The sequence below is a fragment of the Marmota monax genome, unplaced genomic scaffold, assembly GCF_021218885.2.
Source record: "Marmota monax isolate L192 unplaced genomic scaffold, Marmota_monax_Labrador192_F-V1.1 WCK01_AAM20220418_F8-fsc00028, whole genome shotgun sequence".
NCBI classification, from domain to species: Eukaryota; Metazoa; Chordata; class Mammalia; order Rodentia; family Sciuridae; genus Marmota; species Marmota monax.
The window spans coordinates 112,904-232,079 of record NW_026694779.1 but is presented as its reverse complement, the minus strand read 5'-3'; the positions used below and the strand labels follow the sequence as shown (position 1 = coordinate 232,079).

At 52.4% G+C, this 119,176-nt stretch overlaps 5 protein-coding genes and 2 long non-coding RNA genes across 10 annotated transcripts; 4 read left to right on the top strand and 3 right to left on the bottom strand.

The window, feature by feature from the left end:
• The first annotated feature begins 1,631 nt into the window (after positions 1-1,631).
• LOC124079763 (uncharacterized) lies at positions 1,632-17,908 on the top strand. Its single transcript, XR_006847448.2, has 3 exons — positions 1,632-1,963; positions 11,462-11,687; positions 17,664-17,908. It is a non-coding gene; the product is annotated as an uncharacterized LOC124079763 (long non-coding RNA).
• LOC124079762 (uncharacterized) lies at positions 9,317-11,636 on the bottom strand. The gene is made up of 2 exons (XR_006847443.2): positions 11,521-11,636; positions 9,317-10,894 (listed from the first exon to the last, which is right to left on the bottom strand). It is a non-coding gene; the product is annotated as an uncharacterized LOC124079762 (long non-coding RNA).
• Positions 17,909-23,789: 5,881 nt separating the features above from the next.
• Lsm3 (LSM3 homolog, U6 small nuclear RNA and mRNA degradation associated) lies at positions 23,790-31,310 on the bottom strand. Its single transcript, XM_046425466.2, has 4 exons — positions 31,195-31,310; positions 28,899-29,009; positions 27,148-27,243; positions 23,790-24,183 (listed from the first exon to the last, which is right to left on the bottom strand). Exons 1-4 carry the CDS (start codon positions 31,213-31,215, stop codon positions 24,103-24,105), a joined length of 309 nt encoding a protein of 102 aa, XP_046281422.1. The 5' UTR covers positions 31,216-31,310; the 3' UTR covers positions 23,790-24,102.
• A 131-nt stretch (positions 31,311-31,441) lies between these two features.
• Positions 31,442-57,648, top strand: Xpc (XPC complex subunit, DNA damage recognition and repair factor). Of its 2 annotated transcripts, none has more exons than XM_058572933.1 (16): positions 31,442-31,595; positions 35,444-35,642; positions 37,838-37,953; positions 39,835-39,958; positions 41,346-41,430; positions 42,466-42,623; positions 43,187-43,307; positions 43,772-43,861; positions 45,487-46,335; positions 48,859-49,019; positions 50,875-50,956; positions 53,428-53,562; positions 53,640-53,809; positions 54,263-54,356; positions 55,252-55,341; positions 55,961-56,181. In XM_058572933.1, exons 1-16 carry the CDS (start codon positions 31,496-31,498, stop codon positions 55,994-55,996), a joined length of 2,610 nt encoding a protein of 869 aa, XP_058428916.1. In that variant the 5' UTR covers positions 31,442-31,495; the 3' UTR covers positions 55,997-56,181. The 2 variants fall into 2 exon arrangements, with proteins under 2 accessions (XP_058428916.1, XP_046281416.1); XM_046425460.2 differs by lacking the exon at positions 55,961-56,181 and adding an exon at positions 56,767-57,648 and having other exon boundaries at positions 31,443-31,595.
• A 1,053-nt stretch (positions 57,649-58,701) lies between these two features.
• On the bottom strand, positions 58,702-73,133 carry Tmem43 (transmembrane protein 43). Of its 2 annotated transcripts, none has more exons than XM_046425462.2 (12): positions 72,936-73,133; positions 70,012-70,161; positions 69,122-69,256; positions 68,152-68,246; positions 67,221-67,270; positions 66,910-66,979; positions 66,236-66,306; positions 65,222-65,343; positions 64,890-64,964; positions 63,926-64,027; positions 61,825-61,942; positions 58,702-60,809 (listed from the first exon to the last, which is right to left on the bottom strand). In XM_046425462.2, exons 1-12 carry the CDS (start codon positions 72,945-72,947, stop codon positions 60,607-60,609), a joined length of 1,203 nt encoding a protein of 400 aa, XP_046281418.1. In that variant the 5' UTR covers positions 72,948-73,133; the 3' UTR covers positions 58,702-60,606. The 2 variants fall into 2 exon arrangements, with proteins under 2 accessions (XP_046281418.1, XP_058428917.1); XM_058572934.1 differs by lacking the exon at positions 72,936-73,133 and adding an exon at positions 72,798-72,889.
• A 172-nt stretch (positions 73,134-73,305) lies between these two features.
• On the top strand, positions 73,306-83,862 carry Chchd4 (coiled-coil-helix-coiled-coil-helix domain containing 4). Of its 2 annotated transcripts, none has more exons than XM_046425463.2 (3): positions 73,306-73,522; positions 80,534-80,632; positions 82,795-83,862. In XM_046425463.2, exons 1-3 carry the CDS (start codon positions 73,501-73,503, stop codon positions 83,094-83,096), a joined length of 423 nt encoding a protein of 140 aa, XP_046281419.1. In that variant the 5' UTR covers positions 73,306-73,500; the 3' UTR covers positions 83,097-83,862. The 2 variants fall into 2 exon arrangements, with proteins under 2 accessions (XP_046281419.1, XP_046281420.1); XM_046425464.1 differs by lacking the exon at positions 73,306-73,522 and adding an exon at positions 77,987-78,056.
• A 21,274-nt stretch (positions 83,863-105,136) lies between these two features.
• LOC124079748 (zinc finger protein 345) lies at positions 105,137-117,896 on the top strand. The gene is made up of 4 exons (XM_046425443.2): positions 105,137-105,288; positions 106,937-107,086; positions 113,540-113,666; positions 115,152-117,896. The coding sequence occupies exons 1-4, from the start codon at positions 105,151-105,153 to the stop codon at positions 116,855-116,857; spliced, it is 2,121 nt and encodes a 706-aa protein (XP_046281399.2). The 5' UTR covers positions 105,137-105,150; the 3' UTR covers positions 116,858-117,896.
• Positions 117,897-119,176: the final 1,280 nt, after the last annotated feature.

Here is a 119,176-nt window from a genome sequence, read left to right as displayed (position 1 = left end):
CCCGAGGGCGTTTGCTTCTGCGACCTGAGTGTCCTAGTGTCGCTGTTACCTTGGTTGTCAACAGATCCGCAAGTCCCCAGGCAGCAGGGACTTTAATTCCCCAGCGCTCCGCAGTGTTGGGTATAGAGTAGGCGCCCAATCAATGCTTGCCAAAATCTATTGGGAAGTAAACCTGTCCTCCCAAGTAGAGGGGGCTTCTTGGGGACAGCGGCTGGGTCACCCAGATCTTCTGTTCTTGTCCTTGCCCTCGTCCTCAACATGTTTTTGCATAACAGGGAAAGAAATTCTAACCCAATTATTCTGTGACTATTTATCAGTTAGGACCAAAAGAATGAAAATAAGTCCCCAGGCACCAACCCCCAGGTGTCTGGGGTTAGTTCCTCTAACGCGGAGCTCAACTATTCTACTTATTTCGTGTTTTCCTTCAGAAAGCCAACCACACCAGCCTGCCCTGCAATTTGGAAATGACACCCGGTTCTCACAGTGTCCCTTGTCCCTGTTGGGAGTGGTGTGGGCGAACTTGGCCGTCACCGTGGGCCCAGGAACGGGACGTCAGGTAATGGGGAACAGCTGCTTGGCTGGGGCGGCCTCCGAGGCCCCCAGGGGGTGACGAGGTGCCTCAGACGAAGGACAGGCGGTTAGGGTTTGGGCGGGGGCTCCGTGGGGAGCGGTGAAGTCCTCTGGCCAAGTTCACCAGGCTCCGGGCAGCATCTGTCCCCAGCACCCAGAGGGAGGGGCCTGCACCCTGGGGCGGACACATCCCCCAGGATCTGATGCACAGAAGAACTGACCTGGGCCCAAGGAGCTGCCTGGGGTGGCCCCTGCTGGCCTCTCCACCCTGGAGTAGGCCACCAGCGTCCCTGGCCACTCCGCAGCCACATGCCAAGCTCATGTGTCCCTCAAGGTCTTGGCTGTCCCTCGTCTGCACCCCACGTTTGCACAGGACGCCCCCATTCCCGCTCTGTGGGTCTCAGCACAAATGCCATTTCCCCCTAAAGGCCAAGCCTGTGACCTCTGAAGGGACCATGACCTCCCTTCCTGGCCACTCGTCATCAGGGCACCCTGAGTTATCCTCTGCCCCGCACAGACCCGGTTGGAAATGAGCTCTTTGTTTATTTGCTTCCTGTCTGTCCCCCCATAAACTCCAGGGGGGACTCGGGAACTAATTTCTGGTTTCTTGTCCCCGTAGGGTTGGACTATAGTGGATATTTGGGAATGAATGACGTTGTGGAGGGACGGATGCTACACCTGCCTCCCTTGTCCTGAGTCGCTCTGTCCTACGGGCCACTTGGTGACAGAGACGTATGTTTAAAATGAACCTGAGGTCATGGCCTCCCTCTCCACCAAACCCTCTGTAGCTCCCAGCTGCTCTGATAACACTGTCTCCCCTCGCTTCCCTGCAGGACCCTGCAAAGATGGACCCCCATCTGCTGTTGGCTGCCCATCTCTCTCATCCTGAAGAAGAGGTGCCCGTAAGGTCCACCGAGGTGACCCCAGAGGACACCACTTGGCGCTGGAGGTGCCTTTGCACTGATATCAGAAAACGGGTGACATTCCAGGAATTCTCTTTGGACAAAAGAACGAGGCCACGGACACCCGACTGGTGAGAGGCTGGGACGCCGTCCAGTCTCCTCGTGTCACCCCACCCGGGTCAGGCTCTCCGCTGTGACAGGCAGAAACAGGACATGACCTTTGCAGACCAATGCCAAGGAGCATCAGGGCCCAAGCCGTGGGAGGCCGGGGTGGGGGATCGAGGGCCTTCAGTGCTCTTTGTGGCCTGGGTCCAAATGACCACACGTGACAGGGGACAAGGGAAGAGAGGGCCGTCACCAGACTAGGGTTTCGCAGTTATGGGCGCCTCCCGTGCCCAGAGTCTCTGCGGCTTCCTCCACAGCTGCCGTTGCGTTCGATGGGACTCTGTCGGAGGGACACTGTCACTGCCTGGGTGACCCTGAGCTGAGAGGTGAGTCGGCTTCTACCTTTGGGTTTTTTCAGATAGAAGTTCCAGAAGGGAAATCCCCGTGGCCCCAAAGCAGGGGCTCCCCAGTGACGTCACAGAAAGCGAGTGACAAGTTCCAAGCACACCCCCTTTTCCCTCCGAGCTGACAAAGCCATTTTCACTGAGGGGGGAACATGGCCCCTGAGCGTTTCTACTTTGCCAAATTGGCCCTTTTATGACGGTGGCCCTGGGCTCTGCCCTGCGGTGACCTCTGCAGACGGGACGCGCACCCCACTTCTGGTCATTTTTAAAGTCGGGCCCGTGCCCGGTGCGTCTCCCTGTGTCCTACTGAGGAAAGCTCTCCTTGTCCCCTTGTCCTCTGACCCTGGTTGACCTTGGCTCATCTCCTCCTGATCTCGTGTCCCCTTCTGAGGATTGAATCCTCCGTCCTCCGTTGTCTCTGGTTCGATGACACCAGGTCCTGGCTGTCCTTCTAGAAGTTCAGCCCGGCTTGCTCAGTCCACATCCCCTGCCCCCCGTCTCCTGTGTCCCTAGCGATGCCCAAGCAGATCAGCCCTGACCCTGTGTCTCTGACTATGGCCAGGCTCGGTCCCAGTGCCATCGTGGGAACAGGGCCGATGTGGCCACTCCCTAGGTCAGGAGAAGCCCCTGCTGCAGCGCCGTCCATCTTGCCCTCCTGGACAGAGTGCCTCCAAGGACAGGAAGCTCACCCCTTCCTGGGACTGTCCTTTCCCTTCCCTGACAACCTTATCCGAGAGCCCGAGCCGCTGACAGGCCCGAGAGCCTCAAGTCACTGTTTCCTGCTGTGCTGAGGGTGGTGTGGAGCCCGGGCAGCTGTCGGCCTGCATCCTGCCGTCCCGGCTGGGCCCCGCAGGGGGCGGGTGACATCAATCATCACCTCCACTCTTCACCAGGACGGCTCCTGGGCTCCTTCTGCCTGTGGCCATTCACACAGAACAGATGACAGATGCCAGGTCTGTCCAGATATAGCCCCCTGTCATGGCTCTGCAGCGTGTGGCTCATTGAGAAGTTTGGGGACACTTTATCAATGAACTCGGGGGAGGGCTCTCTTGTGGAGGAGGCTCCTGAGATAGCAGGACCTGCTGACGTGACTCGCTTTCCCAGGGAGGGCGAAAGTCAATGTCAGGACCGTCCCAGGAGAAAGACACCGCAGGGTGCCAGGGCTCGAGGACCCTGCAGGCCTCACAGTGGGAAAAGGAAGCCCAGTGCGAGGAGCAGAGCTGACCAGGGTCATCTGGGGGATCATGGCCGAGACACAGGGCTCCGCCAGCAAGAGAAGGCCCTGGTGCCCTCAGCGAGCTGGATCAGAGAGGGAAGAGATGAGTCTTGAGGGTCGTAATGCTTGACGTATTTGTTCCAAAAACATACAAAAAAGTCCATCAGCAGCCCGCAGTGAGCTAGTTCTTTAGAATCCCAGTTCATAGCTATTTATGAGATGACGTCTTGGACATATCCCTGAGATGCACGTGAAAAGAGAAATTTTAAATAACTGCATTGATTGGATCTGCCAATCGTCACGGAGCCCACCTAGTTCATTCCCTTAGTGGGACTGAATCCCCTGAAACTGTATCCAAACCTTTCTTTCCTTTAAGCTGATTATCTCGGGTATTTAGTCACAGTAACACAGAGCTGACTAACACAAGATGAGTTCGACATACCCGTAATCATCCAAGAGGAGGTTGCAAGGGGCACCTGAATACAGAGTGACGTCCAGGGACACTTTGTCAGTGAGTTGATCCTGACTCTCAAACCAATATCACTACATTGGGCCCTGGGAAGAGGCCCAAGGTAGTGATATCGGTTTGAGTGTTGTTAACCTCAACAAGTTGCTTAAAACCTACACAGGACAGGATGACATCGCTCATCAAGAGAACGAGTCGGTGGAGAAGAAGGGGAGTCAGGCCTGAGCCCAGCAGCCCTAGGTCAAGGCAGCCAAGGAGACAGAGGAGGAGAACCCAGAGGAATGGTCTCCTGGAAGGGGCAAGTGTGCTTCAGGAAAGGGAGTCAGCAGCTACGTCCACTGCTGCTGATTGGTCAAGAGACAGTGAGGAGTGACCACTGACCATGTGACTTAGCAACTTGGAGGTCACCCTTCAAAGGCCCGCCCCCAATGACCTAACTTTCTCCCAATAGGCCACACCTCTTAAAGGTTCCACTCCCCCTCCCCCCAGGGCACCAGAGGCTGCAGGGTCCTGGGGATGCTCTGGAGACGCAGGGTTGGACGCCGAGGAGAGCGTTTGGAGACACAGGCGACTTGCTGTCCCGAGGAGCCAGAGGGGCTCAGGGCTCAGGCGAGGGCTGGGGAGCCCCTTCCCTCCCTCCCAGGACTGAAGGTCAAGGCTGGAAGGCTGGGCCTCGTCTTTGACCCACAGCCTCCCCGTCCCCTTCCACCTGCCCGGGGGACGTTCAGGGCCTGTGCCCACTTTCTGTGTGGACAAGTTGGCAGAAGTGGATTAATCCACCAAGACAGGACCCGACAGGCCCCAGCAGGAAGGAGAAGGGAGCGTCTGAAAGAAAACAGGCAAAGTCGTCTGCATGAAGGGCTCGCAGAGAATGTCACTGTCAAGTGACACCTCAGGTCTGAGGACCAAGTCACCAGGTGACAGTGACAGGAAGGCGTGGCGGAGCTCTGAGGGGCCCAGAGCCCAGCAAGGGGGAACCTGGAAGCCACCTTGGGGTGACAGGCTGGAGTCCGATGGCCCAGAGGTCCAGGGCTGGCCGAGGGAGGGCAGCCTGCTTGGACCTCAGTGGCCAGGCCCGAGGGGGCAGGAGCAGGAGACCTGCTGAAGGACAGTCCCTTCCGCTGCTGGTGCCCACCCCCTGCCAAAAAAAGTGAATGAACTGGCAGCACCTCTCAGATCAACTTTACTGCAAGTTGGAAAAGTAAGGCTTCCTCGTAGCCAACAATGCTTACATCAAAGGAAAGCAGGGAACAAAAAATCACCAGGTTGGGTGCCGTGGCCCACGCCTGTCATCCCAGTGGCTTGGGAGGCTGAGGCAGGAGGATTGCAAGTTGGAGGCCAGCCTCAGCGACTTAGCGAGGCACTAAGCAGCTCAGGGAGACCCTGTCTCTAAATAAAATACAAAATAGGGCTGGGGACAGGGCTCGGTGGTCATGCGCCCCTGGGTTCGATCCCTGATACCCCCCAAATAAATAAATACATGAAATATCACAGAACCTTGATGATAGAGTTCCCTGATCCCAGTCGCCCTGGCCCAGCAGTGCCCTTGAAGACAGCTGTGCACGTGCCTGATGCACATTTCTAGTACACGACTTGGGGCAGCAGAAAATATCTGAGGCACATTATAGAAAACAACACTCACGACAAGAAACATCTACAGACCTGGTGAAGGGGGTGGGGAATGTGAGTTCCAGAGGGACAATATTGTAATGTCAAAATGTTCCACTTTCAGCAAAAAACTATGAGCCATGAAAGGCCACAAAGTAGGGCCTATACACAGGGAAAAATTAATGGAGATGGTGTGTGAGGAAGGGAAGGCACTGGACTTAATAAACATGGAAGTCGGCTTAATTGATATACACTCAAAGAGCTAAAGGGAACCGTGTGTGTGATTCCATAGAAAGAGAATATTAATAGAGAAATGGAGACCAGGGGAGCCGCAGAGCAGAGCTGGGGTCGAGAAGTGTGAGCACTGCGACGCTGAACGTGTCAGGGTCAGCAGCAGCGTTCCTGAGCAAGCTGAAGAAAGAATCGACAAACTGGAAGACAGAGGAAAGGAGATCACCTCGTCTGAGAGAGAGATCAGGGAGAAGGAAGAGGAGGAGGAGGAGACAGAAGAGGGAGGAGAGGCGGTGGAGGAGGGTGGACAGAGATCTGGGGCCTGTCACCAGGTGCACCAGCGTGTGCATCCCAGGGGCCTTGGAAGGAGGGGGGAGAGAGAGAGGGGGCAAAAGGCATAGCGGCACTGGGGAGGACCAAAACATGGCAAATCTGACCAGAGGTAACAATCTGAACATCCAGAACCTCAGTGAGTCCTCAGGTCCTCACGGAGACACATCGACCAAAACGACCGAGTCCTCAAAGCAGCGAGAAATGAAGGAGGCACTTCAGTAAGAGCCACCGCTCGCTGATGCCTCATCAGAAACCCTGGAGGCCAGAGACAGTGGGATGGCTTACTCAATGTGCTGAGAGAATAAAATGGTCGGCCGAGAATTCCATATCCAGGAAAACTACCTTCAAAAGTGAAAGAGAAGCCGGTGTGGTGGGGACACCTGTCATCCCAGCAATTTGGGAGGAGGATCGTGAGTTCAAGCCCAGCCTCAGCCACTCAGCAAGGCCCTAAGCAACTCAGGGAGACCCTGTCTCTAAATAAAATATAAAAAGGGCTGGGGACGGGGCTCAGTGGGCAAGTGACCCTGGGTTCCATCCTGGTACCAAAAAAAGAACCACAGCGTCCATCTATTCCGTTTATGGGGACCCAACACTTCCCACATACGATCTCCATTTATTCTCTTTAGGACGAGCATCTTTGTCGTGCACCTGGGGACACGAGTGACTGTCACCCTGAGTGACTTCCTGGTGTTCACAGGGCTAAGAGGGTAGGTGCCCATGGACACGGGGGTCAGCCTCCACGATGTTTCCTCCATGAAATCCCGTCCATCTGTGGCATTTCTGGGACCAGCGTCCAGTCCCAGCCCCTGACAGATACTGGTGACCAACCATGGCCTCTTCTTCCTGAGTGTGGACTTGCCATCCTCCCTGTCCCCAGGCAGCAGCCACCAGTGATCACACACAAGCTCCCCGCAGCCTGTGGGTCCATCTCCTGTGCTCTCCGTTACCGTGGTCCAAGCATGCTCAGTGGAAGGTTCCAGAACACACAGCCCCACAGGTCTTCAGTTGCGTGGTTTCAGTCCCTTACTGTGCCTGATTCATAAAGTGGGCTTCATCACAGATGTGACACTTCTGTCCCATCTGCAGCCCGAGCCCGTGACTGGGGGTCTTGGAAGGTGTCCCTGTGGATAGGTGGGGACCGCTGTAAGTGGCACAAGAAGGAAGCTCGTGGGCCACCCTGGCACCCACGAGATGCTGCCCCGCTCTGCCTGAAGTGGCGTCTACTGGACCTGCCTTGGATCAGCAGGGGCCCAACTCGGGGCCTAATCCCCAGGGACCACGTGAGGTGGCTTTAAGAGCCTGGCTAACTGAACGCAAAGTGACAAGATTTGGAAACGGAAAGAGATAAGAGGAGACCCCAGGCAGGAGACCACAGTCCCACACCCACGTCCACTTCATCTGCAGGAGGAAGAAAGTGACCCAGGAGCCGCCCACGTGCTCCGACGGAGCATCCTGGATCCTGAGGCTTTGGTTGGGATGTTGGGGAAGGGGGGACCGGCCCAGCTGTAGAATGTCCAGTAGGTGCTGCCGCAGCCACCTTGGTGCTCTGAAGGGAGGACCCGAGTGGGAAGGAATCAACAGCAGGGAAAGTGGACCTACAGACCTGACCTGAGCTCCTGGATACAGCCGCACCTGCACTCCCACCCCTGCCTGTTCATTTTTTTTCTTAAACCGGTCTTGAGGGTTTTTTTAAAAATTATTTTTTGGTGGTTGCTCTTGTTGTTAATTGTTAACCCCAAGTTAATACAATTCACTTTTCTTTGTCTCAATTTTCATTTAAAACGATGAAATTACTGATGTCACAAGCCACTTCTCCAGTGGGCGGAGTCAGCTACCTTTCTCACCTGCTCACCTTGGGACTAAAATCTGCTTTGATAGAAGAAATCTACAGCTGGAAAAGAGGCCAAGTGACCACGTTTGGACACTCTCTTCCCAAATGGAGAGCTGGAAAGTCACCCAGGAGGAACTGAAGTCATTATCTTTTTCAGTATAAGAAGCTTCAGAATCAGTTTATCTGGTTCAGTAAAACCTAAGTGAGCTCTTGGTTTATCACCCCGCCATTTCTGCTCACAGTCGTTTTCTAGTCCTACCCGGGAACTGTAGCTGATAAGAATAGCAAACCTAGCTAGGCACTGGGCAAGGTGGAGGCCAGCCTCAGCGACTTAGTGAGGCCCTGAGCAGCTCAGGGAGACCCTGGTTCTGATAAAATACAAGAAAAGGCTGGTCTGATGAGCATGATGTTTCCCAGAGTATTTTCAGAAGGCATTTTTAGGAGAGAGGGAGAGAGAGGTTGGGGGCAGGGGCTGGGGACAGGCTCCCACCTCTGCCACCACCCACGACTTCCCAGGTCCAGAAATTTTGGCAATCCTTGTTAGGACAGAGTTGAACAAAATATATGAACTGCAGGACTTGGAAACATTTTGCACGGTTCTGGGGATGGAACCCAGGGCCCCACACATGCTGGACACGGGCTGCCCCACTGAGCCGCCTCCCCAGCCCAGGACGGGAAACTTGAGCCTCCTCTTGGGCACCCTGATTCTGGAATAGGGAGGCAGAGAATATCAGGATTCCCAGACTCACCCGACAGAGGACATTTTCCTGGGCACAGTATCTTGGGGAGGCGTTTTGTGAAACAAACTTTAGGGAAAGCTGGATTTGGGGGGGTCTGTAGGATCCCTTTCAATCCAGAGAGATTGGAATTCAAAATGCAGTGTTTTGACTTGGGTCTGCGGAGATGCTAAACCACATCCTGATTCATAAACACCACCACAGTCACGGGCAGCAGTGATGTTTAGATGGGGTTTCAGAGGGAATTTTTAGAATTCCAGTTGCTAAAAATGAGTGCAAGGCGGGTGCGGTGGTGCACGCCTGTCGTCCCAGCTGCTTGGGAGGCTGAGGCAGGAGGATCAAAGCCAGCCTCAGCCAAAGCGAGGCCCTCAGCAGCTCAGCGAGACCCTGTCTCTCAATAAAATGCAAAACAGGGCTGGGGACGGGGCTCAGGGGTCGAGTGCCCCTGAGTTCAATCCCTGGTACCAAAAAAAAAAAAAGAGTGCAGATGGATTGGAGGGTAATGACCCCCAACAGAACCTCCCGTGAACTTGACCGTGATTAGCAACACAGGGCGCTCCCCTGTCAGCTGACCTTGGCGGGACTCTCCACTCTTAGGAATTGGAAGCCACCTCCATTGTCCCCCTGTCCCACCAAAGTCTGGGGAATGTCTAGAGTCTCAGAAAGTCGCAGCCTGAGGCGAGTGTCTCAGAGACTGTCAGTTGCAAAATCAAAAAGGCTTTGAACGTTTGGAGAAAGAATCAGACTCAGGAAAAGAAATGTTCCCCCTGGTGCGCTTGGTCCCCGCAGGAGAGGCAGAGAGCAAGCCCAGCCAGCAGGCAGCTCTCGGAGGAACTGCCCCGGGGAAGACATTAATCCCACAACAGGCTTAATTGCTAATCAGAAAAATGTGCACAGTCTGACTGACACCCCATTCAGAAAGCTCGCTTTATTGTCGTGTTCTGGTGAGCATGAAAGTACCCACAGGAAAGGAATTCGTAAATCCAGCCTGGGTGGGGGGCCCCTAAGTGGATTTGCACTTTCAAAATTGAATTTTTCCCATCCTGGAGTTCTCAGGAAGCCGCGAGATGGTGGGGGGCAGAGGGCATGACTTTGGAGTCAGACATGGATTTGGCAGATATGTGTTGGGGTGTCCTCGGGTCGGCCCCCAGCTCTGGCATTGTACAAAGTCCAGAGATTCTTGCAGAGGAACCATTGGCAGAGATTTGGGGTTAGTGAGCACACAGTTTGCTCAAAATGGGGTCAGTGACCCCTACCTTTGAGTGGAGACTGTGAACAGCCGGAAGGAACATGGATCTGAGCTGGGCGTATGGCCCACGCCTGGAATCCCAGCAGCTCAGGAGGCTGAGGCAGGAGGATCGCAAGGTGGAGGCCAGCCTCAGCAACTTAGTGAGACCCTGAGCAACAACTCAGTGAGACCCTGTCTCTAGATAAAATATAAAAGGGGCTGGGGACAGGGCTCAATCCCTGGTACCCAATAATAGTAATCATAAAGAAAGAAAGAACATTGATCTTGAGTTGGGTGGACTTGGCTTCAGATTCTGGCTCTGCCATTTGGCACAGCTAATCACATCCTGTCTCTGGGACCCTCAGTCTCTTCATCTGCAAACGAGTCTCTAGCACCCACCTTGAAGGACTGTCGCTCCCAGTGGGTCAGGCCACGGGCCACACCTGCACAGAGGAGGACGTCGATGATCAGGAGCTGCCGTTAATGGGGTCAGGATTTAAAATGGGGGCCTGCTGAGCCGACAGCGCCCCACCTTCCACCATGATGCTCACCTTCTCTGGGTATTGGGGTTCCTGATCAGTAATGGAGCTTTCTGGGGCTCAAAGCTGTGTCAGGGGGAATCCCAGGCGCTGCCCCAATTCCTGTCAAGCTACACAGTGCACGGCCCATGTCGCCCGTCCTCCTTAAAGATGTTTCTCAAATACGCACAACGCCCTTACCGCTGTGGTCTGAGTGTCCCCTCCAAAGCCCGTGTCAAAACTTAGTTGCCATTGTGACAGTGTCAAGAGGTCAGGTGATGCCCCCCAGTTGCTACTATCACTGGGGACAGGGACTGGTAAAAAGCAATAGATTTGTACGAGCTGAAGAAAAGCCGTAGTGTGTGAGTGTGGGTCAATGATCACAAGAGTGGGTTTGTTATAAATCTGGCCGCCTTGCACACTCTGTCTCACACATGCTCACTTGCCCTTCCGCCCTGTTATGATGAGACAGGAGGCCTTGACCAGATGCCTCTGCTGTGCTGTTGGGCTTCTCGCCTTCCAGAACCATGAGTTAGATAACCTTTTTACTTCATAAATCCCCCAGCCTCTGGTATTGTGTAACAGCAACAGAAAACGGACTGAAACACATAGTGACTGAATTCTCCTGCGATGCTCCTTCTGGATCACGTGTCGTAGCTCATGTTGGGTGTAAACCAAAGCTGTCCCTTCTTGGGGTGATTGGAATGTCCTCATCATTCGCTTGCCAGTTTAGCTGTGTGGCACACTTAAAAAAAAAAAAAAAAAGTGACATTCATCAGCAACAAGAAAGGCCTCTCCCCTGAGGGAGCTGTCTGTGAATAATAGTTCCAAAGAACAAAGCTGTTTGCTGGCCCACCGCCTCGCCACCTCTGAACCCTGTGGCCCTAGTGAACGGAGATGGTGCATGTCTCCCTCTAGAATGACGAAGCTCTGTTCCTGTGTCCCCTTTCTCTACCCACCCACTACGCGTTCCTGCCAGGGCTCTGCCTCAGATGCCCACAGATAATGCCTTTGCGATTCTCGACATAGTCAGCTGCTTCCAGAAGGCAGAGAAGGTGGCCCCACACTAGTCCCAGGAACTGACCTCCTTAGACCTGCACTTGTCCTGCTCTCCAGACCAGAGACCAGGAAACGGGGCCTGCTAATGAGCTGAGGGACTGACCAGCAGGGGGCTTTCGTGCAGGGACAGGATCCATGAGGGGGACGAGAATTGAGGCCACTGGTTAAGAGCTGCCCTGCTCCCTGAGGGGGCTCCGTGTCTTCAGGAGACATTTTTGATGTGGGTTTTATTCTGTTCCTTCCTCCCCCCCAGATCTCACTGCTGCCAAGGTTATCCGATCCCATCTCCGGCTCAGATCCACTGAACCTGACCTTTGCCCAGTAAAGCAGAACGTCTCTCGCTTATCTTGAGCTTGGACCAAGAAGGAACATGGATAATCAAAACCACAAGCAGAAATGGCCGAGATACAGCACGTTCTGGGTTTTTTCTGCCGAGAAAGGGGAACAGCGAGGATTAGTGCTGGGGTCACGAGACGCAGGTAGGTGTGATGGCTCTGAGGGAGCCACCCCCCAGTGTCACTGGTCTGTGTAACCTTGTCACTGGGGTGGAGGGAGCAGGGGAGCTTCCCAGGTCGGCTGGGCACTTGCTGTGTGACTTCAGGTAGCTGGGCAACCTCTCTGAGCCTTGGTTTCTCAGGCAGCTCTTGCTAACGTGGCTGGTGGACTCCCTGTGGGTAGGGCAGAGAGCAGGCCCTCGGGACCCGTGAATGGACCCAGTAGGGACACTGCAGGCGGAACTGAAGGGTCCCGGTGAGGATCAAGGAACAGCTGAACTTGGGAACCAGAGCAGCCCCCACCTTTCCTTCTTGACTTTTCGGGGTGCTGGGAGGGAAGCCAGGGCCTCCCGCCCCTGAGCCCCCAGATGCCGCTGTCACCTGGCTCCCTTGGGTGTGGATTCTATGGTGCTTTTTGGCGAGAGGAGGGAAGGGCTCGGCTGGGATCTTAAACTTGCAGAAAATCCGCAAGAAAAGTCCAATCAGGTCTCACTGTGCAGATCCACCCACCGTCTGTCACGGTCCCTCTCTGTGAACAGACGCCATGCGCCCCCCACAGCCACACACAGTCACACATGGTCACAGGCACAGCCACACACGCATTGTCCCCAGAGCCACCTGGGACTGCACAAGGCACCCCTATTTCCCTGGTGGCCCCACGTCCTCCTAAGGAGATGGCCCTTCCCTGACATCACCGTGTCCACAGCTAATCGGTCCAGGTTTAGATTTGGTCAGTGGCTCCAAGAGTAACCTTCTGGAACCCCGCGGGTCCCTCCAGGTCCAACATCACCTATTATATTCTCCCGCCCCGTCTCTGGCCGGCTTTGGTCTGGAGCCGTTCCCTGGTCAGGTTGTCTTTCTTGACCCCGGCAGAGTGCACTCTGATTATTCTCTGGAACATTCCTCTATTCGGGTTTGGCTGATGTCTCTGAGCACTGGATCTGTTCTGTTTTCCCATCGTCACGGTGCTGTGTAGGTTGAACTAGTTTTGTTCATACATTTGTCTCATTTCTTGTCTCCTCCAAGTGGTCCACGACTGTCACTCCAGGGCTCAGGAGGCTGAGGCAGGAGGATCGCAAGTTGGAGGCCAGCCTCAGCAACTTAGTGAGGCCCTGAGCAACTCAGTGAGATCCTGTCTCTAAATAAAATGCAAAAAGGGCTGGGGATAGGGCTCAGTGCTCAGCACATGTCCTTTTCTCTGTCAGGACAGCCACAGAAGTTGCAATGTCCCCATTGGTAAGGGCAGGACATCAGTGGGCACGCAGGTTGGTCGGCTCCAGTGTTGGGGATGGTGGCCTGGGCTGTGTGCTTGTGGGGGTCTCCCCAGCCCCAGGTCTCTCCACTCTGAAGTCGCTACTTTTCCCTTTAATTCCTGACTGGTTTGCGGGGAGGGACTTTTACAGTGTCAATACCTGGAGGATCCACAGGCGATCTTCTTTCTTCCTCCATCTTTGCTCCTACTTAGTAGTCGGTGTTTCTGTTGCTGTGACAAAACACCCGAGGTAAGCAGCTTACACAGAGGAAAGGTTTCAGCCCATGCTTGCTGGGCCCCACGGCCGCTGGGTCCGTGGTGAGAGCAGAATATCGTGGCAGAAGCACGTGGCTGAGGATACCTGTCACCTCGTGGCATCTGGGAAGTGAGGAGAGAGGAAGGGGCCAGGGTTCTAATAGCCCTTTGTAGGGAAAGGGCCCGCCCCCAATGACCTCACTTGCTTCCTTTAGGCTCCGCCTCTTAAAGGTCCCACCCCCTCTCAGCCGTGCCACAGGCCAGAGACCAGGCTTTGAACACATGGGACTTGGGGGACATTCCCTGCCTCAGCCTTGGAAGCAGCCATCTCTCCGATGAGCCTGGATCCTTTTGGGGCTCAAAAATGTTTAGGATCCATGATCTGGTGGTGGGGGGGGGCTCCTGCTCCCAATATGTCATTGCTTCCAGGCCCCTTGGGGGACGGGTCAGGAAGTGCTGCTGCATTTATCCCCCCAGTTGTAGATGGGCACAATATTTCATTTATTTGTTTTTATGTGGTGCCGAGGGCGGACCCAGGGCCTCACAGGTGCTGGGCGAGCGCTCTGTCACTGAGCCCCCGCCGGGGCCCCCAGGAAGCTCTGGATATAGAATGCGCGTGAGTCACCGAGGCTCTTGCTCAAATGCAGGTTCTGACTCAGTGCCAGCTGGGATTGCATCAGAGATCCGCACATCTGACCCGCTTCCTGGGTGTGCGGGGCTGTCAGTCCCCAAGGCACATGGAATACAGCGGTTCTCCAAACCTGGTGGCATCAGAATCAACCGGACGGCCACGCAGAGTCCTGGGCCCTACGCTGACGTTTCTGACTTCAGCAACTTTGGGAGGGGGACTGAAACTTGGCCTTTTTGTTTTTCTTTGGTGCTGGGGACTGAACCAAGGGACACTACCACTGAGCTATATCCCCAGCCCCTTTTTATTCTGTAATTTTGAGACAGGTCTCGCTAAGTGGCTGAGGCTGGCCTCCAACTTGTGATCCTCCTGCCTCAGCCTCCAGAGTCATGGGGATGACAGGTGTGCACACGGTCCCCTGGTGATGCTGCGGTGGCTGACCTGGGAAGGGTACTGGTCCTCAGAAGGTCAACCTGGACCACTTGGCCAGACCCTGTCTCAAAATACAAAACGACACGGGATGGGGAGGCAGCTCCGCGGCAGAGGGCCGCGTGTTCAAGTCCCAGTTCACACAAACCAACAAGGAGACCACTGCGTCTGGGCAGAAGGAGGTGAGGTCAGAGGCCAGGGCTGTTCTGTGAGATGGGAGGCCATCGAAGGCTCTGGGCAGAAGCGGAGTGATCTGAACACCTAGCCAGGTCCCCACCCACCGTCGCGAGGCCAGCTGTCCCTCTGCCAGGCCGGGCACTGTCTGCCTGAAGGACTTTGGCTTCTGGTAAGGAAAGAATGACTTCACAGTCTGCTGAGAGCGACCCTCGTGTTGCCCATGATTTTGTGCAGAGTTGCTTTTCAAGGCTTTGAGACCTTTGGAATCAGGTTCAGGCAGAGCAATCAAGCACTGCGACCAGGACAAGGACTTGGTGCACAGGGGACATCTTCAATACTTCAGAGACATCCAGGAGGGCGCTGCTTTAAGAAAAGTCCCCACATACTGCACATCTGTGTGATGGACTTCACATTTGTGAACTATACTCTTAAAATGGGGAAGAGGGTACATTTTGCAATTCTTTGACCACAATAAAAAATAAGCTGGGGGCAGGGGGTCACGCCTGTCATCCCCACAGCTGGGGAGGCTGAGGCAGGAGGATCGCAAGTTGGAGGCCAGCCTCAGCCACTTAGTGAGGCCCTGAGCAACTCAGGGAGACTCTGTCTCTCAATAAAATTCAAAATAGGGCTGAGGATGGTGCTTAGGGGTTGAGGGCCCGTGAGTTCAATTCCTAGTACCAAAAATAAAAGAAAAATTAAAAAAAGAAAGAAAGAAAAGCTGATGATAGTATAAAGAAATTTAATTTGATCTCTCAAGATGTCAAAGAGACGGTCCAGTTCCCCAAGGTAGAATTTTTTCCATTTTTATTTGTGCTTTGGGAAGGGCACCCCAGGTTCCCTCTCCCCCACGGAAGACAGCGTCCCACCATCGAGACCTGGAGCCGGTGTGGGGTGGACTCCATGGCACCTCCTGAGGCTGCGGAGCTGCAGTGGGGTCAGGTTGAAGACCCTGAGTCCCCATGACAAGGGGATTCTCCCCGATGGGCCCTGGATCCGAGTCACCTTCAGGAGAGGGTCCCTCCAGGGCACCGAGACGCAGCTCAGTGGACACAGCCCCCGGGGAGCCAGGGGCTGGCTGCTGCCCTCCTGGGCCGTCACCTCCACCCCAGTGCTGATGACTTGGAGATTCTGCTTATCTGTCCCCAAGGGCACCCTGGGCCTGGGCTTGGCCCGGACAGGATTCCTGGGACGAGAGTCACCGTCTATTTTGATTCTGGCAGTTGTTGACATTTCTTCTAGGAAAGGAGGGGGGGGACCTGTTGGTAGGATTCCGCCGTCCCCAGCGTGTCCCTGTTCAGGGCCAACTGAGCAGGGACAGGTGTGGCCCCGGGGCCCCTTGGGGGATATGGCAGCCCTCACCCAGGACAGAGACCTGTCCCGAAGCCTGTCCACCTGCCCTGACGGTGACCTGCCCTTCCCCTTGGTGATCTGGGCCCTGCATTTTCCTGGGCAGAACCTGACGGTGATGTCACCGTCTCGTGATGCTGCTGGGTGACCTTGCTGAGTGAGCCGGTCCCACTTATTTCTCCCGCACCCTTAAAGCTGCCCAGGGGACAGCATTGCTGAGAACCGAGGTGGCGGAGGGCAGAAGGGGACGTCGCTTGGCCCCCTGATGAGTCCTGGGTCCTCCTAGTTTGGGCAATTCTTTTGGCCTGAAAATCTGGGCCCTGCTATTGTTACTATTTTTTCTTTTTTGTGGGTACAGGGGGTCGAACTCAGGGGCTCTCAACCCCTGAGCCCCGTCCCCAGCCCTATTTGATATTTTATTTAGAGACAGGGTCTCCCTGAGTTGCTTAGGGCCTCGCTGAGTTGTTGAGGCTGGCCTCCAACTTGCAATCCTCCTGCCTCAGCCTCCCCAGATGCTGGGATGACAGACATGGGCCAGGCTCACTGTCCCCCTTTCCTGGAGGAGGAAACTGAGGGTGGGGGAAGCTGAGTCTGGTTCACATCTTGCGAGCCACGGTGCTGGGCTCCGAATCAACTTACAACTTCCCCCTGGCGCCTGTGGAACATGGAATGTTTTCTGTACTTAGCTTTTGGCAGCAGCAGCAGAGCGTAGGATGGAGTCTCACCAACCACCGGGATTGAAGGGGGTAAGGAGCCGGGGCTCACAGGCCAACGTCGCTCATGTTGCCTATAGACCAAGGACGCTGCGAAGGCAGAAGAGCGCCACCTGCTGTCACAGTTGAGATAAGGAAGTGGGGCTGAGCAGTAACGGGTCCTTCATCCACCTCAGAGGGGCAAGAAGGGCTGGTGTGCTCTTGCACGAGGACACCAGGGACAATACGTCATGTGCTGTCATGGGTTGTCCACTTCAGAAGTCTACCAGAAAAGATCTGGAAAACTGCTGCCCATGATAAATATTTGAGGATAAAAAAGACCATTTTTATGTTTTTATGCAGCAGTTAAAAAAATGTGTGATTGATCGGGGCTTGGTGGTGCACGCCTGTTAGCCCAGTGACTTGGGAGGCCGAGGCAGGAGGATCACAAGTTGGAGGCTGACCTCAGCAAATCAGTGAGGCCCTAAGCAAGTTGGTGAGACCCTGTCTCAAAATACAAAATAAAATAAGACTGGGGATGGGGTTTAGTGGCTGAGTGACCCTGGTTCAGTCCTCAGTACCCAAAAAACAAAACAAAACAAAATCCACATTTAATTTGAAAAAAAAAATAAGACGTGAAATTTAGGTGCATTCTCTGGGTTTCTTAGATGATTTCTACTATGTATTACTTTATTGGGGGGTACTGGGGATTGAACTTGGGGGCACTCAGCCACTGAGCCCCGTCCCCAGCCCTATTTTGCATTTTATTTAGAGACAGGGTCTCCCTGACTTGCTTAGGGCCTTGCTAAGTTGCTGAGGCTGGCCTCCAACTTGCCATCCTCCTGCCTCAGCCTCCCGAGCCGCTGGGATAGAATATTATTATATTTTAAAAATATTTTTAGTCGTAAATGGACGTACTACCTTTATTTGATTTGCTTACCCAGGGCCTCCCACGTGAGAGAGGCCTCTCCTTTGGCCTCAGGCAGATCTCTGTCCCCCTCCTGGATTCTTCATCCCTGTCTGCAATGACACCTGGGCCTCTGAGGTCCCCTTGACCCCCTCCCTCTCCCACCTCACCGTCCCCCGGCCTCCTGGGCTTACTCTTCTGGGGGCTGTTGTCCCCTTGTCTATCTGTGATCCACCAAAAAGTCTCTTTTTCCCTTTTTCTTTCTTTTTCTCAGTTCTGGGACCCAGGGCCCCGTCCCTACTAGTCGAGGGCCCCACCACCGAGCCTCGCTCCTAGCCTCCCGCCACCTGCCTCTTGATGTTGAGACGGAGTGTTGCGCAGTGTTGGAGGCTGGCCTCAAACTTGAGATGTTCCTGCCTCAGCCTCCCGAGTCGCGGGGATCACGGAGTGTCCCTCCACACCTGGCGCATACTGGACACCTGGTGGTGGCATGTATTGAATAAATCAAATTATTTCGAAGCCACGATTCTCTTGAAAGCCATCAGGGGAGAGAAAGTGAGTGGGCATTTGGAATAAGTCAGATGGGGGCTTGGCAGACCTCACGGGCCGTTCCCTCTGTGCCTTCTGACCTGCTGCTGGTGACAGGGCAGGGACATCCCAGCACCAGCCCAGGCTGCTCCTGGAGAGGCCTTGCCATCCTCAGGTGACCTCGGGGCACCTCACTGGTCCCACTGGGTCGGGAGCCAGGTGAGTCTGAAGCCACCACGGGCTCCTCCTCCTTCTGTCATTTCCCACCTTCCCGAGGACAGGTGGGTCCCTGTCAAGTCCCCAGCCTGGATGCCCACAGCGCGGCAGGTGGGGCTGGCAGGGAGGAGCCCGGGAAGAAATTCCTCTGGAGTCATCCGTTTGAAAACCCCCAGGGGCCACACCCTGGAAACTTCTAGAAGCTGCCAAGAAAATAGGAATCTACACGCTCTGGTGTGTTCGCATGGAGTGACGGGCCGGAAGGGAATTCAGAACACGCGCATGGCCTTTTCTTCCTGGGGTCAGGGACGCCTGGCTCGGCCTCACAGCTGGCACATCTGCACATCTGGCAGGTGGTGGTCACGCAGAAGAGGGCGCAGGGCGGGGAGAGGGACGTGTTGTCCAGCCGTGGTGGGGGGGGGACACCAGTGTCTGGGGACAGCCCACAAACGCTGACTGCAAGGTCCTGAGGTCCCCAGTTTGGTCACCGGCCTGTGGACTCGCTGGGTATCCACAAGGCCAGGCCTGACCAGGCCCGAGCAGGGGCTGGGGACACCGTCTCTGCAGGGAGCAGTAGCCTGTCCGGTGCCCGTGGACTCTCTCCAAGTAGCTGCCCTTCCCAGGAGCTCTGGGGACCCGACACTTACCCCCAGCCTAACACCCCACCTGGTGGCAGGTCCCCAGCGAGACCCCGGCCAGGGGACTGCAGCCACCCCGGGCCCGGCCCTAGACCAAGCCTGAGTTCCACCGCCCCGAGTCCAGGGCCTCCCAGTGCGTCCCGAGCCGGGGCTGAAAGTCACACTGAGGTCTCTTCTGGGAAGTGGTGACCACGAGTCAGGTCACCCACAGCATCGGCTGTGTCTGTCGCCATCCCTGTCCCCTCCTGGTTTCCTTTGAGGGAACCACCTGTCCGCACTGGGGACCATCCTGCGCCTAGCCCCAGGGATGGGCAGGTGACCCAGGCCTGGTCACTGGGAGCCCTCCCCTGGTCCCTCAGGCCCAGGAAGAGCCCAAGGAGACGGGGACCCCCGCCCTGGTCAGGCAGGCCGGGGGCCGGTCAGGATCTGCTCCAGGAAGATCTTGCCCAAGAATGAGGTCCAGGCTCCGCAGAGTGAGGGACAGGGACGCCCTTTCTCTTCCCTAAGAGGAGGAGGGGTTATTGGGGCGCATGATTTCAGGGGTCTCAGTCCACAGACGGCCGGTCCCTTGCTCTGAGCCCCAGGTGACGCAGGGCATCTGGCCCAGGTCAGCAGTCAGGACGGGGCGAGGGGAAGCAGGGGACCAGAAATGGCCAGCGAGCTTCTTGGCCCGGCCAGGGTGACCCCTGGCCTTGCAGATGTTTTCTGTGATCAACACGCAGAGAGCCACTCAGACGGCAGCTGTCACCCAGGGGACAGTCCCCTCCTGGCAGTGGCTAAAAGCAGCAGCTCGGTGTCATTTGTAAGAGTGAGTCAAAGGGAACCGCCCGCCTCCAGGTGAAGTTTGAAGATGTGCCCAAATCAGAGCTCTGGCCCCTCTGGACAGTACTGAGACTTTGTCCCTCTGTGGCTCATGATTTTAGCTCGACTTGGGACACTCAGAAGTTACTTGGGTGGATTTTAGGGCCCCTTCATCTCAAAGATGTGGCAGGCAGTGGCCACTCATGAGTGTCCCTCCAACAACGTGAAGTTTTGTAAACTTTGTTTTTTTTCATTTTTTAATGTGGTGCCCAGGACGGAGCCCAGGGTGTCACCTGGGCCAGGCAAGTGCTCTACCACCGCCAGACCCCAGCCCCAGGATTTTAAAAATGGTGACAGATTTTCAAATTGAGCTTCTATAAAGTCTAAGGTCAACTACGACAGTAAGACTAAGTAGGTGCTTAGGAAAACCTTGACCCTGACATGATGACGGACACAAAGTGCTGACGTCAGTTCTCTGTAAAGGCCGTGTTTCTTTACACGAAGGCAGATAGATCACGGTGTTTATTACACCAAGTGCAGGTTAAGGTCCAGATGACCTTCAGAATCCGGGTCCTAGAGGATCTCTCAGCGTTGGTCAGGTGAAATGTAATGAGATACGGGAACAGAGGTGCACAACGTCCTGATTTTAACACACGGATGTCTTTATTCTATTGCTGTTTACAGTTTGGGTCCCAGGAGAACCTGCGGCAGAGAGTCCTGAGCGACTCTAAGTATCCCTCATCTGGCTGACCCTTTTTTTTTGGTACTGGGGATTGAACCCAGGGGCACGCACTTAGCCACTGAACCCCATCCCCAGGCCGTTTTTACATTTTATTGAGAGACAGAGTCTCGCTGAGTTGCTTAGGGCCTTGCTGTGTTGCTGAGGCTGGCCTCCACCTTGCCATCCTCCTGCCTCAGCCTCCTGAGCTGCAGGTATGACGGGCGTGTGCCACCCTACCTGGCTGTATTCTGCCTAATAGATGAAAGTCCTGTAGACACAGGTGACACTGATTTCTCTGCTTCTGGATTGGGTCTGTTCCCATTTACTGTACAGTCATTATTTCAACTGATGAATGATCAAAAGCAGGAGTTAAGTCCCTAACTCCTTAGAAAGTTCTTTTCACAGGAAAAGAAAAGTGTGTGTGGCGGGTGGGACCCTCATGAAAATCCAAGGGGGATCCTAAGGGAAGGGAGCCAGGGGGTGGGAAAAGGGAAGGGGACAAAGTGCCAGGGAGTGACATTGGCTCAATGATGTCGTCATAGCGTGTGTGTAAGAATGTGCGACCACGCACCCCACCATTGTGTACAGCCGTGATGCACCAACAAAAAATAAGTAAAAAGTTCCTCTTGCCATTTCTGAATATGTAAATAATTCTTCGATTTTCTCCTTTCATTATGGCCGTGTAAGAGAATCTGAGTTGCTCTAACGTCTGACCGAGTCCCACCCATATTTTCTCGAATTCCGTGACACCCGTTTAGTGACGACGGCTCCTTTTCTCCTGAGAACAAGACAGGTGTCCACTAGGGGGAGGAGCCAGGGCGCCCGGGTCTGCAGTGGACGGTCACCGCGGGCCCACGGTCAGGGCTCAGGGAGTCCGACTGTCTCACCTCGAGTCACTGAGCAGGTGACTCATCTGAAGGACTCCAGATGTGGCCAGGGAGTCTCATGAGTGAGAGAAGGTTCTGGTCTCCCCAGCACTGACACCGTCCAGTTGTGGTGGACGTCCTCTACTGAGGCTCTCCCCCTGGCCTGGCTGCCCACGAGGTCCTGTCTCCACAGAGCAGCTCTCGTGGTCAGTGGTCAGGGCTGGGCGCGTCTGACCCACTCCCTCTCCACAGTGCTGTTGAGTGTGACAATTGCTTGGAGTTTTATTGCCAAACCATGAGTCTGAAGTGCGACCTGGACTGGGAAGTGGACCCTGTGTTCAGAGGTGACTCCTGCGTCAGCTCACCTGGCCTCATATAGTCATCTATAATGTTTGGCAGGTTTTTTTTGTGTGTGTGTGTGTGTGTGCTGGGGATTGAATTTGGGGACACTCGACCACGGAGCCCCGTCCCCAGCCCTATTTTGCGTTTTATTTAGAGACAGGGTCTCCCTGAGCTGCTTAGGGCCTCCCTTTGGCTGAGGCTGGCTTTGAACTCGCGATCCTCCTGCCTCAGCCTCCCGAGTGGCTGGGATGACCGGGGTGCGCCATGCCGTTCTAACGTGACTCTGTGTGGACTGACTTCTCTGCAGGTTTCAATGTTTTCTGGAAACTTGGTCTTTCCATGAGGACAGTCCTGGGACCCATTTTGAATTTCCCCAGCACCATGGGAGCCATCCACAGTGCCACCAGGGGTCCCTGCGCCCACTACCTTCCTGTAAGTGTCCTCAGGAAACCACCAAGACAGGGATCTAGGTGTGGCATCTGTTGGCAAGGTCTCCAGAGGAATGTGACATCACCAGAAGGCTCCCCTCCAGGTATGTGACAGCATGTGGCAGGAACCACCAGTCCCCAGCTCCCGCGACGTGGCCACCAGCTGGTGGCTGGGGAGGCACGGCTGCCAGGACCCCCGGAGAGCACGACCCTGGGGACAGCCCTCCTGCAGCCTTGGGTAGGTGACCTCGACTTGGGGACCGTGGCAGGGCCCTGGTTGAGCTATAGGGACTTGAACCCCAGCTCCCCAAGACCCCCGACCTCACAGTGCGTCCCGTCTTCTCATCAGCCACGTTTGTCCTGGTCCCCGTCCCCGTGTGCGGCTGTCAGACGAGGGGCGTGTGCAGGCTGTGGTTGTCGCCTGCGAAGGTCCCCAGGTCACATGGTTCCTGTGTTTTAAACTCAGGGGTGAACAATCCCGCGGGGCTGTCGGTTCCAGGAGGCGGACCGAGGGTGGAGCAGAGGTGCCCAGAGACTGAGGCACGAGGTGCTGGAGAGGGCAGACGGGGGGAGCGCAGGGGACGGCAGGGTGACCCCCAGGCTGGGACCTCTCAGCGCCCTGTCCCCGCTCCGCAGGGGCCCTGCTGCTCCTTAGCTCTGTGGTGCCCTGAGCTCGCTTAGCACCTGCAGAGGTTTTTTGTGAGGATACAAAGTGCCTTTGGCCTGCGCATGTTGGTCCATAAAGGATGGTGACTCTCCTGTCCCCCCGTCCTTGTCATTCAGGCCAGAGTTCTGCTCAGGAAGGGCTCCCAGGATGGCGGCTGCCTTGCCACCCACCAGAGCTGCAAGTCCCTGTTTCCCGCAGCGAACAGCCTTTGCCTCCAGGGACCAGTGACCCCGAGGACCAAGCCCAGGGGTGGCTGAAGGGAGGCTGGGGTCCCTCGCGCCCTGGGCTCAGCACAGCGTCCTTCCCTTGCGGGAACAGGACAGTAAACAATGAAAATGGACCCCTGTGGACACGACACCCACTAAAAGCGTCCCTTGCCTGTGGCTCAGTGCGCGTCCCTCGTGACCACACGGCAGGGCCCGATGGTGGATGTGCCAACAGCACCCCGTGTCTCCAGGCAGATCGCCCCAAACCAGACTTTCTGCTTTTCAGAGTCAACACTGGCGCAGGGCCCGGGGCTCAGCCGTCTGGATGAATGGTTTGAGGGCAGACAGGGACTTGCTCTTCTGCGTTTAGGGCACAAAGTGCTGGGAATCAGAACAGCTTGGCTTTTAGCCACCCCCCGCCTTCAGGTGTCGCTAAGGAGCGTTTTAGACTTTCCCACCGATGATCCCAGATTGGAAAGTGGCCTCTCTTTTTTGGTACTGGGAATTGAACCCAAGGTCACTCAGCTACTGAGCTCCTCCCCAGCCCTATTTTGCATTTTATTTAGAGACAGGGTCTCACTGAATTGCTCAGGGCCTCACCAAGTTGCTGAGGCTGGCCTCCAAGTTGCAATCCTCCTGCCTCAGCCTCCTGAGCCCTGAGGTGACAGGTGTCCACCAGGCTGGAAAGTGGTTTCTCTAAGTGTAGCTCTGGTACCAGAAATCACACCTTGTGGCCCACGGGAACGTCAACATTAAAATGACACTTGAGCTCCTGTGGCACCCTGTAGGTATATTATTGTGTCACCTGTGTACCCTGCCGTCCTGCAGTTGTTGGTTTGGACAACCGCAGGGGACGGGCAGAGGCACAGGGACAAAACCCCAGGTCCTGCTCTGCCAGCTGTGCCTCCAGCACCACAGCGGCCCTGTTCCTGGGTGCTGTGCGACACGGACACACGCTGAGAAGAATCCACAAGACAGCAGGCCGCGTTAAAAAAGAAACCCAAAAGCAAACACAAAATTTAATTAAAAAAACCAAACAAACCATCAGGACGTGTGTGCAGGAACAACGGGGGAAACTGACCCTTGAAGAAGACGCGGGCACCTGGGGGGATCGGAGGGGACAGTGCACTGAGCTCAACAGGCTGCAAGTTGTTTGCAAACCAACTCATCTCGCAGTGGAGGAGTCGAGGCCATTTCTTAGTGATACACGCAGCAGCAGGCTCGTCTTCTCAACGTCCTGGACATTCAAAGGGGCAGCTGTACACGGTCTCCGTCTTCTCCTCGGGATCCACCCTTGGTGTCAGCCGACTCTCAGTGGAGGGGCGACAAGCACGACCCCGTCTCCCCGGACAAAAAGCATCGGAATATTCCGCTTGGTCGACTGCAAGACACAAAACCAACCGCGCCACGTTGAATGACATGGAATAATATCATTACAGTCACAGAGACGCATCATTTAGAATATACTTGAGCCACCCATGAACCTCCCCCAAGTGCCTGTCCAAGGTTGTCCCCCCACCACTGGGTGGACTCAGGTGATCCAAAACCCAGGGGATACTAGAGCCACCAGGAGAAGCAGCCGGGGTCCCTGATTTACCACCTGAGAGAATGCTAGTGTGGCGGCCTCCTGGGGACAGTGGGGACAGTCACAGGGGCAGGAGGTGAGCTGCTTCTCTGCTCCCCACTGGGCACTGCTTACAGGGTCTGCGGAGGGTGTGGGGCACGCACAGAATGGACACCTGAGGCTTCTGCTGAGTGCTTGGGCCTGGGCCCCAGGACGCCTGGACTGTCTGAAACCTCTCTGAGCCTTGGCTGGACGTCAGGTAGAACCTGGAAAGTAGCCCTCAGGCCTCCCAAACCTGCAGGCCCTGGAGGGTTAGGGTGGAAAGGACCAAATGGCACAGGAAGGAGATGAACTCGGGCAGAATCTGGCTGGTTTTCACGCAGAGAAGAGAAGGAACGGAATCCACAGCGTCAGACATGCTGAAGCCACACAGCAGACGTGTAGAAATGAAGCTTGGATGAGCGAGGCCTGGTGACCTCCTCAGCCAGCTCAGCCCCAGCGAGGAGCGGAGACAGGGGACTGTCCGTCCACCCAAACCTACGAGGCCAGTGGTCAGCAATGGCTGGAGGGAGGGGCACAGACATCCGCTGTGTGGCCTCCAGGCCTCTGGTCCCTAAGGTAAGGGAGGGAGCCCTAGGCAGAGGGGCTGGTGTCCTGGGAGCAACCACGCGGTACAGGATGGACGGCTGGGAAAGTGGCTGGGGACCCAGAGCACAGGCCACTGTCAGCAGCCTGCACAGCGGCTCTCCAGCTGCGAAGCGACACTCAAAAGAGCAAGGCCAGCCGCTCTGCCTTCCCGTTAGTGGTCAGCAGTCGGCTGAGTTGTCCAGGAGTTGGTCACGTAAGTCACAGGAAGACCCACAAGACACCTCTGTCTGTGTGTCCTGGCGATGCGGACACACGGCCCTCTGTTGTGTCTGTAGACGCACAGGGCGAGCCCCACACCGGGTCCGGGGATGGAGAGGCATTTAGCCCAGTTTCCTGTGTTGAACTGGATCATCCAGGGACAGCATTTTGACACTCCCCCAGGGAGTCAGGGGCATCTCCACGGCTGAGCAGAGCGCGACACTCCCCTGCAGCTGCACCTGGCAGCCAGCGAGGCCCATGTGCTCCGCTCAGTTACTAACGGGTCCCTTTGGTAGAAAATGCGTAGATGCAGGAGGGAGAGGAAGGGACCCTGGCAAAGAGGAGCGAGCAGAGGGCAGGAGCCAGGGCGGACAGAACCGCCAAGACCCTCAAAGGCTACTGTTGGGACACCCACTAGTCACCTGTCCCTAATCTGAAGGCTTTTTTTTTTTTTTTTTTAAATATTTTTTAAAAGTGTTTTTTAGCTGTAGTGGACACACAGTATCTTCATTTATTTTTATGTGGTGCAGAGGATCAAACCCAGTGCCTCACGCATGTCAGCAGAGCGCGACACTCCCCTGTAGCTGTGCCTAGAAGCCTGCCCTGCCCCCTGAAGGCTTCCGTGTGGTCCGTCAGGAGACCCTCCAGAGTCCCAGGAAGCAGGCACCCCCATCGGCCCTGTCTAATAGAAAGGACGCAGTCACAGTCAGGATCGGTGCTTTGGCTCCATTACATCAGTGGTGAGCAGGATCCAGGTCTGAACTCGGGCAGTTCTGAGATCTGAGCCCGTTATTTTTAACCACTAGAGTCCGACAGGCCAGAGACTGGCTTTGTGATATTTAAAGCCTTTTTTGAGGAGATATTATCAAATGTGAGTATCAAAATATGAACCAGTGAAATGTGTGCGCATGACTTGGTGAACTGGGGATTTCCAATGAGCAGTGTTTGGGGTCACCAGATCATGCTTCTTACCAAGGTCCATTAAAGTGCAAGGCAAGTCCATGTTCATGGAATAAGAATATAAAACAGTTTTTGTGACACGGTTTTCGATGCCACAGTGCAATCGACCTTGACTGCAGCAGGTATCTGTGAAAATGCACCCTTCCCTTTCCAGGTCCCCATCTGTGGGGTCAGACTCTCTATAACTTCAACAATAGATCACGATGGAGGAAACGCAGGTAAAGGGCACACAAACCTGCCCTCAGCTGCGCCAGGCAGTAAGGAGGTTCGCAGAGACATTGGCAAACGGCACAGCAAACGCACTTCACTAAATACTGTTCTAGAAAACAGTGGTTGTTTATGACAGTGTTATTTTTTAAAAAAAAAATATTTTATTTTTTTAGTTGTACACAACACCTTTATTTTGTTTATTTATTTTTATGTGGTGCTGAGGATTGAACCCAGGGCCTTGGACGTGCTAGGTGAGCGCTCTACCGCTGAGCCACAACCCCAGCCCCGTAACAGTGTTACTTGTATTCACAATGGATATGCGTGTGTGTCTGAATGAGTGAATACTTTTGTGAACTGTCTCTGTTTTAGTTCCTGACACCTTAGGCATCACCAGGCCAAGTCCACGTGACGTGGAAGACCATCGTTCTGTATCCCTGTTGTACGCGGCTCACAGGCAGCACCTCGCACTGTCACGATGACCCTGGCGGCCCCAGGAGGTCGGGGGCAGCCTTCCTGCTCACCCGCGACAAGCCGACTCAGTGGATTCTCTTGCCCAAGGGAGCCCGGGTAGGTAGTGGCCAAGTCAGTAGCGGAAATCAGATCCGCCTGACCTCCGGGCTCTCCTTTTAATTGCCACACTCAATTAAGTCCGTAAGTAGGTGTCCCAACCTGACAGGCCTCCTGGAGCCGTGGCATGGGAGCCGTAGCATGCCGAGAACAAGTGACAAGTTCAAAGTGATGAGCTGAGATAATGGGATGACTTACCTTATAGATCTCTTCATACGTCTCTTCGTCGATCTCTATCGTGGTCACGGTTTCCTCCACGTCGCCCAGGATCATATTCAAGTGTTGATCGTAAGCCTGGAGTGGGAGGGCGAGGGGTCAGAAAACACGCACCCACGCAGCGGAGAACCACCACGAGCAGGGCCACGACATGTCACCTGGACCACCACAGGTAATGCTCCTGATGCTCACACCACACGCTTCACCTACCAGTGACAACAATCTGCTGCTACCCTACCTCTTCACAGATGGTCTCAGCGACAGCTGAACTGACCCAATAAAAACAACACTGTCTATCACGGCCCCGAATGCATTTACTAAAAGTGACTTGGAATAATTTCTGGAGTGTCCACCCTGCTTCTTACCCACAGTGGTCATGTCATGTCATTAGGAAAAGTAGCACATTATCACTGATCAGCAGACTTGTTTCCATGGAGCCAGCCACAGAGTGAAAGGAAAGAAACGGGAACTGAGAGAAGAAATTCCTCAACTGTTAAGATGACGGCACTGCACTTTTCTAAAGGCACAGGACACAGTCATCAGACCCGCCCTGTCCTGGGGCGGACTGGACACCACAAAGGGCAGGTAGGTGGAGCAACTCTGCAGGACATGGACGTGCCTGGCACCTGTGGGCCGAGGGAATCAATGTGACCAAGACACTCAGTGTGGCCTTGGGAGTTCACGCGCTCTGCCAACACGTGGGCCCCAGGTCCCTGCTCAGCGTCTGCTCACGCTGACTCCAACAGTGCTGGATGGTTTACGTGCCCCCTCAGAGTGAACGGCCCACAGGCCACGTGGGGAGGTGCTGGGCAGGGAGCACAAACCAGGGCCAAGTGTACAGTTTAGGATGGAAAACAAACCCCACTGGGGCCACGGCGAGAGGCAGACACCTCAGAACAGGACCTGACGTGCAGCTGGTGCTTAGTAAACATCAGCTGTGTTTAACCAGTTCAGGGGACAGAAACAGTGACGAAAACAGCACCGTTGGGAGGTGACCAAGGAGAGACCACATCTTCCAGGTTTTCTATGAACAAACAGGATCACTTCAAGGGGCCAATTCTACAGAAAGAATCGCACACAGGCACAAAGAAATATGTGCCTCATTTATAGGAGCAAGAAATGGGAGATAGTCTAAATGCCACCGTCATACAGGTAGAGTCACCATTATACACAGCACTGTCTACAATGTAAAACAGCCCTCATTCATATAGCACTGTTATTCACTATCCAAGCCTTCCCCAGTGGAAGCAAAGGAGACTCATAAATGAAAAAGGTGCTGAAAAACACGTATAACAGGATTCCACTTTTTTTAGAGGTGTGCAAATATAAGCATCTACACACAGACATGTGTACGTGTATATATGTCTCTACATGTACACACACGTATGCTTACACCTGTGTGTTGAGAAAATATACAGAAAAGATCTGAATGAGTATATATGTATATATTTAAGTAAGAATGGAGGACAAATTTATTTACAAATAAAAGTCAGAAAAGAAGGGGATGAGAAGGAACTCTAACAAACATTTCTGATGAAATTGCTAAAGAAAAAATTGATAACAATGAGTAAAGTGCAGTTGTGTTGGCTTTATAGAAACAGGAGCGACTGTTTACCCCCCTTTCTCCTGCATTTTAAAACACGCTCTCCCCTGCACAGTCCTGCACTACAAGGAGCCAGGCAGGAAGGAGCGACAGGAAACAGTCTGATTTCGAGGTCATCCGATGTACTCACATGTAACCTGCCTCGCAGCTCCCGGTCATTTCTCATCTTCACGTAAATGCGCTCATCCAGGCTGAGCCTGATGAGGTCCAGCGGCTCCTCTACGGTGTTGGTGGTTTGTTGCTGATAAAAGAAAACAGGCTTAGGAAGTGATACTAGAGGGGGTACAGAGTTTGGATCTCTGCCCTGCTGTGTCACTGAGGGCAAGTTACTTAACCCCTCTGTGCCTCAGTCTGCAAAAGAGGAAAACCAATAGTGTCTACTTAATTCTATTGTTGGGAGGCCTAAATGATACGTATGAAGGCTTAGTACAGTGCCTCTCGTATAACACCTGCGACATAAATGAGCGCTAAGACAGAAAGACATGAATTATTCAGCAAAGTAAGCATGACTTTGTTTCCTTGATATCCAGGGACTTTAGTCTTGTCTCAGATCTTACTCAGTCACTTAAAATACATTCATCTAGGGCTGGGGATGTGGCTCAAGCGGTAGCGCGCTCGCCTGGCATGTGTGCGGCCAGGGTTCGATCCTCAGCACCACATACAAAGATGTTGTGTCCACTGAGAACTAAAGAATAAATGTTAAAAAATTCTCTCTGTCTCTCTCTCAAAAACAAACAAAACAAACAAACAAACAAAACATTCACCTAATGTCTATGTGAATTCAGAATGCTACCAGAGGTGCAGATTTAAGGGAAGATCATGAATCAAGCACGGGCAGGTGGAGTTTATGGTGGGAACTGGTCAGGAAGATGCAGGAATCTGGCAGGCGTATAGAATACCGACTGAAAGCACCAGCTTTGGAGCAGGCAGTCTGTGACCAACTCCTGACTCTGACCGGACTCTCCTGAACTCGGATTACCAATCCTGCCATCACAACCCTCAGACTCCTCATTTGTAACACGAGGAAGCCATAACCTTCCTTTAGGGTTCTTACGAGGACTAAATGACCTAATACCTGGTGAACAAAATAAATGGTTTCCATTATCACTGTTAGAGAACTATTCAACATACAGGCCTCAGAGGTCAGGGCTGGATGACTTAGGGTCATCCTCATGGACGGGATGGCTGCAGCCAGGAGGAGTTGGTAAGATCATTCAAGAACTGCTTCAGAGAGTACATGAAACTGGTGGAAGGAGGTGACAGAAGGTTCAAAAGGACAAATGAGACGGTAAAAAAAAAACCCCAAAACCCCTGACATCAGTTGGTACATTCCTCACCTCACTTGAACAGCTGTTTAAGGACTGGCTGACCACAGTCGCCACCATCAGGGAGCTCAGAAGATCATCATTATTACTTTTAAATATTTATTTTTAGGCGTAGATGGACACAACACAATGCCTTTATTTTTACGTGGTGCTGAGGATCGAACTCGGGTCCGCCCGTGCTAGGGGAGCGCTCTACCTCTGAGCCACGATCCCAGCCCAGGGAGCTCATATTATTGTGGAGAAATGCACATTAATAGGTAATGATAGTTCTATAAAAACACGACCATCCTCCTGCTACCCGGGCGCAGGATGCCCAGGGTGCACCCCGTGTCCCCATCACTTGCTTCATTCACTCAGTCAATATTCGCTGAGCACAGATCAGTCTTATGGCCGTGCGTTCTCCTGGTGGGAGACGCACAGGAAACGAAGCAGTTCACGTTCAACATAAAAAATGCTGTAAAAAAACAAAACCAAGTGCCACTTTACAAAAGTGGCCGGGAAGTCCTCTTTCGTGCAGCGGAGACGCCCGCGGTAGGAAGCTGCAGAAGTCGTGGCCCGAGGCCAGCACAGGAGCAGGTGCAGGGGCGGGTCACGCCCTCCCTACCCGGGGCCCGCTGCTCCTGTCACAGCTCCCCGGTCACAGACCTGCACCTGTCTGTCCTCCTGCAGAGCACGGGCTCCAGGGCGGGCAGGCAGGCGTCCCCGGGGCCACAGCCAGGTCCCTCCCGAGTGGCGGGTCCCCTAGGACGGGCCCCAGGGACCCTGACCGCCCGGTCCCGCCTCCTGCGGGGACCCCGGCCGCCCCGGGTGACAGGCAGGGACGGCTCCTTCCATTCCACAGACAAGGGCAGGCCTCGCGGGCGCAGAGGTGGCGAGCGCGACGGGCCCCTCTCGGGCGGGCTGACAAGGACCTCGGGGTCCGGAAGGGGCGCGACGGCCGGAGGCACAGATGAGGCAGCGGCGACCCGGGACGAGCCACCGCGGCGGACCGCCTTCCCACGGGCTTGGAAGGAGACGGCCCTGGTACGCGAGGCCGAGCAGGGCCAGGGCCGCAAGGGGCGGGGACGCTGTTTTGGAGCCGGGTCCTGAGAACCCACTCACCTGGTCCACGTCGTCCGCCATGTTTCAAACCCTGCGCCCTTTCCCGCCTCTCGCGAGAGCACGCGAGCGTCTCCGGGACCGGAGAACCGGAAGCGCAATGACGCCACGCTCCGGAAGTAGTGATGAGGGTCGGTTCGTCTGGGCCCTTCGGAGCTGGGCGGAGCTTCCTCCTGGGGGAGGAGCTTGGCCCACCGAGAAGGGGTGCGGCCAGGCCTCGCCCCGCCTGGGGGCGGGCCCCGTGCGCGCGGCTGTTTTGGGGAGTCCTTCTGCGTCACGCGCCGGGGAGATTTGCCCGGGCAGCATGGCTCGCAGGCGCGGGGCCCGAGGGGAGCCGCGGGGACGCGAGCCGAGCGGCCGGAGCGCCAGGGGCAGGAGTGCGGCGCCGCGTGAGGAGGCGGCGGGTGAGAGCGGGGCCGAGCCGGGCTCCGCGGGGCGATGCTGCGGGCGGGCGGCGGCGGGCGGAAGCCGGGGGACGGAGCGGGGTGGCTGAGCCGCGAGGGGACCCTGCGACGGCCCGTGCCTTTGTTTACCGCGCCGGCAGCCACCTGCCACGAGCTCCCGGAGCCTCCTCCCTGTCCCCGTCGCCCCTTGGTGCCGCTTAGCCTCTGGGCAATGCTCAGGTCCGCGCGGGAAAAAGTGGGTCCCCAGAAGACACAGGGTCCAGGACGTGGTCAGTGGCGACTCCCAGGATAGTCAGTGCCACCAAGTTTCATCTGAGCCTCTGTGCTGCCCCGCGTGGGTGTCGGACGGGCCTCTTCACTGTCCCCAAAGCTCAGCCTCACTGTCCCCAAAGCTCAGCCACCGAGTTTTCCTCCTTAAACATGTCCTTGTCCCGTTTCCTTCCATCTGAGTAACTGATCGCTGCACCCACTTGTTGCAGCCCCGTCCCCGCTTCCTCCCTGGCTCCCAGTCCGTCTGCAGACTCCAAGCAGCTCAGCCTCCCAACTGTGCCTCCGTCTGTCTGTCCACCTGATTTGCATGTCCATCACCCAGGTCCAAGCCATCCTCGCCTGCCTCCTTTCCTGCTTCCCCTCCGCCCTCTGCACTAGGTGCCCACCAGGCAGCCCCCCCAAGATGTTCACAGCCCAAAATGTGCCTTGCTCCTGCTTCGAGACCTTGTGGGTTTCCCATTTCTTGGAAAATGGAAAATCTGCCTCCCTTATCGGGGCCTGCGTGCCCCTGCACGATCTGGATGGGGCTCCTGTCCTACCACTCTTGCGTGCCAGGCAGCTTCCTGGTTGGCCCTTTTTGCCTTCCCCAAGTGCGAATGCCAAGTTGTCTGCCCTTTGATGTTGGAAGCCTTTGTTGTTGATGTTCCTTCTGCCTAGAATGTTCTCCCGGGGCTCTTGGTGGGGCTCATCTCTTGTTATTTCACGTCTCAGACACCCCATGAGCGTCCCATCTTTGGTGATCTTTCCCTGGTACTTTGTCCCATCGGACCCTAGTCGTTCCCTCCCCCCCTCTTTCTCAATCTGTAATGATCTTGTTAATTTTTGACTGTCTTTCTGGAATTTAAGCTTCATGAAAGCATGCCTTTGTTTAAGGAAAAAAAAAAAACCTATGTTCTAATGTTCTCCCCAACTAGTCCCCCCCCCACACACCATATAATCAATAGATAGCATCAATTTGTGCAAAATGCATGTTGTAGTAGCGATGTGTGGACCTTCTGAGATAGCTGGGTAGAAGATTAGATTAGGTAACACTTGTTTGCTTCCAGGACGGACGTGAGATTATGTAATTTTGAACACATTACGAATTCATTTGGATGAATAGCGATCCATTAAGTGAATCAAATGGGGTCATAAATCCTAAGTTTACGAGGTGATTTACTCCACACTTAATATTATGAGTTTCATATTATTCCTACAATTTATTCACATAACTTTTTTTTTGTTTTTGTTTTTGAATACCTGGCATGTGCTATCCATCCGTTGGATGACATAGAAGGTAGAGGTGTCTTGCAGGAACTTAGAATACTGTGTAGACATAACTCATGTCTGCAAAATACCCAAGGAAGAGCATGTTAAATATCACAAGAGAATGTGTGAGCCTTTTTCCCTTCCAAAGGAATAATCAAGTTTGACCTCAAGAGATTGGAAAGTACTCTGTGAAGGAGTCCTTTGATGTGCCCCTTTAAAGACAGCTATTATTTCAGCAAAGGGACCATGATAGGAAGTGGGAGTTCCACTCGGCTTGTGTTCTTGGTAGGTAGCAATTCAAAAAGTCAAGGTTTTAATCGGATGAAAATGCTTGGGCCCAGATCAGTAGTCACCTGGGCCCGAGTTTCATGTAGCTCCAACACTTAGTAGTTGTGGGCACTTGGGGAAGTTATTTTGGACAAATAATTTAGCCCTTCTGAACCTCCTTTGGGAAACAAAACTGCCCTTTGGGGTGGCGGTGAGTTTCCAGCGAGGTATGCAGGAAGCCCTGGGCATGTCCGTGTTGGGACATTGTAGGACCAGCTCATAGCACTTCGGCTGAAGGATGTCCTCCAGTTCAACTGGTGAGCTCTTGCCAACCAGAGGCGTGAGCAGTACGTTTCCAAGGCAACCTGCAGGGTCTGAAGGCTTAGAACCTTTGTTGTGGTTGGGTTGAGGAACACAGACCTGCTAGTTGTGGTTTAGATGCAGATGACAATAACCTGAAGTTAACTTGATGTTCAGCATCATTTCTAACATTATACCAAATTCAAAAAAAAATTATTTCTTAGCTGTAGATGGACACAATACCTTTATTTTATTTATTTATTTTTATGTGGTGCTGAGGATGGAACCCAGGGCCTCACACTTGCTAGGTGAGCGCTCTACCCCTGAGCCCCAGCCCCAGCACCCAGTGTAGACTGTAACAACATTTCTGTGCATGCAAATGAAGGTGACCATGTGTAGCTCTGGACAGTTAGGAACAAAGTAGCCTCCCCCATTGCTTCCTTGTTGCGGTAAAGACTCTGTGGTTTCTTCATGGTGCTGTATTTTAAGGTCTCTATCGCTATAACTCATCAATTCCTCTGACAGCTATTTATTGAGCATGTACTATCTATGATCGAAAGAGGTGAATTAATTTTATATTTGAGGTTAGCACTGCATTCCCTTTTAGGACCTACATAAAAGCTATAATATTTTTCTTTTCCAAAATTAATTGAAGCAGAGTCATACAAAATTGAAGGAAGATTTATTTGTGTGAATGTCATTGCAAAGCAGGACAATATTTTTCCTGGTCTTTTAACTTATAAACTATTAAAGTGAATAATATAATCATACAGAAACATAATATGTTTAGACACCCTCTCCAACTAAAATCAACAGCTTGTGAATTTTTAATATTTCCTTTTAACAGAAATCAAGAATACTTATTTTAAGAAGATAGTGGCGTTTTTGAAATACTGTGGGCTGAGCATCTGTGTTCTGAAAATCTGACATCCCCAAAATTTTGGTGTCTGAAAAGTGGCAAAAATGTTGGATTTTGGACTTTTGGGTTAGGAATGGGTAGTATTTCAGAATCTGAAAAAAAACTCAAAACGTCGTATATGTGAGCACTTCCGATTAGAAAGGAGACACCACCTGTGTGTGCCCTGTCTTTGTCCACCTCTGAGTTTGGTGGGACGTTGGGGTGAGGTTGGAGAGATCTTGCAGCAGGATGGGTTTTGACCAGGCTCCTGTCTAGCTATGGCAGAGACAGATTCATAAAAATAAGGTCGTGGGAAAACTCAGACTTGTAGATGAACTTGAAACCTGTCGCTCCTGTGGCCTACCCTCCCGACAGATCAGGGCGTCAGGAAGCCAGGTCTCCAGGAGTGGGTTCAGCTAGTTTGCTTGCTGGAGGGAGCTGAGGGTTTAAGATACAGAATTCTGATTTGACTTGAGTCCCTTGGTGGTTTCCAGAGTCTCAGGAGAAATAGAATAAAGGCTGGGTCAGGGGCCTGGGTTGGCCAGGAGCAGGGGTTCACCTGTCACCCCAGCGACCCAGGAGGGGAGCTCGTGGGTCGGAGGCCAGCCTTGGAGGCCCTGTCTCAAAAAATCAGCAGGAGGCAGCCGAGGGTCACAGCAGCCCTGGGTTCCACGTCTGGTGCTGCGACCCAGACAGGAAAATGGACCTTCCCACGGCTGCAGGGGGGCGAGGCCCGAGCTGGGCCAAGGCAGGATGGTGAACCACAGTGGAGATGCGCTTTGAGAGAGGTCGCAGACCCTGTCCCTAAGCCACTCTGTGCCCACGTTCCTGTTGTCCCCAGCTCTTATTCTGTGTGGTCACCTAGGTGTCTGTGAAGACAAGAAACCGGAAGCCCCCAAGAAGGGCCTCGTCCCAAAAGTTTCCCCAGGAAAGAAGAAGAGAGGTCGCAGTCACCCTGGGGACTCCGCAGATCGCCCAGCAAGGAAGAAGGTGGCCCAGGCGACTGTCACGTCTGAGAGCCTCCTGGTGAAGGAGGAAGCCCTCGGTGAAGGGGAAGAGGTCAGGTGAGGGCCCGGCTGGCTGAGGACTCCGTGTCCACCCTTCCCATCGGGCAGCGTGGAGAGTGAGACCCTGTCTTCTCACTTGTCACCAGGATCCAGGGACAGGGAGGACTCTCTAGAGCCTTCTAGACAGTAGGAGCAGGGGACAGTGGGGACACTGATTTATGCAGTCAGCCAGGGGGACACGAGCCAGAGAGGCCCCAGGGCTGCTGACTGTGGCCCGTAGATACGAGGTACCCGCCACTCTGGCTTCCTCTGTGCCATCTTTTTGGGGACACTTGGCCCAGGCCCGGCTGGACCTCTCCGCCCTGGTTCCACACGTCCCTGGACCTCGGGTCTGGGCACTCGCTGCTCACGTTTTCTCCTTCCACGTGGAGAACCTTCCTCCTTGGAGATCATGAGTGGGGGCATCTGTTCTAGAAGTTTCCACCGGTTCCTCCCCCTTCCCTCCTTGGATTTCCTGTCATGTTTTTGAAGAGCATAGCGTGTCTCTGCCTGGTGTCCCAGCTGCTTGTGACCCTGCCACAGGCCAGGGCTGACTACCCTCTGAGCTCAGAGAGGGCTGGGGCCATCTGGATTCATTTTCGCGGGCTCTGTGGGATCTCGCACTGGGCCCTGGTCTGGCAGACAGCGAGTATTTTTGCAGTGATGAGCACTCGGGTTCACATGTGGCAACAGCAGACATGAGCCTGGTGGATTGTCTGCCCCCTAAGGAAGTTGGTGGGTGCTTAGAGGAGGAACAGAGGTGTGCTCGTTTTATCTTTGCTTCAAAAGGAACTTCAGCTGTGGTGTCGACTTTTCTAGAACCTCTAATCCGGGCATGGGAGAGTAGTCCAGGAGAGGGCAGCAGTTTCAGGGGCGTGGGGGAAGCTTGCAGATTGGCCACCATCGATTATCTCTTCTGATCCCTTAGACTCTGTGAAGACTGCCTCTGAGCCAAGTGTGGTGGCTTATGTCTCTAATCCCAGAGGCTCAGGAGGCTGAGGCAGGAGGATCGCAAGTTCGAGGCCCAGCCTCAGCAAAAGTGAGGTCCTAAGCAACTCAGGGAGACCCTGTCTCTAAATAAAACATAAAATAGGGCTGGGGATGGGGCTCAGGGGTCAAGTGCCCCTGGGTTCAATTCTTGGTACTGGAAAAAAAAGCCTTTGAACTACTGCTTCCTCACTGGCTCCTTTGCTTGGTGGAGTCCAGTTGACCCCTACACAGAGACAGGCCAGGAGGCTGCTCTGGTCTCCTGGGCGCTGACCATGTTCAAAGCCATAGCACACAGTCACTTCTCCTGTGTGTATTGTAAGGAAGTTTCTGTTGCTGTGGTGTTGGAAAAGACGATAGGCAAGATTCAGTGTGTGTCTTCTTAGAACTGAAGACAGAAAATTGGTGGTTTTTTTAATGTCTGTGCAAAAATCTTATTCAATGTCGTGTCATACTTTACACAACCTAAAAGTAACTCAGAGCGTGTTTCTATATGAATTTGCATGTATTTATCCCATGTTAGCAAGCATTCAGTCTTGAACAATTGTTTAGCTGGCTGCTTACCCGTGTGGTTAGCTTGCTTGTATTTTTTATGACGTACCTGTGTATAGTCATGTTCTCGCTTATCTGGAAATTAGAGTCCTTCCAACTTCAGTTTACTTACATCTTTTCTTTCCTCTTTATTATTATTATTATTATTATTATTTTTTGGTATCAGGGATGAACCCAGGGGTGCTTAACCTTTAGCCACATCCCCTGTCCTATTCTATATCTTATTCCTGAGTTGCTTAGGGCCTCGCTAAGGGGCTGAGGCTGGCCTCCAACTTGCAATCCTCCTGCCTCAGCCTCCGGAGCTGCTGGGATTACGGGCATGCGTCCCCATGCCCAGTGTCTTATGTCTTATTTCTTAAAGGTGGAGGGAGACCCCTTGCAACTTGGTTTACAGGAGGATCAACAAGCGGGAATCCCTTCCCCTCTCTCTGGCCTTGGCCTGCTCGTACACACACAGATATCTAGGTTGATCAGACCGTGCAGGTGCAGCTTGAGGAGATTTGGGGACCCACGCTGGGGAGGGAATGGGACTGGGCCCTCGGTGTAGCCACCTTCACATTCGGAACTGCCACAGCCTCCTGATGCACAGGAGGAGTTGTCTTTCCATCCCATTGAGCCTGAAGGTGACACTGCGACGTCTGAGCCTTCTGTTTCCTTCCCGTGTCCCCACACAGGGGCTTTTCGAGGGACTTCAAGGCAGCACGTGTAAAGAAGGAGGCCCCCGTGGACAGAACGAGCAGCGAAGGAGAAGATGAGGAAGACAGTGAGGAGGACTGGGAGGAGGTGGAAGGTAAAGCTCCTCTCCTTGTCTCCTGAGCTGGGTGACTCTCCTGGCCTCCAGCCACTTGCTCTAATTCTGACACTTTCTTTTGAATCTGATAAAACCAAGTTAAGGTTGCGGTTAAGGACTTCCTGATTTCTTTTTTTTTCCCCTACCACTGAGCCACATCCTCAGCCCTTTTTAAAAATGTCTTATTTAGAGACAGGGGCTGGCTGAGTTGCTCAGGGCCTTGCTAAGTTGCTGAGGCTGGCCTCCAACTTGCAATCCTCCTGCCTCAGCCTCCCAAACTGCTGGGATGACAGGCGTGGGCCACCACACCTGGCCAGGGACTTGCTTTTGATATAATGAAAAATCCACGACCAGATTATCCAAGAAGGTCATCTATATTCTCTTCCTCTGGTGACCATCAGTGGTGTAGCCATAAGTAGAGAGGCAGCAGTGTGTTGTAGAAACAGCACGGGCTTTGGATGACGTTAGAGCCGGGTTCAGGGCAGGTCTGCAGTCACGTAAGTAACTTTTCGTTGGTAGCCCTCTCTAAACACTGGCTGCTTACCAGCCTGGCAGTCTGGGCTCTGGAATGTTGTGGAAAAACAGGACCCCAGGTGTCCTGGGGCCGGATCGCGCACTCACAGTAGACAGCACTGATGGTAGTGTCCCTGATTCCTTTCTGCCGAGTAGGGTTTCTCCTTGGCATTTTATTTTATTTTATTAATCAGGTGGACACAATATCTTTATGGTGTTTTATGTGGTGCTGAGGATCGAACCCAGTGCCTCACACATGCCAGGCGAGTGCGCTACCATTGAGCCCCAGCCCAGCCCAGCATTTTATTTTGAAAATGTTCAAACTTGCAAAACATTGAAAGAGCAGTACGTACCCTTGACCCAGGTTCCTCCCTTTAACATCTTGCCACCTGGAAGGTTTCTTTCCTGTGGAAGTTTACATTGGAACCTTTGGAAAATTACTTGCACACGTCCTGACACTTCTGATCAAGAGTGTCCCACCTGAGTTGTCACAAACCTCTCCTTGTAGCTGCGTCTTTGTCTTTATTCTAACTCAGGTTCCAGTGGGTATAACCCTTGTTGTTGGCTGTCAGAGCTCTTTATTTTTTCCAGTACTGGGAATTGAACCCTGGGGGCTCATTACTCAGCCCTTTTTATTTTACTTTGAGACAGGGTCTCATTAAGTTGCTGAGGCTGGCCTCCAACTTGGGATCCTCCTGCCTCAGCCTCCCACGTCACCAGGATCACATGCCCCACTGTGCCTGGCTGCTATTGTTATGTTTAAGTCTCTCTTAATCCAAACTGTACTCTACCCCCAACTCACCACACTTTTAAATAACTGTACTTTTATGTGGAGCTGAGGATGGAACCCAGGGCCTCACACAAGTAGAGCAAATGCTCCCCCACTGAGCCCCAGCTCCAGCCCCCATACGTGGTGAGCTCTTGATAGCAGGTTTGTTTTTTTTTTTTTTGTACCAGGGATTAAACCCAGGGGTGCTTAACCCCTGAGCCCCGTCCCCAGCCCCTTTTTTAGAGACAGGGTCTCACTGAGTTGCTTAGGGCCTCGCTAAGTTGCTGAGGCTGGCCTCCAACTGGAGATCCTCCTGCCTCAGCCTCCCGAGCTGCTGGGATTCCAGGCACGTGACACTGGCCCCAGGGGGTGTCCTGGGTTCACCTCACTCTCTCTCTGCTTTAGTTTGCTCATCTGAAGGTGAGACACGGGCTGCCGTGTGGGTTACATGAGATACACAGACGTCAGAGACTGAGCACGGTGACGTGTGTTCTGGGGGCTCCTCCTCCACGCTCCCCCTCCTCCTGCCTCCCAGCGCCCTGACTTGGTTTAGTGCAGCAGTGATTCGTGTCATTGATTTAAGATATCATTGTCGACAGAGCTCAGCGAGCCTGGGCCGAGTGACACGGGAGGCGGCTCAGCCTCGTCTGCGTCTGCGGTGCCTGTGGAGCCCGTGGAGATCGAGATCGAGACCCCGGAGCAGGCCAAGAGCAGAGAGAGGAGGTAAGGGCAGGCGTCCTGGGTCTGTCCCCCACCAGGGCCGCAGGTCCACGGAGGGAAACCTGGTGACAGGGACCTGGGGACCAGGGCTGGGGATGGACGTGCTCAGGAAGGTCGGGTGAGCGAGGCCTAGGTTCCCCTGGAGGACTTGAACGAGGACCCCGAGTAGCCCTGGGGACAGGCGATGGCCAGAGGGAACTCCTGAGGCCCCGCAGGTGGATCTTACGCCATCAGGTCTTATCCATAGAGTGGGACTGCAATGGGCCAGAGGCCCAGAGAGGTCAGGTAACATTGCCACAGTCACTCAGCAGTGAGCAGAGGCCCAGGGTCTGGAGCCCTGTCTTGCCACGTCCTACTATGGAGCTTCAGCCGGTGCTCGCTGTGCCCGGGAGCCTCCCCCCTCTCAGGGTCCCTGCTGCCTCTGATGACTTAACGAGAGGAACTGTTGAGTGGTCAGCTGTCCCCTGTGTCGAGGATCCCAGATTCACGAAGACTCCTGAAGGCTTTGCACTAGAATAGTGTCACACAAATGACGGTCACTTGATGGGATGTGACCTTGACTCAGTGTCCCTGCACTGAGGCGAGGAGTCAGATTAGGAACCTTAATGGTCTGAGAAGTTGAAGAACTGAAGACACAGACATAAGAGCAATGCAGGCCCGGGGGTGGCCCAGTGCGGTGGGGCCTGGGTCTGACCACTGACCGCAGCCCGGGCGGGGGCTTTTAGGTGGAGGAACCCCAGGGGCTTCCAAATGAAGACCTTCCCGAGGACAACAGGAAGCAGGTGGCAAAGGCAGCCACTCCCTGCTGCCTTGGAACCTAGGGCCGAGGGAGCCAAGGGCAGGGCGCTGCCACATACTGAGTGCTCTCGAATGGGGGACTTCACCCAGGGTTCCCAGAAGAGCGCCATCCCCGCCTTGAGGTGGTTCAGACAAACCCGGGACTCATTCATGGCCCCCCCCAAATGACCGTGCACTGACTGAACATAAAGGTAGTGCTTGCTCTGGGCACGGTGGCTGGGGAGTCTGAGGCAGGAGGATCACGAGTTGAGGCCAGCCTCTGGAAGTTAGATGCTAAGCAACGCAGTGAGACCCTGACTCTGAATAAAATATAAAAAGGGCTGGGGACGGGGCTCAGTGGTTGAGCACCTCTGAGTTCAATCCCAGTTGAAGGAGTGAGTAGTTGTAAGGTCAGGGAAGACTTCTGTAGGGACTGTCCTAGCTCAGGTGTGCAGGGAGGGAAGAGTGGAAAAGCATGCGGGGAATACCTGGCCTGCAGCCTGCTTGAGTAGCGCACGTGGGGTCAGCAAGGCTCATGTGGACGTGTCCTGGTGAGGGGCGGTGGTGTGGACGGGGGTGGGATCTGATGACAGTGTCTTTCTCCGTGTGGCAGAGAAAAGATCAAGATGGAGTTTGAGACGCAGCTGCGGAGGATGATGAAGCGCTTCAGTAAAGAAGTCCACGAGAACACGCACAAGGTACAGGCCACGCAGGAGGCTCTACTCCCCGGGAGGGCCGTGTCTCCACCGATCAGGCGCCACACGGGGCCACCCTGGCGCCATTCTTAGCCCGCTGAGCCTGGTTTCCTCATCTGTGAAGAGCGTGCGTGTGTCGGCTGGGGGTCGGCGTGGGCAGTGGCTGACTGGAGGGTGGTTATGAGCATTAGGCAGGTATCACCTGTCAGATTGTTGCAGCACAGTTGCCCGGCAGGTAGCAGAGGCTGAGCACCAGGTTACTGCTTTCCATCTCTTCTCTAATATCAACCATTTCTTTCTTTTTCTTTTTTTTGGTACCAGGGATTGAATCCAGGGCCACTTTACCCCTGAGCCCCGTCCCCAGCCCTATTTCGTATTTATTTACAGACAGGGTCTCCCTGAGTTGCTTAGGACTTTGCTAAATTGCTGAGGCTGGCCTCCACCTTGTGATCCTCCTGCCTCAGCCTCCCCAGCTGCTGAGATGACAGGCATGTGCCACCGCGCCTGGCTTCAGCCATTTCTGAACCTTGATTCTGGTCTTAGTTATAGTGCAGTGGCTTTTGACTTTCGCTGGTAGTTACCAGAATATGTACATAGACCTGGCAAGGTCATTGTATGGCACTTTGGACAGAGACTTCTATAGGTTAAGACATTCCTAACCCCAAAATTTAATGTCTTAAATGCTTCAAAATTGGAAACTTTTTCAGTGAACATCATGTCAGTACTCAAAACGCTCAGGATTTCAGCTGGATGTGGTGCCCGCCTGTCATTCCAGCAACTCTGGAGGCTGAGGCAGGAGGATCGCGAATTTAAAGCCAGCCTCAGCAAAACCAAGGCCCTAAGCACCTCCGTGAGACCCTGTCTCTAAATAAAATGCAAAATAGGGCTGGGGAGGGGGCTCAGTGCTTAAGCACCCCTGGGCTCAAGCCCTGGTACCACAAAAAAAATAGCCTGGACTCGAGACAGAGCAGAAATTTCTGCTAGAGATTTCTCGGCCTTCACCACATGGCCTCCCCTCTCCTGCCTCCCTGTCTGCAGGTTCACCTGCTGTGCCTGCTGGCCAATGGCTTCTATCGAAATAGAGTCTGCAGCCAGCCAGACCTGCTCGCCATTGGCCTCTCCATCATCCCCACTCGCTTTACCAAAGTGCCGCCTCACGACGTGGACGTCAGCTTCCTCTCCAACCTGGTGAAGTGGTGAGGCCGCGCGCCTGTGCTCTACAGCAGGGTGGTCGGGGTTTGGGAGGCTGAGGCAGGAGGATCGCAAGTTGGAGGCCAGCCTCAGCAATTGAGCAAGGCCCTCAGCAACTCAGGGAGACCCTGACTCTAAATAAAATAGAAAAAAGGGATTGAGGTTCTCCTGGGTGAGGTTCGGGTCCTGCAAACCTTCCCTGAGGTGGGCCGCACCAGGCAGGGGACCTGGTGGGGAAGATGGGGGGAAACAGGCGTGATCCCCGTCCTGGAAGGGCTCCCAGGCTGGGGGAGAGGAGCACGCCAGGTCATGGTGTGTGGGGACACTCTGGAGAGGTGTCGGGGACGGTGGCACCTGGAGCAGGGCACTTACCTCAGGTGGGCAGTGTGGGAAGGCCACCCCAGGAAGTGACGTCAGAGTTGGCTCTTCAGCCACTTGGGTTGGCCAGCCAGGCTGCGAAGAGCAGAACCGGGCCCGGTGAGGCTCATGATCCCCCCTCCTTTTGATTTTCCTGTCTGTAAAACAACGGAATGTCCCCTTCCCCCCGGGGATGCTGCCTCCCCTCCAGGTTCATTGGGACCTTCACGGTCAATCCGGACCTGTCCACCAACGAGCAAGATGACCTGCAGACGACACTCGAGAGGAGGTTTGCCATCTACTCCGCGCGAGATGATGAGGAGCTGGTCCATGTGAGTCACTCCTGGTGGCACTGCTGTATCACTACTACCATGATCATGAGTCTGCAGCTGGGCGCGGTGGTCCACGCCTGCCATCTCAGCAGCCGGGGAGGCTGAGGCAGGAGGATCACAAGTTGGAGGCCAGCCTCAACAATAGCGAGGCCCTAAGCAACTCAGCAAGACTTTGTCCCTAAATAAAATACAAAAAAGGGCTGGGGAGGGGGCTCAGTAGTTAAGCACCCCTGGGTTCAATCTCTGGTACCAAAAAAAAAAAAAATGATCTTATCCCTGAAAGGTGCCTATTAATCCATGTACTGAAATTTAGGAGCCTCAGTGGATCGGCTTTTCTGTCACTGTGACTGAAATACCTGACAGGAACAGCTTCTCACTGTTGTAAACAAGTCACTAGCAACAGGGAATTAACTAAATCCTGAATTATCGTGTGAGGATAAATGGGTTCTCTCTTTTCCTCGTAGATATTTCTGTTGATTCTCCGGGCTCTACGGCTCTTGACCCGCCTGGTACTCTCTCTCCAGCCAATTCCTCTGAAGTTATCTGTGGCAAAGGTGAGGTTCTGGGGCGTCCAGAGAAAGGGTCAGGCAACATGGAGGAGTGAGAAGTTGTTGAATTAAAGAAAAAGATCAGTCAATATATATATGTGTGTGTGTATGTGTCTGTGTGTGTATTTATATATATAATTTATTTTCGTATTTATTGATCATTGATTTTTGGTACCAGGTATTGAACTTACTGGCATTTACCACTGAGTCATATCCCAGTCTTTTTTATTCTTCATTTTTTACTTATTTTTTTGAAACAGGACTAGGGCCTCACTAAGTTGCCGAGGCTGGCCTCCAACTTGTGATCCTCCTGCCTCAGCCTCCTGAACCTCTGGGATTACAGGCATGGGCCACCACATTCAGCATCAATATTAATTTTTAAGAGCTGGGCACAGTGGTGCACACCTGTCATCCCAGAGGCTCAGGAGGCTGAGGCAGGAGGATCGCGAGTTCAAAGCCAGCCTCAGCGAAAGCGAGGCCCTAAGCAACTCAGTGAGACCCTGTCTCTAAATAAAACACAAAACAGGGCTGGGGAGGGGGCTCAGGGGTTAAGCACTTCTGTGTTCAATCTCTGTTATCCCCTGTCCCCCCAAAAAGTTTTTTTTAAGAGCTGCTATTCTGGAGGCTGAGTTCTTTGGAGGCTGCCTTCCTATAACCTGGGTTTGGAGGGAGAGTGGGCACATGAGTGGGCACCTGGCACCTGGTGCGTGGTGTGCACAGAGTGCCCTGTGGGAGGCCTGGTGTCTGGTGCTGTGGTTTCTGTTCCGTGAACCAGGCGGCGTGACGCGCATTCTGAGCAGCGGGTGGTGATGGCACGCTTTCCTCTCTGTTTTGGGGGGGGGTGGTGGTGGTTGGGATCCAGCCCAGGGCTTCATTCATTGAGGTGACAGCTCCAGCACTGAGCTGCGCCCCAGCCCAAGGACCCTGCATCTTGCTGTGCTGCAGGAAGGAGACTGAGGGCTGTTTCCCCCGGCTGACAAGCTACAGATGGATTTTAATAATCTCTGAATTTTTCTTTTCTTTTTTTTTGGGGGGGGGCACCAGGGATTGAACCCAGGGGCACTCAACCGCTGAGCCCCATCCCCAGCCCTGTTTTGTATATGATTTAGAGACAGGGTCTCACTGAGTTGCTTAGGGCCTCACTTTTTGTTGAGGCTGGCCTCCAACTCTCGATCCTCCTGCCTCAGCCTCCTGAGCTGCAGGGCTGGCAGGCGTGGGCTACTGCGCCCGACAATAATCTCTGAATTTCTAAAACCATCGTCCCTAGTGTGTTCTTGCAGACACCTGTCTGCGAGGTAGGTATGATTCTTGCAGAGCAAACTGAGGTCAGGACGTGAAGTACGTTCCCCGAGTCACGTGACCTCGGTTCCAACCCGGGGGCCTCTGTTCCTGAGTCCCTGGCCCTTTTTCTGTCCACAGTCAGGGTGACAAAGGGATCGCAGGGTCTTCATCCCAGGGGTACAGATCTGAGCTGATGCTTCTGTCCAGCCCTAAAGGAGGGACCGTGTCTGATCCGGGGTCTCTTGCTGCACGGATTCTCGGGCCGCGCCTTGGCCCTGTTTCGGGTCAGGATCTTCCCGAGATCAATAGTGAAAAAGCCAAAAGAAACCAGAGCTCCTTGTCGTACTCAGGGAAGGAGACTGTCCAAGGGGACATGCGCAGAAGGTGCTGGAGACTCCTCAGAAGCCGGCAGCCAAGTCCCAGGAGACCCAAAGACACCCAAGAGCAGCCCAAGAGCCGGACCAGGGGGAGCGTCATCGAAGGGCCCCGGCCAGCGGGCGGCCAAGGCCAGGAAGACCCAGGCGGCCAGGCCCGGCAGGAAGCGGGGCGACTCCTCCAGCGAGGAGGGCAGCCAAGGGCAGCGGCCCGGGAAAGCCCCGGGGCGGCCTCGTGGCCGGCAGCGACGGGTGACCTCCAGGGTCTCTTACAAAGAGGACAGCGGGAGTGGCCGGTCCAGCAGCAGCTCTGACTTCGAGCTCTCCAGCGGGGAGGCCCATGGTTCCTCCGGGGAGGACTCTGAACCCGCCCCTCCGAAGCGGAGGAAGGCCCCCGCCCCTCGGAGGACAAAGTCTGGGCCCCAGAGTGACCACTGTAAGCGCCCGGCAGCGTCGTCGGTCTCCTCGAGCCGCAAGAGAGGCAAGAAGGCCACTGGCGAGGCCCAGGAGGCCGCGGGCAGGGGCCCGCCCGGGGTGGACCAGTGGCTGGAGGTGTTCTGCGAGCGCGAGTCCCGGTGGGTGTGCGTGGACTGCGTGCACGGCGTGGTGGGCCAGCCCCCGGCCTGCTACAGGTTCGCCACCAGGCCCGTGGCCTACGTCGTGGGCATCGACAGCGACGGCTGGGTCCGCGACGTCACGCAGAGGTATGACCCCGCCTGGATGACGGCCACCCGCAAGTGCCGGGTGGATCCCGAGTGGTGGGCCGAGACCCTGAGGCCCTACCAGAGCCCGCAGCTGGAGAGGGACAAGAAGGAGGACTCGGAGGTAAGGCCTGCCGCCCGCCCCCCGCAGCCTGCGGACACTCACTCCCTTTTTTCTTTTTTTGGTGTTGGGAATTGAGCCCAGGAGCGTCTCATCACTGAGCCCCGTCCCCAGCCCTGTTCTATTTTATATTTGGGGACAAGGTCTCGCTAAGTTGCGAAGGACCTCACCAAGTTGCTGAGGCTGGCCTCCAACTTGCAATCCTCCTGCCTCAGCCTCCCGAAGGTGTAAGCCACTGTGCCCAACTAAGTCCATTTAAAGTAACTAGTGCCCAGTGCTGTGTTGGGTGTTGTTAGTGTCATTGCTCATCCCATCAGATCTTGGAAAGCTGGGGTCGTCAGAGCCTTGATTTTGCTGGTAGCATGTTTCAGAGCTGAGTGACTGACTAGGTTTTTTTTTTTTGATATCTTTATTTTATGATCATTTTATTGTTATCATCTTACTAGGTCTTTGAACCCAGGTCCGTGTTGCCTTGGAGCCTGGATACTTTTACTTTTTATTATTTACTTACTCGTTTTAGATATGCATGACAGTAGAGTGTCCTGACGTCATACACACACGGAGTGTGACTCCCTGTTTTGTGGTTGGACATGATGTGGGGTGTCACTGGTCACGTGTTCCTGTATGAACATGGGAAAGTTCATCCCACTGTCTTTCCCATTCCCACCCCCCTCCTCCCTTCCCTTCCTTCCCCTGTGTCTAATCCAGTGAACTCTGTCCGTCCTTCCTCCCTCAATGTGAGTCAGCATCCGCACATCACAGAGAGCGTTTGGCCTTTGGTTTTTTGGGACTGGCTGATTTCACTTAGCATGATTGTCTCCAGCTCTGTCCATTGACCAGCAAATGCCATAATTTCATTCTTCTTTATGGCTGTGTAATATTCCATTGTGAATACGTACCACATTTTCTTTATGGAACCTGCTTACTTTTAAGTCATTGTCCCATTGTACATATGCAGCTTTAAAGTAATCTAGAAACTCACAAAACAGGGCCCAGGGACAGAGGGAATAACTCATCCACACAGTTACCACTACCTCTAACTCTTTTTCTTTTTCTTTTTTTTTTTTTTTTTTGTGGTCCTGGGTATTGGCCTTAGGGACACTTTACCATTGAGCTACTACCCCAGTGTCCCCTCCCGATTTTTCTCATTCTGAGACAGGGTCTCCCTAAGTTGCCCAGGCTGGCCTTGAACTCGAGATCCTCCTGCCTCAGCCTCCTAAGTAGCTGGAAGTACAGGTCTGAGCTGCTGCGCCTGGGGGTCGCTCCTTTTCCATCCCGTGGGCACAAACACGTATACAGACGGCTCACACATATACAGATGGCCCACATGTATACAGATGGCTCACCGTAGCAACGCACACATCTCCTGGAAAGGGCGGGGCTTGGGAGGAGGCAGCGTCCTCAGTGTCTAGAGGAGGCCTGTTGGAAGCAGGGACTTCCCAGACGTAACACAGTGTGTCCCTTGGTTCTAGAACCAGCTCTGACACCAGGGAGAGGACCTGAGCTGCTCACCAGGGCAGAGGTTCGCTCCTGTGGCTGAGGCTCGGTGGGGCTGGAGTCTCAAACGCCAGGCCGACTGATCCGATGGGGCTTGTGAAGGGGTGTCAAGGAAAGCTTGAGAACTTTGTGAACAGGGTACGGGTCACAGCAGTGAGTCTGCCCACCGAGAACCCAGAATCCTTAATTACGGTGGGAAGAGAAAAACTGCAGGAGCCAGGAACAGCGGCGCCACCTGTCATCCCAGCAACTCGGGAGGCCGAGGCAGGAGGATTGAAAGTTGGAGGTCAGCCTCGAGACCATGTCTCAAAATAAAAACCGAAAGGGGCTGGGGATGTGGCCCAGTGGTTAAGCACCCTTGGGTTCAATTCCCAGTACCAAAAAAAGAAAAGAAAAAGAAAAATCAGAAAATGTAGGAGCAGGATGTGAACCGTCATTTCAATTTCCTGTGAGAGCAGAGGCGACTGAGCCCACATTCTAGGACAGTGACGTCACTTTGGGATAAGGCCTTCTTGCTGAGGAAATGACTTTCTTCCTTGAAGATGCTCAGGGGGCAGGCCCCATTCCCCTAGGGCTGGATAAGGGGTCTGAGGGTTGGGGACAGGTCGGGGGACTCCCTGGAGTCACCGCAAACCACAGGGGGATTGAATTCCTTAGAGCTTTTCACCACTCTGCGGCCTCCCCACGACCAGAGCTGCAGATGAAGCATGAGGAAGTCACCAGTGTCCCTCTGCTCCTTCCTGTTAGACACATGTGACAGTGCAGTGCATGCTGACCTGTCACGCGCACGCGGGGTACGGCTTGCCCTAGCTGGGATCCCCTCCTGTGGTTGCATGTGGTTAGGGTCTCGCTGGTCGAGTGTCCCTGGGTGCACACACAGGGTGACGTCCCATTGATTCTGCTGTCTTTCCTGCTGGTGCTGGTGTCCCTGGAACCCGCCATCTGTTGGCAGAACAGCAGTGTGAGGGGTCTCTGCTGTGGCCTCCCCTGCCCCCCTCGGCCTCACCGCTCTCTGTCTGGCCTCTGCAGTTTCAGGCCAAGCACCTGGGCCAGCCTCTGCCCACTGCCATCGGCACCTACAAGAACCACCCTCTGTACGCCCTGAAACGGCATCTTCTCAAGTACGAGGCCATCTACCCCGAGACGGCGGCCATCCTGGGCTACTGTCGTGGGGAAGCTGTCTACTCCAGGTGCGTGGGCGGCCTGGTGGCCTCCTGGGGTTCCTGGTGGTCCGGAACCCGCCACCGTCTCCCTGGGCCAGGGGCCGTTCACATGGGCTCATCTTGCTGAGTGAACGGCTTTGAGGGGTGAGCTGTGGTTGTACCTGCGCCGTGAAGAAGAGAGCAGAGCTTGGGAGGAACCCCGGGAGGGTTAACAGACCAGGGATGAAAGAGTTGGAAAAGTAAAAGTACCTAGAGTCACTGTGGTGGGGCATGTCTGTCACCCCAGGATTCGGGAGGCTGAGGCAGGAGGATCACAAGGTCGAGGCCAGCCTCCGCAACCTAAGGAAGACCCTGTCTGATGGAAAATTAGAAGAGTTTTGAGAAATGGAAAGGAAATGAAAAAAGTGATCATTTTTTTAAAAAATGCTTAAATGTAAGACCAAGCAAATAGGGTTGCCTTTATTTATTTTCTTAATTTACTTATTTTTGGTACCAGGGATTGAACCCAGGGATGCTTTACCACAGAGCCCCGTCCCCAGCCCTTTTTATATTTTACTAGAGGCAGGGTCTCGCTGAGTTGCTCAGGGTCTCGCTGAGTTGCTCAGGGCCTCGCTGAGTTGCTCAGGGCCTCGCTGAGTTGCTGAGGCTGGCCTCCAACTTGGAATCCTCTTGCCTCAGCCTCCTGAGCCCCTGGGATGACAGGTGTGTGACCCTGCGTCCAGCTTCTTTCTTTTTTTAAAAAAAATATTGTTTCCGGTTGTTGATGGACCCGGGTTTTATGGATTTACTTCTGTGTGGTGCTGAGGATGGGACCCAGTGCCTCACGTGCAGGGTGAGCGTCTACCCCTGAGCCACGACCCCAGCCCCATCTCCTCTTAGCAACCACGGAGGTGGAGCAGGACAGGCTTCCTCACCCCACATGGATCCTGAGGACACCGAGGCCCAGGCAGCTCAGGGGACCCGTCCAGTCCCAGCCAGGAGGTGGCACAGAGGGACTGTAAAGCCCCAGAGCCCGAGGTCTGAGCCAGGCGGCCCCTGGGCGTCCGTGCCCTACTGGATCTCTTTCCCCAGCGGGGTCAGGGCTGCACATCAAGAGGAGCTTGGCAGGGGCAGGAGTGGGCCCTCGGGGGACTGCGAGGCTGTGACGTGCTCTTAGCTCAGGGAGGAGAGAGGAGCCGGGCCACGGCCTGTGCCTGCGCCCCAATCCCGATGGCCCCTCGCTGACTGTGGCTTCCCAGCCGTCTTTCGGGTTCACCGCTGCGTTGCTGGACGCAGGCACCCGACCTAGTGGGTGAGCTGCAGACGAGACCCTCAGCGGGCGCCACCCCGTGGGGAGTGGTCACCTGCATGCAGTGTCCCTTCCTGTGCCCTGCAGGCTGCAGAAGGACTCTCGCCCCGGGCTCTGGACGGGAGCAAAGAGGATCCAGGGCAGGGACGGGCCCCGGAGGCCAGCGCAGAGCCCCAGACAGACAGGCCCACTTCCCAGGGACAGGCTGCGGCTGTTGGCCCCCCAGCTCCTCAGGCCCCTTAGGAGCAGAGCCCGGGGGTGCTGGGTTCTGGGTCCCATCCTCAGCACCACCTAGAAATAGATGAGTGAAACCCGGGCCCACCAACAACTGGAAAGAATATATTTTTTTCAAAAGAAAGAAGGTGGACGCAGGGGCGCACGCCTGTCATCCCAGCTCCTCAGGAGGCCGAGGCAGGAGGATTCCAAGTTGGAGGCCAGCCTCAGCAAGTCAGCAAGACCCTGTCTCTAATAAAATATAAAAAGGGCTGGGGACAGGCTCTCCCACCTACCTGGGCTCAGGAGGTGCTGGGTCCAGGGCTGGCCCGGTGGCCTGTGGCCCTGGCTTGACGTCTGCTCCCCTCTGTCGCCCTCTAGGGACTGTGTGCACACGCTGCACTCCAAGGACACGTGGCTGAAGCAGGCCCGGGTGGTGCGGCTGGGAGAAGTGCCTTACAAGGTGACAGCCCCGTGTCCCAGGGAAGGGGGCGGGGGTCGGAGCTGGGGCGGAGGGCAGGACTGTGGCAGGATCGAGGGGTCCCTGAGGAGCCACCTACCAGGGAGGAATGGGAAGAGCCTGGCCCAGGGCAGCTGAGCCCTGGGGAGCCCCGGGCCCTGCAGGTGCCTGTTCCTGGGCCCTTGAGCCCCCACAGGTGTGCGCCTGAGTCCCTTTGTCCCTGTGTCCAGCCTGCCAGGCCTCTGCGTGTGCGCCCTCTGAGGGCTCAGCCAGGGCCTTGGCACCCCGGTGCCGTCTCACAGATGCGCAGACAGGGGACCTCCAGGGGCAGGTGGCCCGCCCCGGGCCTTAGCTTAGGAACATGGCAGAGCCCAGCAAGAGCCCCTGGCCCAGCCTGTCATCGGCCCTCTTCCTCTCCCACGGAGCTGTGGTGTGGGTCAGTCCCCCGTGAGGGACGAGGCGCAGCGAGGTGTCACCACACAGACTTTTCTCAGGACACAGCGCAGTTAAGTGGCAGAGTGCGGCGACGGCCACAGAGAAGCAGGGACCTCTCTGCCAGCTCCCGGCAGTGGCCCTGGGGGCTGGGCGCTGGGTGGAGAGGGAGGGCCTGGGCTTAGGGGGAGGGCTCAGGCGTTGGTGGCGGGGGCTGCCAACAGCAGGCTTGGGCGCACGGTGCCCTCTGCCGGTCCTGAGGGGCCACGCCTGGACCACACCTGCTCAGTTTCTTCTTTCTGGAACAGTGCTGCCCAGCAGGGACAGAACGCAAGCCCTAGGTTCACCGTCTTCAGTACCTTCCAGAAATGGGCCAAACCCACGAGACAGGAGGGACTAACTCAGGGGCCCTTGACCCCTGAACCCCGTCCCCAGCCCTATTTTGCATTTTATTTAGAGACAGGGTCTCCCTGAGTTGCTCAGGGCCTCCCTTTGGCTGAGGCTGGCTTTGAACTCAGGATCCTCCTGCCTCAGCCTCCTGAGCTGCGGGGATGACAGGTGCTGCTCCCGTGCCTGGCTACATCCAGTATCTTAATCCTGTGTGTACGTGGCTGTCAGTCCCTGGGCTTGGACAGTCGTGGGTGGTTCATTATGTTGTGCGAGCGCAGCCCTAGGATGACCCCAGGCCTCTCAGATCCACACTCTGTTCTGAGCCCACCGTCCACATCCTGCCTCCCCGTTTCCCTCTCAGATGACAACCTTACTTCCTTCCCAGCCGGAACCTGGTGGCTGTGTTGCAGTTGTGCGGATCTTTCCGAAACACAACACTATGCTCCACACCACCCAGCACAGCCCACCCTCAGCCCACCCAGCCTCCCCTTGCCTTTGAGATAGAGGCCCAGGCCTTCCTCATGGTGCTCGAGGGCTGCTGTGGCACCTGCTTCCTCCCTGCTAGACTATGTCCAGAATTCCAGGTAGAGGTGTTCTCACACGTCTGTGCCCTTTGGGTGCCAGGTGCCCTTCTCCCCACCCTGTTCTGCTGAGCAACCCTGCCTTGTGCCCTTTAAGCCTCTGTTTATACGCCACCTGTCCTGGGCAGACTTTGTCCTCCTCCTCCGTCCCGAGGGCTGGTGGTGATTGTCCCCCGAGCGCCCTGTGACTTTCCCTCCTCTTCCCCACGGCATCCTGGGTTCCACCAGGGCAGTGACGTCCCTTCCTGTCTGTCCCTCGTGGCTGGTGGCCCAGCAGGGTGTGAGAGACGCTCAGTGGGTGTCACCAGACACCGCTGGGTGAGTGGCTTCCTTGGAGAGAGCCCACCGGGTGACAGCGAGGGGGTGCCTGGGAGAACGGCAGGAGGGGACAGGGGAGCAGGTCACACAGGTCACACGCTGGCGCCTGCCCTGGCTCTTGACCCCAGGCTGCGTCTCAGGATTTTAAAGGGGATAAGGACATGGTGGCCCCACGTGCCCCTCTCAGGAAAGCTGAGCCAGTCTCCAGCCCTGGACCTGTCACCCTCATGAGCCCCACACCCCCGTGCTCCTGGCCAGCACCCCAGCACCTGTGTCTCCTGTGCCTAGGACAAGTCCAGGGACTGTCACCGGGCCAGGTAGGGAGGGGACAGTGTGCCGCACCACTCGGGCCTCCAGAGGTGACCTGAGGCCATGTGGTGGCTGACAACAGAGAGGACAGTACCTGTGTCTGAGTTCTGGCTCGTCATGGTCATGGTCACCTTAAGCAGGTGACCTTACCTCTCGTCCAGATTTTCCTGTGGTGGTCGAGTGCTGGATGGAGTGGGGGTGGCTGAAAGCACAGGCCTGGCCGTGACACGCTGCGTGACATCAGGCCTCGTGTCCCCCCGGGCTGCTCATCTGTGAAGTGGGGACCGCAGTGGGCCCCCCTCGTGGGTTTCTGACCAACATCTGAAGCCCCAGGAAGAGCGCCAGGTGCCCAGGGCCACTTCTCGCTGGTGGCACCCGAGGTCACGTTTGTCACGAGGCCCCATCTGGGAGCCCGCGCCGTGACGTGGCCGTCTCTCTGGGCAGATGGTGAAGGGCTTCTCCAACCGCGCCCGCAAGGCCCGCCTGGCCGAGCCCCAGCTGCAGGACCACAATGACCTGGCCCTGTTCGGCCGCTGGCAGACAGAGGAGTACCAGCCCCCGGTGGCCGTGGACGGGAAGGTATGGGCAGCCTCGGGGCTGGGGACCAGGCGGCTCTGTCCTGCTGCCGGCCACATTCTGCTGTGCCCCCTCCGCAGGTGCCGCGGAATGAGTTTGGGAACGTGTACCTCTTCCTGCCCAGCATGATGCCCATCGGCTGCGTCCAGCTCAACCTGCCCAATCTGCACCGCGTGGCCCGCAAGCTGGACATCGACTGTGTCCAGGCCGTCACGGGCTTCGATTTCCACGGAGGCTACTCCCACCCTGTGTGCGTGGAGGGCCCTGATGAGGGGCAGGGTGGCCGCTGGCGCGGGGAGGCCCGGCCTCTCCTGGGCAGGACTTGGCTCTGGATTGGAGGTCAGGCCTGTCCTGCCCCATCCTGGCAGCTGTCCAGGGGCAGCAGAACCAGGGACATGAGCGTCCTCATGATGCTAGGTCCCCAGGGGTCCTCACAAGCTGGTGCCCAAAGCTGGTCTGTGTCCTTGCTGGTCACTGAGCTGTGTCCCCTGTGGGGTTGGCCGGCAGCCGGGGGCCTCTCAGGTAGGGTCTGGGGACAAAGTGGTCCTGTCGGTTTCCAGAGCCTTTCTGCTGCCTGCTGCTGCCTGTCACCAGCTCACCCAGGACCCTGAGTGCGCAGAGGGACTGTGTCCCCTGCAGAGGGGAGCAGGAGGGGAGGGCAGGCGGCAGACTCAGGAAGGTCACCCGCATTGTGTCCCCACAGAACCGAGGGCTACATCGTCTGCGAGGAATTCAAAGACGTGCTCCTGACGGCCTGGGAGAACGAGCAGGCCCTCATCGAGAAGAGGGAGAAGGAGGTGAGCCCGGGGCAGGACCGGCCAGTGGGAGAGGGCGGCAGGACACCCTGGTGAGCTGGCCCTGCCCTGGCCCCAGGCCTCAGGGAGAGCAGGAGGAGCAGACGTGCTCTGAAATTCTCTCTGACAATAGGTTTTTGGGGGACCAGGGGTTGAAACCAGGGACCCTCGACCCCTGAGCTCTGTCCCCAGCCCTATTCTGCATTTTATTTAGAGACAGGGTCTCCCTGAGTTGCTCAGGGCCTCACTGTTGCTGAGGCTGGCCTCCAACTTGCGATCCTCCTGCCTCAGCCTCCTAAGCAGCTGGGATGACAGGTGTGGGCCACCAGCCGAGGTTCCCTCTGTTTCTCTTTGACTTCGTGAAAAGTGCCCCATGAAGTGAGCTCTGGGGAAAACAGCCTCCTGCCACCCACCCACAGCCACCGCCACTGTCCCTACCAGCCTTCCCAGGCCCCAGGGACAGCCAGCCCTGCTGCCGACACCAGCCGTCCCTGCACTGAAGGGAGTGGCCCAGGTCCAGGTCCTGGACGACCTGATCCACAGAGACAGTAACAATTCAGAAGAGGTCCTTGTTCTTGGTGGCTTTGCAGAATGTCATTTTCTTGGGTCAGACCAGGTTTTTTTATTTGTAACTTTGTTTTACTTGTTGCTGCACCTTTATTTTATTTACCTGTTTATTCGCGGTGCTGAGAATCGCGCCCAGTGTCCCCTCATGCCAGGGAGTGCGCACCGCTGAGCCCAGCCCCTGCCCCTGGGTCAGACCATTTTTTTGGGAATGAGGCTGGGCACGGGGGAGGGGCTTCTGGCCTGCAGGGTCCCGGGCGCGTCCTCCCGGGTCTGCTCCCAGACCTGTCCATCGTGGCGCTGACTGTCCCTCCCTCTGCGGTGCCCCCTGCAGAAGAGGGAGAAGCGGGCGCTGGGGCACTGGAAGCTGCTGACCAAGGGCCTGCTCATCCGCGAGAGGCTGAAGCTGAGATACGGGGCCCAGGTCAGTGTGCGCCTGCGCCCAGGGAGCGGCTGGGTGGGTTTTCGAGAAGGTGCCTGCGAGCGCGGACACCCTGACGCCCAGCCTGTGTCTCGCGCCTGGCCTTACGTGTTGGGGTGTTGCTGGAGGGAGGCCCCCGCTGGCTCTGCATCCGGGTGTCCCTGTCCTTGTGAGCAGCCGCCACAGGCGGGGTTGGCCAGGAGGCTGCGGTTTTCCTGGGGATGCGTCCCTCCCAGCACCTGCAGCCACCTGCACATCTCAGAACAACTGTCACGGCGCCTGCCATGTGCCAGGCAGGTCCTGGGTGCAGTGGGAGTGTGACAGCCTTAGGTCCCCGTCAGGTCCTGGGGTTCTGTGGTGGGTGGGATGGGTCCTGCGGGAGGCCCAGGGGAGGGCGCTCTGGGGACCCTCCAGTCCCCACCCCGTCCCTACGCCCTGTTCGCTCTTAGAGAATATTTCTGTCCCGTTCTGCACCCTCCCCTGTCAGGGGCCTGCGTCTGGCTTTGTCCTGATGGGGACCAGGCTGCCCGTGCGCAGTCCCCCTCCACCAGGGGCCCCCAGCCTTCCTGGGGTGTCCCCTGCCACCAGTCAGCACTGAGGAGGGTCCCCCACATCTGTGCAGCTCAGAGACACAGGCACGTTTGTCCAAGTGGGGTGACAGAGCAGCCGGCAGTGACCCTGGACATGGCCATGCTGTGGAGCACATCTGGTGTCCCCAGAGCGAGTCACACAGCATATTCTCAGGGCCCTGCCTGCACCAGTCCCTGGGCCAAGCGAGAAGTGCCCAGGTCCCGCCCCCTGCTGGTCCCTCCCCCTGTGGTCCCGCCCCCTGCTGGTCCCTCCCCCTGTGGCCCCTCCCCCTGTGGTCCCTCCCCCTGTGGTCCCGCCCCCTGTGGTCCCGCCCCCTTCGGTCCCGCCCCTGCTGGTCCCTCACCCTGTGGTCCCGCCCCCTGCTGGTCCCTCCCCCTGTGGTCCCTCCCCCTGAGGTCCCTCCCCCTGCTGGTCCCGCCCCCCGTGGTCCTGCCCCCTGCTGGTCCCTCCCCCCGTGGTCCCGCCCCCTGTGGTCCCTCCCCCTGTGGTCCCTCCCCCTGTGGTCCCTCCCCCTGTGGTCCCTCCCCCTGTGGTCCCGCCCCCTGTGGTCCCTCCCCCTGTGGTCCCGCCCCCTTCGGTCCCGCCCCCTGTGGTCCCGCCCCCTGCTGGTCCCTCCCCCTGCGGTCCCTCCCCCTGCGGTCCCGCCCCCTGCTGGTCCCGCCCCCCGTGGTCCCACCCCCTGTGGTCCCGCCCCCTGTGGTCCCTCTTCCTCTAGGCCCAGGGCTTGGCCAGGCTGGAGCTGGGGCAGGTGGCTGAGAGCGTCACTGCCCCCATGGGCACATCCTCATGGCTGGGTGCTGACGGTGGCCTGTGGCGCCCCTTGACTGTCCCCTGCAGAAGGAGGCGGTGGCTTCCCCCGCAGATGCAGGAGGTGGCCTGTCATCTGACGAGGAGGAGGGGACCAGCTCTCAAGCCGAAGCCGCCCGGATCCTGGCTGCCTCCTGGCCCCAGAACCGGGGGGCTGAGGATGAGGAGCAGAAGCCCAGGCGCCCCCAGACCAGGAGGGGGAGGAAGGCGGCCGCCGCGCACCTGTTCCCCTTTGAGAAGATGTGACTGAGGCCCGGCTCTGGGTCCCAGTGCTGGGTCCCCTCTGCGGAGGAGGCCGACAGAAGTGGCGATCCCCACAGGGGTGGGCCCCGTGGAGGTCGTGGCCTGAACCCCGTCACACCCCCAGGGTGACTGTCACAGCTCTTTGGTGCCAACCCCACTCTGCGCTGTGGGACCTTCCCAGGAGACACCCCCTGAGCCCCACCTGTCCTTCCCACCTTTGGAAATGTGGCCTTGTTTTTTAAATGCAGAAACACTCGGGGTCCCTGGGCAGAAGTGCCCTTAGGAACGCAGCCGCCCTTTCTCTCAGGTGTCCCTCTGTCCCCTACGGAGGGGCTGCTCCCTGCGGGCCCCTCCCTCTCCCCCGATCAGGCTGGCTCAGTGGAGAGCAGAGGACAAGGGACTGCTGGCCACCACCCATAGTGGCATTTGGGGTCTATGGTTTTGAAGTCACATTTTCTGATGACAGAAGACTTGAACACAGAGCTCAGGTCAGGAAAGAAACGGAAACGCCAACGGAGGGTCAAGGGACCACGCGTCAAGCAGGCTGGCGCTCAGCTCGGCCCTCCCCCACGGCTGGATAAATTCGTGAAGCTGCTTGTGCTGAGGATGTTCAGGAGAAATCACTTTTATAAACATTTGAGAAAGAAATAAAGCATTTATCTAAAAACACTTGGTTCGATGTTTTTTTTCCGATTTCCCATCAGCTAAGGGCTCCCAGACACAGTGGTCTCTGGGCACGTCGGACTCCCCGGAGGAGGCCAGCCTCTGTGCTCAGCCTGGGGTCTGATCCTACGTGGGGTTTGTCTTTCTCTTGGTTGTGCCCACGAGAGGACACGGGATCTCCCAGGAGCCCTCCAAGTGTTGACTCACTCTGATCCAAGAAAACAGGCAACACGCTGGGGGCTGACTCACAGGCAGGGAGCCCGGCTGGGCCACAGACCAGGTTGCTATGGAAACCGCGTTCTCACCCTGCACCAGTCTGCTGAGCCGCCGGGAGGTAAGCCACTTGTTTTCTGAGGTTTTATGACAAGGGTGTTGCATTTCTCTGGAGAAATAACCCATTCGGGCAGCTATTCGGAGGCGTGACAATGGAGGGAAACAGGGTGGTACACACCTGTCATGCCAGTGGATCTGGAGGCTGAGGCAGGAGGATCGAAAGGTGGAGGCCAGCCTCAGCTACTTAGCAATGCTCTAAGCAACTTGGTGAGACCCGGTCTCTAAATAAAATATAAAAAAAGGGTTGGGGATGGGGCTCATGGTCAAGTACCTCTGGGTTCAATCCTCAGTATATCCCCCTCTCCAAAGTCAAGTCCTTGTCCCAGTTTTGCAGATGAGAAAACTGAGACCCAGAGACTTGAGTTGCCCAACGTCAGGAGCCACTCAGTGGCAGACTTGGGAACCCAAACACAGGTCTCTGTGTGCGGGACCCAAAGCCACCGCCGTCTGCACTGTCCACTCCCCCACCGCTTCTAGCACATTCTGAAGACGGGTGAAACAGGAGTCATTCACTTTAAACACGATCAAAGCAGAGCAGGTCGGTGACAGTGCTGGGCATCTTGAGTCACTCTTTTAAAAAGACCTGAGACCAATTCAACCACTCAGAGCCACTTGGAACTGATTTCTAGAAATTCACACTGCTCAGTAAAACTTGGTGGTTGAATTGTTTGAACAAATGCAAAGTAACCACCACTGAAAAGGAGCCACCAACTTCAAAACCCAAAATAGGGTAACAGCAAAAGATTCAGACATTTATTTCACAAATTTTATCAAAAATACAAAGATAATACAAATTCCATGGTGTTTTTCCAAAGCTTCCCAATTATTTTAACATTGTTTTGCTATTTAGGAACCATCCTAAAGCCGTTTGTTTAAAACTCACAAGAAAGAAATGGCACAAGCCAAACCCCAAGGATTCCCTATTTAGCTCTCAGCCAACTACACGCATCTCACCTTCAGAGCATTCTCCAGGGTCCACAAAGGGAGTCGGCCCATGGACTAAGTGGAAGTGACGCTGTCTCAGTTGTAAATGCAGACACGTCACCTCTGGTGCCATCTCTGTCTTAACATGGATCCCCGATTTACAGCCCGGGTAGCTCAGAACAAGGAGAGTCACTGGGGTCAGGAGTCCTGACCCTGAAACCCCCCCTGGACATTCTGTTGCAGACAACCACCCCCAGCAAGGACCGAGCAGCTGTCACTGTAACCAAGATGAAGGATGGACGAAGGCTCTGTTAAGATGCGAAGGTTGCGACATACAGCATAAAGGGACAGTCAGAAGTCACGTGGATCCAGTGGGGTGAGTCGGATGAGCAGAGCCAAGCCTAGCAGGCACAGGGTGCTAGAAGTCACTGCTGCAGGCCAGGGACAGCAGCTGAGGCCGAGGCGGGTGTCCTCTGGGGTCACCGTGGAGGAGCCCTTTACTATGAGGCTTCCCACCTTTTCATGAGTGGCTTCAGGTGAACAGGTGGTTTGTGATGTCAGGATTTTCAGAAAAGAAATGCTGCCTTCCACCTGCTGAGCTTCCCAGGTCTTTGCAGAGGGAGAACAAATTCTTTTGCTAAAAACACTGATTTCTTTTCTTTTTTGGTACCAAGGATTGAACTCAGGGGCACTCGACCACTGAGCCCCGTCCCCAGCCCTATTTTGTATTTTATTTAGAGACAGGGCCTCACTGAATTGCTGAGGGCCTCGCTGTTGCTGAGGCTGGCCTCCAAGTCTCGATCCTCCTGCCTCAGCCTCCAGAGCCGCTGGGATGACAGGCGCGCACCCCTGCACCAGGCAGCGCAGTTTTGAAACACTAATTCAAAAGCATCTAAAAGCTCCCCAGTGTCCCGAGGTAATCCCCATCCCCCCAATTTAACACCTTTCTTGCTCTGAATTAATCTCATCTGACAGAGTCCAGGGTGTTTTTGTAACAGTCTGAAAGGTTGATTGTCCAGGAGTTTTTTTTTTTTTAAATCTTAAGACACCTCCTTGTTGGGACAGGAGGGGACACAGGAAGGAGGGAAGTAACAGAGGAAGACCTAAGTTGGACCGTGGCAGGTCTGGGCACTAAGAGGATTCTCCCAAGCCACAGAATAGATGGCAGTCCCAACAGCGTCCATTTTCCCCTGGACCTCTTTGGTGGTTTCCGTTGAAGTTCCAAGCGGAGTCCTGTCTGCAGACCTGGTTTGGGGCACACCCACTTCCCCGGGCCTCGTCGGCATCCGGGTCACCCAGTGCAGCCTAGCAGTGAAGGATGCCTTTGGGGTCGGGGGTGTGACGGGGGCCGTGGCATTTGTTCTCAGGGACGAGAAAGGACAATGACCAGGCTGACCTCTTTGTCACCAGGTCTCTGTGGAGCTGCTCCACATCGTCTCAGGCCCAAGGGAAGGGAAGGGGAAAGGAAGCCGGACAGGGCCCGCGGGGTCACTGTCCCTGAGCTGCTTTTGCCCACCAAAGCGACAGACTGGCAAGACAAGGGGCGGGGACATGTGCACAGAAGGACCCCAAGTCCAACATGCACACGGCTCCAGGGCCCTGTGGCAGAGGACAGGGGAGTGGAGCCCACAGTGCGGGTAGCGCCGGGCAGAGGTGAGGGGACCCGGGCCCCGAGCCCACGAGGGTGTCGGCGGGGCCACGGCCTCCTCACTCCAGTTTCTTGGCTGGCACCCGGGTGCGGGCGATGAGGATGGGCACCAGGGCCAGGCAGCTGATGAGGAGGGCCCAGAGGGGCCGGTAGAAGAGCCAGCCGGCAGCCACGGTCAGCAGGGTCAGCGAGGTGGCCACGCAGAAGGCAAAAGCTTTGAGGCCGATGTTGACCAGGTCCCGGAGGACAGGAAACCAGTCCACTGCGGAGAGGGACAGTCAGTGTGGGGAGCGCAGCAGCCTGGCCCTGGGGCCCTGAGCTGGGTGGCAGGGCTCCCTGTGAGCCACCCGCTCTGCCCAGCACCAGGAAACTCGATGCGGTCAACTCTGTAACCTGGACTCCACGTTGTGACCACCCGAGGCCAGCGGGCAGACATCCCCCTGTGGGGTTGGTGAGACCCCTGCTCCCTGCAGACTCAGGACCAGGATGCCGACTTCCACTAGGACCCAGCTGTGCTGCCCACTGCTCAGGGCGCCCAGTAGGCGGTGAGTCACTGAGGAATGGAGGGCTGTGGGCTCCTGCTCTCACGGGTCCTGCCTGTGGGTCACCAGGACCATGGGCAGCTAGATCCAGAGAGGGGCAGCAGGCAGGTCTGGGGACAGGCGCATCCTGACTCCTGGCCCCGATGGCGGCTTTGCTTGGGCCCTGAGCTCTCCCTGACGTGCCCAGGACAGAACCAGGTCTCCTGGACCCAGGTCAGCTGTCCACGGCGCCTCGAGGACTCGGCCTCCCCTCTCGGGGCCTCGGTTTTGCTGTCTGGGACGAGGGAGAGGGTCCCCCAGCCAGAGCCAGCGGGGAAGGGCTCCTGTGGGGGCCAGAGAAGCCTGGGCAGGGACACACTGGGGTAAGGTCCCCGAGAACCTCTGTCTCCCAAACCAACGGCCCAAGCCCAGAAGGCGCTCCCAGCTCTGACCCCAGACAGGCTGGGTCAGCTCAGCCGGGAGGCCGGCCTCCTCACAGGGCTGTCCCAGGGGGGAGCGAAGGACAGAGGGACACAGTGGGGCCAGACCTTCAATCTCAGAAGCCAGACCTGCCCCTGGGAGGTGGCCCCACGTCCCGCCTCTGGAAGCACCACGTTGCTCACTCGTGACTTCACGTCCATTCCAGGACAGCGCAGGGGGACAGACATGGCCCAGGCCTGGACTCGGCCCCAGGGAGGGACAGGCAGGGGGTGGCCCAAGGGGCCGCAAGACCCAGGCCCCAGGCCCCGCACCTACCCAGGGTGTAGAGGATCCGCGTCATGAGGCTGAGGCCCGTGAACATGGCCATCCAGCCGGCCGCCCGCAGCCCCCACGTCCTCATGGAGTTGCTCTTCTGCTCTCTACGGAAGGCCTCCTGTGGACAGGGCAGGGGGAGGTCACCAGCCGGCCAGCGGGCAGGGCAGGGGCCACGGGGCTGGACCTGAGGCTCGGGAGCTCTGGAGCCCCCCGTCAACCTGGCACAGTGGAGAGAACTTTCTGGAAGGCATAAGCCCTTCTCGGCACAGAGCCTCAGCGCGTGATCTCTGGAATGACACAGAGGGACCCTTCCGGTGCCCCTCAGCAACGGGGACCACTGCCCACCCACCCCGGAGCTGGGACCTGGCGGGCAGCCGCGGCCTGCTCCCTCCACCCACTCCACCTCCAGGGCTCCTGCTCCCTCACCCACATGCCCTTGACCTGCTGGGGTCCCACCAAGACCAGGTCAGGTGTCCTGTCACCTCTGGGCCTTGGCCCATGTGGGTGGCTCTGCCCGGCCATCCACATCCTTCTCGTCCTGGCTTAAATGCCACTTCCCCAGAGCCTTCCCGGAGCCCCGGATCTCTACCAGGCCCCGTCACAATCTAGTAGGTAACATTTACTGCATAATGATATCTGTCATCCCAGGGCTCGGGAGGCTGAGGCAGGAGGATCTCGAGTTCAGAGCCAGCCTCAGCAACAGCGAGACCCTCAGCCACTCAGGGAGGCCCTGTCTCTTAACCCCCTGTTCCCACCCCATGTGGTCGGTCCTGTCTCCCATGAGTCCTGAGTGCACTGCTTGGTCCTCAAGGTGACCCAGAGAGCAGGAACACTTGTCCCCTCTCACAGAGGACACAGACGGTGGAGGACAAGCCATTCACAATCCCCAGGCCCCGCGGGCAGTGCACTGAGCCGGGGGCAGGTGAGTGGCTCCCTGGGGCCCACACGGCTGGTCCCCTGCGCTTCCTGTCCCGGCCTCCTGACTTTTGGGCCTGTTCTCAGTGCCCTGGGGTGTCCTTGGCTCAGGGCCTTTTCTCCCACTCGGCAGAGACCCCACGTGGGGGTAGAGGCAGGAGGCCCAGGGCGTGGAGGCCGCGCACCCTCCCACGGCCAGGGCCTTCCCTGTGGGCCTACGCACTCACACGCCCCACCCTCCTCCCTGCGGGCAGGGCAGGAGAACAGGGCCTGGACAAGGCCTCCTAATTTTAGAAAGTCCCAGGGCGACTCACGGGGTGCCAGGCTGGGAGGGGCGGCCCCACCGTGAAGCCGCTCCCCGGGCTCCTGCAGGAGAGCCTGACTCCCCAGGTCCTGGCCAGGCACCACCATGCAGGAGGGTCACAGGGACAGGGGACAGATGGAGCCAAGGGCCCAGGAACAGGAACAGAGGGTCCCAGGTGGTCCCTGCGGCCTGCTCCTGCCCTCGCCCTCTCTGGCCCCTGATTTAAGGCAAGTGTATGTCCCAGCCAGGGTCCCAGTGTCCACCACCTCAGCAGAGCTGACACACGGTGACTCCTGCCTAGAGAGGGTGACTTCTAGGGCTCAGAACTGGCTCCTCGGTACCCCCTGCACCTTCCTCCTGCAGGACCTCCCTGGTGCAGACGGGGAGAGGGATGCCGATGGCTGTGGGGACTGTCCCAGGGCACTTGCCCCCACTCACCCGGCCCGGATACTCCAGCTCAAACCCCTCTGTTGCCCTCCTGATGGCCTCAAAGGGGCACCTCAGCGTGGCCTCTGCCCCCTGTTCCTAGTGTGCCCCACTGAGGGGCCCTTTCCTATCCCAGTCCCTAAACGGCCCGATTCCTCCAGGGCTGATACCCTCTCTTTATGTGGCCTCTGCACCAATGTCACTCCTTAGGAGCCCTCGATGGCTGCAGACTGGTCTCCGAGTAGGAGCCCAGGTGTCAGAGCAGCTCTCGACCCCTGTAACACCGCGTGGCTTTTTATCCGTCCGTCTCGGTGTCTGTTCTTTCTATTTCTTTTTCTTGCTGTATGGCAGTGGCTACGGTCACTAGCAGGGGAAGTTTCTGGAACAGCCCCTGGGAGGGAGGAGGGGCCGACACACCTGTTCCCCCTCCACGCAGGTGGGGCAGCGGCCACTCACCTCTGCCGAGAAGTCTCCATGATGCAGCAGCAGCAAGGTGTCCCCCGACTTGGTGGAGTACGGGACGAGCTGGTCACCTCGCTGCCTGGCGATCACAGTGACCTAGTCCAAGAAATCAGCGTCAGAGGCCCCTGGGCACAAGGTGAGGACCCCCACTGCCCGCCACACTTGCTCTCTCTGGGACTCCATGGCGACCAGGGAGTGAGTGGGGGGACCTGGGCGTGTCTGTCCCTCCTGGACTCCCCCTGGGCTGTCCCGCCCCCTTCCTTCAGAGCTCCAAGGAGGACCCTGGGCCAGAGGCAGGTGGCGGGCGGAGCAGGGCTGGGCACGTCCTGGACTGAGAGCCCAGGGGACGGCTGGCTGCCACGGGCCCAGCTGAGCCACCCTGCAGCCAGGCCATGTCGAGGTCACGTGGCTTCCCCTTCTCCTTGGCTACAGGATGGAGCTCCTGAGTGCACACCCAGGGCCAGGAACCAAGGCTACGGACGGGGAAGCCACCTGTGACTGAGCGGTTCTTGTCAGACACGATGAGGCCACCGTCCAGGACAATGTTTCTTTCTTTTTCTTTTGGTACCAGGGATTGAACCCAGGGACACTCGACCACTGAGCCCCGACCCCAGCCCTTTTTGGTATTTTATTTAGAGACAGGGTCTCCCTGCGTTGCTTAGGCCTCGCTATTACCGAGGCTGGCCTCCAACTCTCGATCCTCCTGCCTCAGCCTCCCGAACGGCTGGGGTGACAGGCGTGGGCCACCGCCCGGCCTAGACCTGCATTTCTTGGCCTGGGGTCTGGGGATGGTGGCAGGGAGGCACAGAACTCAGTAGCTGCTCAAAAGCAAAGCTTGGGACTGCGTGTGGGCGAGCGTGTGCGTCCCCAGGGGGAGGGGACAAATCGGTCACCACATTCTCCTGGGGTCTGCGCCTGGAGAGGCCCTGACGCCCTGACTTGGGGGAGGCCAGGTTACCACGTGAGCCGGGCCCAGGTCAGGGTCATCGCTGCTCAGTCCCGCGTAGGAAAAGAAGACGCGTAGGTCTCCAACCTGGGGGGAGAGACATGGGAGGGCGTCAGCAAGTGGCCACCTGGGGCTGGGCCTTGGCTCCTTCATTGGCTGGCGGGTCCCTCCCTCCACCTCTGCCCAGGCTGGGCTGTCCCCTCGAGGCCCTGTCCCCTCTGACTCTATCTGGCCACGCGCAGCTGTGGGTCAACACAGGGAGCCCTCTGGGGCAGGAGTGGGCCGCGGGGACGCCGCGCCAGGCCCTGGTCTCCGCTGTCCCCACAGCCCAGGCTGCTCTGTACCTCCGGGTACTTGGGGTTTTCACTGTGGTAGAAAAAGTCGCCCCGGCGAACGATGTCCACGTGGGGGTCCTCCAGCTTGGCCAGGCTCAGGGGCTTGAAGTTGTCGATCTTGTCGATGAGGCCTGACAGAGAGGCCCCGCGCTCAGCAACCGGCCCCGTGGGGACCTGCCACCTGCCACCCCGATGTCCCTCCCACGGTGCCCAAGCCCTCCGTGCGCCACCACCCAGCCGCACCTCGGCGTCCTCACACCTGGCCTCTCCCCCAGGAGGCCCTTCCCAACTCGGGCTCTTCCAGAGCTTCCCGGTGGCCTGTGTCACCCCCTCCCCAGGAGGGCTGCTCTGTCCCCTCTCCCTGCCGGGCCAGTGTCCCCTGCTCTGAGAGTGGCCCGGCCCTTTCCCACTGCGCAGCAGCTGAGCCACATGGTGGACGGGGCGGGAGGCCAAGCCTGGTCACTGGGCACCCCCTCCCTTGGACACTGGGCCCTGCCCATCTCGTCCCCTCCTGGGTTAGGCCATGGGGGTGTCTCGGGGTTACTGTGGCCCGTGGCGCGGCCTCATCCCCTGGGAGCTCCTCTCTGGAGTCCCCGAGGGAGCATGTGACACGCCATCCTCTTTTGGCACAGGGCTGTGCCCGGGTGGGGCCCACAGGTGGAGCCACAGGGAGCCCCGGGGACAGGGAGTGGCCTTGATTTTCTTGGCTGCTGGAGGGACGGCTCCCTCAGAACCTCTGGTCACCACAAATGGGCGTGGCCCAGGAGGGGACAGGGAGCTTGGGCTGTTCCCTGGACCAACCTGGTTTCCTGGGACCTGGCTGGGTGGGGGCGGGTGCTGCGTGGAGTCCCCACCTCCTGGGGACCCGCCTGTCCTCCGGCCCCAGCCCCGAGTAGGACACAGGCTGCTCCCGGCCTCCACCCCCGAGGGCCGGGTGCCAGGGACTGCAGCCCCTGGGAGTGGCCACGAGGACAGGACAGGGCCTGGGGCTGGCACCAGCTGGTCACCAGGGCTGGGACTTACCTGCCGAGAGGAAGAACCTGCCGATCTGGACAAAAGGGGCCGTCGCCGTGAACGACTCCACTGCCATCGCGCTGTGGGGACAGGGACGTTGGTGACAGGGACCAGGAGGGCAGCTGCGTGGAACCCTAGGTGGTCTGGGCTTGGCAGGTCCCACCCAGGGGGCTCCTGAGAGTCCAGAGACCAGGCAGGACAGATGTCTTCCTCGGCCGTCCCCAGGGCTCCTGCCCCCTCACTCTGTCCCTGTCCCCAGACCTCTGGTGGCCCACTGACCACGGCGGGGGCTCCCCTGGACTCGCACCCCTCACTGACCCCTTCCCGCCCTGGCACAGCCCTGACCACGGTGGCCCACGGCCCAGGCCCTAGTGGCGCTCGAGGGACACGCGGGCTCCACCACCCTGTGCGGCTGAGCTGACCCCCCTCTGCGGACACCAGGTCACCAGCCTCTGCCCCAGAGGCCCTTCCTGACAGTCCTCCAGAGGTGACCACCAACAGGGTCCTCCCCTGGTCTGTCCACGCCTGTCCCTTCCCGCCCTTTGGTCAGGCCTCCCGAGGGTGACTCGTCCGTGTCCTGGTCCCTAACATGTCCCATGTCCTCTTCGACCCCCGGGGCAGAAAGCCCGCTCCCATTGCTCAGATGGGGAAACTGAGGCTGGACAGGCCCCGGCCGCGCTCACCTGGGGTTCTTGTGGCCGATCTCTCGGTCAAAGTTTCTGCTGCTGACGACTTCTGACCGCCACTCGGTGTCTGCTCAGGGAGAGGGGACAGCTCAGCCGTACCCATGGCCCCGATGGCCGAGGCCCGCGGACCCTGACCCTGTGACACCAGAGGTCAGGGGACAGCTCCTGGCGCCCCCAGAGGGGAGGACTCCTGGGCTCAGTGCTGTGCCTGTCCCCAGCTCCACCCATGGGTCCCGTCCCGCCACGGGCTGGGGACAGAGGACAGAGGATGCGGCCAGCAGGGCCCTTGGTGGCCGGGCGGTACTCACTGTAGGAGTACCTCGTCTCCGTCTTCGTCTGCCCGTCCTCCGTGTACTCCCTGCAGAGAAGCACAGGGGCCACCTCAGCCCTGTCACCTGAGGCCCCCCAGGATCCGGGCACCCCCAGGGCCATAGGGCTACAGTCCCCAAGGGAAGGAGAGGGTTGGTGGGTCCCAGCCAGAGCCGGGCCTGCTCGGGGCACAGGGCCAGCTCCCTCCATGGACAGCCGCAGTCTCTGGTCAGGACAGCCCTGGGCAGGGCCCACGGGCCACCGTCCCCTCACACCCAGGCTGTGCAGGTAGCTCAGGGGGACTGAGCCCACCTGGCCGGTGCCATCATGCCCTGGACTCCCGACAGGCTGTCAGCGGGAAGGTGACCTCTGCTACCACGGGGGCCAAGGTGGAGCCCAAGGAAGGGAAAGGTGGGCACAGAGGCTGGAACGGGGGGCCACAAGGTGCCAGCGTCATTGGAGACCTGGATCCTGGAACATCCCCAACGTGCGCTCCCTGGGATGTCCCTGGGAGGGAGCTGGTCAGGCCCCTTTCATTTTGGAGCCACTCTGCGGGGGGTGTTGGCCATCCCCAAACGAAAGATCAGCGGCTTTTAACTTTGGGATAATCTGATATTTTTCTGGTACGAAGAGTCTATACTTTGAATTTCAGAGGCTTCAAAATGAAAGGCCTGCTGGGCGCAGTGCCCACGCCTGTCATCCCAGCGGCTCAGGAGGCCGAGGCAGGAGGATCGCCGGTTGGAGGCCAGCCTCAGCCAAAGGGAGGCCCTAAGCAACTCAGTGAGACCCTGACTCTAAATAAAATGCAAAATAGGGCTGGGGAGGGGGCTCACGGGTCGAGGGCCCTGGGTTGAATCCCCGGTACCCCTAAAAAACAAAAGCCGCTGCATTTTCTCTAGGTGCCTGCACCTCCTTTACCGGGCTCCTCACCTGGACTCCTCCGTCTCCACCCACTGGTACATCTCCACGTGTCTGCGCAGTTTCACGGCCGGAAGGTGGACTCCGTAGTTTGGATCAGACAAGAGCTTCAGAAGAGAGTCAAAGGGACCAGAAAATACAGGTGGCCCTCACATCCCCCCAGAAACCCTGGCTCGGGGAGGTGGGCTGGAAGGAGGTGGACAACGGGGACAGGTGGGGGCGTCAAGTGGAGCTGCCTGTCCAGTTCTTAACTCCTGGATATTTTTGGGGGGATACCAGGGGTTGAACTTGGGGGCGCTCAGCCACTGAGCCCCCTCCCCAGCCTATTTTGTGTTTTTTTTTAATTTAGAGACAGGGTCTCAGTGAGTTGCTGAGGGCCTTGCTAAGTTGCTGAATTAGCTGGCTTTGAGTTCACAATCCTCCTCCCTCAGCCTCCAAACTGCTCGGATTACAGGGTGCACCGCCGTGCCTGGGTGTCCCCAGTTCTTAACCCTTAATGCCCATGATGCTGACTCAGAGTACAAGGTCAGGCTGCAGGCCCCACTGCGTCATGCCAACACTCAAATAACAGCACAGCTGGTGTGGGCGGTGCACGTCTGTAACCCCAGTGACTTTGGAGGCTGAGGCAGGAGGATGGCAAGGTCGAGGCCAGCCTCAGCAACTTAGGGAGGCCCTGTCTCCAAATAGAAAGGGCTGGGGAGGGGGCTCAGTGGTTATGTGACCCTGGGTTCAATCCCCAGTACAAAAAAAAAATCATATCTACGACAGCAGAGCTCTGACATCCAGAGTTGTTGCGTTCCACGTGGACTGTCACCGCGAGAGCACCTGTGTGTGACCTTCCTACCACGTGCCAGGCACTGTGCCAAGAGGTCAGCCCAGTCCCAGGCCACGAGTGCACTCCGCGGCCGAGAGGTGGCGTTGGGGGTCACCCCGGTGTCTGTCACCCCCCAGGACCCACCCCAGAGCCTGCGGCAGGTCCTACCTTGGATGTGCGCAGGGCCCCCACAATGTGCACCAGCCTCCCCTCGTTCTCTGGGGCCACCACGTGGATGCTCTCGGGGGACACCACAAGGGAGAGCCCCTCCGCCAGCGAGGTAGCTGTCTTCAGCGCCCGGCCCTGCAGGGGAGGGCAGGGGAGGGCAGGGGACGTCACCTCAGGGCGACCTGAGGCCGCTGCCTTCACACCCGTCTCCCCACTTCCCTGCTGGGACTGAGGCTGCAAGACTGGGCCAGGCCCTGCGCGTCCAGGCTCCCCTCTTCCCGCCACCCGCGGGTTCCCATCAGCCCCGGCTCTCGGCCTCACGTGGGCACAGTGGCCTCCCTGTCTGCCTGGCCTCCCCCTCCCCTTTCTCCACCCCTCTCCTCTCCTCTCCTGGTCCCCGTGGTCCCCACAGGCCTTTCTGACCCTGGCCTCAGGCACTGGCTCAAAGGCCTGAGACCCAAACCCGGACTCAGAGATCCTTCTGCAACTTCTGCAAAATTGCTTTAGAAAGACTTGGTTTTTTTTTTTTTTCTTTCTCTAGGATCTCTGAGCTACTTGGACGTGAAACTGGAATTGCTGAGCCACCTCTGCCTGCCAAAGGAGGGCCCTGCCCAAGAGAGATGCCACAGCGAGAAACACAGGGAAGGGCTGAAGGAACGGAGAGTCGGGTGACCCTGCACGAACACCTGGATCCAACCATGCCTGAAGCAGGCTTTTCAGGAGTCTTGCCTACACCAGGGTGAGGTAAGTCACCACAAAATGAATTTTGATTCCTTCAGTATTATTCTTTCTCTATAAAAATCGAGGTCCTTTATTGCCAAATGCAGCCTCTGGATTTATAGTCCCTGTTCCCTGATACGCTGTGCCCACGGGGACACGAGACATTTTACCTCATTGGTGAAAATTAAGTAGAAGGACAGGAGGAAGGTCATGAGCCCCACGAACATTCCCCCCGAAGTCTCGCTCAGCCGCTCCAGGAAGCCTGGCTGGGGGTCAGAGGTGATCTTGACATGTTCCCTTCTGCTGCCTGTGTTGGAGTACTGAAGGGAAAACCAGAAAAGAAATCAGAATGCAAATCAGCCTTTAAAAATACACTGGATCTTGCTACCCAAACTGTGTTTATTGAGCATAAATTCCATGAGAGTGAGTTTGATCATATATAGTAAAGCCGCAGAGCTCTTCAGTGACCGTCAGTGGGTGTGGATGACAGATCCTGGGGTCTGAGGGGTCCCAGGGCCAGTCCGTCAGCTCACCTGTAGCTTGGGAGGTGGCCCTGTGTGATTTATGGGGACATCTGATAACACTCCTGCCAGCTAACGCCCACATGGCTCTACCTCGCCAAGGCACCGAGCCACCGATACTGTACCCTGGGGCTCTCAGCCCGTCCTGCACATTGGACTCTTACCCCCATTTAACCAGTGAAGACAGGGGACATGGAGGGTTCAGATCATTTGGCCAAGGACCCTGGCCCTGGGTGACGGAGTGGGAACTCACCCAGACCCTGTGCTGTGATGGCTGGGCAAGGCCTGATCCACTGGCCCTGGAGTGGGAGCCTGGATCCTGCCCAGACATGCCCGGCCCCTCCTCTCCCCACAGGCGTCCACAGCCCAGCAGATGGCAGCTGCTCCCCAGAACCACTCCCAGCCTCCACATCCCTGACGCTGCCCCCCAGACCCCCTGCTGGGGATGCCCGTCCTCCAGGGTCTGCCTCCAAGATCCCCCTCCTCCAGGGAGCCCGCCTGGGTACCCCAGGGGAAGGTGGACTCTAGCCCTGGACCCCCTCTCTCACTTGATCTCCTAGTATTGTTGGTGGCCATGACTTGACTGCCACCAACAGGGCTATCTACCCCTCTTCAGACCCCAGAGGAACCATGCCCCTCCAAAAGCCCAGCTCCTCGTTACTGAATTTAATTAAAAATGCATTTCTAGCCCCACATGGTGGCGCATGCCTGTCATCCCACGACTCAGGAGGCCAAGGCAGGAGGATCGTAACGTTGAGGCCAGCCTCAGTGACTTAGCAAGACCTTGTCTCAAAAAAAAAAGAAAAATCAAAAGGGCTGGGGGTGTGGCTTAGTGGTTAAGCACCTCTGGGTTCAGTCCCTGGTACCAAAAAAAAAAAAAAAAAAAAAATACATTTCTAATAATCTCTTTGTCAAATAGCTTGGAAGTTACACACATATTTTCCCTTTGATCCAGCGATTCCACTCCTAGATACTCGGTTAGAATCCCAGCTTCAGGGCTGGGCTTGTGGCTCAGTGGTAGAGTGCTCCCCTAGTGTGTGTGAGGCCCTGGGTTCGATCCTCAGCACCACATAAAAATAAATACAATAAAGATATTGTGCCACCTACAACTAAAAGATATATAAGATTATTAAAAGTATATAAAAATATATAAAATATAAAACATAAAATATAAATAATATAAAATATATAAAACATTAAAATATATATTTAATATATTGAAAATACATTAGAAAAAAAATTCCAGCTTTGCCAATCAATTGCTGTACAACCCCAGGTAAGTTGCTCTGCCTCTCTGACCCTGTTTGCTCGCTTGATGGAAAAAATGTACTCATCACAGGCTGCTGTTAGGCGAAATTCAGTTGCCTGCCTGCTCCACCTTGCTGTCTTCAGGTCTCTTCCTCACCTGGTGAGGCCTGGTGGCCCCATGAACGTGTCCCCAGCTATTGGATGAGCTGACAGGGCTGGGCAGCAGAGGGAGCTCAGATGGTCAATGCTGTTCACTGAGGGGTCAGATCCCAACATACCCACGATGCTCTCTGCCCACTAGGGCCATGGCCATTGGTGCCAGAAGCTAACAGCCCTCCCTCAATGTCACAGTTAGGGATCCCAGGAGGAGACAAACCCAGAGACAGTAGGCACAGTGGGAGGGTCTGGATTCCTCCCCACCCAGGTCTCTTGATCCCCTCTGTCCCTCTTGACACCTTCCCATGCTGCAGCCGCCAAGCTGGCCGAGAGACCCTGGGCAGGTGCCTTCTGCCAGGGAAACTCCCATCTGTAAACTATGGGGAGGTGGTGACCATGAGGTGGCTTGGAGGCCACCCTACCCTACTCCTCGTGGACCACCTCTGGGGACTTTCAACACCCCTCTTCCCCCAGGACACCAGGCAGAGCGTGCCAGGGCAGAGGGTGACACAAACCGTGGCCTCTCAGGAGGGGAGGGAGGCAGCTAAGAGGCTTGGGGACAGAGGAGGGACCTGGAAAGGGAGCCTAACAGGCCGGGGGAGGGCGTGTCTGGGGCTGGCGGGCTCCCAACCTGGCTCCCAAAGCACTTTCACAGAGAAGGCGGGTGACTCACGGCTCCTCAGCCCGCACCCAATGGAGAGAAAGTTCCCCAGGAGGACGGGGCACGGGGAAGGAGGGGACCCGATCGCGCGCAGGAGGACGGGCCCAGGGGACCCAGGGCGGCTCCCCTGCAGCCGGAGGGCTCGGCGCACAGACCCCCGAGGGCGCGGACGGCCCCGCAGCCCACGCTGGACAGCTCCACCGGCGGGACCGGCCTCCCCGCGCTCCGGATGGACGGGCTCAGCCCCCCAGGGCCCGTCTGGCTCCCAGATCCCACGACATTCAGGACCCAAGGTCCAGGAGCTGGGCATGCGGGGGCGAGGCCTCCCGAGGGGCCCGAGTGGGGAAGGGGTCGGCCGAGGACTGCGGACCGAGGAGCCGGAGGCGCTGCACCGGGGGCGCCGACACCGACGTGCAGAGGGACAGCGGGAGTCGGATCGCGGAGGGGACCTGCGGCGGCCCGGTGACGGGGCAGCCTGGGTGTGGCCGGGCGACCCGGAGACACTCACATTCGCGGCCATGGTGGGACCCGGCTCTCCGCCGCCGCCTCGCTCTGCCCAGCTGGAATGACCACCGGAGCGCGGGATCTGGTGGCCTCCCGCCTGTCCTAGAGCTGCAAAAAAAGACACCCGCGCAGAGTCCCAGATCAGGATGAACTTGCTACGGAGTTACCGCCCCGCGGGGACCCAACTTTCCTGCGCTTGCGCGCCGCAAGGCCTTCTGGAAACTGTAGTCCAGGGTCAGGCGCTTCGGCCACAAAAATTTCGACCCGCGCCGTGCCTCACCGGTGCGCCTGCGCGCTGCAAGATTTCTGGGAAATGTAGTTCCTGCTGCCGAGGGGGAGCGCGGCCTGCCGGGAAGTGTAGTTCCTGGCTGAGGCGGTCGGGCTGCGGCTGGGAAGGCGCGGAGGCAGGCGCGCGGCGGGCAGGCCTGGAGGGGGCGGGTCCGCGCGGGCCTCAGAGCCGCCCGCCCTGCCCGAGGAGAGCGAGGTCACGGCGTGAAGGGGTAGGAGCCGCCGCCGCCGCCGCCGCCGCCGCCGCCGCTCGCGAGGGGCCGAGCGCCAGGCCCGCCGCCATGGCCTACTGCCGGCAGGAAGGTAGGCAGGGCGCGCTGCCATGGAGACCGCCCGGGAGGCCCGGGGGCGACGCGCGGGCCACTCAGTCCCCGCAGGTCCCCGGCGCCCCGCGACCCCGCGGCCGGCGCAGGCCACCGAGGCGACGCGCATGTGCCCTCCAGGGGACCCTCGGGGGCGGGCGGGGCGGCGGGGTCGTCCAACCCCGGAGTAAAGTCGACCAAATCGAGCCCCGAGGGGGACACGGGGTGGCCCAAGGTCACGGTGAAGCTCGAACCCGGACCCCAGAGGGGCCTGCACGTGGGAGGTCCCCAAACGGGCGGCGGGGCGGTCGCATCCGGTAACGGGACCTGCCGGGGACGCGTCCTGGTCGCCCCTGCGAGCACCCACGTGGTCCCCTTTGTACGGTTCAGGGACTGAACCCGGGGGTGCTCACCCCTGAGCCCCGACCCCAGCCCCTTTTATGTTTTATTTAGACACAGGGTCTCCCTGAGCTGCTTAGTTGCTCACTACAAATTGCTGAGGCTGGCCTCCAACTCGCGATCCTCCTGCCTCAGCCTCCCCAGCCGCCTTGCCTCTGCGCCGGGCTGCACACACCTTTTTTTTTGTTTTTTTTTTTTTTAACTGTCCTGGAAAGTTGCCTCGTGGGCCAGACCGTGCAGTGCTGGAGTAGTGGCAGCAGTGGGAGCATTTATTGAGCTCCAGCTGCATATCAGGCGCCATTTACGCTTTATAAGTCTGATCTCATTGACCTCTCAGCGACCTTGATAATTCAGGCTCTGTTATACCGCCCATATTTTATGGAGCAGTAAAAGTAAAACAGGTGGCTTGAGCAGAACCACAGAGCTGGAGGACTCCCAGACCTGGCAATCTGGTTCTAGAACCGCATTGTTCAACCCAGTTTGCGGTTTGGACCTCTCTGCTGGGAGGAAGTATCCCTTGGCCCTCCTCAGAGTGTCCCCCGGTCCCTCACTTCCTCTCTGTTTCCACCTGTACCCGGTGGCTCAGAAGAAGCCCCCTCTATGGTAAGGCCTGTGGTCACCTGAGCTGCCACCTAACCCCTCCTCCAGTCCTCAGTCCAGCCTGGGAGGTGGAGAGGCTGGACTCCATTCATTCCGCAGAGGTCACCAGGCACATTCTCGGGGCCAGAGAAGGCGGGTGATGGGTGCTTGAGACACCCATGGAGAGAATCAAAACTCAACTAGGGATTAACGTTTCTTGATCCTTTAAAAAATCCGTTGATTCGGGGGTTTAGGAAAATGATCTCAAACCCCTTCCTTTCCAACCTGCTGTGTGTCCCTCCAGCCTCTTCTGTCCCCTGCCTGGCCGCTCTCCCCTCTGGGTTTATTGCCTTAGCCAACTGTGTCCTTCCTCCCACCCCCTGTTGCTGACTCCTTGTCCTGTAAGATCAGCTCCCACGGGGGAGACCACCCAACCAGATGACCTGACCCCAGGGTAAATGGTGTTGTGGAGAAATCCGGTGGTAGCTGGTAAGGATTGAAACAGGGGCCTTCCTTGACCCTTTGTGACTTTCACATTCTAGATTTTCTGAAATTACCTTATTTTTTGTCTTGTGTGTTTTCTCCCGCCAACCTGAGAGCTAGCACCTTATAATAGGTGCTCAGATCTTCTTTGGGGGGTAGGGGTGGGGGACACCAGGAATTGAACTCAGGGGCACTCAAGCACTGAGCCTCGTCCTCAGCCCTATGTTGTGTTTTATTTAGAGACAGGTCTCCCTAAGCTGCTTAGGATCTAGCTTTGCTGAGGTTGGCTTTGAACTTGGGATCCTCCTGCCTCAGTGTCGCGAGGGGGCAAAATTGCAACGTGTGCAGTCGAGGGGAGAAATAAAGAGTGTGCACGTGCTTCTGCCCCTTTCGATGCTTTATTCTCTCAAATTACTCCATACAATTTCACTCTATAGGTTCTTAATCAAGAAAATGACAATCCTTAATGCCAGGCACTGCCATACACATAATGCATTCACAGCAAGCAATTCTGGATTAATTCTAGGCACTGCAAAGCCCACTTAATCATGACAGGCTGGTGACAGACCTTCCCTCTGCATGCTGACTTCAAAAGTCTCAGCCTTAGGCTTTAAGTCCAGCAGATGCACACGCACTCAGGCCTCAGTGACCAGGTCCAGACCAAGGCAGGCTTTTCCTGGTGCGGAGTGGACGACCCGTGGAGGAGAGGGTCCTGGGGAGGAGTTGGGGCTCTCACCAGGGTCCAGACAGGCTGTAGAGTTTGAGAGCCGTGAGGATCACGCAGAGGATCACTGATGACAAGTGATGGGACGTCAGGTGCTCAGGGCCCTCCAGCTGAGTGCATCCTTGTTCCGGCTGCTCATTGGCTCTATCATTTATACTGAATTTGGGGGCTTTTGACCCCCATTTCAGTCCTTACCAGCTCCCACCGGGTTTCTCTATTAGATCATTCACCCTGGGTCAGATCACCTGGCCTGGTGGTCTCCGCCCTGGTCTTCTGGCCTTTCCCTCTTACCAGGCCACGACAGCCCGCCAGGGCTTCACCCTGTTAATCAGGGGGAGGGAGGTGACTGTCTGAGGCCACACGGGGGCCTCTGTGGGTACCTGGGGACACTGCAGGTTCCCAACTGGAGTTTTACAGTGGAGTTGCCTGGGCTCAGGCCTCAGGCCGTCCTCACACTCAGCCTCCAAGCCCTGGGGATTACAGGTGTGTGTCACCTCCTGTGTGCCACCGCGCTCAGATTTTGATGCGATGACCTGTGCCTGCCCTCTGTCCTCAGTGAGTCATGGCTTGTGCACAATTATTGGGAGGCTCCCCAGCCTTCAGGTTGAAGGCCGCGGCTTGGCATTGAAGGCCACCTAGCGTGGGCTCCCTGGCCTTGGGCTGCCCACTCCTGCTAACGCAGAACCTGCCTTCTCCTGTTCAGTGTACAAACATTTATTGAGCACCTGTGGTGTGCCAGCCACTGGGCACGGGTAGCGAGGAAAGTAACTCTCTCTGTGCCTCCTTGGGTGGCACGGTGGAAAAGGTTGGATGACCACATTACCAGGTGATGGCGGTCACAAACCCTGGTAGGTGACATGGAGACAGTGTTGTGAGAGGCTGGGCAGGGGCTTGGTCAACACTTTCAGTCCTGACCTGGTGCCTTCGGGCTTTCCCATGGCGGGGACATTTCTTTCTGGAAGGCCTTGTCCCTGTCATCCTCCCCTAAGGTCTTGGTCGGGGACCTTGCCCTGGTGGGATCCCACCCATGGGCCTCCTCCTCGATGGCAGCGCATTTTGGGTTCGGGGCTCAGCGCAGGGTGGAGGAGGACGGCTCCCACTTCCAGATCTTTCCTGAGGCCTCTGGTTTGCCCGGGACTCTCCTGGTCTCCTGTGTCCTTGCCAGTTGATGCCATTGTCCCCTGAGTGGCATTTCTGGAGAGGGCAGGGGCCCTTCACTCCCTCTGTCTAACCCGTTTCTTGATTCTCACTGAGCTGGGGAGGGAGGGCGGGCGGGAGGCAGGACTGCTGGTGGCACCTGTTCTCTGAGACCCAGAATGTTCCTGTGACAAGGAGGCCGGCAGGGCTGGAGCCGACGGGTGCTGCAGCCCTCGGGTGCTTGGGGTCCCGATGTCACTGTGCGCCGCAGGGTGTCCTGTGCTTAGCCACGACCTGGAGACATGGATTCCTCTTTGGTTTGGCGTAGTCCTCTCACCTTGGAAACGAACTCGAGCCTTGGAATATTGTATTTCTCCAGGGAGGTCCTGAGAGAGCTCGTGGAGCCCTGGCCTGTCTGGTTACCTGACCAGTGACCATCTGTGACTCTAGCTCCGTCCTCAGGCAGGTCTGTTGAAGAGTCGGCGGCGCTGACTTTGCAGCACATTTCAGTTTTGCTCTTCTTGATGGTGCTGAGGCTGCCACTCGGGCCTGGCACTGCTGGGTGAGCGCTGTCCCTGGGCCTGGGCACATGCTAGCTGAGCTCCTCTGGGCGAAGACGATCTGCCCCTGTTGGGGACGGACAGGGGACGTCCTGATGGGGAGCACTTTGCATAGGGTGCAGGCCTGTAGGGATCAGCTGTCACTGCTGTGCCCCCACAGTCTGAGCGACGGGGTATCAGGGGTGCACAGGACGCCTCGCCCCTGGGGAGGGACAGGGGTCATCCTTGCATTGTGCTGGGCTGGTGAGCCCTCTTCCACTGTGTGTCCCTGTCCCCTGAGAAGCACAGACATGCCAGGCAGCTTGACTCGGCTCTTTTGGGGGAGGCCAGACTCCACAGATGCTTCCAGAACGTGACCGCGTTTGGACCTTTTGGGCCTCTGCATCAGATCTCGGTCAACAAAATTGCCAGAGCCCAGCTGTGAAGTGTGCGCCCGCTCTCCTGTGCAGCACAGCTGCAGGCGGCCGTTGCCAGGGTTACCGGGCGTGCTGACAGGGCCTGGCCAGGTTCACATCCTCCCCGGGCAGCAGGACACACGAAGTGTTGAGGCCCAGCCGGCCTCAGCGGGCAAAACCCAGGCGGGTGCAGGCCCCAGGCCATGTCACAGAGAGGCTCGCCTGCACTGCCCACCTGGTCCTGGAGACCCTGCGCAGGTGTGAGTGGGGAGGAGAGCACACTGGACTGTCCTTGTGTCCCCTGATTTGTCCTCATACACGTGTCACCCGACTTTGGCTTTCACCCTTCAGAGAGCCCCCTGTCTGCAGGCTGAGGGACGCTTTTGGAGGTAGCCTGAAGCCGCATTCCCCCGCCCTGCACTGGGATTGACCCCGGGTGCTGTCTGAGACAGCGTCTTGCTGAGTGGCTCAGGCTGGCCTCCAGCTGTGATTGTCCTTCCTTAGGCTCCTGGGTCACAGCTACTTTTTTTTTTAATTCTGTTTTATGACGGGGTCTGAGCTGCTCAGGCTGGCCTCCGCCTGGCCTCTACCTGGCCTCCACCTCCCGAGCAGCTGGGTTGACAGTGAGCACCACTACGCCAGCCCTGGAGAAGGCTTTTAAAGCACTACGTACCTCCTTGGCCTCAGCCGAGGGTCCCATCAGCCCAGCTGTCCTGGGATCTGGTGGGTAGTCAGTAGGGCTGCAAAATTTGGCCTTGTACTTTTTCTAGAATTTTCTAGAAGGATCCTCCTTGTTCACTCAGCAAGCTTTTCACTGCATTCTCAGCAGGGGCAGGGGTTGGGCTTCAGAGTCCCGGCAGGCAGTGCCCGGTGGTGCCAGGCCGCGGTCAGCCCTCAGGACTGGGCCTGCTGGGGGAGGGGATCGTGGTGTCTGGGCAGGATCCACGTGGACTTTGGAGCTCCCAGCCCTGGGAGCCTGGGCAGGTCACTACCCAGAGCCTCAGGTCAGCCCCATAAAGTTGTACCAGTCTGTAAGCCTGAAAGGGGGTCCTTTTCTCTTTCAAAACTGGGGAACCAGTAAGAAGACTGAGCTCCAGTTGGGGAGCAGAGGGGAGGTTTTTTTTTTTTTGTACCAGGGATTGAACTCAGGGGTGCTTGACCACCGAGCCCCCTCCCTAGCCCTAGTTGTGCTTTATTTAGAGACAGGGTCTCCCTGAGTTGCTTAGAGCCTCGCTGTTGCTGAGGCTGGCCTTGAACTCGCGATCCTCCTGCCTCAGCCTCCCAAGTTGCTGGGATGACAGGCGTGTGCACTGCTCCAGCCAAAGGAGACTTTTATTCTTGGTGAAGTAGGAGAAGAGGGAAGTAAACCCTCCAATGTGTTAGCACCCTGTGGGAGGAGGCTGCAGATAGAGGGCTAAAGGAATGAGGGGGCCCAGGTTAACAGGGGGGTGTTCATGGATTATAATAAAGCTGGAGGTCGTCCGGCCTCGCTGAGCCATCCCCACCTGGCCAGGTCCAGCCAGCCCTCCTGAAGACCCTCCTGTCCCCCAAGACAAGCAAGACCAGGGTGGGACAGAAACTCAGCGAGGCCAGGCAGTGCGCGACCAGGACAAGGTGCTGCTGTCCCCCTCTCAGGGTGGGGTGGGTGGAGAGACCAGCTGACGCCCAGGACCAGAAATGGACCAAGTCAGCCTGCCCTTGGGGACCGCGGGACAATGGATGACCCACCAGGCAGCGCTGGGGACAAGGTGCTCCCACGCACAGGGGAAATGGCTGCGGTCTCTGCTGGGGTCACCAGTGGCTAGAGATTTGGGGTGGGGTGCTGTTGGCGCAGCCAGGAGTCGCAGAGAGCAGCAGGGAGCTGGGTGTCCCCTGGTCATCTCGAGCCGTCACCTCCCTCTGGGCCTGGGATTTCCCCTGTCCTCAGTGGGTCGGGTGCTGATGAGGCTGTGCTGTATCAGGGTCACTGAAGGCCTGCTGTCTCTGTCCCTGTCTGGTGGGTCCCTGCCGCTGTCTGTGCTCACCGCCCTCCATTAGGAGGAGCTCACAGTGTGGCCCTGGCTTGGCTGGGGACCTCGGCATCAGAGCCAGGCCGAGACTCCGACCCTGAATGAGGGTTGAAGCCTGGCTCCCGTGCTGGCCGCTGACGTCAAACACACCAGCACTCTGGATCGCTCCTGTCCCCAGCGCTGCGCTTGCTGGGAAATAGCCCACAAGTGTCTTGACCCTGGTGTGCTCAGGCCACCTGTGTGTCAGCCTTCGGTGGCAGGTTCAGGTGTCCTTTCCCATCAGGTGGCTTCTCTGGCGCTGTGGGCCAGCAGGGTGGGTGGGGGCATGGCCAAGGTTGGGGGACACTGGGCGGAGCCCTGGAGTTCACAGGCGCTGTCCTGTCTGGGTTCCTGAGGGTCCTGGTCTGCAGTCCGTCTTGGTGGCCAGGGAGGCGTGTGCTGGTTACTGTTGGCACAGGTGGAGACTCGCGCCATCACATCTGTCTGGGTTTGGGGCCTGTGTCCCCTGGCTTTGCAAGGTGGGGTGTGTCTCCCTGCACCCCGATCCCAGTGGGATTGTGTCGCGCTCCTGGTCTTGGTTCGAGTGGCTGCTGGATCTTCCCCAGAGTGAGTGATGCGCTCCAGGTTGAAGGTCCCCCGGCAGGGGTTTGAGTGGCTCTTAGGGGCACCCAGTGCAGTCGCTTCTCTTGAGTGAAACATTTTCCTCCTCTTGTGTCCTAACACCAGGGAAAGATCGCATCATATTTGTGACCAAAGAAGACCATGAAACTCCCAGCAATGCAGAGTTGGTGGCCGATGACCCCAATGATCCATATGAGGAACACGGTGAGTGACGGGGGCTTTTGGCCACCCACAGGCACCTCCTGGGCTGAGGCTCAGTGTGGACACTTCCTTTCCCACCTGGTCCGAGCCGAGGCTGGGGTGGAGGTGCCATGTGGGCCCGGGTCGGCTTTGCAGGCAGCGCATCCTGCCTCTGCCCTCCTGGGGTTTGGCTCTGGCCTAGGTGGCCGATGGATGACGTCTCAGGGGTGGACGTCGGATTCGAGCAGTTGCAGGTAGGGAGAGGTGACAGGGATCTGTGTGCTCTGTCAAGTGACCACATTGCACTCTGCCAACCTTATCAGCAAGCAGTTGTGGGAATTGTCCTGTGAGGCTGCTGCAGTCCCCGCTGTCCCCTGTGAAGTGCTCCAGCAAGCACCTGGCGTGGAAGGATCACTTACAGACGGGCAGCTTCCAGCAGCAGGATTCAGCTCACCTGTCAGAGCCATTGACAGTGATGACTGGGGCCTAGGATGTCACTCTTTTTTTTTTTTTTTTTTGTCACCAGGGATTGAACCCAGGGGTGCTTGACCACCGAGCCCCCTCCCCAGCCCTATTTTTAATTTTATTTAGAGACAGGGTCTCACTGAGTGACTTAGGGCCTCACTTCTGCTGAGGCTGGCCTCCAACTTGCGATCCTCTTGCCTCAGCCTCCCCAGCTGCTGGGATGACAGGCGTGGGCCAGCTGGGTCCACTCCAAGGCTTTGGGTGTTGGACTTAGACAGAAAACTTAGCCAGTTCACCAGTCAGTAGTGCCCAGTTTGCCCACCAAAACCCACTTCTGAAAATAAAAACAATAAAAAGCCCAAACCCTTTCTGACATTCATGCTGAGCACTAACACGACTTGTGGTGTGAATTGGTGACAAATAGGACCCAAGAGCTGGCAGCTGACCCTGGAGTGGGGGGGTCCTGGTGGGAGGGGTTCAGATGCTGTCGCAAGTGTAGATAGTGCTGGGTGGGAATCTTTGTTCCTCAGATTAAAGCCCAGGATGTCTATGTGGCACCCTGTCGGGGACACTGGCAGGGACAGCTCTCATGCAAAGTGTCAGTGTCCTGAGGAGGGAGGACAGCCACAGGGGTAACTTGAGTCGGAGCTCTGTCACCTCCAGTGCTGTGTCTGCCTTTAGTTCCAAACGAGTTGAGCAGATTTTGATCCATGGAGACTCTGAAGGCCATGGACCAGGTTTTGTTGGGCTCTCCTGGGGGGGTTTAAACAGGTACCCCCGGCTGTGAGCCCCTGCCCTGTCCTGCTCCCCCACCTCTAACAGGCCTGGGTGTGGTCCTTAATGTCACCAAGCTCCCTCTCAGGGACGACTGGGCACAGGTGTCTTATCAGACTGAGCCTCCAGGGGGCAGCATTTGTACCCGTTCAGCCCCCAGGTCCCTGAGAAGTGGGGAGAAGTGGGGAGATGGGGGTCACACTGGGGCTCTGGCCGCAGTCCTGACTTGGACCCCGTGGTCACCAGGCGTGGCTCAGTGCACAAGGGCTGGTTTTGCTTTTGTCGGTTTGGGGTGCGCCCATCGTCACCCCACTTTATGAACGAGGAACAGTATAACAGGTCCCCTCATCCGTGAAGCTTCCCAGGTTAGGATTAAGAGGGGGGTTCAGCCGCGGACCCCGGGCACCAGGGCACGGTGCTGTGCTGGGACATGTCCTGGAGTGAAGGGTCCCTTGGAATCTTGGTGGCATTTTAGAGGCTCTCTTGAAGAGTGCTCTCCGTAGAAGACTATCAGAGCACCAGGGGGTGCTCTGCCATGGAGCCACATCCCCAGCTCCTGTTACTTTGAGACAGGGTCTTGCTAAATTGCTCAGGGCCCCACTAAATTGCTGAGGCTGGCCTCGACCTTGTGATCCTCCTGCCTCAGCCTCCCCAGCTGCTGGGATGACAGGTGTGCACCACCGCGCCCTTACAGTGACATCATCTAAGTGCTCCTGCGCTGGGAGGTGTTTTAGAATAGAGATGAGCATTGCCCGTGGAGAGGGATCCACGGCCACTCTGTCCAGCTGAGCCAGGGAACTCTGGACTCGTGCTAGGCATTTGAACTTGATCCAGATCCAAAGGTAGGTGCCCAGGGGAGCGCCTGCCAGGCCTGGGGGGCGGCTGACGTGGCACTTTCTGAGACCCTAGAGGACCTCTCACGTCTTCCTGCCATCTTCCTGTTGCAGGCTTGATACTGCCAAACGGAGACATTAACTGGAACTGCCCGTGCCTGGGGGGCATGGCCAGCGGCCCCTGTGGGGAACAGTTCAAATCAGCCTTTTCCTGCTTCCACTATAGCACAGAGGACATCAAGGGGTCAGACTGTGTGGACCAGTTCCGGGCCATGCAGGAATGCATGCAGAAGTACCCGGACCTCTATCCCCAGGAGGACGAGGAGGAGGAGGAGGAGAAGAAGGCAGCGGAACACGGAGAGCCAACGGCTCCCCCCGAGGCCACTGTGACCAAAGACGGGGTGGAGTCCAGCTAATGCAGGCCCTGAGGCCCCGGGTTCTAGCTTTTCGTCTGCAGAGTGACGTGGACCTTCTGCAGAGAGCCTTTGACTCACCCACCCTCCGAGAAAGTGTCTTTCCTGTCCTGCTGTGTGCACTGTAATGTACAAAATGACTCATGTCGATGATCGGGGTGACTTGGCCCCCGAACACCATGGGGTCCCAGGTAGGTGCGTCCCACACACGGCCATCCCCGAGGGTGGCCGCCCCTCTGACTTCTCTGTCAGGTTGCCCTGAGCTTTGCCACTGTCACACACTGTGCTGAACCTTCTCAGCAATCCCAGGTCACCACCCCGGAATGTTCCTGTGAGTGAGCTGATTTGATCTGATCCATCCTGTCCCTGTTAGTAGATCTTACTCCTCTTTGGGAAATGAAATAAAAACCAAAAAAACTCTATAAAAATGCTGGCGTGGGGCCGTCCCTGGTAGAAGAGGCCAGATGGTCAGGGCTGGATCTCTCAAACCGTCTTGCCTTTGGGTGTGCGAGGAGGGACTTCATTCCTGATGAATTTTGGTTCCTTTGTTTGCATTGAGCTCCGGGTTTCCCACTGTTAGAAGGTGCAGACTTGGATGTTGGGTTCCCAGCCTTTTGCTGGTTGTGCTGTCCGGAGCCCTGGCCGGGCCTGCTCACACGGGCTCTCTCTCTGGTCCGCTGCAGTCTTCTTGACAGGTCGGGACCTAACTGTTGCCAAGAGAGGACATGGTGTGAATGAAGTGCTCAATTAAAAGGAAACGTGATTCCTACCTGCGTCTGAGCGTGTCTCTTATTTTCACAAGTTGGGCATACTTTGGATATAAGGAAATAGGAATTTTGGAAAATTGCAGTTGAAATTCCTCTTTTAAAGATCCCGACAAACCGGGTTGAGTCTGTTAAAAATTTTCTACTGTGAATTCAAAGCCAGCTTCTTGGCTTCCTGCAGACATTGCAGTAGCCCCTGACAGGGGCCTCCTTGGCCTCCCTGGCCTCCCTGGCCTCCTGGACTTCCTGGCCTCCCTGGCTGGGTCAGATGAAGTGGTCATCCTTGTGGGCAACTCCAGCTCGCCAGACCTTACAGAATCACCCGAGGGATTTTGGGGGTAGGATTCGGTGGGCTGTCTTTGTAGGTCGTTGGATCGAGGGTCTGTGTTCCCCACTGGCTGATGGCCAGAGGCCTCAGTTCTTTGCCACATGGGCCTTGCCTTCACCAGTGCTTTGAACAAGAAGTCCCAAACCATCACCTGTCATCAGCCGGGTCCTGTGTCATTAATTCCTGTTTTGCTTGATGTCAATGTTGCGATTTTATGAGTCCAGCTTTTCCATTAAGGTTCTGGAAATTTCAGTCCATGCTATTCGGAGGATCTCAAGTTATCAGAAGCCTGTTTGATGAGAGTTGTGCAACTTTTCCATGAAACTTCTTAGAGACATGACACTCTAGGGTTATGTTGTTTGCAAAGAACTTTTAGTGAAAGCAAGAAGATTTCAGAACTGGGCACGGTAGTCCTCGCTACTCGGGAGGCTGAGGCAGAGGGGAGGCTGAGGCAGAGGACCGACCGCTGGAGGCCAGCTTGGCAACATAGACTGTCTTGAAAAAAACTAACAGAAAAACCCTAAATAACCATGATATAAAGGTCTGATAAGAGTTTGAATAATAACGATGACTGGAAATTTTGGTTATTTCTGTGGCAGACAACAATTTGACCTAATGATCGACTGCTAACATACAGTTTTGTAATGTACGTTACTAACCTTACAATGGAACTCAAATTTGAATATCATTTCTTATTCGATGATGTTTCCCACATAATTTTAGCATATCAAATAAGCCTTCTGAAGTGTTCAAATGTTAGTTTGTGGTTAAAAAATTTAAATGCTTTATTGAAATAGGATCACAGGTGTCAGTGTGTAGTTGATAAAAATGTGAATTTTTTTGGTATTGGGAATTGAACCAGAGACACTTAACCACTGAGCCACATCCCCAGCCCCCCCCCCCCTTTTTTTGTTTTTTGAAACAGGGACCTGCTAAGTTGCTTAAGACCTTGATAAGTTGCTGAGGCTGGCCTTGAACTTGTAATCCTCCTGCCTCAGCCTCCTGAGCTACTGGGATTGTGGGCATGCGCCACCGTGCCTGGCACAAAAGTTAATCTTAATAAAACCTTATAAATGAATCCATCAGTGTTCGCTCTGACCACTCAAGAGATTTTCATAATTTTATAAAAACCTTTTTAAAGACCCATCAATCTTACCTAATTTTTTGTTCACTCTTATGATTCTCTTTCAACAAAAAATACATCTTGTTTTTAATGGTTTTTCATCAAAAATACTTCCTGCTTTCTTTGTACACTTTGCATATAGAATTCTTTTATTGCTAGCAATTTTGATTCTATAAAGTAGGACTTCTAAATTTAGTAGCTATAAGTTCTAGTTAAAACCTAGGAGGTAAGCAGTTTGAACCAGTCCAATTTATAAATACACACTGTGTAATTTCTAAAAATGTGTGTTTACTCGTAGGAGAGTTTTTTTCAGTGATACACAGGACATACTTACTGAGGATCCAAATATATTTTATTTCTACATGAAATTTAAGAAACCAAAAGTAAATAAGCTTAAACCTGTGTTGAGTACTGATAATGTTGCTGCATTTAGAAATGACCTGGGTAGTCCATGAATAACCATCTAATTTAACTTAGAAAAACTCTTGAGGGTATAATTACTTGAAAAGGTTTTGGAAGTCTTTTTTATTAATACGTATAACTTTTAGTTGTCAATGGGCCTTCATTTTATTCATTTGTATGTGGTGCTGAGGATGGAACCCAGGGCCTCACACGTGCTGGGCAAGCGCTCGACCACTGAGCCCCAGCCCCAGCCCAGTTTTACATTATTACTACAATTGCTCATTAGCTATAACCACCAAACATGACCCTGAAGTTAAATAGGTATTTTATCATCAATCACTTACACTGACCCAGTGATGTAGGTGTCACCTGTTAAAGATTCACCCAGGTCACCTGGAGCTGAGAGAGCCTCTGGGTTGGTTATTTAAATCATGAGGGTTCACTGATGTCCAAGTCAGCTGGTGCCGCCAAGACCTCACAGACACACAGAGACAGAACTGTAGACAGAACCCCACATGCCTGAACCCTGGGGTCCATGAAGACACAGGAACCCATCTTTCAGCTTCCGTGAGATGTTCAGCCACAGAACTCACTAGTTTAGAAGGACAGTGGGGTCCAAAGGGTGCAGAAATGGAGCAGGTGGATCTTTTCCAGGCTAAAGAAGACCAGGTAGGGAGCTTGACCTCTCAGAGCCACAGAGAAGGAGCCCAAGTTCTTCCCAGAGGTGTTCTGGGGTCCTTTAAGCAGGGCATGCAGAGGATGGCCAGGGTGACAACATCTTAGGAATCCCCTACAGGGTTGGATCAGAGCCTGCAGAGACCTGCTCAGAAGCATTTGCAGCTCTGGGGACTCAGGCTTGTAAGTGTCCCAGGCAGGTGTGGCTTGGAGCACTAGGTCCCCACCCGTCAACCCTGCCCCTCTCCCCCCAAGGACCGAGGCAGAGGCCCAACAGGGAAATGCCACAGCTCTAGGCTGCCCAGTCCTCCCATGGGGCACCTCCCTGTGAGGCCCCCTGTGGCCACGTAGATGTCCCCTCAGCCACCCAGCTAGTGTTATTTATGGTTTGGTTTGGTTTTGGCCACCAGTGGCCACTCACTTCCTGTTTGTCTCTTCCTGTGGCTGCCAGAACTCTGAGGGTTCCTCTGGGTTGTTTTTTGATCCACAGATCTCAAGGGCTTGAGGGGGAATTGTACATGATCCTCCGCAAGTGAGGGCACCCAGAAAGGAAGCAGACAGGGATCGGGGTCAGGTTAGCTTGACTTTATTAAAAGTTTTCCTGTTAAATAGGAACCAAGATCATAAATTGAAGTAGGGTGTGTGCGTGTGTGTGTGTGTGTGTGTGTGTGTTTTCAGTACTAGGGACTGACCAGGGCTTCACACATGCTAGGCAAGTGCTCTATCATGGAGTGATGTCCCCAGGCCTTAAAGTATTTTTTCATTGATTTTGAAATGTCCCAGCCTGGACTGGAACTTGTGATCCTGCTGCCTCAGTCAAGTAGCTGGGATCAGAGACTGTACTCCCAGAGAAGTCCGACACGTGATAGGAACACACTGACTTTTTGCTGATGGAATGATGTTGATAAGATTTGTTTCAGCGTAAGATGGAGGGTTAGTGGGTCCAGAGGAACACATTGATGATATCTGAAGTAATGACTATGTGTCTGATATTATCAGGTACATATATGAATGTCTTATATGTATCTGATAATATGAGAACGTTAGTGTCTTTGTTTATATTTCAGAATTTTCTATGATACAAAGTTTAAGAATCAGGAAAAATATCGTAAGAAGGTAAAGAAAAATTTCAAACTGGGAGAAGATATTTATATAGAACACATATAGTTTGCAGATAATTCATATACAGAATATCTACTGGGCTCCTTGTAAGAAAACTACAAAGAAACACATTGGAAAATGAGCAAAAGACCGAAGTCTAGTGAGAGAAAAGGAAACGCATGCTTTTTTATGCACTGTATGAGATATTTTTGCTCATTGATATGTTTATGCTCATAATATATTTATGCTCATTACTAACGAAGGAAATAAGATGAGACACAACTTGAGACTCACAAGATGGGGGAACGTCTTCGGTCACAGTCTTGACTAAAATGAAAACACACACCGCCAGTCTAGGAGGTGAATTTATAGAATCATGTGGAAAAAAAAGTGGCATAAACAAATATAAATAAACACAGGCATGATTTAGGAACGAGCAGATGGTCTCAGTGGTAGGCACTCTAGAGAAGTTATCACCCGTGACCAGGAGATGTCCAGAGTGTCCAAAGGACCCTTGTCTCCAGGTTCATGGTCTAAAAGAATAAACTCAGGTTCCTTGGGTTTTGTTTTGGAACATTTGTAGGGTACTGTGGGGACAGGTGCATGCAGTACTGCATACGTGGCATGCTAGGGGCATCTGAGTGGCAGGCCACTCCCCTGGTGCTGGGCATGTGAGCGGCAGCCCTGGGCATGAGGCCTTGTGTGGCAGTCCCTGCACTTCTCCACGGCCCACTCCTCGACTGGTCTCTGCAAGGACAGTGAGCAGACATTGAATTGGTGGCTGCCTATAATCCACTTAGCTACTGCCTGAGTGTGTACACATGGTAACTGTGCAATAAAGTCAGACCTCTTCCTGCTTCCGGAGGACTTAATGAGTGACTTTGCCGCCACACTCTCCTCTACCATGTTCTGTGGATGAGAGAGGGTCCACGCAGGGGATGGGCCTAGCTCCGGTTTTTCCATGTGGATAGCCAGTTCCCCACCATGTTCGCCGCTGTTGAAGGGCTGTCTCCACAACAGCACTCACACGTGTGGGTGAACCTGTCTCTGGGCTCTCCCTGGGCTTCACTGGTATAGACCTATGTGGACGCCACATGGTTTCATTTACATAACTTGAAATTACACTTGATACTTTTGTGCTCTCACCATACTCTTCTTCTTTTCATCTTCTCTCCCGATTTCTTTCTCATTTTTCTTCTCTCTCCAATTTTCACTGGTACTTGGGCTCGTTGTTATTTGACATTTATTTCAGATCAGATTGTAAATTTCTAGTGATAGCTGTTGAATTTTGGTTGTTTATTAATTCAGAAGAGATTTTTTTTATCCATGAAGATAGTATACCTCTTAGTTTATTTCCGACTTCATTTCTATTTCTATTTTCTACTTAGTTTTGCAGATATCTGTGCTAGATCCCTTGGAAATTTTTCTACTAGTATGAATGGTATTATTTTTTAAAATTAGATTTACCGTCATATACATGGTAGAGGATAAGATCATTGCTGATGAAGTGTTTATCCTAGCTGTCTGGTTGAATCAATCCATTATTTCTACAAGTTTCTTATCTCTCCTGTTAAGAGAATCTTAGGAGGTGAAAAAAGAAATGAAAAACGTGATTTTCCATTCTAACGGATTTAGGTTTAAAATTTTTTTTCTAGTATGTTTACAAACTCCCTTACGATATTGAATAATTGTAAGGGAGTTTGTAAACTCCCTAGTTTTGCTAATGACTTTATTTATTTTTCTAGTAGTGGGGATAGAATCCAGGGGTGCATCCTCAGTCCCTGCTGGTTTTCATTTTGAACCAGGGTCTTGCTAAGTTGCTGAGGGTCTCCTAAATTCCATTTTTGGGGTAGAAAATGGCCACCAGTTACAGAAGGGGTCTGTGTTTTATAGTTCACGGTGAGTGTGGCTTAGTCATTGGAGATAGAAGCAGAATGTGTTGGTTTGGGCAGTCAGAAAAAAAGTTGTAAAAAGTCTGAAACTCATTGTTATGGGAAGGAATGAAAGTGCAGAGCCTGGTGCCGATAGGACACCAAATGTACAAAATTACAACAGATTACACCAAGACACATTTTCATTATAGTGTGTCTTGGTGTAGATCTGTTGTAATACACATCTAGCATACAGAATAAGGATAGCATTTTAAAGGCCCCAAGAGAGAAAATCACATTACCCTCAAGGGAAGACCAATTTGGATCTCAGCAGATTTTTCAACCCAGACTCTCAAAGCCAGGAGATCCTGGGCAATATAGACCAAGCTCTAAAAGATGCTGGATTCCAACCAGGAATCTTACATTCAGCAAAATTCAGCTTCAAGTTTGATGATGAAATAAAAACCTTCCACAATCAACAAAAGCTAAAAGAATTTGCAGAAAGAAAGCCTGCACTACAGAACACTCTTGGCCAAGTATTCCACGAGGAGGAAATGAAAAACAACGATGAAAATCTGCAAAGGGAAGAACTACAATAAAGGAAAAGCCAACCAAGGGAGAAACCAAGTCAAACTAAATACCAAAAATGAACAAAAATGACAGGTAATATAATGTATGTCTATTTTAACCCCTTTTAATAAACTTTTACACATAAAAATTCTAACAATATCATCTTATTTTTCAGGTTTTTGCTTATTTTGTATTTTTTTTGTTTTCTATGTCTCTTCATAAAGTTTCACAAATATTTTTCTTTAAAAGTTTTAGCATTTTATATGTTATATTTTAATATATAATTAATCTAGTATGTGTATATACAGTGCCTGTGATAGGAGGTGAGGTGTAGTTTACTTTCTTATAATTAAAAAACTTTAATTATAAGAATGTGAAATCTTTTTCATTCCAGAATGAAAAAGATCAATCAGGTTAAATTTTTTTTTTAGAGAGAGAGAGAGAGAGAGAATTTTTTAATATTTATGTTTTTAGTTTTCAGTGGACACAACATCTCCATTTTATTTGTATGTGGTGCTGAGGATTGAACCCAGCGCCCTGCGCATGCCAGGCGAGTGCGCTACCACTTGAGCCACACCCCCAGCCCAGGTTAAAATTTTTTTTAATAAGGTACTTATAAAGGTAAGGGCAAGGTTGAGGGAAACCAACACATTTTGTGAAGCCCCTTTCCTTCCGTAGACTTGGAGAGGTGGGAGGTGAAAGAAGAGAGAGCCATTATGAAAACCTTGTAGGAGAAGGTGACCTAACTAAAATCATTCCCACCCAAAGCATGAACTCCCAGTCTAATAGAGTCTTACGGAGAGGAGGAAGCACCTCGCTCTCCTCTGGTACATTCTAAGTTCATCTCTCTGGTGTCCCTTTCTGATGGATCTCAACAAGAAACCATATAAAAGGGGATTTTATCATGCCACCTACAGCATATGTCTCACCAAAAGGCATATGCATATGGCAGCCACCGTTACTTGAAGCCACTGAGTGTTTGAAATGTGTCTGGTGTGAGTGGAGGTGTGCGATGTGTTCAGTAGACATTAGATTCCAAAGAATTACGAGGACAAACAAAATGAACATGAAATATCTTAGCTACTTAGTTAGTCGCAGTAATTGGGACTAACGATGATTTTCTTCGCAAATTTTGTTGGTGATCCATTGGGTTAAATGAAAATATATTAAAATGAATTTCTCTATTTGTTTAAAAAAACAGAAGTAAAGGAGACCAGGGTAACATGTTCTGTATCTTGACTGTAGTACTCTGTATCCACATATATGTATGTTGTCATTTTTTTTATATTTGTGTGATCAAAATTCATATAACTGTAAACTGAATAGGGAAAATTGTACCATATTTGAATTCTATTTCAAGAAATGTGACTTTAAAAAGAAAGTAAAAAGAAATTTAATACACATGCTGTGAGATAGAATTCCTTGTGAAGAAAAATGTTCACACAAGTAACATTAAAGGACTAATTAGCGAGAGCTGGCAAGATGGCGGAGCAGAGGGGACCCCACTACTGGGGTGACTCCAAGTGAGGGGTGGACGCTTTCCCTCACAGGGGCTCCCATTCACGAATTTAAGCTTTATGGAGCCTGTGACAGATTTTATTATTATTATTTTTTGTTCTTTTTGTGATGCTGGGGATTGAACCCAGGGCCTTGTGCATGCAAGGCACTGCAACAGGATTTTAAACAGCGGTTTGTTGCAAGCACAGCCCAGAACGCGGGAAGTCCCGAGTCACTCTTGTGCGGGAGGCGGAAGCTGGGCGCCGGAAGCCGGAAGCCGGGCGCCGGAAGCCGGGCGCCGGAAGCCGGAAGCCGGGCGCCGGGCGCCGGAAGCCGGAAGCCGGGCGCCGGAAGCCGGCCGCCGGAAGCCGGCCGCCGGAAGCCGGCCGCCGGAAGCCGGCCGCCGGAAGCCGGCCGCCGGAAGCCGGCCGCCGGAAGCCGGCCGCCGGAAGCCGGCCGCCGGAAGCCGGCCGCCGGAAGCCGGCCGCCGGAAGCCGGCCGCCGGAAGCCGGCCGCCGGAAGCCGGCCGCCGGAAGCCGGCCGCCGGAAGCCGGCCGCCGGAAGCCGGCCGCCGGAAGCCGGCCGCCGGAAGCCGGCCGCCGGAAGCCGGCCGCCGGAAGCCGGCCGCCGGAAGCCGGCCGCCGGAAGCCGGCCGCCGGAAGCCGGCCGCCGGAAGCCGGCCGCCGGAAGCCGGCCGCCGGAAGCCGGCCGCCGGAAGCCGGCCGCCGGAAGCCGGCCGCCGGAAGCCGGCCGCCGGAAGCCGGCCGCCGGAAGCCGGCCGCCGGAAGCCGGCCGCCGGAAGCCGGCCGCCGGAAGCCGGCCGCCGGAAGCCGGCCGCCGGAAGCCGGCCGCCGGAAGCCGGCCGCCGGAAGCCGGCCGCCGGAAGCCGGCCGCCGGAAGCCGGCCGCCGGAAGCCGGCCGCCGGAAGCCGGCCGCCGGAAGCCGGCCGCCGGAAGCCGGCCGCCGGAAGCCGGCCGCCGGAAGCCGGCCGCCGGAAGCCGGCCGCCGGAAGCCGGCCGCCGGAAGCCGGCCGCCGGAAGCCGGCCGCCGGAAGCCGGCCGCCGGAAGCCGGCCGCCGGAAGCCGGCCGCCGGAAGCCGGCCGCCGGAAGCCGGCCGCCGGAAGCCGGCCGCCGGAAGCCGGCCAGCAGCACAGCCCGGAAACCCACAGCAGACGGTCAGAGGTGGGTGCTGCGAAGTCCTGGCAGCGTGGAGACGCAAGGTTACAGATCCTTTAGGGCTGGAGCGTGATAGACTGTGACCCGTGTCACCACAGGTCGCAGGACTAAGGACCGAATTCTGGACTTAGTGGAGGAACAGCCCAGCTCCCTTCTCCTCACCGGAAACCCCAGTGCGGAAGTGGGCGGGGGAGTCGCCATCTTGGAAGGTTACCTCATCAGCTTTGGGTGTGTAGAACAGACAGCGCAATGGGCGTCGGAACAGGTGAGCGAGTCCCAGCCCCCCGCTACCCACCTGGGATAACTCAAAACCCTCTCACCCGCTCTCAGTGGGCGTGGCTATCAGAGGGAACTCACAGAACAGGTTGTTGGTCTCCAACTCCCCCTCTCCCCAGCCATGATGACTTGGTGACGACCCAACGCAGAGACGGCGCTCAGTTGATCAGGAGCATGGGGCAGTCAGGGTGTCATAAGCCCAGAGTGAGCCCAGGGCTGCAGAGAAGAGTCCCAGGAATTGGGGTCTGGTGGGCAGGAGAGGGGAGGGGGATAGAGACCCGGACTGGAGAGGCATGCGGCAGGGGAGGGAGAGCCGCCCCACAGGGAGTGCTTCCCCACCCTGAGGGCAGAGACCCAACCTGGAGTGCACAGCGCCACCTCCTGGAGGAGAAGAAAACAGAACTCTAAGAGCACATTTTTTTTCTTTTTCCTTCTTTCCTTTTTTTCTTTTTATCTTTTTCTTCTCTCTTTTCCTCTCCTTTTTCATTCCTTTCTATTTCTTCCCCTCCCCCCTTTTTTTTTCTTCTTTTAGTTTTACTTTTATTCCTCCTTTTCTTCCTCTCCCAACCTCCCAACTGTTACCATTTCTACTGCATGTAATTTACTAAATACAAATAGGTGATTGTTTCTATGCTTCTTATTGTCCTCCCACATAATTAGCTACCCCAAAATACCTCCTGGCTATTCTCCTGCTAATAACCCCATTCATTAGCATCTCCTCCAAAGTATCTAAGATAGATTAACCCCATACCCTCACATCTCTCCCCCTAAGCATGAAGTCCTACGCCCAACCCTCAGTTCTCTATATGCCACCAGAAAATGTATGCCTTTGATGAAGCTAATGAATATATTTTAAATTATAATTGAATCCAACATCTCTAGACATTGTCTTCCATCACAAAGGAGAGATCTGGAGCTATACAACAGCTATACAAATCTATAGGGGAAAATAATAGCAAAAGTCACACAGAGCTGGAAATAAATGTGAGCAATGAAAAAACAAAGAAAGAAAGGGCCACAAACAATGCAGGACAATTCAACAATAGAGGAGATAACAGCTACAACAGAAAGAATGTCAGATAAAGATTTCAGGTCATACATGGTTCAGATGATCTGGAGTCTCAAGGAAGATACTAGACTGCTGGGTTTCTATTCTCACAACTAAAAGGCTCAGGGGTCACTCCAGTTGAACTGGGCTAATTGGGCTGCACAAAATAACCACACAAGAGACACAAATACCTTTTTCTTTGGTGTTGCAGTGATGGCTCCTCTGACCTTAAGGGTCCGCAGGAAGAGAGCACGAGCTGACCCCTTTTATTGAGGAGAAGCTATTCAGATGAGGCAAGGGTCAGGTTTCAGGGGGCTGAGTCTATCTTCATGTTGTCCACTGTCAGCAGGTTGACTGACATCTGGGTAGGCCACACCCAAGGGCACAGTAAGAGAAGGGGACACACACAAGGCACTTCCATGAAAGATTGTACCCTAAACAGGATAAGGGGTAATATTACAAAGGAACAGGTGAACATAGCTTCACCCACGGGGCTGTAGCAAGACACAACCATGCACAAGACACTGACCATCAAACCCAAGAAGGGTGGGGAAAGCTCGGCCATATTTCTGTGACTGAGGGCCTCAGCACCCAGCCAGGGAATGTGACTCAGTCACATGCAAGGTTGGTCTCCCACATTAGACAGCAAATGCAGACAATGAAAGATCACTTTGACAATGCATTACATGAACAAACCCAAGAAGCAAAAGAGCAACCCTACAAAAAAACCAAACAGAAATCCTGGAAATGAAGGAAATAATAAACCAAATTAAAAACTCAAATAAGAGTATCAATAGCAGAGTAGAACACTTAGAATATAGAATATCAGACACTGAAGACAAAGTATATCATCTTGAAAAGAGTGTAGACTGCTCAGAGAGACTGATAAGAAAACACAAGTAGAACATCCAAGAAATTTGGGATAGCATCAAGAGAGCAAATTTAAGGGTTATTGGGATAGAGGAAGGTATAGAGGTCCAACCCAAAGGAATGAGCAATCTGTTCACTGAAATGATTTTAGAAAACTTTCCAGACATGAAGAATGAAATGGAAATCCAAATCCTAGAAGCCTACAGGACGCTGAATGTGCAAAATCACTAGAGATCCACACCAAGACACATAATAATGAAAAGGCCCAACATACAGAATAAGGAGAGAATTTTAAAAGCCAAAGAGAAAGGAAGCAGATTACATATAGGGTAAACCAATCAGGTTAATGGCCGATCTTTCAACACAGACATTGAAAGCTCAAAGATCCTGGAACAACATGTTTCAAACGCTGAATGATAAAGGTTTCCAACCTTGAATTTTGTATCCAGCAAAATTAAGATTCAGGCTTGAAAATGAATTAAAACTTTCCATGATAAACAAAAGTTAAAAGAATTTCAAGCTAGAAAACAGGCACTAGAAAACATCCTTGGCAAAACATTACACGAAGAGGAAGTGAAAAATAACAACGAAAACCAACAGTGGGAGGTAGTTCAGTAAAGGAAAAACTAATCAAAGAGGAAAAACAAATCAAGTTAAATAAGAAAAATAAACAAATATGGCTGGAAATACAAGCCGTATCTCAATAGTAACCCTAAATGTTAATGGCTTAAACTCACCCATCAAAAGACACAGGCTAGTAGACTGGATTAAAAAAAAGACCCAACAATATGCTGCCTTCAGGAGACTCATGTCATAGGAAAAGACATACACAGACTGAAGGTGAAAGGTTGAAGAAAATCATACCACTCACATGGACTGTGGAAGCAAGCAGGGGTTTCCATACTCAAATAAAGTAGACTTCAAGCCAAAGTTAATCAAAAGGGATAAAGATGGACACTACACACTGCTCAAGGGAACCACACACCAACAAGACATAACACTCATTAGTATAAGTGTCCCAAACAACAGTGCAGCTATGTTCAAACAAACTCTTCTAAAGTTCAAGAGTCAAATTGACCACAACACAATAATCATGGGAGATTTTAACACACTTCTCTCACCACTGGACAGATCTTCCAAACAAAAATTGAATAAAGAAACTATAGAACTCAGTAACACAATTAATAACCTAGACTTAGTTGACATATATAGAGTATACCACCCAACATCAAGTGGATACACTTTCTTCTCAGCAGCACATGGATCCTTCTCAAAAATAGACCATATACTATGCCACAGGGCAACTTTTAGCAAATACAACCATGCATTTTATTATATCATAATGGGATGAAATTGGAAATCAATGATAAAATAAGGAAGAAAAATTCCTACATCATATGGCGAATGAACATTATGCTACTGAATGAATAATGGGTTACAGAAGACATCAAAAAGAAAATTAAAAAATCCTTAGAGGTAGTTGAAAACACAGACACAACATATCAAAATCTGTGGGACACTAGGAAAGCAGTACTAAGAGGAAAATTCTCTTGCATGGAGTTCATTCCTTAAAAGAATGCCAGATGTATTCTCTGATATAAGGGGGGTGACTCAAAATGGGGTAGGGAGGAAGAGAATGGGAAGAAGCTCACCTCTAGATAGGGAAGAGGGGTGGGAGGGAAAGGGAGGGAGAAGGGGAATAGCATGGATGGTGGAAGGAGACCCTCATCGTTATACAAAATACATGTATAAAGATGTGGTGTCAACATACCTTGTATACAGAGATATGATAAATTGTGGTATAATGGTGTATTAAGAATTGTAATGCAAAAATAAATAAATTAATTAATTAAAAAAAATAAAAGAAAAACCTAGAAAAAAATCTAGAAAAACTAGAGATAATAGAAAGACATCTCAATATTTTAAACCTATCTAGGCTAAGCCCAAGGCCAACATCATTCTAAAATGAAAAAACTTGAAAACCTTCCCTCTGAAAACTAGAACAAGACAGGGATGCCCTCTTTTGCCAATTCTATTTAATATAGTTCTTGGAATTGTAGCCAGATCAATTAGAGAAACAAAATGAATTAAAAAAAAAACCCACATGGACAGGAAAGGAGAACTGTGACTGGATTTAGTTATACTGGTTACAGTGGGCAACTACGTGTATATTGGTCCCATGATAAGCATGCTGGCTATCTAGGGGTATGTTTTGAAGAAAATACAGCATATGGGGGGCATAGACCAGCCAATCGTACTGGACCCTGGAACCCTTAGCAATATGTCCAAACAGTTATTAAAATGAGACTTTCTCTAACAAGCCAGTCATTGCCCCAGAACGTCTGCCAATACCTTACTGTCCTAATCATTCTATAATAGAATTTGGCACCTTTCCTAAATGGATAGACTGTGCAGATGTCTTGCCAGTACAACAAAAAGGCTCTAGAAATAGTGGATATATTTTAGACTGTTCTCCAAGAATTGACAAAAGATAATCACTTAAGGATGCCATGATCCCTGAGGTTTTGTTGGTAATATCCTACCCTTCAGTGAAGGCGGTATCCAGAAAGTTGTTTGGAGCTTAATTGCAGCCTCAGATTTCCTATGTTACACTGACAGCCCTATGCCTGACTTTGTAGGCAGGGGGTGTAAAGAGGGTTCCTGGTATGGCCTGCAGGCCTGTGTTCAATCTCCTTATGCTTTAATTACTGGAAATGTGAGAGTTAAGAGAACGGATGATAAATATCTTGTAGCCTGTAAAACTGCAATTTACCTAATTGCATCTCTAGATATAACAGAGGGAAAGGAATATTAATCCTTCACCAGTCTTCCTTTGTCTTACTACCAGTCAACATTTCAGAGCCATGGTATGCTGATGCTGGTGTTCAAGTTTTACAACAGACACATGCTCAGGTGACCAGACTTAAGCGAGCTCTTGGACTCATAATTCTTGATTATAATTTTTAAAATTTAATTTAATTCATCACTCTACAGTTACAGCCTCAGTGGCTATATCTCAGAACATTCAACATGCAAATTTTCTTAATGATTTGGCTCAATATACTTCCAAAGCCCCCAATAATCATAAATATTGATGAAAATATTGAAAGAAATTGAATGCCTTAGAAACTTCTGTCATAAATATTGGTAATGAGCTTTCTGTTCTCAAGTTTAAGGAAAGGTTTAAATGCCATCTGACTATGAAGGTCTGTGTTTCTGCAGCCAAATATAAGGCTTCTCAATGGGTTTGAGAAAAGGTTAAATCATCTAATGGGCATTTGGCATAGCAAATAATAGTAGCCTGGATCTTATGGAGTTACATCACAACATCCAGGATATTCAAAAAAGAAAAATTGATCTTATGGATCCTACCTCTCTAACTGGAAATACTTCAAGAATGGAATGGCTTTAACCCTGGAAACAGACTGAAACACTCTGCATGGTATATGATTGGAATGAGATGTTTGCTCCTAGTTCTTTTTTGTATTGTGTATTGTGACTCTCAGAACAAGAGTCCGGGAACTTGAAATAATGGCTCATCATTTTCTATTGCATAGTAAAAAGGGGGACTATGCAGGTTGCCACCCGTGAATTACTTGAGGGTCTAAATCATGGAGATTTAGGTCTAACCGTGGGAACTATCCCCAGCTCCCCAGAGTGCACTAGATGGCCCAAGGCACATGACCCTATCCCTGCTCTACCAGGAAGACCCCTCTTCTAGCTCTGAAGTTGGGCGTGACCCACTGGAAACTGCAAAGCCCACCTTCTACCTTATTTGGCAAAGAACATTCCATGGAAAACCTTTGATATTCCCTGATATAAATAAAGCAAACAGGGGCTCCATTTTGCTCTTTTGAGTGTGGAAGCTTCATCCCTAAGATTGGCTAGCCCATCCCGCCCCCGCTTTTAAAATTACTTTCTGTAAATCTGTGGGGTATTTTTGTCCCGTGCTTTACCTTTCTTAGCTTTTATTTTGCAGCCAGACCATTCCACCAAGAGAAACTCTATTTTTACCACCTTCATGATCCTCTTACTGTTGTAGGGACAAACGAGGCCAGGCACTGAAGACAGCAGGAAACAGTTTTATTTGGCTGCAGCCAGGTTCAGAGGGCACAGCTTTTGCTGTAATCAATCAATCCCCTGAACCCCGAGTTCAGGGAGTTTCAGAGTTTTATACCCAGTGTGTAAGGGGAGGGGCTCAGAAGTTCACAGTCTGCAGAAGTTCACATAAAAGCAGCTTTTTCTTTCACTGTTCTGGGCAGGTAGGGGAGAGCTTCATCTCCCCTGTCTTTCCTCCCCCTGCCAGCTGTTACCATGGGCCCATTTGTAACTTATCTTAAAAATGTAAATATCTCTGTGAAGCTCAGCTCAAGGCCAGAGGCCTTGTTTGCACATTTCTTCAAAGTACTATGCTGGATACATTTGTGAAAAACTAGTAAGGGGGTGTCCAGCACCTGGAGGGCTGGTATCTTCTCGGCCAGTGGCCAAGTAAACAGGGTGACATGAACATAGGAAGTTTATCTACAATGGACTCTTTTGCTGACAGTCCTAAAATCAGCCATGGTGAAGAGGGCTTTTCTGTGGATAAAGGGGGTGCCACTTCAATTCCCCCCATTAATGATGCTCCCCATAATTTAATCCTTTAAATTTAAGAGCATCATTAGCATTATCTTGCCTTAAAGCCTTATACAATGCCAAAACCTTAGTTGTTGTCATCTTTTCAACAGCACCTTCTATGGTGGACCCAATAGTTTTAGTGCACAGTGGAGCCAAACATGGGAGCAGTAAACAGGATAACAGCGGAATACCCACTATACCAGTTAAGGTTTTAAATCTACCAAGAGTTGAAAACCATCTCCCAAAAGCATGTTTGGGACCCAAAGTTGAATGCCCTTCTAGTATGAACTAACACAAGTGCCGGTTCTCTTGTGTTGTGACTATATCCTTAACTGTTTGTCTATTGTCATCCATTTGGATGCAACAGTCTGAGCTGTTGAACTCTCCACATATATTTTTTCCTCCACTAGTAGGTAATCTAATGCCAAGCAGTTTTGACAGATAGCCACTCGCATCTGGTCTGTTCTGTGGCCAGGAGGTCAAAGGCTGTGGGAGTCTGATAATAATAATTTCTAGTACAGCTTGTAAGTGAATGATTCTGTTTAACACGTAAATAGGAGTTCTATAACTCCAACTGCCATTGTGTGCCCAGGTATCTGGAGCATAAGTGGCAATGATCCTCTGGGGTGGCCAGTTACTTTCACCCCAAGATTGGTGACTTCCTAAATCAGGTTTCTTTCCAATGGACCTCCTTTTTTCTCCAAACAGTCACCCATCTATAGCATTCCTCTGGTGGGACAGGTCCTAAATATATGTTTTACCACCTCTTGGTTATAGTGGATCGTCTTGACACATGGTTCTCATGAGCTCCATGGTTGGAATAGGAGTAGGGCAGAACCTCTTAAGGTTATCAAAGGAAACCAAACTGGATAATAGACTAACATTTTGGTTAGCATAGGTTAAACAGCATGAATTAACAGAGCCAAACTAATAACCCCAAACAAACCGTAGAAAGCTTATGTAAGCAAGATAAAAAAAAAAAAAACTATAAGTGAGATTTTGTTACCCAGAGTCCAGTCAGTAAGAGTTACTGTTATCAAACCAGTAGTAAGAACCAGAGAACTGTGCACATATCCAGAAGCCAGGGGTGGCAATGCATCACAGTAGAGGAACTATCTCAGAGGTTGAAAGAGTCCATTAGTCCTGGGGGGAAGGTTATCCTTCACTGTGTATCAACCAGCCAGTCCCTCCTGTGTGGCTGAAACAGGGTCCTAGTCTCCTCAAGCTTTGGCCATGCGTAGACCAGTCAGCTTCCGGAGTGACTGGAGCAGGCCTGTTGTCCTTCTGATCCTCAAGCTTCTCCAGTGCTCCTTTTTCTTGGGGATGGTCAGCTTCAAAGGCGTAGCAGCATCTGGAGAGCACTCCCAGGCCGCAGGTGCAGGCGTGAGTCTGGTGTGGTGAATCCAGGGACCTGTCTTTGCAAACTTGACTGTAGTTGGGGGGGATAAAATAACAGGGAAAGGGCCCTTCCAAACAAGTTCAGGAGCTGAATATTCCATTCTTTGACCCAGACTCAATCCCCAGGCTTGAAGGAGTGTGCACCTGGGTGAAACTTACTGGCAATCTTCTCTAACCCATTGGTTGAGAACCTGTAAAGTTTTCCCTAAGACCTGAAGCTGTCGACTCAGGGTTAATTTTCCTATCTCTCTTAAGTCTCCCTGTAGTCCCCTAATAAGGGGGGGGGGCTCCTATATATTATCTCAAAAGAAAAGAATCCAGTCCTCCTAGTGGGAGTGGATCTAATCCACAACAGTGTAATAGGGAGAAGTTCATCACAATGTGAGTGAGTCTCCTGACACCGCTTACCCAATCGAGCCTTAAAGTCCTGTTCATCTTTTGAACTTTACCAGAACTCTGCAGCCTATAGGCAGAACGTAACTTCCATCTGATATTTACACTCTTGGTCAGTAATCATATCACCTCTGCCCCAAAGCTGGCCCATTGTCTGAGCCAATGATTATGGGGACACCTTACCCTTTTCAGTGGGGGTGGGAAAGGCTTCCACCCAGTCAGAGTATGAACTCACAAAAAAAAACAAAAGTTACTTATAGCCCCGTGAGCGTGCAAGTTCAGTGAAGTTTACTTCCAAGTGTTCAAAAGGTGCTCCTCCTATACTTTGGATTCCTGGTGAAGGCTTTGGCCCCTGACAAGGATTGTTGTGAGCACAAACCTCACATTGTTTGCAGATCATCCAGGTGATGCTTGTGAGCTGGGGATCATAGAAATGTTGACTCAGAACTGTCTCAAGTGCTGTATGTCCAACATGTTTTACTGCAAAACTGTCTGATAAAGGCTGGGGCTAGAATCTCCGGGATGGCTATTCCGGCCATCAGGAAATCTCCACCAGCCACCTGGGAGAGAATTTCCTTTTTCAGTCTTAAATCACTTTTACGTTGGGAGTGTGTTGGCTCCCTTTCTGTTAGCTAGTCAGCCAGGCAGAAGGGCAGCATTTAAACCTGGGACTGGATTTTCTTCCCGTTTCTTGCAGACAGCTAACCTGGCCTCTCTGTCAGCTCTCCGGTTGCCCTGAGCAACCACAGTGTTTCCCTTTCGATGACCTTGGCAATATATAATCACGACCTTCCTGGGAGCCCACAGTGCATCCAAAAGTTCAAGAATTCCTTGCCCATACATCATGCCTTTTTTTCCTCCTGAGTTAATGAGCCCCTTTTCCTTACATAAGGCCCTATGAACATGAAGGTAGCAAACACATATTTTGAGTCTGTAAATATCCACACAGACTCCTGCTGTCAACTGAGGTGCTTGAATCAAAGCAATAAGTTTTACTTTTGTGCTGAAGTTCCCTGAGGCAGATGTTCTGCCTCAACAGTGGAGTCCAGAGTGACCACTGCATATCCAGCCAAACATACCTCATCTTTTATAAAACTGCTTCCATCTGTGAAGTACTCTGCATCAGCGTCCCCGAGGGCTGCTCTGCTGGAGAACACTTCATCCATGACCTCAACACATTTGTGATCAGGTTTTCCAGGTCCAACGGGCAGCAAAGTTGCTGGGTTTAGAGTTCTGAGGACCTCAACGTGGATACGTGGGTTTTCACATAACATGCCCTGATATTTGACCATTCTTTCATTAGTCAACCAATAGTGTCCTTTATATTTTAACGATGTCAAAATTGAATGAGGAACTCTGACAACCAGTTCTTGTCCCATGGCCAGTTTCTCAGCTTCCAACACCAGAAGAGCTGTGGCTGCAAGGGCCCATAAACAAGGTGGCCAGCCCTGGGCTACAGAGTCCAGCTGTTTGGACAAATAGGCCACTGGACGGTGCCATGCCCTCAGCATCTGAGTCAAAACTCCTATAGGTACTCCAGACAGATCATGGACATACAGAAAGAAAGGCTTTCTGAGGTCAGGGAGCCCTGATCCAGGTGCACAGGTGAGTGCTTGTTTAATGTCCTCAAAGGCCTTTTGCTTAGTTGACCCCCACATCAGAGGATCCCATTCTTCCCCCTTTGTGGCTTCATAGAGGGCTTTTGTCATAACTGAAAGTTGGGGATCCATACATGTCTGAACCCAGTAGCCCCCAAGAATTCTCTAGTCTGATGGCAGGTTGGAGGGACTGGAATTGAGCAGATCTCCTGTGTCTTTTGAGGCCCAGTTGCTATTGTCTGTTCTGTTGCCGAGTCAGATGGTAACCAAGGTATTTGACTTTTTTCTTGGTAGATATGGGCTTTTAAGTCAGAGTCCAGTGCTGTCCCAAATATGGTGTACTCAAGCCCCTGGGAGGAACTGCCATTTAGGGAAGGGAGACATACATAGAGCGTCTGGCACTTTAAGATGCAGGAATTTTTTTGTTATCTCCCAGTGCAGGATCTTGGCTGCCAGGATTCTCCAACTCTTAAATCTAATGTGAATCTTAGCAGAGGCTGATGACCTGGGGCATCATTTGTGTAAAAGGCACCTATGTCAACCTCGCTGTGGGCCATCTGCCAAGGTTGGAGGGCAGCAGTGCGGTTCCATTCAGGTCCCAGTGTGGCAGCCACATTGTGCCCACCTAGGTGTTGCTCCTTGTCTGCGTGGCTTTCTCCTCTTGTCAGGTGGGAGCCTGCTCTAACTGTCCATAGTAGCTGTCCTGCTTGTGTTCTTGCTCAGTGTGCCTGGGTGCATGGGGCTCTGTGGCCCTTCCTGCTAGTGGCTCACAGCGTGTGGCTTGGAGCCAGGGTGGCATGTCCTTTTGGAGTGAGCACCCTATGGCCCACTACTGGCTGCTAACATGAACATATTCCTGGTTCATTTGGAGGCTTGCAGGAGCTGAGCCCTCCTGAAGCGCTGGGTCCCGAGCATCTGATTTAGTTCTGTGTCTATGGGACCCCTGCCATATTTGTCAATCATCCACTTCTGAGCAAGTGGAAGAAACTGTTCATTCCTTCTCTGTTCAAGGCTTAGCATTTGAACATGGCAGGGGGTACTTGTCTGCCAGGGCCATTGGGGACTTCCCATTTTGTCTGGCCACACTTTTTTTCCTTATAAACATTTGTAGCACTGGCTTTGTTCTACTGAGACCCCCCCTTTGAGTGACCTCTGGGTTTGTGGTGAGGGCAGCTGTAAGGAGATCCATCCTCCACTTCATCTTTCTGGTCTGCCTGTCTTTGAGTCTCTGGATCTCGACTGATGAAAACTGTGGTGTCCACCTTCATCAGCTCACTGACACACTTCTCAGTAAAGCCCTCTAGGATTGTAAATTTTGGCAAAGGGCTCCTTGAGCCTGTCCCACAAAGGCTGCACTGATTACCTGTTGCTTCAGCCTGTGCATTTCTTCACTAACAAACTAGCACTGTGGCTGCTACATTTGTATGTGCCCCTCCAAAATACTGTAGGGACAAATGAGGCCAGGCACCGAAGACAGCAGGAACAGTTTTATTTGGCTGCAGCCAGGTTCAGAGGGCACAGCTTTTGCTGTAATCAATCAATCCCCTGAACCCCGAGTTCAGGGAGTTTCAGAGTTTTATACCCAGTGTGTAAGGGGAGGGGCCCAGAAGTTCACAGTCTGCAGAAGTTCACATAAAAGCAGCTTTTTCTCTCACTGTTCTGGGCAAGTTAACCCTTCAAGGAAACACTTGAGAAGGGGAGAGCTTCTTCTCCCCTTTCTTTCCTCCCCCTGCCAGCTGTGACCATGGGCCCATTTGTAACTTATCTTAAAAATGTAGACATTTCTGTGAAGCCCAGCTCAAGGCCAGAGGCCTTGATTGTACATTTCTTCAAAGTACTATACTGGATACCTTTGTGAAAACTAGTAAGGGGGTGTCCAGCACCTGGAGGGCTGGTATCTTCTCAGCCAGTGGCCAAGTCAACAGGGTGACACGAAAATAGGAAGTTTATCTACAATGGACTCTTTGGCTGACAGTCCTAAAATCAGCCATGGTGAAGAGGGCTTTTCTGTAAAGAAAGGGGGTGCCACTTCAAAATGACTTCAATTTCCTAACATCAAAACCCAACAGAACTTAGAATTCTGGTCACCCTAACCCTGACCCAATGCCCAGACCTCAAAAGAAAAACAAAAAAAGACAAAAGCTGCAGCCCAACCCTGCCATTCTGGCCGCCTCCTCGCCTGTCACTCAGAAAGAAGGCTCGCTGGGCTCAGGCTGGGGAGGGCGGAGACTGACGGACGCCCCGTCCAATCAGAAGCCCCCGTGCTGAGCGCTGTGCAATCCTGAGAGCTGTCCAATCCTGAGAGCAGCCAGCGAGCAGGGGGCGGGCTTCCGCAGTCCGGAAGAGATTTATGTCTCCGCGGTCTGCGCTTCCCCTCAGATTCCTGCAGCTGGACTCCAGGCTTCGCTCTTCCCAGGACCCGGGTGGCCCTCCCAGTCAGGGGCCGAAGCTCCCCAGGGCAGGCTTGTCTGCTGGGCACCAGGAAATGGTGAGTGTGCGGTGGCCCCTGGTGCCTGGACCGGGAGGCTCGGCCGCGGGACCGGCTGTGGCGGGAGCCCGAGCTGCCCACCCGACTCCGGGCGCTCTCTGAGACCACAGGCGTGAACCCATTGGGGACAGCGCCCCTCAGTCCCCCGGGCCAGCCGGGTGGGGAGCGTGACAGTGGCGGACACCCCTCGCGGCCTCCCCACCCCCGGGGGCAGCCTCAGCCCCTGCTCAGGTCCTCTGTGGCAGGGGAGCGCGGTGCCCGGCCTCTTCCCGGCTGAGGTGGAAAGGAATCATGGTGACATGTTGATGGGGTGATCCTAGATGAACCTGGGGGAGCGGCCGTCCGTATAAGGAGGGATTTTATCATTCAGTCTCTTATGTACTGATCTGTGTTTGCATTTTTTTTTCAAATTCTGCAGGTGTCCTTTTAAAAATATGCTTATATGTGATATGTGACATTTATATAACATCCATATAACACTGACACGGGGTTTCATAGTATTGGTCAGACTGTATGCAATATGGCAAAAAAAAAAAAAAAATGTGGCTGATTGCCAGAAATGGTTATTTCTGGATGGAATTTCCAGGGTGTCCTACTGAACTATATCCTCAGCCCTTTTTAAATTTTTACTTGAAAATTTAAATTTTTGACTTAGTTCTTAATTTAATTTTTAAAAATTACTACTGCCTTTCTTTTTTTTTTTTTTTTTAAATTTAGGTAGGGTTTCACTCAGTTGCTTGGGTCAGCTTCACAATTGTGATCTCCCTGCATCCTATCTCACAATTTCTTTCTTTTTTTTACGATGTTTTTTAGGTCATGATTTAATTTTATATATTGTTTTTATTATTTTTTTAAATACATGGTAACAGTGGAATGCATTATGATCCTTATTACACATAGAGCACAATTTTTCATATCTCTGTATATAAAGAATATTCACGTCAACTTATGCCATTATACATGGACTCATTTCTTTCTGCATTACAATTCTTAATACACGTAAGTACCACAATTTTTCATCTCTCTTTGTATGTAAGGTATGTTGACACCCAATTCAAGTCTTCATACGTGTATTTTGAATAATTATGGCGATCATATCATTGTATAATGATAACCCTCACATTCCACCATGCTTGCTAATCCCCTTCCCCCTCCATTTTCCTCCCACCCCTCTTCCCTATGTAGAATTAATCTAATCCTCCCATGCTCTTCCTCCCTACCCCACTGTGAGTTGTGCTGCTATGAACATTGCTGTGGCTGTGTCCCTGTAGTGTGCTACTTTTAGGTCCTTTGGGTAAATTCGGAGAAGAGGAATAGCTGGGTCACATGGTGGTTCCATTCCCAGATTTCCAAGGAATCTCCATACTGCTTTCCATATTGGCTGCACCAATTTGCAGTCCCACCAGCAATGTATGAGTGTGCCTGTTCCCCACATCCTCGCCAACACTTATTGTTGTTTGTCTTCATAATAGCTGCCATTCTGACTGCAGTGAGATGATATCTTAGTTTTTTTTTTTTTGCATTTCTCTGATTGCTAGAGATGATGAGCATCTTTCCATATATTTACTGATTGTATATCTTCTGAGAAGTGTCTGTTCAGGTCCTTGGCCCATTTGTTGATTGGATTATTTGTTTTTTCATCTACCAGGGTCTTTTAAGTCCTCTGTCCTGGACCACAGCTGCTTCATTTGATTCCTCACATTATGAAGCTTCCAGCATCTTGGACCAAGCGGTTACCAGTTTCCCAGTGTTGCCATCCTGCAGGCAAACATTTGGTGACTATTCCTCCCATGATTATGTGAGTAAATATAATAAGCTCCCTTGTATACAAACATCCATTTTTATGTATTTTATTCTCATTTTCTGAAGAACCCTGAAAAATACAGGCATATTCTTAACAAAATGTCTGGGTCATATGGCATCTCTAGTTTTAATTTTTTGAAAAATAACCCTTATAGTTTTTTAAAATATCTATTCAAGTTTATATTTCTGGCAAGGATGTCCACGTGTTTCCTTTCCTGCATATCCTCTGCAGTATGTGCTACCTACCAACATTTTGAGAATAGCCCACAAGCATGTGGTTATAGCTCATTGTGATATAACCTGAAGTCATAAAAATTCCAGAAGAAAACGAGAAGAATTCTTTACCATTCATGTTGGCAATGGTTTTAAATAGAACATGTTGAGAATGTGCAAGGAAAAACAAAGAGATAGGTGAGACTATATAAAGCTAAAAATGCTTCTATGCAGCAAAGGAATCAATCAATGAAATGTAAAACTAGACTGTGGGTAAAAGAAAATCGTTGCTAGCCACATATCTGGTAAAAGCTCAACATCCAAAATATATGAAACTTAGACAACTCACCAAAAAAAAAACCTTTAATAACCTAATTTAAATATGGTAAAATACTTAGATTCTGCCCTAAAAAGTAAACAAGTGTGTGAAGACTTATAAAAGCTACTCAAGATTATTAATTAGGCTAACTAAAATTATAATTTGCTTTAGCTTCTCTGCTTCATTTATCTCAGAGAATTATGTGTGCATACTCTCCGTCCTGCACAGGGCATCCTGAGACATTGTTCAATTCACAAAATGCCAGGTTCTCATTTCCCCACGTTTTGCTTGCTCATCATTCCACCTAATTGCCAAGAAAGTCTGAAGCCTGGAAAACAACCAAATATAGATAAATTGCAAGATAATCATCAACTTTGAAAATTACTTTAGGAATCAATAGAATACATTAGTAGACCCAGATGTGAAGAAATATAAAGTAGACCTACAAATTAACATTCCACTTAATTGCAAATATTTTTATGAGAAGCTGAAAAGCTGATCTTGGGAGCACACGCCCCTAGTCCCAGCTACCTGTGAGGCTACAGCAGGAGGAGGATTTGGGCTAAGGAATGTGAGGCCAACCTGGCAAAAACCCAGCTCCAAAAATCAACCCACCAAAAAACCAAATAGTAATCATATTTAAAAAAGATGCCTTCACAGTTCATTTCTACCAAACATGTAATAAGGAATCAGTAACAGTAATTCATGATCACATTTAAAAATAGAAGAAAATGGACTAATTCTTTCTGTGAGGCCAGAATTACCAGATAACACACATAAGAATGGAAATGGCAGACCGTCTTCTTATAGACGTTGACCCAGGTATTCAAACCCCTAGCAAACTGAGAATAACAACAAAAAGAAAGATGGGACTTCATGACCAAGAGGGACAATATGTAAGTTTCCAAAAATCATTTTGATAGAGAAAAGCTTTTGGCAGATCCCATACTTATGTCATTTATTGCAAAACCTATGGCCAATGAAGACCAGAGGACAATTCTTTTTCAATCCACTAAAGGGCAGCTATGAACTGTTTTCATATTTAATGGTGAGAACCTAAGTGTTTCACAATTTAGTTTTAGAAAAAGGAAAAAGTATGGTTTTCTGACTTCTAAATATTGTTCTGAGAATATTGAACAGCATTTTATACATCAAAAGTCAAATAGCACATGCAGATGATATTCTTATTTCTATAATATTTCTAAGCAATTTCCATGCACTAATGAAACATAAGACCTAAATTAGATCAATAATGTCATGGGTTAAGTGGTCAACATTAAGTCATGTAATTTATACACACTAGCAATGGGCAGTGTTAAAATTGAGGCATAAATCCATTCACAAATATAGGAAAAATAATTTAAAATGAAAGTTATAACAAAAGAACTGTTCACTGCAAAGTAAAAATAAAGGGGAAAGTAAAATGCAAAAAAAAAAAAAAAAATGGAAACAAAGTGGGAAAACAGCTAATATTCAATGATCAAAAGTTTGATTTTGTTAAAACCACAATATTCCACAGTGGGTCTGCAGGTTCAATATGATGAGGCCAAAATCCAAAAGTCATTTTGTAAAAATTACCCAGCTGACTCTAAAATTATAACAAATGCAAAAGAAATTAAATAACTCAATATTGAAGTAAAAATTGTGTGACTTTTATTGAAAATGTGCATTGCAAAAATACGTTGTGTAGGATATTAAATTTGGTTAAATACCTCTTAAATTGCTGATGACCAGTATTCCTCGTGCATGAAGTGAGGGTCTGTGTTAATGTAGGCAAGAATTAGGCTGGGGTTGACATTTGTCATCACAGGTACTACCTGCTGAGCTTGAGAATGTCGATTGCTTTCATGACAACTTTTTTCTGCCTCCCAGATCTTCTGTACCTTTCCTACCATCGATGTTCTGTCTCTTGTATTTCACCCAAATATATCCCAGTGGGTATCAGGTATTGAAATTCACATATATTCCTGCTCTTCCTGCAGCTGTGCACCGGAACAAAAATGCAATTCATTGTCTTGGTGAGTGGTGGAAAGGATTCGTCCTTGATCCTCACACAGGCTGAAGTGTGTTTGTTATTTTTATTTTTTGATTTAAAACAATGACAGTGGAATGTATCACAATTCTTATTACATGTATACAGCCCAATTTTTCATATCTCTGGTTGTACATAAGGGATGTTGGCACCAATTTGTGTCTTCATACATGTACTTTGAATATCGATGTCATAACATTCCACCATCACTGCTAATCCCCTGCCTCCTCCCCTCCCACCCCTCTAATAGAGGTAGAATTTATCTATTCCTCCCATGTTCCCCTCCCTACCCCACTATATTCATCCTCCTCATGTAAAAGAAACCATTCAGCATTTGTTTTTTGGGATTGACTAACTTCACTTCTCCAATACCATCCATTTACCTGCAATTGCCATGATTTTATTATTGCTGAGTAAAATTCCATGGTGTATATATGCCACATATTTTTTTATCCATTCATCCACTGAAGGGCATCTGGGTTGGCTCCAGTTTGCTATTCTGAATTGTGATGATATAAACATTGATGTGGCTGTGACCCTGTAGTGTGCTGTTTTCAAGTCCTTTGAGAATAGTCCGAGAAGAAGAACAGCTGGGTCAAATGGTGGCTTCATTTCCAGATTTCCAAGGAATCTCTATACTGCTTTCCATATTGCCGGCACCAATTTGCAATCCCACCAGCAGTGTGTGAGTGTACCTTACCGCCCCCATCCTCAGCAACACTTGTTGTTTGTCTTCAAAATAGCTGCCACTCTGACTGGAATGAGATGATATCTTAGAGTGGTTTTGATTTGCATTTCTCTAATTGCAAGAGATGATGAACATTTTTTCCATATATTTGTTGATTGATTCTATGTCCTTTTCTGAGAAGTATCTGTTCAGGTCCTTGACCCATTTCTTGATTGGATTATTTCCTTTTTTGGTGCTTAGCATTTTGAGTTCTTTATATACCCCAGACATTAGTTCTCTATCTGATGTGTGAGGGATAAAAATTTACTCCCAGAATGTAGGCTCTCTGTTCACCTCAGATTGTTTTTTTTTCCTGAGAAGAAAATTTTTAGTTTGAATCCATCCCATTTGTTGATTCTTGGTTTTAATTCTTGTGCTATAGGCATCTTATTAACGAAGTTGGGGCCTAGCCCCATGTGATGAAGATTAGGGCCTACTTTTTCTTCTATTAGATGCAGAGTCTCTGGTTTAAATCCTAGGTCCTTGATCCACTTTGAGTTGAGTTTTGTGCATGGTGAGAGATAGGGGTTTCATTTCATTTTTTTTGCAAATGAATTTCCAGTTTTCCCAGCATCATTTGTTGAAGAGGCTATCTTTTCTCCAATGCATGTTCTTGGCACCTTTGTCTCATATAAGATAATTGTGATTTTGTGGGTTAGTCTCTGGGTCCCCTCTTCTGTATCATTGGTCAATCTACCAGCCTGTTTTGGTGCCAATACCATGCTGTTTTTATTACTTTTGTTCTGTAGTATAGTTTACGGTCTGGTATAGTGATACCACCTGCTTTGCTCTTCCTGCTTAGAATTGCTTCAGCTATTCTGGATCTCTTATTTTTCCAGATGAATTTTATTATTGCTTTTTCTTTTTCTATGAGAAATGTCATTGGGATTTTGATCAGAATTGCATTAAATCTGTACAGTGCTTTTGGTAGTATGGTCATTTTGATAATATTAATTCTGCCTATGCAAGAGTAAGGTAGATCTTTCCATCTTCTAAGGTCTTCTTTGATTTCTTTCTTTAGGGTTCTGTAGGTTTTGTTGTATAGATCTTTCACCTCTTTTGTTAAGTTGGTTCCCAAGTATCTTATTTTATCTTTTTTTGAAGTTACTGTAAATGGGGTCGTTTTTCTCGTTTCCTTCTCAAGGCTTTGTCACTGATATACAGAAATGCCTTTATTTAATGGGTGTTGATTTTATATCCTGCTGCTTTGCTGAATTCATTTTTTAGTTCTAGAAGTTTTCTGGTGGTGCTTTGGGGGTCTTCTAGGTATAGAATCATATTGTTGGCAAATAGTGCTAATTTAAGTTCTTTTCCTGTAGTTACTCCTTTAACTTCTTTTGTCTGTCTAATTGCTCTGGCTAGTGTTTCAAGAACTATGTTGAATAGAAATGGTGAGAGAGAGCATCCCTGTCTTGTTCCAGTTTTTAGAGGGAATGCCTTTAGTTTTTCTCATTTAGAATGATGTTGGCCTGAGGCTTAGTGTACAGAGCCTTTATGATGTTGAGATATGTTCCTGTTATCTCTAGTTTTTCTAGTGTTTTGAACATGAAAGGGTGCTGTATTTTGTCAAATGGTTTTTCTGTGTCTCTTGAGATGATCATATGATTCTTATTTTTGAGTCTATTGATGTGATGAATTACCTTTATTGATTTAAATATGTTGAACCAACCCTGTATCCCTGGGACAAACCCCACTTGATCTTGGTGCACGACCTTTTTAATATGTTTTTGAATTCAATTTGCCAGAATTTTATTCAGAATTTTTGCATCGATTTTCATTAGAGATATTGGCCTGAAGTTTTCTTTATTTCATTTGTCCCTGCCTGGTTTTGGGATCAGGGTGATATTGGCCTCATAGAATGAGTTTGGAAGTGCTGCTTGTTTCTCTAGTTCCTGAAATAAATTGAAGAGTATTTGGTATTTTTGTAGTTCTTCTTTAAAGGTCTTGTTGAACTTGGCTTTGTATCCATCTCGTCCTGGACTTTCCTTGGTTGGTAAGCCTCTGATGGCATCTTCTATTTCATCATTTAATATTGGTCTCTTTAAATTGTGTATATTTCCTGATTCAATCTGGGAATATCATAGGAATTAATTCACTGTCTTCTATTTTATTGGGGTATACATTTTTAAGATAATTTCTAATTATCCTCTCTATTTCTGTAGTGTCTGTTGTGATATTGCCTTTTTCATCATGTATGCTGGTAGTTTGAATTTTCCCTCTCCTTCTTTTCATTAGCATAGCTAAGGTTCTGTCAGAGAACCAACTTTTTGTCAAGGTTTAATTGTTTCTTTTAATTCAATTTCAGTTCCAATTTTAATTATTTCTTGCCTTCTACTGCTTTTGCTGTTGATTTGTTCTTCTAGGGCTTTGAGATGAAGTATGAGATCAATGATTGACTTTCTCTTCTTTTAAGGAATGAATTCCATGCAATGAACTTTTCTCTTAGTACTGCTTCCATAGTGTCCAAGAGATATTGATATGTTGTGTCTGTGTTCTTGTTTTCCTCTAAGAATTTTTTAATCTCCTCCTTGAAGTCTTCTGTGACCCATTGTTCATTCTATTGTACCAAATTGATTCACTTGTTGAACTGCTTATAGAACTTGAGATATTTCAAGTTTGTCCTTTCACGAGGTGGAAGTGTCACGTTACATGTCTCCAAACATTAATATTTTATGAATATTTTACACATTGGGAATGTGTCATGGATGATACTTGAAACTAATTGTATTGGGGAGCTCAATCTATCTCATGGACACAAAGCAGAGAGAATAGCAACCAGACTGTCTTCAAAAGCTTTTTTACCACTCTTTTTGTCTCCCTTGGGCACAATCACCTTATGAGAATATCTCTGACAAGTCTGATTTGCATCTGGAATGTCTGCCAAATTTCACATTCAGTGATGGCAGAAGAGTTAGGAGTTGGGCTTTTATTAGGTGCTTGGATTATGGTATATATCCTTCACTTCACTCTGATATGGAGTATATATACTGTTTTTGGACTTGTGTATTTTCCTCTGAATTAGATAATGGAAAGTATCTTATGACATAATTAAAGTCACTCTCCTACATGACAGTCCGTTCTACTAACTCTTAATTCAAAACAAAAACTGAATAATGGTTTGGTGTGTGTGCTATTGATCTAACAATTTTTATTTCAGGAGCCATTGACATTCAGGGATGTGGCCATTGATTTCTCTGAGGAGGAATGGGAATGTCTGGATCCTGCCCAGCAGAATTTATATAGAGAAGTGATGTTGGAGACCTACAGCAACCTGGTCTTTGTGGGTGAGCATAACTTTCCCTCAAAATTCCTATTTATCATTATTTAATTTTCTTCCCTTGAAGTAGATCTTTTGGGAACTTCACCATAAGAATGAGTTTCAGATTTTTGCATTCAATAAAAAAGATGGGGTAGTTCTTGGTGCTGACAAGAAAATGTTAATGATGTTTCTTTTCGTCCTTAATGTTTTCCTTCATTGGCATAATATACATCCTTCACTTGACATATGGTTGACTTAGAGGAATGCAGTGATGTCAAATCCTGTGGCCCACATATAGCAGAGGACATAGTTGAGGTAGAGGAGGAAGCCTAAATTCAAAAAGGTTGATTGAGACATTATCCAGCAGAAAGGATTTTTGAGAAGCTTTGATTTCTTTCTCTTGTCATCGTAGAAGAACCTGTCCTGTGTTTTGTGCTTTAAAATTATCTAGTCTCCTGCTTTTCCTCCAGTAATGTCTCTGTACACTCAAATTAACAACAAAACTCTCCCTTTGCCTTGTGAGTGTCAATATTATCTGACAGCTCTTCCATCATTTTAAAAAATATTTTTAGTTGTTAATGAATTTCCCATTTATCCATATGTGGTGCTGAGGATCGAACCTAGGGCCTCACACATGCTAGGCAAGCCCTCCACCACTAGTCTACAATTCCAGCCCCTCTTCATTATTTACAGGAAATTTCTGCACATTTCTGGAGACCTCTAGGTCCACCCATTGTAATATATTGCTATCATAAGTCAGTTTCTCTAATCTTATTTATACATTTTTTTTTTCACTAAAATTTCCTTATCAGTGTTCTTTCTGATATGTGTAATGGATTTTCTGTGAAATTATTTGCCATGGAATGAATGTCAGATGGACAAAGACTGCTCTTTTGAGAGATGGTGTAAGTTGTAGTTGAATAAGAGGATTTGTAAAACAATACATCTGTGGATATTTACAATTTGGTTGGTTGATTTTTTCTTTATTTTTTCATTGTGTACAGTCGGTTCCATGTTATTACTGGGTTTCCTCATATCAGTTAATTCCTTCACAAATTAAGATATGCATGACTCTTGTTTGTATTGCCAATAATGTTAAATGTGCTTTTGCTTGGATAAATATTAAGCCTCGTTTGTCTATGACTTTTGTATTTTATCTTGATTGGCCTTTTATTCTGCCCATGTATGTAGAAATTGAAATTTTCTATATGTAAATGTAATGGGGTTTACCAAAATGAAAAATGTGGATACAAGAGAATGTATGGAGAAAGAGAGCACTATAAGTTTAGAAGATGTTGAGCAAGCCAATATAGTCTTTAAACACGCAGATACTATGACAATGATAAACCCTACAAATTTAAAAGAAAGGAGAAAAACATTTAGTGAAAGGTACAACTTGTTAAGAATCAGGGGATTTATACTGAAGAAAAGGCCTGTAAATGTAAAAAGTCTAGCAAAGCCTTAAAAGATTATTCAACTCTTACTCAACACCCCAAAATTTTTTCTGCAGAGAAGACCTACCAATGTGAAGAATGCAACACACTCAAGAATTTTACTCAACATCACAGTGTTCATACAGGAGATATGCCATGCAAAGAATGTGAAAAAACTTCTAATAAAAGCTCCAGTCTTATTTGTCACCAGTGGACACACATTGAAGAGATGCCCCACATATGTAAACAAGTTTGCGAAGCTTTTAATCAAAAACCAAGCCTAAAAAATCACCAGAGAATTTATACTGGAGAGAAGCCCTACAAATGTAAAGTGTGTGGCAAAAATTTTAATACAAAGTCACATCTTGATCGCCACAACAGGATTCATACTGGAGAGAAGCCCTACAAATGTAATGTGTGTGGCAAGAGTTTTAATATAGACTCAAATCTTGATCGCCACAACAGGATTCATACTGGAGAGAAGCCCTACAAATGTAATGTGTGTTGCAAGAGTTTTAGTCAAAAATCATCACTTACTCATCACCAGCGAATCCACACTGGAGAGAAGCCCTATAAATGTAAAGAGTGTGGCAAAGCTTTTAATCGCATCTCACAGCGTAATTATCACAAAAGGATTCATACTGGAGAGAAGCCCTACAAATGTAGAGAATGTAGCAAAGCTTTTAATAGCATCTCACAGCGTAATTATCACAAAAGGATTCATACTGGAGAGAAGCCCTACAAATGTAAAGTGTGTGGCAAAAGATCTAACACAAACTCACAGCTCAATTGCCACCACAGGATTCATACTGGAGAGAAGCCGTACAAATGTAAAGTGTGTGACAAGAGTTTTCATCAAAAACCATCACTTACTCAGCACCAGCGAATCCACACTGGAGAGAAGCCCTACAACTGTAAAGTGTGTGGCAAGAGTTTTAATAAAAAATATTCACTTACTCAGCACCAGCGAATCCACACTGGAGAGAAGCCCTACAACTGTAAAGAATGTGGCAAAGCTTTTAATAGCATCTCACAGCATAATTATCACAAAAGGATTCATACTGGAGAGAAGCCCTACAACTGTAAAGTGTGTGACAAGAGTTTTAGTCAAAAACCATCACTTACTCAGCACCAGCGAATCCACACTGGAGAGAAGCCCTACAACTGTAAAGAATGTGGCAAAGCTTTTAATAGCATCTCACAACTTAGCTGTCATAAAAGGATTCATACTGGAGAGAAGCCCTACAAATGTAGAGAATGTGGCAAAGCTTTTAATCGCATCTCACATCTTAGTTGCCACAAGAAGATTCATACTGGAGAGAAGCCCTACAAATGTAAAGTATGTGGCAAGAGTTTCATTAAAAAATCATCACTTACTCAGCACCAGGGAGTCCACACTGGAGAGAAGCCCTACAACTGTAAAGAATGTGGCAAGAGTTTTCGTCACAAAGCATCACTTACTGACCACCAGAGAATCCACACTGGAGAGAAGCCCTACACCTGCAAAGAATGTGGCAAAGCTTTTAGGCAAAGATCATCACTTACTCAACACCAGAGAATCCACACTGGAGAAAAGCCCTACAAATGCAAAGAATGTGGCAAAGCTTTTAATACTGTCTCTCAGCATAGTCGCCACAAGAGGATTCATACTGGAGAGAAGCCCTACCAATGTAGAGAATGTGGCAAAGCTTTTAATCAAAAATCAATACTTACTCAACACCAGAGAACCCATACTAGAGAGAAGTCCTATAAATGTGAAGAATGGCAAACCTTTTCAAATTGAAGATCATATCTTACTAAACATTATAGATTTTTTACTGCAGAGAAGTTTTACAAGTGAAAACATTGCATCGGTGTCTTTAAGCATGAATCAACCCTTATTTCACAGTAGTTCAACACTATTTCACACCAGAGATATGATAGCACAGAAATTATACAAGTGTAAAATAGGTGTCAGAGTCTCCAACAGTTGTTCACACCCTACTCAGCACCTCAGAATTCATACGAGTGAGAGGACATGTGGAAAAATTTTTGCAAAGCTTTTGGCCATTGATCAAACATTTTTGAAACACTGGAGGATTTACAGCATATAGAAACCCAAAGAATGTGTCCAAGACTGTATTCAAATTTCACACATTTTTAAATTTCTGACCTCATACCTGTAGCAAATGTGGAGTAGCATTTGTTCAAAGTATGTACCTTAGATAACAACAAAATATTAAAAAAACAACTTGACAAGTATAAAAATTTGTAAGTTTCTTATCTATAGCCCATCCCTTGAAGTATTTGGGACCTAGGAGGGAAAAAATCATTTAAATGTAGAAAATGGGTTATTGCTTTTGACATTTGCTGAAAATTTTCTTAACATCTTTAGCTGATATTGTAGAAATAAAGAAATACAAATATAGAATAGTGCACCCCTAAAAGGATATAATTTTACTATAAATCAACAGTTACTACATATTCTCATTTTTCTCAACTGGAGAAAACATAATTCTCATAGTTTGATTATTACAGAAGTCTCTTAAGGTTTATATGGAATTTAAAATTTTTGGTTTTTATGTTTGTACTTAAACTTAGGGACACTTAATCAGTAAACTGCATCCTCAGATTTTTTTTTTCATTTTTACTTAGAGAGAGAGTCTGCTAAGTTGTTTAGGGCTTCACCAAGTTATGGAGCCTGGCTTTTAACTTGCAAAGCTTCTCACATCCCTAGGGTCACAGGCATGGACCACCATGCCCATTTTACAGAGAATTTTTAATTATATTTGCATTATGGATGCAATTTGTTACTAAATAAAGTATGAATTTCTTAATGTTAACCTTGACATGCATTTAATGATGTTATTAGGTCACACATCTCCCACTATTCACTTTGCTAATGCATCAAATATAGCAAAACATTCTATTGGGTAAATAATGCTATAACGTCTCCCTTAATTATTTCATATAATTAATCAAGTTTTATTTGGGGAATATTATTTATGTGAATTACATATTCTTTTGTTTGTAATTATGCCAAAATTAAGTTACAGGAAGGACCTAGGAATACTAAAATGATGCCCAGATATCCCTAGTTTGAATTACAACTTTAACATTTCACCTTATAGAGTTGCAGTACTCCCTAAGGGATCTACAACTCTGGAGAGTTGCACAAGCTCCCAATCAGGGAGAGGAGAAAGACCCAAGAGACTAGGAGCCAATGTGCATATTCAGGTAAAAGGAGGGTTACTGAAGGGGAAGTAGTCTCAATGTTTCCCAGGGAAACCACGTGGTCCACAGGCCCATCCTGACTCTTGAACTGAAGAAACCATGCAGTTCCTCATGAATTCCATGACGTTCATCACTGAGGAGACTAGACTGACCTCAATTGTAGGAAGAACATCCCAATATAGGACCACCTCTTTAGTCTTGGATACCCAGTAGAAAAGTGTAACCAGAAACATGTAAAATGATGACTGTAAAAAGAAAAAGACACACTATAGGAGCATTTATGCCCCCACATTTTTAATTTCATTATATAGTTTGATTTTGTAGACCTTTTTCATTCTACTTAATAACTTGCAATATAAGGTTTGTTATACTTATTGGATTATATGATAGATAGCATGTGTCATGGTCTTCCAGACCCCTCTGCAACCAGTAATTATAAGATACTATAAACTAACCCTGTCCCTCCTCAGATCTTACAGCTCCAGGAGCCCATGACACCACAGAGAGAGAGAAACACAATTTTGATTGAAATAAACCTCTAGACTCTCATCTACAAGTCCTGTTCAAAAAGTAAAAACACAATATTCTCTTCATATGTGAGCCCTTAGGGTCAACAAAACACCACCCACAAACATTTCATTTAACTTTATTTGGGAAAATAAATATTGAAATATAATGATAAGTTCTAGGAGAATAATATTCACACTATTTTTTATTCCAAAGGGTAACTCTCTAGGTTTCATGCTTATCTCCACTCCATGTTATTTTACACAGAAAACTGGCTTCATTTTACATATGAGTTTTAACTATTTATTAGGCCAGGAGGGAAGATTCAGTACTAGAGGTCTAAGGAAAATACTAAAGATCCTCCCTTTCCATGTGCCTGCAT

Bases quoted from the DNA above. Each gene is read 5' to 3' on its own strand.
- Xpc (XM_046425460.2), top strand. From the start codon at position 31,496: ATGGCTCGCAGGCGCGGGGCCCGAGGGGAGCCGCGGGGACGCGAGCCG. The intron at 49,020-50,874 runs GTGCGTGGGCGG...GTCGCCCTCTAG, and splicing joins GGGGAAGCTGTCTACTCCAG to GGACTGTGTGCACACGCTGC. The intron at 53,563-53,639 runs GTATGGGCAGCC...CCCCCTCCGCAG, and splicing joins CGGTGGCCGTGGACGGGAAG to GTGCCGCGGAATGAGTTTGG.
- Lsm3 (XM_046425466.2), bottom strand. From the start codon at position 31,215: ATGGCGGACGACGTGGACCAG. The intron at 27,244-28,898 runs GTGAGTACATCG...CTCCCACTCCAG, and splicing joins AGCTGCGAGGCAGGTTACAT to GCTTACGATCAACACTTGAA. The intron at 24,184-27,147 runs GTAAGTCATCCC...TGTGTCTTGCAG, and splicing joins CGTATGAAGAGATCTATAAG to TCGACCAAGCGGAATATTCC.
- Tmem43 (XM_046425462.2), bottom strand. The intron at 61,943-63,925 runs GTGAGTGGCCGC...CCCTGTCCACAG, and splicing joins ATGGAGACTTCTCGGCAGAG to GAGGCCTTCCGTAGAGAGCA. The intron at 60,810-61,824 runs GTAGGTGCGGGG...CCCTCTCCGCAG, and splicing joins GCGGATCCTCTACACCCTGG to TGGACTGGTTTCCTGTCCTC.
- LOC124079748 (XM_046425443.2), top strand. From the start codon at position 105,151: ATGTCTCCGCGGTCTGCGCTTCCCCTCAGATTCCTGCAGCTGGACTCC. The intron at 105,289-106,936 runs GTGAGTGTGCGG...TTCATCTACCAG, and splicing joins CTGCTGGGCACCAGGAAATG to GGTCTTTTAAGTCCTCTGTC. The intron at 113,667-115,151 runs GTGAGCATAACT...TTTTTTCTGCAG, and splicing joins CAGCAACCTGGTCTTTGTGG to AGAAGACCTACCAATGTGAA.
- Chchd4 (XM_046425464.1), top strand. From the start codon at position 78,002: ATGTCACAGAGAGGCTCGCCTGCACTGCCCACCTGGTCCTGGAGACCC. The intron at 78,057-80,533 runs GTGTGAGTGGGG...TCCTAACACCAG, and splicing joins GTCCTGGAGACCCTGCGCAG to GGAAAGATCGCATCATATTT. The intron at 80,633-82,794 runs GTGAGTGACGGG...TTCCTGTTGCAG, and splicing joins TGATCCATATGAGGAACACG to GCTTGATACTGCCAAACGGA.